The sequence below is a fragment of the Piliocolobus tephrosceles genome, chromosome 16, assembly GCF_002776525.5.
Source record: "Piliocolobus tephrosceles isolate RC106 chromosome 16, ASM277652v3, whole genome shotgun sequence".
Lineage (NCBI taxonomy): Eukaryota > Metazoa > Chordata > Mammalia > Primates > Cercopithecidae > Piliocolobus > Piliocolobus tephrosceles.
In genome coordinates, this window is record NC_045449.1 from 18,783,987 (window position 1) to 18,891,400 (window position 107,414).

Here is a 107,414-nt window from a genome sequence, read left to right on the forward strand (position 1 = left end):
GGTGCGGTGGCTCAAGCCTGTAATCCCAGCCCTTTGGGAGGCCGAGACGGGCGGATCACCAGGTCAGGAGATCGAGACCATTCTGGCTAACACGGTGAAACCCCGTCTCTACTAAAAAATACAAAAAAACTAGCTGGGCGAGGCAGCGGGCGCCTGTAGTCCCAGCTACTCCGGAGGCTGAGGCAGGAGAATGGCGTAAACCCGGGAGGCGGAGCTTGCAGTGAGTGAGATCGCGCGCCACTGCACTCCAGCCTGGGCGACAGAGCGAGACTCTGTCTCAAAAAAAAAAAAAAAAAAAAAAAAAAAATGGACTGGGGCCGGGCACAGTGGTTCACAGCTGTAATCCCAGCACTTTGGGAGGCTGAGGCGGGCAGATCACGAGGTCAGGAGATTGAGACCTTCCTGGCCAACACAGTGAAACCCTGTCTCTACTGAAAATGCAAAAAAATTAGCCAGGCGTGGTGGTGGGCACCTGCATTCCCAGTAGCTCGGGAGGCTGAGGCAGGAGAATGGCATGAACCTGTTTGGACAAACCGAGGCAAGATGGTGCACTTCCGGGTTCTTCATCCCCCCCCCCCCACCCCCAACTGTTCCTGCGCCCGCGAAAATGCAGCCGGCGCCCAGGGAGGGTGCAGACCAACTGGGCATGCGCCAGGTGACATCAATCTGAAGAGACCAAGATTTACCTGGTCGCACCTGCGGAACGCCCCTGACACGCCCATGCCCCACCTATTGCCCTCCCACTCCTAGAAAAGCCGCTCTCCGCCATTGAGCCACGCGGCCTTCTTGCAGCCCCACTCCTGTCGGGATGTCGGGACTGTGGGAAGTCTGTCTGAGAGCCCCACCGCGGGGAGACTCTGCCGGCCTCCTTTGCCGGAGGCCGACAGACTTCTCCCGCACACCTTAGGTTACCAAAATAAACGTGCAGTTTTGCGCCTGACCTTTGCCTACTTGCTGGTTCTTTTGTGCTCGCTCTGGTGGTCTTAGAAAAACAAGACAGAACCCAGGAGGGAAAGCTTGCAGTGAGCCAAGATCGCACCACTGCACTCCATCCTGGGGGACAGAACCAGACTCTGTCTCAAAAAAAAAAAAAAAAAAAAAAGGACTAGCTCTCTAGTCTTCTATAGATGACCCCTTCCTCCTCTCCCGTCTCTCCCATCATGCACCCACCTTATCTAGAAAAGTTTAAATGTTTAGCCAATCGGGTATAGTTTAGATTGTACAGTCCGACCTCAGCCAATGGGGAAAGGACATGGGGACAAGAGTCACGTTAAAAATACAAGCTTCTGGCCAGGCGCAGTGGCTCATGCCAGTAATCCCAGCACTTTGGGAGGCTGAGGCGGGCAGATCACAAGGTCAGGAGAGCGAGACCATCCTGGCTAACTGGCTAACACAGTGAAATCCCGTCTCTACTAAAAATACAAAAAATTAGCCAGGCCTGGTGGTGCGCTACCACCTGATGGTGTGCTCCTGTAGTCCCAGCTACTTGGAGGCTGAGGCAGGAGAATGGCCTGAACCTGGGAGGCAGAGCTTGCAGTGAGCCGAGATGGTGCCACTGCACTCCAGCCTGGGCAACAAAGTGAGACTCCGTCGGAAAAAAAAAAAAAAAAAAAAAAAAAAAAAAACTTCTACTCTCCTTTGTTTGGTGTACTCTCGTGACAACCAGCCTTACAAAAAACACCCTTCTGCACAGAAGTAAGCTTGCTTTTCTAAGAAATCCTTTATTTAAGTGTTCGTCTTTCTTTATGACTCCAGCTTTATTTCTTAGCAACTACCAATGGAAATGATGTGATTCTGGAACTGTCCAGGTAGCTGCATTTAAGTATCAAAGGAAGGCTAATGTACTTATTGTACTGGGAAGCAAGGTGGGACAGTCTTTTGGGGTTCCTTGACCCATAAGGGCTCCGGTGAGATGGCTAATAGGTTCACAGTATTCCTAGTGGGGAGAAAGACGGACAACAGACTAACGCAGGCCTGATTTATATAATTTTTAAAAATCAACAGCTCATGGGCCAGGTGCGGTGGCTCACGCCTGTCATCCCAGCACTTTGGGAGGCCGAGGCAGGTGGATCACGAGGTCAGGAGATTAAGACTATCCTGGCTAACACAGTGAAACCCTGTCTCTACAAAATATACAAAACATTAGCCGGGTAAGGTGGTGGGCACCTGTAGTCCCAGCTACTGGGAAGTCTGTCAGCTGCCACAATGGAAAGTCACATTTCCTCCCATGTTCCCAGATATAAGTTAGTTTATAGGCCCACAGTTCACTATTTGAAAAGGAAGCCAGGTCTTCTTCAGGAAAGACCTTAACAGTACCACCATAAGCATGTATAGTAAATAATTCCCCAATCATTCCCCCCAATAGACCTGCAGTTATTTTTCAAAAGTAACTGAGCACAAGGGAAAGGAGAATGCCCAGTGTCAGGCCTCTGAGCCCAAGCTAAACCATCATATCCCCTGTGACCTGCACGTATACATCCAGATGGCCTGAAGTAACTGAAGATCCACAAAAGAAGTGAAACTAGCCTTAACTGATGACATTCCACCATTGTTATTTGTTTCTGCCCCACCCTAACTGATCAGTGTACTTTGTAATCTCCCCCACCCTTAAGAAGGTTCTTTGTAATTCTCCCCACCCTTCAGAATGTACTGTGTGAGATCCATCCCCTGCCTGCAAAACATTGCTCCTAACTCCACCGCCTAACCCAAAACCTATAAGAACTAATGATAATCCCACCACCTTTGCTGACTCTTTTTTCGGACTCAGCCCACCTGCACCCAGGTGAAATAAACAGCCTTGTTGCTGACACAAAGCCTGTTTAGTGGTCTCTTCACACAGACACGTGTGACATTTGGTGCTGAAACCCGGGACAGGAGGACTCCTACTCCCGGGACAGGGTAGAAGTTAGGATGACATTTAAGTCACTCCAGTTAAACTGTAGGACCAGTCCCCTGTCCTCACCCTCACTCCGTGAAGAGATCCACCTATGACGTCAGGTCCTCAGACCAACCAGCCCAAGGAACATCTCACCAACTTCAAATCGGGTAAGCAGTCTTTTCACTCTCTTCTCCATCCTCTCTCGCTACCCTTGAATCTCCCTGTCATTCCAATTCCAATACTTTTTCCTTTCTAGTAGAGACAAAGGAGACACATTTTGTCCGTGGACCCAAAACTCTGGCACCGGTCACGGAGTCGGGAAGACAGCCTTCCCTTGGTATTTAATCCTTCCCTTGGTATTTAATCATTGCAGGGACGCCTGCCTGATTATTCACCTACACTCCATTGGTGTCTGATCTCCGCAGGGATGTCTGCCTTGGTCATTCACCCACATTCCCTTGGTGGCAAGTCAATTGCGGGGACACCTGCTTTGGCTGCTCACCCACATTGCAGCCCAGGGCTGCTCCCCAACCCCTTCTCCATGTCTCTACCCTTCTCTTTAAACTTGCCTCCTTCACTATGGGCAACTTCCACCCTCCATTCCTCTTTCTTCTCCCTTAGCCTGTGTTCTCAAGAACTTAAAACCTCAACTCTCACCTGACCTAAAAATCTAAGCATCTTGTTTTCTTCTGCAACACCGCTTGGCCCCAATACAAACTCGACAATGGTTCTAAATGGCCAGAAAATGGCACTTCTGATTTCTCCATCCTACGAGATCTAGGTAATTTTTGTCGAAAAATGGGCAAATGGTCTGAGGTGCTTGACGTCTGAGGCATTATTTTACACATTGGTCCCTCCCTAGTCTCTGCATCCAATGCGACATGTCCCAAATCTTTCTTCTTTCTCTCCTATCTGTTCCTTCAGTCTCCACTCCAAGCTCTGAATCCTTTGAATCCTTCTTTTCTACAGACTCATCTGACCTCTCCCGTTCTCCCCAGCCTGCTCCTTGCCAGGCAGAGCCAGGTCCCAATTCTTCCTCAGCCTCTGCTCCCCCACCCTATAATCTTTCTATCACCTCCCCTCCTCACATCCCGTCTGGTTTATAGTTTTGTTCTGCAACTAGCTCTCCCCAACCTGCCCAACAATTTCCTCTTAGAGAGGTGACTGGAGCTGAAGGCATAGTCAGGGTATATGTGCCTTTTTCTCTAGCAGACCTTTCCCAAATCAGCCAGCATTTAGGCTCTTTCTCATCAGACCCCACTAAATATATACAGGAATTCCCATATCTAACTCTGTCCTACAATTTAACCTGGAGTGACTTAAATGTCATCCTAACTTCTACCCTCTCCCCAGATGAACGGGAATGAGTTTTTTCTCTAGCCCAATCTCATGCTGATAACCGCCGGCTTCATGAACCAGACCTCCAGGAAGGCATTAGAGCAGTTACTCGAGAAGATCCCCAATGGAACTATCAGGCAGATTCCCCAAGTATAGCTAGGCGAGATTACATGGTTTCCTGACTAGTTGAAGGGCTTAAAAAGCCAGCTTACAAAGCTGTTAATTATGACAAACTTAGAGAAACTATCCAAGGTAAAGATGAAAATCCAGCCCAGTTCATGGTCCGCTTAGCAGCAACCCTTAGACGCTTTACCACCCTTAGACCCAGAGGGGTCAGAAGGCTGCCTTATTCTTAATATGCATTTTATCACCCTGTCACCTCCTGACATTAGAAAAAAGCTTCAAAATGGAATCTGACCCTCAAACCCCACAATAGGAATTAATCAACCTCACCTTCAAGGTGTACAATAATAGAGAGGAGGTAGCCAGACAGCAACACATTTCTGAGTTACAGCTACTTGCCTCCGCTGTAAGACAACCCACAACCACGTCTCCAACATACAAGGACTTTAGAACATCCAAGTCACAGCTTCCAGGGGCTCCTTCAAAACATCCTCGTGGGCCTTGCTTCAAATGCCAAAAGCCTGGCCAATGGGCCTCAGGATGCCCGCAGCCCAGGATTCCTCCTAAGCCGTGCCCTGTCTGTGTGGGCCACCACTGGAGGTTGGACTGTCCGACTCACATCGCCACCGCTCCTAAAGCCCCTGGAGCCCAAACCCAGTGTTCCTTGGTCGACTCCTTCCCAGATCTCCTTGGCTTAGTAGCTGAAGACTGACACTGCCTGATCACCTCGGAGGCCCCCTGGACCATCACTGACGCCGAGCTTCAGGTAACCCTTACAGTGGAGGGTAAGTCTGTCCCCTTCTTAATCAGTATGGAGGCTACCCACTCCATGTTACCTTCTTTTCAAGGGCCTGTTTCCCTTGCCTCCATAACCGTTGTGGGTATTGACAGCCAAGCTGCTAAACCTCTTAAAACTCCCCAACTCTGGTGCCAACTTAGACAATACTCTTTTAAGCCCTCCTTTTTAGTTATCCCCACCTGCCCAGTTCCCTTATTAGGCCAAGAGATTTTAACCAAATTATCTGCTTCCCTGACTATTCCTGGACTATAGCCACACCTCATTACTGCCCTTTTCCCCCAGTTCAAAGCCTCCTTCACATCCTCCCCTTGTATCTCCCCACCTTAATCCACAAGTATGGGACACCTCTACTCCCTCCTTGGTGACCAATCATGCACCCCTTACATCCCATTAAAACCTAATCACCCTTACCCCACTCAATGCCAATATCCCATACCACAGCATGCTTTAAAAGGATTAAAGCCTGTTATCACTCGCCTGCTACAGCACGGCCTTCTAAAGCCTATAAACTCTGCTTACAATTCCCCCTTTTTACCTGTTCAAAAACCAGACAAGTCTTACAGATTAGTTCAGGATCTGCGCCTTATCAATCAAATTATCTTGCCTATCCACCCTGTGGTGCTAAAGCCATATACTCTCCTATCCTCAATACCTCCCTTCACAACCCAGTATTCTGTTCTGGATCTCAAACATGCTTTCTTTACTATTCCTTTGCACCCTTCATCCTAGCCTCTCTTCACTTTCATTTGGACTGACCCTGACACCCATCAGGCTCAGGAAATTACCTGGGCTGTACTGCTGCAAGGCCTCACAGACAGCCCCCATCACTTCGGTCAAACCCAAATTTCTTCTCCATCCATTACCTACCTCGACATAATTCTTCATAAAAACACATGCACTCTCCCTGCTGATCATGTCTGGCTAATCTCCCAAACCCCAATCCCTTCTACAAACAACAACGCCTTTCCTTCCTAGGCATAGTTAGGTACTTCCGCCTTTGGATACCTAGTTTTACCATCCTGACTGAACCATTATATAAACTCACAAAAGCAAACCTAGCTGACCCCATAGATCCTAAGTCCTTTCACCACTCCTCTTTCCATTCCTTAAAAACAGCCCTAGAAGCTGCCCCTACACTAGCTCTCCCTAACTCATCCCAACCCTTTTCATTACATACAGCCAAAGTGCAGTGCTGTGCAGTTGGAATTCTTATGCAAGGACCAGGACGGTGCCCTGTAGCCTTTTCTTTTCTTTTTTTTAGTCTTTTCATCCAAACAACTTGACCTTACTGTTTTAGGCTGGCCATCATGTCTCCGTGCAGTGGCTGCCACTGCCCTAATACTTTTAGAGGCCCTCAAAATCACAAATTATGCTCAACTCACTCTCTACAGTTCTCATAACTTCCAAAATCTATTTTCTTCCTCACACCTGACACATATACTGTCCGCTCCCTGGCTCCTTCAGCTGTACTCACTCTTCGTTGAGTCTCCCACAGTTACCATTGTTCCTGGCCCGGACTTCAATCCGGCCTCCCACATTGTTCCTGATACCACACCTGACCCCCATGACTGTATCTCTCTGATACACCTGACATTCATGCCATTTCCCCATATTTCCTTCTTTCCTGTTCCTCACCCTGATCACACCTGGTTTATTGATGGCAGTTCCACCAGGCCTAATAGTCACACACCAGCAAAGGCAGGCTATGCTATAGTATCTTCCACATCTATCATTGAGACTACCACTCTGCCCCCCTCCACTAACTCTCAACAAGCTGAACTCATTGCCTTAACTCAGGCCCTCACTCTTGCAAAGGAATTACGCGTCAATATTCATACTGACTCTAAATATGCCTTCCATATCCTGCACCACCATGCTGTTATATGGGCTGAAAGAGGCTTCCTCACTACGCAAGGGTCCTCCATCATTAATGCCTCTTTAATAAAAACTCCTCTCAAGGTCGCTTTACTTGCAAAGGAAGCTGGAGTCATACACTGCAAGGGCCACCAAAAGGTATCAGATCCCATCGTTCAGGGCAGCACTTATGCTGATAAGGCAGCTAAACAAGCAGCTAGCGTTCCAACTTCTGTCCCTCACAGCCAGTTTTTCTCCTTTTCATTGGTCACTCCTATTTACTCTCCTACTGAAACTTCCACCTATCAATCTCTTCCCACACAAGGCAATGGTTCTTGGGCCAAGGAAAAATATCTCCTTCCAGCCTCACAGGCCTATTCTATTCTGTTGTCATTTCATAACCTCTTCCATGTGGGTTACAAGCCGTTAGCCTGCCTCTTAGAACCTCTCATTTCCTTTCCATCGTGGAAATCTGTCCTCAAGGAAATCACTTCTCAGTGTTCCATCTGCTATTCTACTACTCCTCAGGGATTGTTCAGGCCCCCCCGCTTCCCTACACATCAAGCTCGGGGATTTGCCCCTGCCCAGGACTGGCAAACTGACTTTACTCACATGCCCCAAGTCAGGAAACTAAAATACCTCTTGGTCTGGGTAGACACTTTCACTGGCTGGGTAGAGGCCTTTCCCACAGGGTCTGAGAAGGCCACTGTGATCCTTTCTTCCCTTCTGTCAGACATAATTCCTCAATTTGGCCTTCCCACTTCTATACAGTCCGATAATGGACCAGCCTTTGCTAGTCAAATCACCCAAGAAGTTTCTCAGGCTCTTGGTATTCAGTAAAATGTTCATACCCCTTACCATCCTCAATCTTCAGGAAAGGTAGAACGGACTAATTTTAAAAACACACCTCACCAAGCTCAACCTCCAACTTAAAAAGGAGGATTCTGTCAAAGATAGAGCCCAGAAACTCACCAACCAAGCAGGTAATTATGCTGAACCCCCTTGGGCACTCTCTAATTGGATGTCCTGGGTCCTCCCAATTCTTAGTCCTTTAATACCTATTTTTCTTATTCAGACCTTGTGTCTTCCATTTAGTTTCTCAATTCATCCAAAACTGTATCCAGGCCATCACCAATCATTCTACTTGACAAATACTCCTTCTAACAACCCCACAGAATCACCCCTTACCACAAAATCTTCCTTCAGCTTAATCTCTCCCACTGTAGGTTCCCATGCCACCCCTAAATCCGCTCAAAGCAGCCCTGAGAAACATCGCCCATTCTCTCTCCATACCACCCCCAAAAATTTTCACTGCCTGAACACTTTACCACTATTTCGTTTTATTTTTCTTATTAATATAAGAAGACAGGAATGTCAGGCCTCTAAGCCCAAGCTAAGCCATCATATCCCCTGTGACCTGCACATATACATCCAGATGGCCTGAAGCAACTGAAGAGCCACAAAAGAAGTGAAACTAGCCTTAACTGATGACATTCCACCATTGTGATTTGTTTCTGCCCCACCCTAACTGATCAATGTACTTTGTAATCTCCCCCACCCTCAAGAAGGTTCTTTTTTTTTTTTTTGAGACGGAGTCTCACTCTGTCGCCCAGGCTGGAGTGTAGTGGCCGGATCCTGGCTCACTGCAAACTCTGTCTCCCGGGTTTAGGCCATTCTCCTGCCTCAGCCTCCCGAGTAGCTGGGACCACAGGCGCCCGCCACGTCGCCCGGCTAGTTTTTTGTATTTTTTTAGTAGAGACGGGGTTTCACCATGTTAGCCAGGATGGTCTTGATCTCCTGACCTTGTGATCCGCCCGTCTCGGCCTCCCAAAGTGCTGGGATTACAGGCTTGAGCCACCGCACCTGGCCAAGAAGGTTCTTTGTAATTCTCCCCACCCGTCAGAATGTACTGTGTGAGATCTACCCTCTACCTGCAAAACATTGCTCCTAACTCCACCACCTATCCCCAAACCTTTAAGAACTAATGATAGGCCGGGCGCGGTGGCTCAAGCCTGTAATCCCAGCACTTTGGGAGGCCGAGATGGGCGGATCGCGAGGTCAGGAGATCAAGACCATCCTGGCTAACATTGTGAAACCCCGTCTCTACTAAAAAATACAAAAAAAAAAAAAACAACTAGCCGGGCAAGGTGGCGGGCGCCTGTAGTCTCAGCTACTCAGGAGGCTGAGGCAGGAGAATGGCATAAACCCGGGAGGCGGAGCTTGCGGTGAGCTGACATCCGGCCACTGCACTCCAGCCTGGGCGACAGAACGAGACTCCGTCTCAAAAAAAAAAGAACTAATGATAACCCCACCACCCTTTGCTGACTCTCTTTTCGGACTCAACCCACCTGCACCCAGGTGAAACAAACAGCCTTGTTCACACAAAGCTTGTTTGGTGGTCTCTTCACACAGACACGTGAGACATCTGGAGTTTCCTAGGACTGTGCAATATGGGATCTGGGATATAAAATGATTAAAACCAGAGGACCCAAAATGTCATGTGCTCTTGCGCTTAAAATGAAGTCATGTGGAGTCTGGACCCAAGTCCAGCCTGCAGTGGGCCCAATGAGTCTTCAGATCCACTCTGTGGTGATTGCTTCATCCCCAAAGTAGGAACTGGGATAATGTAACAGACAGTGTATAATCAATATGAAAATACTAATGTGGTATTCCACATTCTTTTTTCATACCAAGTCTTTGAAATCTGACCCATGGTTGTTAGTTCTCTGGCACTCCCAGCCTCCTTGGTGCACAGGCCAGGAGCACACCAGCTGCTAAAGAAAGCACAGACAGTCCATGCACCGTGGCTCACGCCTGTAATCCCAGCACTTTGGGAGGCTGAGGTGGGCAGATCACAAGGTCAAGAGATAGAGACCATCCTGGCCAACATGGTGAACTCCCATCTCTACTAAAAATACAAAATTATCCAGGTTTGGTGGTGCGCACCTGTAGTCCCAGCTACTCAGGAGGCTGACGCATGAGAATCATTTGAACCTGGGAAGTGGAGGTTGCAGTGAGCTGAGATCGCACTACTACACTCCAGCCTGGTGACAGAGTGAGACTCTGTCTAAAATAATAATAATAATAATAATTAGCTGGGCAAGGTGGCGTGAGCCTGTAATACCAACTACTCAGGAGGCTGAGGCACAAGAATCGCTTGAACCCAGGAGGTGGAGGTTGCAGTGAGCTGAGATCTCAACACTGTACTCCAGCCTGGTGACAGAGTGAGAATCTGTCTCAAAAAAAAAAAAAAAAGAAAGCACAGACAGAGTCACAGGTATTTGCAGTAGGAAGCTGTCAGGTTAGAGTGCATGGAAACAGAAAGTACATTTTGATTTGTTTTTTCTTGTTTTTTTTTTTTTGAGATGGAGTCTTGCTCTGCTGCCCAGGCTGGAGTGCAGTGGCCGGATCTCAGCTCACTGCAAGCTCCGCCTCCTGGGTTCACGCCATTCTCCTGTCTCAGCCTCCCGAGTAGCTGGGACTACAGGTGCCCGCCTCGTCGCCTGGCTAGTTTTTTGTATTTTCTATTAGAGACGGGGTTTCACCATATCAGCCAGGATGGTCTCGATCTCCTGACCTCGTGATCCGCCCATCTCGGCCTCCCAAAGTGCTGGGATTACAGGCTTGAGCCACCGCGCCCGGCCTGATTTGTTTTTTCTAAGACCAGCTGAGCGGGCACAAAAGAACCAGTGACCAGGCAAGGGTAGGAGCAAAACTGCAAGTTTATTTTTGGTCACCTAAGGTGTGGGGGAGAAGTCTGTCGGTCTCCGGCAAAGGAGGCCGGCAGAGTCCCCCGGTGGGGCTCTCGGACGGACTTCCCACAGTCCCGACATCCCAACAGGAGTGGGGCTGTGAGAAGGCCACGTGGCTCACTGGCCAAGAGTGGCTTTTCTAGGAGTGGGAGGGCAATAGGCAGGGCATGGGCGTGTCGGGGGGCGTTTCACAGGTGCGACCAGGTAAATCTTAGTCTCTTCGGATTGACGTCACCTGGTGCATGCCCAGTTGATCTGCACCTTCCCGGGTCGCCGGCTGCATTTTCGTGGGCGCGGGAAGAGTTGGTGGTGAAGAAGAACCCAGAAGTGCACCATCTTGCCTCCATTCGTCCAAACATATTTTACACTCACAGCACGTCTTCGTTTGATTAGCCACATTTAAAATACTGAATAGCAACGTGGCTATTTAGTAGTCACCAAAATTTTGGACAGTGCAAGTATAAAGAATCCTTGATCGGCCAGGCATGGTGGCTCACACCTGTAATCCCAGCATTTTGGGAGGCCAAGGCAGATGGATCACTTGAGGTCAGGAGTTCAAGACCAGCCTGGCCAACATGGTGAAACCTCTACTAATAATACAAAAAAAATTAGCTGGGCGTGGTGGCGCATGCCTGTAATTCTGGGTACTTGGGAGGCTGAGGCAGGAGAATAGCTTGAATCCAGGAGGCATTGCAGTGAGCCAAGATCACGCCATACCACTACTGTACTGTAACCTGGGCGAAAGAGCGAGACTGTCTCAAAAATAAATTGAAGGGGTGGCCTGCCCCTCCACACCTGTGGGTGCTTCTCGTTAGGTGGGACGAGAGACTTGAGAAAAGGAAATAATACACAGAGACAAGTATAGAGAAAGAAAAGCGGGACCCAGGGGACCAGTGCTGTGCTTACAGAGGACCCACACTGGCACCGGCCTCTGAGTTCCCTTAGTATTTATTGAGAATTATCTTTACCATTAAAAGGATAAGGGAGTGGCTGGACAATAGGATTATTGTAGGGAGGAAATCGGCAGTAAGACATATGAGAAAATCCTTGTAACATGAATAAGATTAAAGGAAAATGCTGTGCCTTGAGATGTATATGCGAACATCTCCATAAACCTTTTAGCAGTATTGCTCCAGCAAGCCCTACCTTATTCCTAAAGCGGTTTCTCCTTACTCAGTAAACAAGGCACACAATGGGTATTACCCGGAGATGTTCCAATCCCAGGGAGGGGCAGGATTTTTAACCATCAAGCTTCTTTCAGGTACTTGTTTAACAAAGATACATCCTGCACAGCCCAATATCCTTTTAACCTTAAATCACCTTCGCACATGTCTCTTGCAAGGACGAAGTTGGGGGTAGGGTCACAGATTAACAGTATTTCAAATACAGAACTAAATGGAGTCTCTTATGTCTACTTCCTTCTATATAGACACAGTAACAGGCTGATCTCTCTTTCTTTTCCCCACAATAAATAAATAAATGCTGAGTGTGGCGGCTCATGCCTGTAATCCCAGCACTTTGGGAGGCCAAGAGGGGGGTGGGTCACCTGGGGTCAGGAGTTCGAGACCAGCCTGGCCAACATGGTGAAACCCCATCTCTACTAAAAATACAAAAATTAGCTGGGTATGGTGTTGGGCACCTGTAATCCCAGCTACTCAGGAGACTGAGGCAGGAGAATTGCTTGAACCCAGGAGGCGGAGGTTGTAGTGAGCCAAGATCGTGCCAGTGCACTGCAGCCTGGGTGGCAGAGCAAGACTCCATCTCAAAAAAAAAAAAAAAAAAAGAATACTTGATTGTCTGGACATTCTGCAGAACATCACACTGAGACAGTATATTGATGACATCATGCCCATTGTAAGCAAGAAATGGCAAGTGTTCCAGAAACACAGGCAAGACACATACATGTCAGAAGGTGAGATGTAAACTCTACCAAGATTCAGTGGCCTGCCACACTGTTGACATTTTTAAACCTGCTAGATGTTTGTGTAGAAAAGAATTTAACCTTGCCTAAAGAGGGGTCTGGGCTTTGTCCCCAGCTACTGAGAGGTAATCTCTTTAAACTCTTGAAATAGCATTCCTGATAAAAGTATTTTTGTTTTGACTGGGGGCCTTGATAGCAACAATGTGATCTGGGTTGAGGGCTTTGGGTCAGGTGTCATCAGTGTGACCTCCTGAGTGGCCAGAGACTGGAATCAACCACATGGGCAGTCAACCCAGCTTACATGATGGAATCCCAATAAAGACTTTGGACAGGCCAGGCATGGTAGCTCACGCCTGTAATCCCAGCGCTTTGGGAGGCCAAGGTGGGCGGATCAGGAGGTCAGGAGATCGAGACCATCCTTCCTAACACGGTGAAACCCCATCTCTACTAAAAATACAAAAAATTAGCCGGGCTTGGTGGCAGGCGCCCGTAGTCCCAGCTACTTGGGAGGCTGAGGCAGGAGAATGGCGTGAACCCGGGAGGTGGAGTTTGCAGTGAGCCAAAATCATGCCACTGCACTCCAGCCTGGCGACAGAGCAAGACTCCGTCTCAAAAGAAAAAAAGGCTTTGGACACAAGGGCTTGGGTAAGCTTTCCTGGTTGGCAATGCTCTATACTGGGAAACTAACCCCATCCTGACTCCACAGGGAGAGGACAACTGGATATTCTCATTTGGTACCTCCCTGGGCTTTGCCCTGCACACTTTTTCCTTGGCTGATTATTATCATTATTATGAGATGGAATCTCACTCTGTCACCCAGGCTGGAGTGCAGTGGAACAATCTTGGCTCACTGCAACCTCCACCTCCCCAGTTCAAGCGGTTTTCCTGTCTCAGCCTCCCAAGTAGCTGGGACTACAGTCGCATACCACCACACCTGGCTAATTTTTGTATTTTTAGTAGAGATGGGGTTTCATCATGTTAGGCAGGATGGTCTCGATCTCCTGACCTCATGATCTGCCCACCTCAACCTCCCAAAGTGCTGGGAATACATGTGTGACCCACCGCACCCAGCCCCCTTGGCTGATTCTTAAAGTGTATCCTTGAGCTGTAGTAAATTATAACTGTGGATATAACAGCTTCAATGAGTTTTGTGAGCACTTCTAGTAAATTATCGAACCTAAGGATAGCCTTGGGGACCCCTGAACTTGCAACTGGTGTCATAAGTAAGGGTGCTCATGTGTGGACCATGCCCTCTAACTTTGTAGTTGATTAACTTTCACAACTTTATCATTACTGCTTACACTCAATGTTTATTCACATTTGTCCACATACCACTTACTTTCTTCTTTCTAGTGCCTTGCATCAAAGACTTTCTATCTCATGTCCTTTATTCTGCTTGAAGTAAATCCTTTAGGATCTTTTTTTTTTTTTTAACTTTGTACATACATACTTTCATTTTTTATTTATTTTTAATTTTGTTATTTTTGTGGGTATATAGTAGGTATATGTATTTATGGAGTACATGAGGTGTTTTGATACAGGCATGCAGTGTGAAATAAGCACTTCATGGAGAATGGGGTACAAACAATCCAATTACATTCTTTATTTTAAATGTACAATTAATTTTTTATTGACTAGAGTCACTCTGTTGTACTATCAAATACATATAATGTGTGTGTGTGTGTATATATATATATATATATATATATTTTTGAGACAGAGTCTCACTCTGTGGCCCAGGCTGAAGTGCAGTGGTGCAAGCTCAGCTCACTTCAACCTCTGCCTCCCTGGTTCAAGCGAATCTCCTGCCTCAGTCTCCCACGTAGCTGGGATTACAGGCACGCACCACCACGCCCAGCTAAGTTTTGTTATTTTTTTGGTAGAGACCAGTTTTCCCCATGTTGGCCAGGTTGGTCTAGAACTCCTGGCCTCAAGTGATCTGACCACCTCAGCCTCCCAAAGTGCTGGGATTACAGGCATGAGCCACCGCACCTGGCCAAAATAGAATATTCTTTTTTTTTTTGAGACGGAGTCTCGCTCTGTCTCCCAGGCTGGAGTGTAGTGGCCAGATCTCAGCTCACTGCAAGCTCCGCCTCCCGGGTTTACGCCATTCTCCTGCCTCAGCCTTCCAAGTAGCTGGGACTACAGGCGCCCGCCACCTCGCCCGGCTAGTTTTTTTGTATTTTTTAGTAGAGACAGGGTTTCACCGTGTTAGCCAGGATGGTCTCGATCTCCTGACCTCGTGATCCGCCCGTCTCAGCCTCCCAAAGTGCTGGGATTACAGGCTTGAGCCACTGTGCCCGGCCTAGAATATTCTTTAGTGAGGTCTGCTGGTGACTTTTTTTTTTTTTTTTTTTTTTTTTTTGAGACTGAGTCTCGCTGTTGTTGGCTCAGGCTGGAGGGCAATGAGCCAACAAGGTGCGATCTCGCCTCACTGCAACCTCTTACCTCCCGGATTCCAGCAATGCTCCTGCCTCAGCCTCCTGAGTAGCTAAGATTATAGGCACCCACCACCACACCCAGCTAATTTTTATATTTTTAGTAGAGATGGCGTTTCACTATGTTGGCCAGGCTGGTCTGGAACTCCTGACCTCAGGTGATCCACCCACCTTGGCCTCCCAAAGTGTTGGGATTACAGACATGGGCCACCATGCCCGGCCAATTTTTTCTGTTTTTGTCTGAAAATCTTATTTAGTGTCATCTTTGAAATGTATTTTTGATGGGTATAAAATTGTAGGTTGATAGTTATTATCATTATTGTTATTATTTTGAGACAGGGTCTCACTCTGTTGCCTATGTTGGAATGCAGTAACGTGATCTCGGTTCACTGCAGCCTTGACCTCCCAGGGCTCAGGTGATCCTCCCACCTCAGCCTCCCCAGTAGCTGGGACTACAGATGCATGCCACCATGCTCAACTAATTTTTTCTACTTTTTGTAGAGAAGGGGCTTCTCCAGGTTGCCCAGGCTGGTCTCTAACTCCTGAGCTCTAGCAATCCACCCACCCTGGTCTTCCAAAGTGCTGGGCCATGCCCAGACAGTAGTTACTTTTTATAGCATATTGAAGATTTCATATCAATCTCCTGGCATCCATTGTAACTGTTAAAAAATCAGCTATTTACTTGGCACTCCTTTTTTTAGATGGAGTCTCACTCTGTCATCTAGGCTGGTGTGCAGTGACGCAATCTCAGCTCAGTGCAACCTCTGCCTCCCAGGTTCAAGCAATTCTGCCTCAGCCTCCCAAGTAGGTGGGATTACAGGTGTGTACCATCACGTCCGGCTAATTTTTGTATTTTTAGCAGAGACAGGGTTTCACCATGTTGGACAGGCTAGTCTTGAACTCCTGACCTCAGGTGATCCGCCCACCCCGGCCTCCCAATCCATGCTGGGATTACAGGCATGAGCCACCGCACTCAGCCAAGTGGCACTCCTTTGAATGAAATCTACTTCCCCTACCCCTAGCAATTTTTAATACTTTTTCTTCATTTTTATTTCCTGAAGTTTTGTTATTAATAATCTGTGTGCAGATTTCTTTGTATTTCTTTTGTTTGCAGTTCATAGTGATTCTTGAATTAGTGTGTTGGTTTCTGTTATCACCACAGGAAAATTGTCAGGCAGTAGCTTTTCAAAACTTTCTTGCTAAATTCTCTCTTCTCCCCTTTTGGTACAATTGATTTGATTAAAACGAAAACCAGGGCCGGATGCGGTGACTCACACCTGTAATCCCAACACCTTGAGAGGCCTAGGCAGGTGGATCACCTGAGGTCAGGAGTTGAAGACCAGCCTGGCCAATATGGTGAAACCCTGTCTCTACTAAAAATACAAAAATTAGCCAGGCATGTAATTTTCTGTAGCCCCAGATACTCAGGAGGCTGAGGCAGGAGAATTGCTTGAACTCAGGAGGTGGAGGTTGCAGTGAGCCGTGATCCCACCACTGCAATGTGGCCTGGGTGACAGAGTGAGATTAGAATCTGTCTCAAAAAAAAGGTTACGAATGTTCAATAAACTATATTTGTTAGAACGTTTGTTGTAGAATACTATTCATTGATTTTTAAACAATGTTAGATTAAATCATTCACTGGATTTGTGATAATTAACTTACTGATTTTACCTCACTGGTTTGTTGTAATTAATACAACTGGTATAAAAAGACTGTGAGGAGACCAGGTGCGGTGGCTCACGCCTGTAATCCCAGCACTTTGGGAGGCTGAGGTGGCGGATCACCTGAGGTCAGGAGTTCAAGACCAGCCTGACCAACATGGTGAAACCCCATCTTTACTAAAAACACAAAATTAGCTGGGCATGGTGGCGCATACCTGTAATCCCAGCTCCTCGGGAGGCTGTGGCCGGAGATTCGCTTGAACCCGGGAGGCAGAGGTTGCGGTTAACTGAGATCACGCCATTGCACCCTAGCCTGGGCAACAAGAGTGAAACTCTGTCTAAAAAAAAAAGAAAAAGAAAAAGACCAAAAAAAAAAAAAAAAAAAAAAACTGTAACAATTCCCAAAAATTAGGAGCACAATTAAAGGAACTCCTTCTGATAAAAATTAATTTTATCTTACATGTAAACTAAAATGACTATCAAGTTTATTCAGAAATATAATGCAGGGTATTAGCTTGCCACAACTGCGTATTCAGGCTAACGTAATATTGCTGTTATTTTTAAATTCTTCTTTTAATTTTACTCATACGTGGATCATCAAATTTCAAAAGATTGAAAGACAATACTCTTAGCAGCAAGCTTCCCTAAGCATATAAACATTTTAATGGGTGATGATTCAGTAGGTACCCGAAGAAAATCTGTACTGCCAGATATCATTCATTCCCATATACCTGCCCGACAGACATCCCATTTTGGGACACTGGATAAATGGGTGGGTGGAAAGATAGGAGAAAGTGGTATAAGCAAATGGCTTTGGAGTCTGATGGACAGCGATTAAAATCCTGTCTCTACCTCTTACCAGCCTCATGATCCTGCATAAGTTACCCCAAGCCTCAGGGCCACATCTGTAAATTGGGGGTTGTGATGGCAGATATCTCACAGGGTCTCTTTTCGGGGAAGGGCAGGAATTATGGATTAAGTGAGCTAGTAATTGTAAAGCACTTAATACAAGGAAGGCGCATAAGTACTCCATAAAGAATGACGGCCATTATCATGACTGAGGTGTATGCGGCTGTCGGGGAATTTCTGGTAGGCGGGGCTCAAAGGCAGCTAATCACACTGTAAGTGGAGGTGAGGCACTGCTTCTGCATTGACTCTGCTTAGCTGGAGAGAATGAGGAAGGGTTAGAGGAGATTTAGAGGAACTTAAAGAGTCCTCTGCCTCCAACTCTGTCGGATCTGCCCCCGTGCCAAAGACATTCAGGGGATTTCTCGCACTCTCCCTTCCCCTGCGTCCCTCCCATCCCATCCAATTAACCACACAACACATACAAAATAGGCCCTGCGAAGTTCTGCACGCTGGAAGGGAACGAGAGAAGGGCGCTGCGCTTTCTTGCTGATGCCCTGTACTTGGGCCCCTGGTAGACAGTCACGTGTCCCCTCAGCCTGCAGAGAAATCCCACCTAGACCGCGCCCGGGTCCTTGGTTTCGGCCAATCTCCCTTTGGTGGGGGTAGGATGCAGGATCCAGAGTTTTATTGGCTACAGACAGCGGGGTGTGGTCCGCCCAGAACACATATTGGCTTCCGAGGGCATCTCGGATCCCTGGGTGGGGCGCCGCTCAGACTCCCGGTGCAGGCCCCGCCAAGGCCAGGAAGAAGCGGCCAGACCGCGTCCGTTCGGCGCCAGCTCACTCCGGACGTCCGGAGCCGTCGCCAGCGCTGCTTCCGTCCAGTGCGCCTTGGACGCACTCTCCTTACCTGGAGAGAGGCTTGACCTTGAAATCCAGGCTTCATCCCTAGTGTGTGACCTTGAGCAGTTGACTTTATTTTTCAGTGCCTAGTTTTCCAGATACCAGGACGGTTTAGCACAGTACTGGCGCATAGTAAATTTTCCATGTCAGTTTTGGTTACCTTTCGTGCACTTGCAAACATGCCATGCTCCGAAACGAAATAGGCGAATCTTTTTTTTTTTTTTTTTTTTTTTTTTTTTGAGGAGTCTTCCTCTCACCCAGGCTGGAGTGCAGTGGCGCGATCTCGGGTCACTGTGACCTCCACCTCCCGTGTACGAGATTCTCCTGCCTCAGCCTCCTGATTAGCTGGGACTATAGGCGCGCCCCACGCCCCACTAATTTTTGTATTTTTAGTGGAGATGGGGTTTCGCCATCTTGGCCAGGCTGGTCTAACTCCTGACCTCAGGTGATCTGACCGCCTCGGCCTCTCAAAGTGTTGGGATTACAGGCATGAGCCACCGCGCCTGGCCAGAAATGAAATAAGCAAATCTTTTAACCTGCTCTAATAATTATAGTGAAAAGACCATATTGTTATTAGAGCAGGTTATGGGATTTGCCTTTTTCGGGTTCTAGTTATAGTCTTAAACTTGGATATTCTTGTAGAAAATGAAGTTTCCTCTTCAAAGTTCCCCTTCTTGTTAAAGACTACATCATAAGTGTAATAAGTAATAGCTTCTTTTAAAGACTAACTTTCTTCACACCTCCTTGCTTTGTGCTAATAACTCTTTGTTAAGCCCTATCCTATGTAACTCTTCGACGTGGTCATAGGCACATTCCAGCTCACAGCCTATGCCCCTTCCTTATTTGGAAATGTTATTGCTTCCTTAAACCTTTTGGTAAGCAACTACCTTTCCTTCTTCGTTCTTCCTTGCACTTACCTATTTAGGAAAGTTTTAAGCTATCAGCAAATCGGGTGTCAGCTTAAGAGTGTGAGGTCCCGCTCCAGCCAATGGATGCAGGACACAGCAGCGAGGACGACCCAAATGTGTAAGGGATAAATATGTCTGCTTTTCCGTTGTTCAGGTGTGCTTTCGACATTGTCCCATCTGCAAGTCAGCACACTTTTTGCAGAAACTAAAGATTGCCTTGCTGAGAGATCTTTTGTCTCCGTGCTGACTTTTCTTCACGGCACCGATTATCTATTTCTAACAATTTTGGTATTTCTAACATTCTCAACAATCTTGGGCTAGTTGACTCTTCTGGGCCTGTTTCCCCATCAGTCACATGATAAACTTCATTGGTTAAAAAACTCCAGCGAACGTTTATTGAGTTACTATTACCTTCCTGCCCTCCCCAACCCCAACCCCAGGGAGCAGTTACAACCTCAGCCGCTGAGCGCACTCGCGGGGTGTAAGCAGCACCAAAGACAGGGAGGCCTGATTCATTTTGCTTTGGGAGTAGAGGGAGGGTCAGAAGATTAGCAGGAAAATGGCATTTGAGCAAGGAGGATTCACTGGAGCTTGCTTTTAAATACTGGTGAGGCTTTTATGTTGCAGTCCCTTACAAAGTTGAGCATTCGCAGGGATTGCACAACGAAATAAGCCCGCTTCCCCTTTTCATTCGCGAATGACCGAAGGAGCTGCTGGTTCCGCATGCAGCAGGTTGTGCCTTTTCCTTATCAGGGTTCTGCATTGCCTCGAACCCGCAGGCCGTGGTGGGCTGCTCTCCTGGGGAAGCAGGGGCTGGGGTGCAGGGTGAAGCTGCTCGTGTCGGCCAGCGCCTGTGAGCAAAACTCAAACGGAGGAGCAGGAGGGGTCCAGCCGGAACGTGGTAGGGTTGGCCCTGCCTTTTAGAAGGGCACAATTTGAAGGGTGCCCAGGGGCCGGAAGCCGGGGACCTAAGGCCCGCCCCGTCCCAGCTGCTGGGAGGGCTCCCGCTCCAGGGAGATTAGTTTTGCAGAGACTGGGTCTGCAGCGCTCCACCGAGGGCCGGCGACAGACGCCACAAAACAGCTGCAGGAACGGTGGCTTGCTCCAGGCACCCAGGGCCCGGGAAAGAGGCGCGGGTCGCACGCGCGGATCACGCGGGCGATGCGGGCGTGGGCCCCTGCACCCGCGGGAGGCGGTGGGGGAAAGGGGCGGGGCCGGCGCTTGACCTCCCGTGAAGCCTAGCGCGGGGAAGGACCGGAACTCTGGGCGGGCGGCTTGTTGATAATATGGCGGCTGGAGCTGCCTGGGCATCCCGAGGAGGCGGTGGGGCCCACTCCCAGAAGAAGGGTCCCTTTTCGCGCTAGTGCGGCGGCCCCTCTGGACCCGGAAGTCCGGGCCGGTTGCTGAATGAGGGGAGCCGGGCCCTCCCCGCGCCAGTCCCCCCGCACCCTCCGCCCCGACCCGGGCCCCGCCATGTCCTTCTTCCGGCGGAAAGGTAGCTGAGGGGGCACCGGCGGGGAGTCAGGCCGGGCCTCAGGGGCGGCGGTGGGGCAGGTGGGCCTGCGAGGGCTTTCTCCAGGGCGGCAGCAAGGCCTTCAGCGAGCTTCGCCCTCGGCACAGATACCCCCTGAGTGCTTTGCTCTGCTCCGGGACTCTTCTGGGAGGGAGAAGGTGGTCTTCTTGCGCGAGGTCAGAGGAGAATTGTCGCGCTGGTTCAGAAGCGATTGCTAAAGCCCACAGAAGTTCCTGCCTGGTTGGTTAAGAACAGTTCTTAGGTGGTGGTTAGTTTTTTTGTGTTTCTTTGAGGACCGTGGATCAAGATCAAGGAAATCTCTTTAGAACCTTATTATGGAAGTCTGAATTTTCCAAATAGTGAGGGTTTTATGTCTAAAAGCAACACCTGAAAAAATTGTTTTCTTCACCCAGTGCTGTCTTACAATTTCCTCTTGGGGGGAGGGGTAGTTACTGCTGTTACTAAAATAAAATTAATTACTGCTAAAGTTCCCCAAGAGGAAGACCACTACTTTTGATGACTTTGCAAGTTTACTAGCTACTGGAAGCCTAACTTTATAAACGAACTACTTACATTTTTGATTTTCAGTTGTATTAACCTGCCCAATGTTTACGTAGAAGCAGTTTGATTTTGAATTTGATTTTGGGTAAGGTTGTTGCACTTCATTAAAAATACATATCCGAAGTGAGCAAGTGTGGATCTGTGGACAGCAGTGATTTTTCCTGTCAATTCCTGTTGCTTCAGATAAAATGTACCAGACAGAGGCCGGGCGCGGTGGCTCACGCCTGTAATCCCAGCACTTTAGGAGGCCGAGGCGGGTGGATCACCTGAGGTCGGAGTTCCAGACCAGCCTGACCAACATGGGGAAACCCCGTCTCTACTAAAAATACAAAATCAGCCAGGGTGGTGGCGCATGCCTGTAATCCCAGCTACTCAGGAGGCTGAGGCAGGAGAATCGCTTGAACCTGGGAGGTGGAGGTTGTGTTGAGCCTAGATTGCACCATTGCACTCCAACCTGGGCAAAAGGAGCTAAACTCCGTCTCAAAAAAAAACAAAAAAACAAAACAAAAAAAACAGTACCAAAAAGAAATGGGTTTTGTTTTCTTTTTTTGTTTTGAGACGGAGTTTCGCTCTTGTCGCCCAGGCTGGAGTGCGATGGCGCGATCTCGATCTGGGCTCACTGCAACCTCCACCTACCAGGTTCAATCGATTCTTCTGCCTCAGCCTCCCAAGTAGCTGGGATTACCCATGCCCCACTATGCCTGGCTAATTTTTGTATTTTTAGTAGAAACGGGGTTTCACCATGTTGGTCAGGCTGGTCTTGAACCCCTGACTTCAAGTGAGCCTCCCACCGCGGCCAGCCAGAAATGGGTTTTGGAAAAAGCACTAAACAAAATCAGGAACTTGGATTCATATGACAGCTCTGCTACTAACTGTAACGGGGGACAGACCAGTTAACCTACTTTTCTGTCTTCTATCAGCTGAGAATTAGATGATTCCCAAAGGCCCATTGAACTCTGAATGACATTAAATACTTGTTAAGTAGGTACACAGTTTTGGTAACTGATTCTAGGTGATGAATGAATGAAAGTGCTGAATGAATGAAACAGGTAAAATAGGAGGAGGAAGCTTTATTGGTAAGGCAGGGGTATACTTAATAGCTCTCTAATTTGTTGGCGTTGCAGTGGTTACTTTTTGGTTTTTTAAGGCGGAAAAGCATTCTAAGAATAATGAGGCAAACTGCATATTGCACAAGAGACTGTTGTCTCCAGTCAACAAATATCTTTTGAGTGTCCACAGTCTGCCAGGCGCTGTGCTAGGCCCTCACGATTGGGTAGTGAACCAGACAATGTCCCTGCACCCATGGAGTTTATTGTCTCCTGGGGTAGACAGATAATAAATAAGCAAACAAATCTCTTCCTCTCTTCTCCCTCCCGCTCCATGTAAGTGTGTGTGTGTAGGTGTATACTTATAGATTGAGTAAAGTGTTATGAAAGATTAAGAGGAGAAACACATTTTGGTTAGATGTTAGAGGACTCAGCAGGTGACCTTGAAACTTAGAGCTGAAAGATCAGTAGGAGGTAACTAGAGAGGCCAGGGAATAGCATGTTCAAAGGTCAGGAGGCAAAAAAGGGCATGGTGCCCTTCAAGAGAGGAAAGAAGGCTACTGTGACTGGGGCATGGATGTAGGCAAGTGTCAGGTGATTGAGAACTCTACAGGCCGTGGTTAGGTTTTATTCCTAATGCCGAGATGCCAAACATGGTGGTTCATATCTGTAATCCCAGTACTTTAGGAGGCTGAGGCAGAAGTATAGCTTGAACTCAGGAGTTCAAGACCAGCCTGAGCAACATGAGACCTGTACAAAACATAAAAATTTGCTGGGTGTGATGGTGCACACCTGTGGTCCCAGCTGCTCAGGAGGCTGAGGCAGAAGGATCGCTTGAGCCTAGGAGGTGGAGGCTACAGTGAGCCATATTTGAGTCACTACACTCCAGCCTGAATGACAAAGTGAGACCCTGTGTCAAACAAAATACAGAGAGAATGTTAATTTAAAATTTTGAAAGAGGAGTGATCTGAACTTATATCTTAAAAAGATCATTTTAGGGCACGGTGGCTCATGCCTGTAATCAAGTGCTTTGGGAGGCTGAGACGGGAGGATCACCTCAGGCCAGTTCGAGATGAACCTGTACAACATAGAGAGACTTCATCTCTATAAAAAGAAAAAATAAATACCTGGGCATTGTGAGCTATTCAGGATGCTGAAGCAGAAACATCACTTGAGCCCAGGAGTTTAAGGCTGCAGTAAGCTGTGATCCCACCACTGCAACACAGTGAAATCCTGTCTCAAAGGAAAAAAAAAATCATTCTAGAAGCTTTTTGGAGACTGGATTTAGTAAGAGTAGAAGCTGGAGATGTTCTGTTAGGGATTCGATTCAGACTTTAAATACCACCAATGCGTTGAGTCCCAAGTTGACATCACTACCTTGGATCCTTGCCCCTGAATCCAGATTGGTATATCCAACTTTAGGTTCACTTTATATCTCTACCTGACTAGTACAGAGGTGTCCATTATTTTGGCTTCCCTAGGCCACATTGGAAGAAGAATTGTCTTGAGCCACACATAAAATACACTAAGGCTAACGATAGCTGATAAGCTAAAAAAAAAAAAAAAAAAAAAAAAATCGCAAAATTCATAATGTTTTAAGAAAGTTTACGAATTTGTGTTGGGCTCATTCAAAGCTGTCCTGGGCCACATGAGGCCCACAGGCTGCAGGTTGGGTAAGCTTAATCCAGTATATGCCTTCAACTTACAGTGTCTAAAATTTTATGCCAGATTTAGTCCTTTTAAACCCGCTCATCAGTTTTTCTCAGTAAATAGTATTTTTGGCTTTTTTTTTTTTTTCTTTTTTTTGTGATGGAGTTTTGCTCTTATTGTTCAGGCTGGAATGCAGTGGCGGATCTTGGCTCACTGCAACCTCCGCCTCCTGGGTTCAAGTGATTCTCCTGCCTCAGCCTCTCAAGTAGCTGGAATTACAGGCATGCGCCACCATGACCAGCTAATTTTTGGAGACAGGATTTCACCATGTTGGTCAGGCTGGTTTTGTACTCCTGACCTGAGGTGATCCACCCGCCTCGGCCTCCCAAAGTGCTGGGGTTATAGGCGTGAGCCACCGCTCCTGGCTGCATTTTTGGATTTTTAATTGCTCAGCCCAAAATTTTAGTACATCCTTGAACCTCATCTTTCCTCCTACTCTATATCTGATCCATCAGCAAATCTGTTAGGTCTACCTCACACATATCCAAATCCTACCACTTCTCACCATCTGTGACAATTAACACCCTGGTCTAGGCAGTCATCTCTGTTAAGATTGAGTGGTTAAGGATGTCCTCTAAGGAGATGACATTCAAATCTGAGCTTAAATGTCAAGAGGGAGCTGGTTTTATAAAGATTGAGGAGGCAGCATTATTTTGCTATAGGCTTCCATTTGGTTTCCATTCCATTCTTGATACTTACAAAACAAATGCACAGAAACAGACCCAGGTATATATGGGAATTTCGGATATAAAAAGAGTTCCTAGTTGGGAAAAGATAGACTGATCTGTAAATGATGCCAATTATCCATCATCTGGCAAAAAATAATTTCCTGCCTCCTGTCATACATATCAGATCAATAGACTTTTTCTGTTAAGGGCCAAATAGTAAGTATTTTAGGCTTTCCAGACCATATGGTTTCTGTCACACTCTCCTCTATCCTTGAAGCCACAGATAATATGTAAACAAATGGGCATGGCTGTGCTACAATAAAACTTTACTTCCGAAAACCTGTAGTGGGCCAGTTTAGGCATGGCCAGCACTTTGGGAGGCTGAGGCGGACGGATCACTTGGGGCCAGGAGTTTGAGACCAGCCTGGCCAACATGGTGAAACCCCGTCTCTACTAAAAATACAAGACTTAGCTGGGCGTGGTGTTGCGTGTCTATAATTCCAGCTACTCTGGAGGATGAGACACAAGAATCACTTGAACCCAGGAGGCAGAGGTTGCAGTGAGCCAAGATAGCACCACTGCACTCCAGCCAGGGTGATGGAGTCTTAAAGCAAAACGAAACAAAAGGTAGTGGGTTGGATTTGGCCCATGGGCTGTAGTTTGCCAATCCCTGATATAGAAACAAATTCCAGGTAGTAAGAGCCCAGAATGTTAAAAAAAAACAAAACTTAAAATCGTGTAGAAGAACAGGTAGGGGGAAAAATCCTGATCTCAGAATTGGAAGGAATATTGTTTAACATAAGACACAGGAAAATATGTTGTGTAAATTTGACAACATTAAAACTTAAAACTTTCACCGGGCATGGTGGCTCACACCTGTAATCCCAGTACTTTGGCAGGCCGAGGTGGGCGGATCATGAGGTCAAGAGATCGAGACCATCCTGGCTAACACGGTGAAATGCTGTCTGTACTAAAAATACAAAAAATTAGCCGGGTATGGTGGTGGGTGCCTGTAGTCCCAGCTACTCGGGAGGCTGAGGCAGGAGAATGGCGTGAACCCAGGAGGCGAAGCTTGCAGTGAGCCGAGATCGCGCCACTACACTCCAGCCTAAGCAACAGAGCAAGACTCCGTCTCAAAAAACAAAACAAAACAAAACAAAAAACCTAAAACTTTCACACAATAAAATATACCTAAGATACTTACAGAAGAGAAGATTTGCATCCAGGACATGTATGGAATTTCTACAATTTCTACAAGTAATAAGTAAAAGACAAAGGACATGAAGAGGCAGTTAGTTATAAAAGAGGAAACCAAAATGACCAATAAACATGAAAGGATGTTTTAACCTCAGAGGCAACAAGGAAATGAATTTAAAACATCAAATGCCATTTCAAAACTAATAGGTTGGCAAAATTAAAAATACCAAGGATGAGACTATGAAGCGTGTCTATCTGAGTGCATGGAACTGGTACAGTCACTTTCATTTAAAATGCACATAATTTATTTTTTATTTATTTTTCTGAGACCGAGTCTCTGTCGCCCAGGCTGGAATGCAGTGGCATGATCTCGGCTCACTGCAACCTCTGCCTCCTGGGTTCAAGCAATTCTCCTGCCTCAGCCTCCTGAGTAGCTGGGATTACAGGCGTGTGCCACCACCCCCCATCTAATTTTTTTATTTTTAGTAGAGACAGGGATTTCTCATGTTGGCCAGTCTGGTCTCAAACTCCTGACCTCAGGTGAGCTGCTTCCCAAAGTGCTGGGATTACAGGCGTGATCCAACACTCTTGGCCAAAAAAAAAAATGCACATAATTTGTTACCTAGCAATTCCATTTCTAGAGGGTTATTCTAGAGAAATTCTTGCTTATATGCATAGGAACACGTGTACTAGAATGTTCATCAGTTGAATATTTAAGTGAAAATTAGGAAATAAAGTAAATGTTCACTAACAGGAAAATGAGTAAATAAAGGTATATTTATAAAGGAATTAAGTAGCTAAAATGAATAAACTAGAGCTGCATGAATGAACTAGAACTGCATCAATAGTCATGTCAGATTATTGAATGAATACAGGTCAGATATGTATGGAGTGCCATTTGTGTAATTAATTTTTTTTTTTTTTTGAAACAGAGTCTTACTCTGTTGCCCAGGGTGGAGTGCAGTGGCGTGATGTCGCTTACTGCAACCTCTACTTCCTGGGTTAAAGTGATTCTTCTGCCTCAGCCTCCCGAGTAGTTGGGGTTACGGGCATGCACTATCATGCCCAGCTCATTTTTATATTTTTAGTGGACATGGGGTTTCACCGTGTTGGCCAGGCTGATCTTGAACTCCTGACCTCAAGTGATCCACCCAACTCAGCCTCCCAAAGTGCTAGGATTATAGGCGTGAGCCACTGTGCTTAGCCATTCACGTAATTTTTAAAGATGTGCAGAATAATGCTATTAAAATGTATGTACATATTTGGCTGGGTGTGATGGCTCACACCTATAATCCCAGCACTTTGGGAGGCTGAGGCAGGAGGATCACTTGAGCCCAGGAGTACAAGACTAGTCTGGGCAAGATAGCAAAACCCCATCTCAACAACAGAAAGGATAATTAGGCATGGTGGCATGAGAGGATCACTTGAGCCTAGGAGTTCGAGTATTATCAGGCCACTGCACTCTAGCCTGGACAACAGAGCAAGACCCTGTCTCAAAAAAATAAAAATTAAAAGGAAAGTATTTGGATGTGGTCATAGTCCAAAAACAGACATGGAAGGAAAACATCTAATTTATTTATTTATTTTTTGTTTTTTTAAGACAGAGTTACTCTGTCGCCCAGGCTGGGGTACAGTGGTGTAATCTTAGCTCACCGCAATCTCCACCTCCTGGGTTCAAGCGATTCTCCTGCCTCAGCCTTCTAAGTAACTGGGACTACAGGTACCCGCCACCACACCCTGCTAATTTTTGTGTTTTCAGTAGAGATGGGGTTTCACCCTGTTGGCCAGGCTGGTCTCGAACTCCTGACCTCAAGTAAGCCACCCGCCTTGGCCTCCCAAAGTCCTGGGATTACAGGCATGAGCCACCCACCTTGGCCTCCCAAAGTCCTGGGATTACAGGCATGAGCCACCGCTCCCAGCCAGAAAATACCTAATTTAGTATAATATTTATATCTGGGAAAGGAAGGGTCAGGTGGTGATTCATGGGAACTCTAAACTCTGTATAATACTTAGGGGGACAGAAGGAAATGAAGCAAAATGATATTTGATTGTTGAGTTGCGTGTATGTTAGAAGTATAACATAGGAGATCTGATTGTTAGTAGGAGAATGTTTTTAGGGTGGTAAAAGTGGAACTGTGGCGGTTTATTTTAGCAGTAGAATCAGTTGGTCATAGTTTGTATGTGGAAGGTAATGAACAGACCATGTTAAGGATGACTTCCAGAATTTTGGCCTGAGTAGTGGGTAGATGACAGTGTCATTCATAAGGGAAGATGAAGACTGAAGTAGGAACAGTTTTGGGAGAAGATGACATGTTCCTTTTTAGACAAGTGGAATTATGGAAGATGGCAGGTAGGTGGTTAGCTATATGAATTTGAGATAAAAGATTTAGGATGGAGATATAAATTTAGGAGTAACAGCATATCTATGGTATTGTAAGCCTTAAGAATGGGTAAGAACAGCCAGGGAATACAGATGTATATGCAGAAGAGAGGAGTCAAGGAAGCCAAGACAAGTTAATGTTTCAAGTGAGTGATGTAGTCCATGGGCAGATGCTGCTGAGAGGGCTGCAAACACCAGTCACCCTACATTTTTAAATGTTGTCTTCCTGATAGCAGCGATGAGTACCTGCAACGATCTTATTTATTTTTTTCATGTTAGTCTCCACATGCTTGAATGTAGACTTTTTGAAGGCAAAATCACTGCCTTTTCTGAGCTGGGAGCGTGTATGGCACATACTGAGCACTCAACAGTTGATGTATTGACTTCAAGCAGATACTCTGGGGGCGAGTTATTTCCTGCTACTAGCCTTTCACCTTTCAATGTTTAAGAGCACAAATAGAGAGATGGGCACGTTTTGGCATTTCTTATTTTGATAACCTTTTCCTAGTAAGATTTTTTAAAGTTTAATGTTAAAAAAAAAAAGAAAAGAGGGTTAAAAATAGTCTTATGTCAGATATTGTAATAGAATTCACACTTGGCTTAAGCTGCTGGGCACCTTCCTATCTTGGATGTCATATTAGCTTATCTACAGCAGAATTTTTACTGTTTTATGTAATAAAGAAGCAATTAGATGATTATTTTACAGACAGATTTTTTTTTATCTTTTATTTTTTTTAGACGGAGTCTCCCTTTGTCACCCAGGCTGGAGTACAGTGGCGTGATCTTGGCACACTGCAACCTCCGCCTCCCGGGTTCAAGCAGTTCTCTGCCTCAGCCTCCCGAGTAGCTGGGCTTACAGGTGCCCGCCACCATGCCCAGCTCATTTTTTTGTATTTGTAGTAGAGATGGTGTTTCACCATGTTAGCCAGGCTGATCTTGAACTACTGACCTCAGGTGATCCACCCACCTTGGCCTCCCAAAGTGCTGGGATTACAGGCGTGAGCCACCATGCCTGGCCCAGACAAATTATTATACTTTGAATGTTAGAGGTTTAGGATGTTTTTACTTGATGCTATGGGAAGAATAAGAAGTAATATGTGATACACAACCAAAGAACTTTCTTCACTATGCTTCTAGTAGCTAGTACTATGGATGACACATGGTAATAATATTGGTTAACATTTGTCCTAACTTTACTGTGCTAGTCACCCTTCTAAGCCCCTTACAGGTATTTTTTTTTCATCAATAACCCTCTAAGGTAGTTTTTATTATTGACCTAATTTTATAAATCAAGAAAATTAAGACCCAGAGAAGTAAAGTAACTTGTCCAAGATCACGTGGCTTATAAGTGGTAGAGCCCATGACAACATTGTTTCTCCATAAGCAGGTTCATTGTTTCTCCATAAGCAGGTTCTTTTGACTGGATGCTGTTCCAAGGTCACTTCCTTAGAGAAGCCTTTGCTGACAACTGCCCTCCTGTGCTGTCCTCCAAGGCTGTCCATTGTTCTAGAACTTTGAATACTCATCTTAGAATAAAGCTGGTCTAATTTTTACAATATTATCGAATGGATCTCTGACTGCAAAATTGGTCATAATTATCTTTTTATATTCTAGTGAAAGGCAAAGAACAAGAGAAGACCTCAGATGTCAAGTCCATTAAAGGTAAGTTCTGTCCTTGGCAATCCACTGCATTAGAAAGTGATGTGCTTTGCATTTGTGGGCTCTTTAATCCTGTTATCTTCTCTCTTTTGGCATTAATCATTTTTGTCTTATTTTATAATTACTTATGATTTTGATTTATTTCCCTCTTTAACCTGTATAACGCTTTAACACCTAGCATATAATAAGTAGGTTTTTTTACTTTAATTATTTTTTTGAGATTGAGTTTTGCTCTTATCGCCCAGGCTGGAGTGCAGTGGTGCCATCTTGGCTCACTGCAACATCCACCTCCTGGGTTCAAGCGATTCTCCTGCCTCAGCCTCCTGAGTAGCTGGGATTACAGGTGCCCGCCACCATGCCTGGCTAATTTTTGTATTTTTAGTGGAGACGGGGGTTTCACCATGTTGACCAGGCCAGTCTCGAACTCCTGACCTCAAGTGATCCATTCACCTCGGCCTCCCAAACTCCTGGGATACAGGCGTGAGCCACCACACTCAGCCATAAGTAGGCTTTTACTGAGCCTTCTGTGTATTGGCTATCCTAGTGATTACAGTGAACCAGTGCCCTTCTTATTAATCACACATTTAGTTGTTCCCTAAAAGTGATTAGTTGACTTTATTTATTTAGTAAGATGAAAAATGAAGAATACTCTTAACTGAGCAGTCTGTTAACTGCAGGAAAGCACTGGTACTTATAAGGCTTAGTTTTCTGTCATTGATCCAGAAGTATGGTGGATTACAGTTTTTGCTTTTTTATTTGAATGAACAAACTTAATTTAAAATATATTAGTTTTATTTTTTGTTGCGATCGATACATAGTCCTTGTTTATAGATTAGAGCATACTTTTTAAAGATGCTGTATTATTCACTGATTTTATTTGTCCAGTGTACAGAGATTGAAATGGGAAAATTATAATGGAAATTGTTTCCATAGTCATTACATATTGATTTCATCAGTTTATTTCCATAAAATCTGTAGATTGCTGCTTATTTAGATTTTTCTTTCAAATGTGTTTATGTTGCATTGCTCGCATTGAGTATTCTACATGCTCAATTTGCTGGAGAAGACTAATTATAACCTAGGAAAGTTGTAAAATTAGGGGAAAAAAAATAAGGTACTTTACAGCCTACTTTACTTATTTAAAGCCAGTTGGATTCTACATTAGTTCAAACTGCCTTCTTTGAGCAAAATTTGATTGGCAGTGATAAAGGCTTAAAGCCCTTCTCAAGCAGAGACCTGTAAAGACTAGATCTGATTGTAGTAGAAGGAAGGAACTTAGACGTCTCAGGCAGTGAGAACACCAGTCTTTCACTCTAAACTTTGCCACTAACAGTATGACCTTGGGAAGTTGTAACTTTCTTCAGATTCTTCATTTGTTGAATGAGGGAATTGGCCTAGTTAATTTCTAAATCGCTTTTTTTTTTTTTTTTTTGAGACGGAGTCTCGCTCTGTTGCCCAGGCTGGAGTGCGATGGCGGGATCTCAGCTCACTGCAAGCTCCGCCTCCAGGGTTCACGCCATTCTCCTGCCTCAGCCGCCCAAGTAGCTGGGACTACAGGCGCCCACTACCTCACCCGGCTAGTTTTTTTTGTATTTTTTAGTAGAGACGGGGTTTCACTGTGTTAGCCAGGATGGTCTCGATCTCCTGACCTCGTGATCCGCCCGTCTTGGCCTCCCAAAGTGCTGGGATTACAGGCTTGAGCCACCGCGCCCGGCTAATTTCTAAATCTCTACCGGGCTAAAAAATTTTATGCTCATACTCTGATTATGATAGTACGTAACTTGTGCTTAACATTGACTGACTTAACCTTAGGATAATACAGAAGCAGTACAAGAAACAGCCCCTCAAGACGTTTGCAGTCTCATTGGAAAGACAAACTTATATACAGAACAGTAGCAAATAAACCAAAATAATAATAGCTGCCATTTATAGAACACTTCTTCTATTCTGGGCATTAGACAAAAACTGACTGTAACAGTGAACAAAAAAGACTTGGGTCCTGCCATCATTGAACTTCCAGATTAGTAGGGGAGAGGAACATTAATCAAGTAATTCCACAGATGGCTTGGCCTAGATTGGTAGTGATGGAAGTAGAGATCTGAACGGACTTGAAAAAACATTAGGAGGCAAAATGGATAGAAGTTTATTATTGATTAAATATGAAGTGTGAGAGAGAGGAATATTTAAGATTGATACCTACCTTCTGACTTGCCTAACAGAACCAAGCCAGGAAATTATATGTTCAGTTTTGTTATGTTGGGTGGGAGGTGCTTTTGAGTCATTCATTTACATATGTTACATATGTTATTTTATATGCACAGTAATTTTAAGGTCTGAATTTTAAACCACAGGTTAGAGAGTGATTTTTTAGAGTCTGGCAAACCTAGGTTGAAATCCTGCCTGTTGAAATGGCTGTTTACTAGCTCATTAACCTAGGGCAAAGTATTCAACTTCTTTTCATTTTTGTCTTCACCTCTAAAATGAGGAAAATATGGTCTTACAGGATTGTCGTGAGAGATAGATGAAATAATATCCAAAAAAAAAAGATACATAGAGAAACTAGTATAGTGCCTGGTATATAGTAGGTCCTCCATTGGTAGCTATCATTATCTAGTTTTAACATAGCCTTCAATTTGTTGAATTCGTCAAACTAAATGAAGCATCGCAAGGAGTTCAGAGGAATTTGAGGTCAGCAAATGATTTCTGAAGTTTAGGGAAGACTTCATGGAAATGACACTTACCTTGTATAAAAGTTAAAGATTAAGAAAGATTTGAATGAGAGATTCTTTCTCTTTTCTCCCTACCAGCCCAGCTTCTTATTTGAGGATATATTGGGCAGAGGGGCCTTCAGACAAGTAAAGGGAGATTTTTACAGAAAGATTGAGATGAAGGTATAGAAGGCTGTAAAGACCAGAAAAGAGAATTGAGACAGGAAGCAGGAAGCCACTGTAGGTTTTTGAGCAAGATATTGATGCTGTAAGTATGGTGTTTATGAAAGGTTAGTCTGGAAGAGATTTGCAGGATGGAGACCCCGGAAGTTTTTTTGTTATAATACAGACAGACTTGCACTGAGGGTGTGGTGTTAAAAATAAATAGGTAAGTAAATGTTTAAACATCTTGAAGGAAAAGTCAACAAATCTTGGCAAGTAAACAGATACAGTGAAAAAGAATGGGACCAAGATTTTGAGTTTTGGAGACTGGTGGATTGAACAGACAAGGAAATTGAGAGGAGAATCAGACGATGATGTTTTAAGTTGATATTTAGATAGATTGTGCTGAAGATGGTAAAGTCAGTGTGGGTGGGAATGCCTAGTGGCGGGTAATCAGTGATTCAAGACCAAAGTCCAGGTCAAAGACAATTCACAGATAGAGATCAGGGATTTCTCATCTGCTCTGCAGAAGTATACCCCAGGAGCTGTTGCAAAGAGTCCATGTGGAGGGTGTGAGTAAGATGTTCCCCTTTAATTTGCCAGAATTGCTTTTTTTTTCTTTTTTCTGAGACAGATTCTCGCTCTCTTGCCCAGGCTGGAGGGCAGTGGCAAGATCTCGGCTCACTGCAAACTCCGCCTCCCAGGTTCAAGCGATTTTCCTGCCTCAGCCTCCCAAGTAGGTGGGATTACAGGCACACGCCACCATGCCCAGCTAATTTTTTTTTGTATTTTTAGTAGAGATGGGGTTTCACCATGTTGGCCAGGCTGGTCTCAAACTCCTGACCTCGTGATCGCCCGCCTCGGCCTCCAAAGGTTCTGAGATTACAGGCATGAACCACTGCGCCCGACCCCTTGTTAAGTTTATTTTGGGGGTAAGCAAAGGAGGTTGCAGCTTTAAAAAAGTTTGAAAAGTATTGCTCTAGTAATAATTAAAGATTTGAGAGTAAATATGCTTTCTAGCAAAAAGAATAAAAGAAGAACAGATAGCCTCCAGAAGAGGAGCCAAAGAAGCAGGCCATATCTGACACACTGGGCAATGATAAATGGATATTAAAAGAATGAGAGGAATGAGCAGATAGAAAATTAGGAGAGTATAATACCATGGAGACCAAGAAAGATAGATTATGAGGAAGGAGTGGTAAAAATAAGTTGCTAGTTCTAACAGAGATGTTTAGAGGGACCAGGGAAAGCCTTGTACAAATGAGTTAATAGCATTTTATATTATATACATCTAATTAAGAAACAATGCAAGAGTCTCACCATTCCTATAGACTCATACTTGTCTGAACACGAAAACTGGCTTTTGTTTATAAATAAGCTAAAAATTATTTTGCTCCTTCCAATTTCTCATGAAAATAAAAGTAAACCTTCCTTTAAAATTGAAAAAATAGTTTGAAGATAGTCACTCTTCATTTTGTAGTTCCCACAACTATTATTGAATGACTGAAATTATCTTTATTCTGAAGCCAAAAGGGTGATATTGATATTTCTTCAGACTACTAAAAATATATTTTATGAATTTTGAGTGTGCTTTATCTTATTTATTTATTTTTTTTGATATGGAATTTCACTCTTGTTGCTCAGGCTAGAGTGCGGTGGTGCGATCTCAGCTCACTGCAACCTCCGCCTTCCAGGTTCAAGCAATTCTTCTGCCTCGGCCTCCCAAGTAGCTGGGATTACAGGCGCCGGCCCCCACACCCGGCTAATATTTTGTATTTTTAGTAGAGACAGGGTGTCACCATGTTGGTCAGGCTGGTCTCAAACTCCTGACCTCAGGTGACCCACCTTCCTTGGCCTCCCAAAGTACTGCCATTACAGGCAGAGCCACCACGCCCGGCCTAAGGAATGTTTTTCTAGGTTTCCTCCCACCCTAAGCATTTATTCTGCAATTTTAATTTTGTTCCTAAAGCAAGCAAGGTTTAAGGATTTTAAAATAATCCATGTTTTAGAATGCTTTCTGGCTGTGTTACTCTTTATACACAATAGAAGTTCTCAGAGAAAGATCTCGCTCTTTTAACTTTTTGGCACAGTATTTTGAGAATTATAAATAATATTAGAATGTTTTCTGGCTGGGTGTGGTGGCTCATGCCTGTAATCCCAGCCACTTGGGTGGCTGAGGCAGGAGAATCACTTGAACCTGGGAGGTGGAGGTTGCAGTGAGCCGAGATCGTGCCACTGCACTTCAGCCTGGATGACAGAGCAAGACTGTCTGAAAAAAAAAAAAAATAGAGTGTTTTCTTCCCAATTTTCTGCCACTTGATTAAGTTACTTTTCCTGTAAAGTATTTTTTGCTGAGTATGCTGACTTAAGAGTAATGTTACAAAATTTAATTTTTTAAAGTTCTCTGAAAGCCCCCTTACAAGAATTTTAGGCTATCAAATTGTGTTTAATTCTTAACAATTTTTTGAAAAATTATAGCTTCAATATCCGTACATTCCCCACAAAAAAGCACTAAAAATCATGCCTTGCTGGAGGCTGCAGGACCAAGTCATGTTGCAATCAATGCCATTTCTGCCAACATGGACTCCTTTTCAAGTAGCAGGACAGCCACACTTAAGAAGCAGCCAAGCCACATGGAGGCCGCTCATTTTGGTGACCTGGGTAAGTAACTATCATTTTTTGTTAACTTGCAACAGAAGGATTTGAGTACAATATGTGAAACTTCTGTCATAGGATACAGAACTATATAACAGGAAGATGCTTTGGAAAAAATATATTTAAAATAACAACTACAAGTATGATGGTTAGCACTGTGTTGTGTTCCCGTAAGTATAGAATATAAAGCATGCCCAGTAGAAAAACAAGCATTTCCAGAAAAAATATGTCGGACCACTAAATATAAATATATGAAAAAGATGCTTCACTTTATTACTGAGGGAAGTGCAAATTAAAATAATCAGTTAATGTTCCCTAACATATTAGCATATATATATATGCTCTGTCGCCTAGGTTGGAATGCAGTGGCAGGATCTTGGCTCACTGCAAGCTCCGCCTCCCAGGTTCACTCCATTCTCCTGCCTCAGCCTTCTGAATAGCTGGGACTACAGGCACTCTCCGCAATACAAACAGTATAATTGTTTGTATTTTTAGTGGAGACGGGCCGAGTTAGCCAGGATGGTCTCAATCTGACCTCACGATCTGTCCGCCTGGGCCTCCCAGAGTGCTGGGATTACAGGCATGAGCCACGTGCCTGACCCACATTAGCATATATTTAAAGTTTGACAATTTGAATGTTAGTGAAGATGCAGGGAAAAATACCCCTCCTATTTAGTGATAATGTAATTCGTTGAAGACTCTTTGGAAAGCAATTTGGAAATCAGTATAAAATATGCATGTCATTTAGGCCACTCTTTCTAAGACCTAGCCCTCAGATATGCTCATTCATATGCACATGTATATATGTATGTTTAAGGCTATTCATTGTTGTATTGTTTGTGATAGCAAAAAATTATGGACAACATAGATATATCTGTTAGAGGAAAATAACCAAATTGTGGTATATCCATTGCTCTGGTGTATAGTGTAGCCATTTGTTTCTATTTATTTATTTTTTTGGGACAGAATCTTACTCTGTTGCCCAGGCTGGAGTGCAGTGGTACGATCATGATTCACTGCAGCCTTCACCTCCTGGGCACAAGCTATTCTCTCGCCTCAGCCTCCAGAGTTACTAGGACTACAGGCATGTGTCACCACACCCAGATAATATTTTAATTTTTTCGTAGAGTCGGGGTCTCACTTTGTTGCCCAGGCTGGTCTCAAACTTCTGGCCTCAAGCAATTCTCCCACGTAGGCCTCCCAAAGTGCTGGGATTACAGACATGAGCCACCACACCTGGCTCAGTGTAGCCATTTAGAAGTCTAAAAAAGACATGGGAAAATGTCTAAGGCATGTTTGAAAGTGAGAAGTAAATCACAGTATGTATGGTAAAATCCTTTATATTAAAATAAGTTCTTCCAAAACAAAAACATATGCAGGATACCTTTATTTTCTCAGTATTTGTTAACCAAATTTTTGCACTTAGAAAATTGCATGTCATGTTGTCATAAGTTGAAAAATAGATCCATGAACGAATAGACTTCTAATAAAATCAGTTCTTCTTTTGACATCTCTCTGTACTTTTGTGTGTATTCAAACCAGTGTCAATGTGTTTGTGGGTCACACTTAGCAATAATACATAGCAAACAAAATGCACGTAGCTCACAGAGTAAAATTGTAAGTTTTGCTGGATCACTCATAAGTTGCTGATGAGAATTTGAAATGGTACAGACACACTGGAAAACGGCAGTTTCTTTCTTTTTCTTTTTTTTTTTTTGAGACAGGGTCTCACTCTGTTGCCCAGGCTGGAGTACAGTGGCGTGATTATAACTCACTGCAGCCTTAGCCTCCTCAGGTTCAGGTGATCCTCCCACCTCAGTCTCCTGAGTAGCTGGGACTACAGGCATATACCACCACGCCTGGCTAATTTTTGTGTTTTTGTAGAAACAGGGTTTCGCCATGTTTCGCAAGCTGGTCCTGAACTCCTGGACTCAAACGATCCACTCGTGTGGGCCTCCCAAAGTGCTGGGATTACAGGCGTGAGCTGCTATGCCTGACCTAAGCAGTTTTTGTTTGTTTGTTTGTTTGTTTGTTTTTTAAATTTATTTGTAGACGAATCTCTCAGGCTGGAGTGCAATGGCCCAATTTTGTCTCACTGCATCCTCCGCCTCCCAGGTTCAAGTGATTCTCCTGCCTCAGCCTCCTGAGTAGCTGGGATGACAGGTGCCTGCCATCATGCCAGGCTGATTTTTTATTTTTAGTAGAGATGGAATTTCACCATGTTGGTCAGGCTGGTTTTGAACTCCTGACCTCAGGTGATCAGCCCGCCTCGGCCTCCCAAAGTGCTGGGATTCCAGGCGTGAACTATCATGCTTGGCTGATAGTTTCTTATGAGGTGAAACATGCAATTACCATATGACCTAGCAGTTGCACTCTGCATTTTTCCTAGAGAAATGAAAACTTACCTTCCTCCAAAAACCTGTGCACAAATGTTCATAGCACCTTAATATCAAAAAACTGGATGTTCTTCAGCAGGTGAATGAACTGGTTCATTCATACCATGGAATACCACTCAGCAATAAAAAGGAACAAACTGTTGATACATGCAACTACTTGGATGAATATCAAGGGAATTTTGCTGTCAGACAAAAGCCAATCCCTAAAGGCTACATATAGTATGATTCCATTTGGATACTATTCTTGAAATAGAGAAATTAGAGAAATGAAAAGATGAGTGTTTGCCAGATGTTAGAGACAGAGAGGTGAGAGGGGTAAGTGGGTGTAGTTATAAAAGTGCAACACGAGGGATCCTTGTAATGTTGAAATTCTATCTTGGCAGTGGATGCAGAAATCTCAATGTGATAAAATTACAAAGAACTAAAAACAGGAATGAGTACAGGTAAAACTGGGGAAATCTGAATAAGTTAGAGTGTTGTATCACTGTCAGTATCTTAGAGTGATATTGTACAATAGCTTTGCAAGATGTTACCATGGGAGAAACTAAAGTGTACAAGGGATCTGCAGGTATTATTATTTTTTTAGAGATAGGGTTTCACCATGTTGCCCAGGCTGGTCTTGAACTCCTGGGCTCAAGTGATCCACCCGCCCCAGCCTCCCAAAGTACTGGGATTACAGGCATGAGCGACCACGCCTGGCCCTTTCAGTATTTTATCTTACAACTTCATGTGAATCTAGCATTATCTCATAGAATTTAATTAAAAGAAATTGTAAATCTTGCAGAAGATCAGAATTTCCTCAAGTTTGTGATGTTGACAAAGATGAACTAGTTGACATTGACAGTAAAACTGATGATGACACAACGTACTTCAAAAAAATGATTTGAGTGTCAATGGATTAAGAAAAGCTCTTTTGACAAATTGATGAAACCCTCAGTCAGTTTTGTAAGAATGACCATCTTTATGATCTTGCTATGAAAGCCAATTTAAAAAAAAATTTTTTGTTTTTCCTAACAATTAGCTTGTGGTTATAATTATAACTTAAATTTAGTTAAATATAAGGTAAATGATTTTTTATTAAGTTTAGTTTCGTTTTTCAAGGTACGATCTCAAAGCTACTCTTTAACCTACTATGAATGAATAATGCTGACTTCATAACATCTTTGTAGATATAGCCACAATTTTCCCTCAGGATAAGTGCCTACAAGTGTAATTACTGAATTGAAAATCATGCAGTTTGCTAAGACTTTGCTATCTATTCCTGAATGCTCCTCCAAAATGGTTTTGCCAGTTACATCCCCATGACCAGTGAATGAGAGTGTTGCCTGTTTTCCTGTGCCCTTGTTACTGCTTAATAATTTTTGAAAAAAATCTAATTTGACAGCAAAAATGCATTTTATGTTAATTTGCTTTTCTGGAATTTGTAATGAGGTTGAGTATAGTTTTTAATATTTTTATTGGCCCCTTTTCTTTGGAACTAGTATCATAAGTTTTTTTCTTAAGAATTTACGTGGTCTGGGCTGGGTGCGGTGGCTCACGCCTGCAATCCTGGCAGTTAGGGAGGCTGAGGCGGATGGATTGCCGAAGGTCAGGAGTTTGAGACCAGCCTGACCAACATGGTGAAACCCCGTCTCTACTAAAAGTACAAAAACTAGCTGGGCGTGGTGATGGGTGCCTGTAATCCCAGCTACTCAGGAGGCTGAGTCAAGAGAATCGCTTGAACCTGGGAGGTGGAGGTTGCATTGAGCCGACATCGTGCCATTGCACTCCAGCCTAGGCAACAAAAGTGAAGAGTCTCAAAAAAAAAAAAAAAAAGAATTTGTATGATCTGAATTGCCATTAAAAGAGATATGAGAATTATTGAGTTACAAAGAACTTTTTAATAATTTAGGCAAGTTTTGGAGAATTGTACTTTGTTTAGAAACCAAAAGCATAGTATTTGTAGTTTTTTAAATTTATTTTAGTTGGTAGGACGTAAACTTTATTTAAGGTCTCTGGTACCAGTTATTGCTAAAAGTGATTGACTAATCTGTCAATCTGAAATTATTTGTTGCTGAACTGCTAATTCTTTTGCTTCTATCTTTTAGGCAGATCTTGTCTGGACTACCAGACTCAAGAGACCAAATCAAGCCTTTCTAAGACCCTTGAACAAGTCTTGCACGACACTGTTGTCCTCCCTTACTTCATTCAATTCATGGAACTTCGGCGAATGGAGCATTTGGTGAAATTTTGGTTAGAAGCTGAAAGTTTTCACTCAACAACTTGGTCGCGAATAAGAGCACACAGTCTAAACACAGTGAAGCAGAGCTCACTGGCTGAGCCTGTCTCTCCATCTAAAAAGCACGAAACTACAGCAGCTTTTTTAACTGATTCTCTTGACAAGAGATTGGAGGATTCCAGCTCAGCACAGTTGTTTATGACTCATTCAGAAGGAATTGACCTGAATAATAGAACTAACAGCACTCAGAATCACTTGCTGCTTTCCCAGGAATATGACAGTGCCCATTCTCTCCATCTTGAAAGGGCCAGAGCAGGAACTCATCAAGTTTCCATGGAAACCCAAGAATCTTCCTCTACACTTACAGTAGCCAGTAGAAATAGTCCTGCTTCTCCGCTAAAAGAATTGTCAGGAAAACTAATGAAAAGTGAGTATGTGATTTTCTTGTGTGTACGTGTGTGTCTCACTTTCTTTTTTTAATTTACAAAGCAGAACTTCAGATGAGGAATAAAATGATTGGAATCTTGTTTTTCCTCCTCTAACTACTTGTAAATTTGGGAGAATTTGGAGAGTGTAGCAGAGTCAGATCGGTGTATGGAAAAGGAGCAGGAGGGATATCTGGAGTGACTGGACCTTCTAAGAAGTGTGTTATCAGAATTAGTAAATGAAGAAGGGTCAAATGTCCTACTTTTCTCCTCCACTGATTTTGAAATCAAACTATTATCCACATAGCCTTATTTCCTCCCTCAGTCTTAATTTTATTAATATTTTACTGCACTTTGCAGATAAAATTTTTTAAAATTATTTTTAAAATGGCCAATAAGTGACATTTATTAAGTTATGTGCTTAGGGCTGGGCGTGGTGGCTCAAGCCTGTAATCCCAGCACTTTGGGACGCTGAGGCGGGCAGATCACAAGGTCAGGAGATCGAGACCATCCTGGCTAACATGGTGAAACCCCATCTCTACTAAAAATACAAAAAAATTAGCCGGACGTGGTGGCGGGCGCCTGTAGTCCCAGCTGCTTGGGAGGCTGAGGCAGGAGAATGACATGAACCCGGGAGGCGGAGCTTGCAGTGAGCCAAGATCGTGCCACTGCACTCCAGCCTGGGCGACAGCAAGACTGCGTCTCAAAAGAAAAAAAAAAGTTCTGTGCTTAGTGTATATTTGGATTTTATTTATTAGTCACAAGACCTCTATGCAGGTAGTAGGCATGATTATCTTATTTACACATGAGAAAACCAGGGCTTAGAAAGGTTAGGTAACTTCCCCTAGGTTGTACAGTAAATGTGGACCTAGAAGCATTTTGACAAGAGCACCTGTTTTTTTTCTTCTCTATTAGTTTAGAAATTCTATACTCTTAATTATTACCTGGGATTTTGATTAGACAGCCTTCATGTTCTTCTTTTTCATCTTAAGTGTTGTTTGTGTCTCAAAGGGCTAAGTGATTTCAGATTTTTAGTTCGCTCATTCTCAGTGAACTAAAATGAGGTCTAATCTGCTACTGAATCAAGTTTTCAGTGTGTTATTTCCTCCCTCCTTCCTTCCCTCAACCAGGCTCCTGAGAAGCTGGGATTACAGACGCTCACCACCACACCTGGCTAATTTTTATATTTTAGTAGAGATGGGGTTTCACCATGTTGGTCAGGCTGGTCTTGAACTCCTGACCTCAAGTGATCCACCTGCCTCGGCCTCCCAAAGTGCTGGTATTACAGGTATGAGTCACCACACCTGGCCGCATGTTATTTTCATCACAAAGTTATTGTAAACTGGGTGAAGTGGCACACACTTGTACTCCTAGCTACTCAGGAAGCTTAAGGTGAGAAGATTGCTTGAGCCCACGAGTTTTGAGACTAGTCTGGGCAACAAGCAAGACCCCAGCTCAAACAAAGAAAAAAGTTAGGCCGGGCTTGGTGGCTCAAGCCTGTAATCCCAGCACTTTGGGAGGCCGAGACGGGCGGATCACGAGGTCAGGAGATTGAGACCATCCTGGCTAACATGGTGAAACCCCGTCTCTACTAAAAAAAATACAAAAAACTAGCCGGGCGAGGTGGCGGGTGCCTGTAGTCCCAGCTACTCGGGAGGCTGAGGCAGGAGAATGGCGTAAACCTGGGAGGCAGAGCTTGCAGTGAGCTAAGATCCGGCCACTGCACTTCAGCCTGGGCAACAGAGCGAGACTCTGTCTCAAAAAAAAAAAAAAGTTACTGAATTTTTTATTTCTATGGATCATTTTTTGTAGTTTCTTACTCCTTTCACACTTCATCCCACTTTTGATCCCATCTTTTATTTCTTTAGTTTTATTAAATGTGTGTTTATTGTCTGATAATTCTACTGTCTACAGTTTTTGTGGACCTGATTCAGCATTTCTTTGTTTCCTCAGATTCAGACTCTTGGTGGCTTGTGATTTTAGTGATTTTTGGCTGTGAACATGTTTCTTGGTCTTTTATCTGTGGGAATTCTCTATGTACTCTGTATAAATTAGGTTATTTCAGGTGTTTTGCATTCTGTTTTGCCATGCAGCTGGGGCCTGTGTCACTACCCTTCTGGTACCACTTAAAACTGAATTTTTGTCTTGGGTGATCGTACTAATCCTATATGAGTGCAGGTTTGCACTTATTGCAGAAATATGATGGTTTTTGATTATGGGGTATTGTCCCAGATGGTGCTGGAGTGTTAATTAATATGCTGTCTGTTAAACTTAATGTGTTGTCCCTGTAAAACCTTCCAAAATTCTGAATTCCAGAATACTACTGGCCCCAAATGTTTCAGATAAGGGAACTGCCAGTATTTGTTTCTGGCTCCCAGTGTTTTCCTTACTTTAACACAAACTCATCTTTTTAAAAAACATTTTGAGGGAATTCAGTATTGGAAAAATGTTTCTAACCTGTTTCTGGAAATGGAAGTCCAAAGTCTGTTTCTGTAATTGTTATCTTTTTGAGATGGAGTCTCACTTTGTTACCCAGGCTGGAGTGCAGTGGTGTACTCTCGGCTCAGTGCAACCTCCACCTCTGGGTTCAAGCGATTCTCTTGCCTCAGCCCCCTGAGTAGCTGGGAGTACAGGTGCCCACCTCCATGCCTGGCTGATTTTTTTATTTTTAGAAGAAATGGGGTTTCACCATGTTGGCCAGGCCAGTCTTGAACCCCTGACCTCATGATCTGCCCACCTTGACCTCCCAAAGTGCTGGGATTATGTTTCGGTAATTGTAATACATTTATTGTTTTTGGAAACTGTCTTTGCTTTGGTGGTAATTTTCAATAAAAATAGAAATAGCAGTGGAGTTATTAAAAGACCATTAGTTACATTTGGCCCTTTTTCATTATCTTCAAATGTTATATATAGTAAGTTTGACCTATTTAAAACATATACTTCTATCAGTTTTAACACATAGATTCCTGTAACTGTCACCACTATAAGGGTAAAGAACAATTAGTTCCTTCACCTTTCAAGTCATACCCCACCTCTGTCCCAACACTTGGCAACCACTGATCTGTTCTCCATCTCAATAGCTTGCCTTTTTTCTTTTTTTTTCTTTTTATTTATTTATTTATTTTTTTGAGACAGCGTCTTGCTCTGTCGCCCAGGCTGGAGTGCAGTGAGGCAATCTCGGCACACTGCAACCTCCGCCTCCTGGGTTCAAGCAAGTCTCCTGCCTTAGCCTCCCTCGTAGCTGGGATTATAGGCATGCACCATCATGCCCGGCTAATTTTTTTGTACTTTTAGTAGAAACGGGGTTTCACCCTGTTGGCCAAGCTGATCTCGAACTCTTGACCTCAAGTGATCCACCGGCCTCGGCCTCCCAAAGTGCTGGGATTACGTAAAGGCGTGAGCCACTGCGCCCCGTCAGGACTATTTTTTTTTTTTTTTTAAATTTACATTCAACTTGTCATTTTTTTCCTTGTATGGATTGTGCCTTCGGAGTCATACCTAATCAAGGGTCATGGAGATTTTCTCATATGTTTCCTTATAAAAAAGTATTGTGGTTGGCCAGGCGCGGTGGTTCATGCCTGTAATCCCAGCACTTTGAGAGGCCCAGGCTGGCAGATTACCAGGTCAGGAGACCAAGACCATCCTGGCTAATGTGGTGAAACCCCGTCTCTACTAAAAATACAAAAATAAATAAATAAATTAGCTGGGCTAGGTGGCGGGCGCCTGTAGTTCCAGCTACTCGGGAGGCTGAGGCAGGAGAATGGCGTGAACCCGGGAGGCGGAGCTTGCAGTGAGCTGAGATCGCGCCACTGCACTCCAGCCTGGGCGACAAAGCTACACTCCATTTCGAAAAAAAAAAGTATTATGGTTTCACACTTTACATTTAGATATATATCTTCTTTGAGTTAATGTTGTACAAGTGTGAGGGCTAGGCCAAGTTTTTTGTTTATTTTTACATATGGATGTCTAGTTGTTCTAATACCATTTGTTGAAAAGACAACCTTTACTCCTTTGAATTGCCTTTGTACTTTAGCCATATTTGTCTAGGCCTGTTTTTGGACTCCTTTTTCTGTTTCAAGATCCTTTGTTAATACCACATGATCTTAATTACTGTATAGTAAGTCTTAAAACTGGGTAATGGTGGCCTTATAAAATGAATTGGTAAGTTTTTATTTTTACTCTATTTCCATTTTCTAGAAGAGATTGTGTAGAATTGGTGTCATTTCTTCTTTAGATATTTGGTTGAATTGGGAAGTGATTCCATCTGGGCCTAAGGTTTTGTTTTTTGTGTGTGAGACAGAGTCTCACTCTGTCACCCAGGCTGGAGTGCAGTGGTGAGATCTTGGCTTACTGCAACCTCTGCCTCCTAGGTTCAAGTTATCCTCCCGCCTGAGCCTCCCAAGTACCTGGGATTACAAGCATGTGCCACTATGCTCGACTAATTTTTGTATTTTTAGTGCAGACAGGGTTTCACCATGTTGACCAAGCTGGTCTTGAACTTGTGACTTCAAGTGATTCGCCTACCTTGGCCTCCCAAAGTGTTAGGATTATAGATGTGAGCCACGGTACCTGGCACAGGCCTAAGGTTTTCTTTCTCAGAGTATTTTAAACTATGAATTCAGATTATTTAATAGATACAGGAATATTTAAGTTATCTACTTCTTCTTGAGTGAATTTTTACTGTACTTTATGGCCTTTGAGCAATTAATTGTATTGAATTGTCGAATTTATGGGCATGTAATTATTTATAGCATTTTGGGTTTGTAGTGGTATCCCTCTTTTATTCCTGGTGTTGGCAATTGTGTCTTGTTTTTCTTTGTCAGATTGTATAGGGATTTATTAGTCTTTTCAAAGAACTAGCTTTTGTTTTCATTTTTCTGTTGTTTTTGTTTTCAATTTCATTGATTTTCTGCTCTTTATTATTTCTTTTCTCCTGCTTGCTTTGGGTTTATTTAACTCTTTTTTTTTTTCCTCCCAAGTTACTTAAAGTAGAAACTTAGATTTCTGGTTTGAGACCTTTCTTTTCTAAGGTAAGCATTTAATACTGTAAATTTCCTTCTAACCACTGCTTTAACTATACCCCCACAAATTCTGGTATTTTGAACTGAGCACAAATGAAATGTTCTAATTTCCCTTGCGTCTTCTTCTTTTACCCATGAATTATTTAGAAATATGTTATTTAGTTTGCAAGCAATTGGAGACTTTTTTCCTGTTATTTTTCTACCATTTATTTCTCATTTCACTATATTACGGTCAGAGAATATATTTTGAATGATTTCATTTATTAATTTTTAAAAATAACATTAAAAAAATTTTAATGTGAATATACCACATACAGTGTGAAGAATGTACATTCTGTTTTTGGACAGTTTTCTATAAATGTCAAGTTGATTTAGTTGGTTAATGATGGTATTCAGTTTGTCTTTATACTTGCTGACATTTTGTATGCAATTATATTACTTTATTACTCAGAAGAGTGCTGAACTTTCCAACTACAATTGTTTTTCCAATTTTACTTTCAGCTCTATCTGGTTTTGCTTCACGTATTTTGAGGCTCTGTTGTTAGGTGTGTACACATTTAGAATCGTATCTTCTGGGTGAATTGCGTGTTTTATCATTATGTAATTCCCTCTTTATGGTAATTTTCCTTGTTCTGAGATCAGAAATATCTGTTGTCCAATTTATATAGACACCGCAGCTTTCATTTGATTAGTGCTTGCATGGCATATCTTTTTTCCATTTTTTTCCTTTTGACCTACCTTTATAATTCTATTTAAAGGGGGCTTCTTATAGCCAGCATATAATTGGGTTGTGTTGTTTATTTATTTATTTTTTGAGATGGAGTTTTGCTCTTGTTGCCCAAGCTGGAGTACAGTGGTGCAATCCTGGCTCACTGCAACCTCCACCTCCTGGGTTGAAGCGATTTTCCTGCCTCAGCCTCCCGAGTAGCTGGGATTACAGGCACGTGCACCACCCCTGGCTAATTTTTTGTATTTTTAGTAGAAACGGGTTTTCACCATGTTAGCCAGGCTGGTCTTGAACTCTTGACCTCAGGTGATCCACCTGCTTTGACCTCCCAAAGTGCTGGGATTACAGGCGTGAGCCACTGCACCCGGCCAAGTCATGTTATTTTTAATCTTTTCTCACAATATGGGGGTTTTGTGAGTAAATTTAATTATTTTAATATACATTTTGTATAATTATTTACATTAAATGTAACTGTTGCACTGGGAGTATTTATAATGTGTGAATATAATTATTGGTATTAATATAATTTAATTATATTACCCATAATAATATTAATGTCTTTGGATTTAGATTACCAGTTTAGTATATGTTTTATGTTTATTTTCTCTGTTTCCCCCTCCTTGATTTCCCCTTTTTTGCTTTCTTTTGGATTATTTGAATTTTTCCTTAAATTTATTTATTTTACTTACTTATTTATTTTTCTGAGTGATTCTCCTGCCACAGCTCCCAAGTAACTGGGACTACAGGCATGTGCCACTACACCCAGCTAATTTTTTTGTGTTTTTAGTAGAGACAGGGTTTCACCATACTGGCCAGGCTGGTCTTGAACTCTTGATCTCAGGTGATCCACCTGCCTCGGCCTCCCAAAGTGCTGGGATTACAGGCATGAGCCACCATGCCCTGCCTTTTTCCAGAATGTATATGTTGAGTTATTGATTGTATCTTTATGTAGGCTTTTTAGTGGCTTCTCTAGGAATTACAATATACATATTGTTCACGGTGTACTCACATTTACTATTTTATAACTTCAAGTGGAATGTAGAAAACTTCGCCACCATAAAAATAGAGCTAGGGGGCCGGGCGCAGTGGCTCAAGCCTGTAATCCTAGCACTTTGGGAGGTCGAGACGGGCGGATCACGAGGTCAGGAGATCGAGACCATCCTGGCTAACACGGTGAAACCCCGTCTCTACTAAAAATACAAAAAACTAGCCGGGCGAGGTGGCGGGCGCCTCCGGAGGCTGAGGCAGGAGAATGGCGTAAACCTGGGAGGCGGAGCTTGCAGTGAGCTGAGATCTGGCCACTGCACTCCAGCCCGGGCAACAGAGCAAGACTCCGTCTCAAAAAAAAAAAAAAATTGAGCTAGGGATGAGGTTAAAAAAGAGAGAGAAAAGAAATATAATAAAAATATTTAATAATACCTTTTTTTTTTTTTTTTTGAGACGGAGTCTCTCGTTCTGCCACCAGGCTGGAGTGCAGTGGCGTGATCTTGGCTCACTGCAACCTCCACCCCCTGAGTTCAAGCAGTTCTGCCTCAACTTCCTGACTTGCTGGGATTACAGGTGTGCACCACCATGCCCAGCTAATTTTTGTATTTTTAGTAGAGATGGAGTTTCACTATGTTGGCCAGTCTGGTCTCAATCTCTTGACCTCGTGATCCGCCCTCCTCGGCCTCCCAAAGTGCTGGGATTACAGGTGTGATCCACCGCGCCCTGCTAAGTCTTTAAATTTTTTTTTTTAACATTGCACTTTTTCTCTTTTCCTTCTAGGATTTTAGTAACCCAAATGTTAGTTTTGTTATTGTTTGGCAGGTTCCTTTGGCCTTATTTACTTTAAATTCTTTTTTCCTGTTGTTCAACTTTGAAAATTTCTATTCATCTGTCTTCAAAGTCACTGGTTCTTTCCCCTGTCATTTCCATTCTGTTATTGAGTCTTTGTAGTGAATTTTAAATTTTGTTTATTATGTTTTTTAGTTCTAAAATTTCTTTTTTTGTGTATGTCTTTTACATTCCTCCTGAAACTCTTATCATTTGTTTCAAGAGTGACTTTATTTCTTAGAGCATGGTTTTAGTAGCTACTTAAAATTTGTTTTATAATCCCACCATATGTGTCCTCTTGATTGTCTTTTCTCTTGTGAGAAAATGGGATTTTCTGGTTCTTTGTATGACAATTAATTTTGGATTGTATCTTGGACAGTTTGACTTATGTTACATGATTCTGAATCTTGTTTAAATCCTGTGGAAAATACTGAAGTTTTTGCTTTAACAAGCAGTTGACTTATTTAGGTTCAGGCCACAAATTCCAACCAGCATTCTTTAGGCTCTGGTTCCATCATCAGTTCAGTTTTGTATCTTATCTGTTTATATGCCTTTTTGTGTCCAGTCTGGGACCTGACCAATGGGCAGGTCCTAAAGCCTTTGTATACTCTTAGAAGCAGGGCCATGCACACCCAGCTCACAAGTGGCCCCAGGAGTGCACATACAACTATACGTCTTCATGGGCTCCTTCTTTTCTGTAATATCCCTGACACTTTCTGCCTCCTGACAACCTCGCTTTATCCCTTTCCTGTTGTCTGGCTAGAAAGTCAGGGCTTTAGATTCCCTATACTTCAGCATACTTCCTGTAGTTATGTCACCCTCTGTGGCCAAGACTTCTCTTCTTCCTCTTGGGACTGCAGTTTCTCTTGTCAGAAAGTAGGATTCTTGGAGCTGCTGTCATTGCTGCTATGGCTGCTCTGATACTGCCTGGGAGTCAAAGGAGAAAGGAACAAAACACAACAACCCAGGGGATTTCCTCCACTCTCTTTAATCCGTGAGAACCTTCTTTCCTGTTCCTCAGACCGGAAACAGAGGGCCTCTCTCAGAACTTCTTCTTTGTGCATCTAGTTTGCAGTTACAGCTTTTGAGTCCAGGCCAGGAGGTGCTGGACAAACTTGTCAGGAGTATGGATGTACTGCGAGTTCTGGTTGCTTTTCTCAGTCTACCTGATTCCAAGTCCTTGGATACATTTGTCCATTGTTGTTAGTTGCATTCCATGGGAGAGACAGTAGAGTGTGCTTATTTCGTCTTGACCTACTTATTAGGATTTCAAATCAAATCAAAGGATGATATTCTCTATATTAATTTGCTGTTTTCCCTTTAGCAAGCACCTTAGGAAGATAACACTTTAACACCGCCTGTGGTGGTTTCTGTCATAATTATTAATACTTACTTTTTTTTTTTTGAGACGGAGTCTCACTCTGTTGCCCAGGCTGGAGTACAGTGACGGCATCTCGGCTAACTGCAAGCTCTGCCTCCCTGGTTCATGCCATTCTCCTACCTCAGCCTCCCAAGTAGCTGGGACTGCAGGCTCCTGCCACCACGCCCGGCTAATTTTTTTTAGTAGAGATGGGGTTTCACCATGTTAGCCAGGATGGTCTCGATCTCCTGACCTCGTGATCCACCCGTCTTTGCCTCCCAAAGTGCTGGGATTACAGGTGTGAGCCACTGCGCCCAGCCAATTATTAATACTTTCATTGTATTAAAACCTCTTGAACTCCAGAAGATAGCTTTATAGTAACATCTCTTATATTTGTATATAAAATTTGTCTGGAGCCTAGAAATTCTTACTGTCTCTTCTCCTGGTAGTTCTAGCTCCCGTTTTTCATAAAGAATGGATAATCTCTTTCTTGAATAAACCTTTTCATATTTGCATATATCACTACTCTTGGGTGATCTAGAATTTCTTGAATATGTCCTTGTTACTCCTTTTACCAATGAACAGATTTGTAATGGCCTACTACTTTTGTAACTGAAAATCAATACAAAGAACTCAAAAGCAGTGTATAAATTTCTTTTGACTAAATTCTTTAGGATACAGTGATGCTTTGTACTTGGTATTTGAATAGATACTAAGCTTAATTTTAGGGTCTTTATGCAGAGAGGTGGAAGTTAACAAAATAATTTCTTCTGTACTGAGTTTGATAAATTTACTAATTTTGCATTTTGCCTAGAACACATGCTCTTCATAGCCCCTTACCTGACTGCCTGATGGTCTTTTAGGAATAGGCCTGCCCATTGTGTCTTGAGGTGGAGCCCCACTCCCATTGCTTATCTTCTCTGCTTTAAGCTGTCTTTATCTTCAGACATCTTCCCTCTGCCTAAGGAGAATTCCTGACCTCAAAATTTTTCATAAAGATATTGCTAACAATTTAAGATAATAGGAAAACATGTGGTAATATATGTAGTAAATTCATTCTTTCAAGTCTTTCTGGTAAGTTCATTCTTCTAGCAAATGTTTATTAAGCACTTTTTTTATATGCCAAAACACCAGCGGTACAGTAATAAATGGAATAATCACAAGCTGAGCATTCAGCAAAATTTTTGTCCATTGCATGAAGTTATAGTCTAAAGAATTTCTTTACCTTCAATACTTTAATTGTTCTAACAGATTTATACTTCAAACTGTTACTTCATGTGCCCTGAAACTGTCATACCACGGCTTGACAAATCGGTGATCTAAAATATATCCATTTTGGGCCGGGCACAGTGGCTCATTCCTGTAATCCCCAGCACTTTGGGAGGCCGAGGCAAGCAGATCACTTGAGGTCAAGAGTTCCAGAGCAGCCTGGCCAAAATGGCGAAACCTGTTCTCTACTAAAAATACAAAAAAATTAGCCAGTCATTGTGGTGCATGCCTGTAATTCCAGGTACTTTGGAGGCTAAGGCAGGAGAATTGCTTGAACCTGGGAGACCAGGTTGCAGTGAGTCGGGATCGCGCCACTGTACTTCAGCCTGGGTGACAGAGCGAGATTCCGTCTCAAAAAATAACATAGATCCATTCAAATAGATCATTCTAGTTTATCTGACCTCACAGTTTCCTAAAAGGCACTTTTTTTTTTTTTTTTTTTTAAAACAGGATGTTTTAAGCAGTTCTCTAAAGAGTATTGTAGGAATTGGGCCGGGCACAGTGGCTCATGCCTGTAATCCTAGCACTTTGGGAGGCCGAGGCGGGCGGATCACGAGGTCAGGAGATCGAGACCATCTTGGCTAACATGGTGAAACCCCGTCTCTACTAAAAATACAAAAAAATTAGCCTGGTGTGGTGGCGGGCACCTGTAATCCCAGCTACTCGGGAGGCTGAGGCAGGAGAATGGCGTGAACCTAGGAGGCAGAGCTGGCAGTGAGTTGAGATTGTGCCACCGCACTCCAGCCTGGGCAACAGAGTAAGACTCCATCTCAAAAAAAAAAAAAGAGTATTGTAGGAAGTAGACCCAAAGCATTTATTTTAGTCTAGTATTCATTGAGTTAATTTTTAAAACGTATTTTATTATTTATTAAAATGTTTTAATGTTCTTTTGTTCTTTGTTTTTTTTTTTTGTTTTTGAGACGGAGTCTCGCTCTGTTGCCCAGGCTGGAGTGCAGTGGCCGGATCTCAGCCCTCTGCAAGCTCCGCCTCCCGGGTTTATGCCATTCTCCTGCCTCAGCCTCCCGAGTAGCTGGGACTACAGGCGCCCGCCACCTCGCCCGGCTAGTTTTTTGTATTTTTTAGTAGAGACGGGGTTTCACCGTATTAGCCAGGGTGGTCTCGATCTCCTGACCTCGTGATCCGCCCGTCTCGACCTCCCAAAGTGCTGGGATTACAGGCTTGAGCCACCGCGCCCGGCCCTTTTGTTCTTAAACAAATGAAAACTTTCTATATCCAAAAGAAGGGTGTGGCCTAGTTTTGTTTCTGAAATATAGTTAATGTGTTATTTAAGAGTATTAAAGGCCGGGCGCGGTGGCTCAAGCCTGTAATCCCAGCACTTCGGGAGGCCGAGACGGGCGGATCACGAGGTCAGGAGATTGAGACCATCCTGGCTAACGCCGTGAAACCCCGTCTCTACTAAAAAATACAAAAAACTAGCCGGGCGAGGTGGCGGGCCCCTGTAGTCCCAGCTACTCGGGAGGCTGAGGCAGGAGAATGGCTTAAACCCGGGAGGCGGAGCTTGCAGTGAGCTGAGATCCGGCCACTGCACTCCAGCTCCGGTGACAGAGGGAGACTCCGTCTCAAAAAAAAAAAAAAAAAAAATTAAAAAAGAGTATTAATACTTCTTCAAATGGTTTTAATCCCCAGAAAATAAATATGCATTAATATCTAGACAAATTCTTGCTGCATTTATCTGGGATTGGCAGGTGTTTTTGATTAATGGGAAAGCAAGCATTTACAAACAACCAGGTTCTGATTTTAAAGCTTTTGGGCAGACATTTTTTGCTTAGTAATTTGTTCATAATAGCCATACAATAAATATTTGTGGCCGGGCGTGGGGGCTCACTCCTGAAATCCCTTCCCTTTGGGAGGCTGAGGTGGGCAGATCACTTGTGGCTAGGAGTTTGAAGCCAGCCTGGCCAATGTGATGAAACCTCGTCTCTACTAAAAATACAAAAATTAGCAAGTGTGTGTTGTCCCAGCTACTCAGGAGACAGAGGCAGGAATATTGAGATATCTATGGTGTTGTCTATTTCTGCTGATAATTGTTGATCCTCTTCAAATAGGACACAAACAAGATCAATTTTTTTTACTCGTAAATTGATGTGGATAGTCTACTGCTGCCGACTTCATGTACCTTATCCCTCTTAAATCGCTGATTCCTTTGAGGCCTTGTCCCCATAAACTTTTGGTAAAGCATCAATAATTTTATCATTCATCCACCCAAGCTTCACTGTAAATTTGATGTTTATTCTTCCATTTTAGCAGAATTCATGTTGCTCCAATAGGGGCTGTCTTCAAACTGGTGTTTTCTCCTTCTTAGTGCCTCAAAGTAGATCCTGTTCAGATATAACAGGTTAATATGAGTTTATTTTGGTGTAAAAGTACTTTGAAATTCATGCATAGTTTTTTCATCATATGCATTTTCCATAGCTTTGAACATCCCCATATAACTCTCCTCTTCCACAAACCAAACAATGAAAAAGCACCTCTGTGATGGAAGTTCATTTTGCAATAGGAACTCACAATGATCTAAGCCCTGCTATTCATGAACATAATTCATTACTGGAGGCCAGGCGCGGTGGCTCACGCCTGTAATCCCAGCACTTTGGGAGACTGAGGCGGGTGAATCACGAGGTCAGGAGATCGAGACCATCCTGGCTAATACGGTGAAACCCCATCTCTACTAAAAGGTACAAAAAATTAGCTGGGCCTAGTGGCGGGCGCCTGTAGTCCCAGCTACTCAGGAGGCTGAGGCGGGAGAATGGCGTGAACCCAGGAGGCGGCGCTTATAGTGAGTCGAGATCGCACCACTACACTCCAGCCTGGGTGACAGAGCGAGACTCCATCTCAAAAAAAAAAAAAATTCATTACTGGGGTCTAAGTGGCTTTTTGATTTTTGAAGTTCTCTTCTCCCCTTGCAGGTATAGAACAAGATGCAGTGAATACTTTTACCAAATATATATCTCCAGATGCTGCTAAACCAATACCAATTACAGAAGCAATGAGAAATGACATCATAGGTAAGCAGTGCTTGAAACTGTGGCAAGAAAAAAAAAAAAATGCACAGAACTGACAATTTTGGTTACTGACTAATTTTTTCTTAACATGGAATTTAGCAGTTCCCTTCCTAATTTGTTTTCTGAGTATTTTTTATGTCAGATTATAGCTCACTTTAAAAGTTTCTCGGCTACAGTTGGCGACAGGGTTTTTGCCTGGGCCGGGAGGGCTGCAGTGTAGCGGGTGCTCTGGCCTGGCCGCTGCTGAGCAGCCGGGCCGGCGGGCGGCTATGCACACTGGCACAGACCACCAGACGGACTGACTGGCAGCCCCGCACCCGTGCACAAAGCGGGCGGGACAGAAACTTCCGGAGTTGGAAGTCCAGTGAGGCTAAAGGCCAGTGCCAAAGTCTCCAGGCATCAGGGCTGCAGCCCAAGAGTCTCAAGACCAGTGGACAACTGGATGGCCAGACAGTTGTCTCAGTGATGGTCTCTCTGTCTCAGGGCTTCATCCCACTCCTCAGTGGGCCTGACCTCCCGTCTACCTGCATTAGCCAGAGCCATCACATGGCCCGTGACTCGCCATTTTTTGCCAGTTGATTGTGCCACACACAATGTCATTTCTGTGTCATTTGGCACAGCGGGAGGTGCAAGGAGGAGGGCAGCCTCATGTCCAGTCCCAGTTTCAAGTAACTTTATTCTTCTGAATAAAGACAATTTGCTAACTTTAAAAAAAAAAAAAAGTTTTTCTTATATGTTGGACCCAAATTCTTAGACTTTGACCTAAATAACAATGACAGCAAGAACAATAAATAGTACACATTTATTGAACACTCACTGTGTCCCAGACAATATTCCAAGCACTTTCTGTGGATAAACTCTTCAACTTCTAAAGAACTTTGTGGGATAAATACAGTTATTTTATAGATGAAGAAACTGAAGCACAGAGAAGTTAAGTACTTTGTCCAAGGTAACAGCTCAGACATGGCGGAGTCAGGATTTGAAACTAGACCCTCACATACCTTAACTGCTGTGCTGTGGCAGTGTTTTTCATACTGTAGGTTGGGGCCGACCTTCTCCTATGCCCTCACCCCCTGCCAATATATATATATATATATATATATATATAATATATATATATAATATATGTGTGTGTGTGTTAGTGTATATAGATATTGTTAGTGTATATATATACATTAGTGTATATATATGTTAGTGTGTATATATATGTATATGCACACTAGAATAAAAAAAGTGTCTCAGAGTAGTAAGGACAAACATCATTTCAGAAAAATATTTTCATTATATATACATGTATGTATGCATATGCTGATTCAACAAATATATTTCTGTATAGATTATAGCAAAATAGTTTGAAAGATTTTACTGTGTTTTATCAGGAAGACCTTTGGTGAACATATATTCACAGATAAAAGAGGTTTATTTATTCGTTCAATAAACATTACATTCTCATAAGTCCTAATATTATGTATTTTTATTTTTCAAAAAAGTTAGTATTTGTGATTTATGTAATAAAACTTGTTCTTGCACTTCTAGCAGATTTGTCCCAATGTGGGGCTTCTTTAATCTTACTGTGGGTACTTCACACTCACTCACTACTGGAGACAGCAAGACCTCTGTTAGTCTCAGCTGTGTTTCTTAAATTGGCCCACTATACCTTCCAGTTAGCTATTCTGGGGTCCATCTCATGTTGCCTCCATTTTCCTTTTCTTTCTCCCAGACAGATACCTATAAACAGCTATAACATAGGCCTGGTGGCTGTTGGTGGCTTATCCCTATCTGCTTGTATTTAAGGGGTACTGTTTCACTGAGTTTTGCTGACAGATGTTGTCATGAGATTTGAGGTTTTCTGTGTTGTTGCTCTGTTTTTATGTGAGAATTTGCTGCTACCATTGTCGCTAGACCAGCTTTTCCTAGTAATACAACAGGGATGTTCTGACTGATTAGAGTTTGCCTGTTTGAAGAATTGGTTGGCTAGTGATTTTTTTGAGGGGAGTCTCTACCAGTTAATAGCCTCACTGGTGTGAGGATGAAAAGGAAGGAGTTTCAAGTCAAATAAAACACTTAAAAATGAAACCACACTGCAACTCTCTTAAGCTTAATCAAATTAATGATGATGTAATCCCATGAAGGAAAAGTCTTCTTAAGGATCAAGTTGATAACATTTTGTGGTCAAGGGATTTGAGAAAACCTCTATCCCAGTGTCTTATCATTATATATTTTAGGATGTTAATTACCTGTATGGCTTTAGGCAAGTCATTTTTCCTCCTTGAGCCTCATTCTTAATCCTATCCAAATTATTTGTCTCCTCTTGCGGTTGTACTATTTGAATATAGCTGTCCTTCAAGTGAGTTTTGTTCAAAGGAGCCTTCACTTCAGCACTTACTGTGTATCCAACTTGCATAGTCTTGTTTTAAATGTTATCCTTGGGTTTTTGGCATTGCTCTCTAATTACTGTTTTTATGTGAGGATTTAGAGTGATCCAGGAGCTATACTTCCACTACCTCCTTCATCTTCCACAGATCTTTAAAGTGGTAGAATTTTTAAAAACTTTGAAGGTACAGCTGACAGAATTTGCTGATGGTTTAGAAGTGAGTAGTATGAGAGGGAAAAAAAGGAATAAAGCATGACTGCATTTTTTTTGTTTGTTTAAGCGATTTCCCTGCCTCAGCCTCCCAAGTAGCTGGGACTACAGGCGCTTGCCACCACGCCCAGCTAATTTTTTTTTTTTTTTTTGTATTTTAGTAGAAACGGAGTTTCACTGTGTTGGCCAGGATGGTCTCCATCTCCTGACCTCGTAATCCACCCACCTTGGCCTCCCAAAGTGCTGAGGTTACAGGCATGAGCCACCCCACCCGACTGTATGACTCCATTTTTTAAAAAACTGAATACCTGGAATTGCAGGGTTGTCATTTATAAGATGAAAAGACTGTGGGAGTAATGGCTTATGAGGAAAATCAGGAGTTTGGTTTTAGACATCCAAATGGTGAATGTCAAGTAGGTAATTGGACACCTACATTAGGATTTTATGGCAGAGGTCCGGGTTGGAGACACGTGTTTGGAAGTCATTAGCATATAGATGGATTTAGAGCTGCAAGACTAGATAACATTACCATAGGAGTAAGTGTAATGAGGGAAGATGAGGTCTAAGGACTGAGCCCTGACATTCTGGCAGATGGGGAAGAACTAGCAAAAGACACCTAGGCCCTCTTATGACAATGGTGTATCAAGAAGTAGTTTTCTTTAGGAAGTCAAGTAAGAAAAATGTTTCTGGGAGGAAATGAAGCTGAGGTAAGTAAGACGAATACTGGAATTGAATGGATTTGACAACCCATCGTACACTAGTTATCTTAATTACAGTGGGCCATTTTAGATGAAACTTAATTGGAGGAGTCTTAAGAGAGAATAGAGGAGTGGAACCAGCGAGTATTGACAACTCTTATGTGGCATGTTGCTCTAAAGATGAGCTCAAGGTAGCCTGGGGGCAGTGGTGCACACCTGTAATTTCAGCACTTTGGCAGGCCAGGGAGGTGGATCACTTGAGCCCAGGAGTTTGAGACTAGCTTGGGCAACATAGTGAAACCCCATCTCTACCAAAAAATAATAATACTACAAAAATTTTTCAGGCATGGTGGTGCATACTTTAGTCTCAGCTATTAGGAAGGCTGAGGTGGCAGGATCACTTGAGCCCCAGTAGGTCACGGCTGCAGTGAGGCAAGATCATGCCACTGCACTTCAGCCTGGGTGACAGAGCCAGACCCTGTCTCAAAAAAAACGGGGGGGGGGGGGGGGGGGCAATGGTTTTTAATTTTGTTTTTAAGGTGAGATGTATTATAAGCATATAAGGTGTGTTACAGCATGCGAACAGGTATACATGTATAACATGCAGTCCACATAGCTGATAGGAATGAGGCAGTAGTGAAGGAGAAGCTGATGTAGGAGAGGGGACAGTTGTTACAGGGAAGAAGTCTGGAGGCAAAAGGGATGAATTCTAGTGCTCACATAAAATATTGCTTAGATGGGAGCAAGGACAGTTTATCTCGAGTCACAGGAAAGAATGCAGTACATGGGTAGAGATGCAGGTGAGTTGAAAGATGTGAGGGACGATGGAAATAATTTTCTGATTGCTTCTATATTCTCACTGAAGCAGGAAGCAGAGTTCTCAGCAAAGAGAACAGGAGAAGAGGTATTGAATATTTGAGAAAGGAGATGTACTGTAGAAAATAAAAAACAAAAAAAACTCAGTTTCTCCTGAACTCTCGCAAAACAGAACCTTTCCATGACCCTGTTGTGTGGGGGTTTTCCCTGTCAACTACCGATTCTGCAGATGATTCTCCAGTGACCCCTCCAACTGGGTGTTCTCTAAGTCAGTTCAGTTCTCACACAGTCTTCCCGGAGATAGCATCAGATCCCACAGATTGAGGACTCTGTCCCACAAGAGTGCCCCCACTTCAGATGCCATTCTGAAGCCCAAGTTGTGGCCTGTGTTTCTGACCGGCCTTTTATAAATTGGAGTTCCCACAGTCCCCTCCTTGGGTTCAATAAATTTGCTAGAGCAGCTCTCAGAACTCAGGGAAATGCTTTACTTACATTTACCCATTTATTATAAAGGATATTACAAAGGATACAGATTGAACAGGCAGAAGAAAGAGATGCATGGGCAAGGTATGGGAGAGGGGGCACAGCTTCCATGCCCTCTCCAGGTCATACCACCCTCCAAGAACCTCTACAGATTTAGCTATTCAGAAGCCCCCCTCCCCATTCTGCCCTTTTGGGTTTTTTTGTGGAAACTTCATTATATAGGCATGATTGATCATTGGCTATTGGTGATCAGCTCAACCTTCAGTCCCCTCTTTCTGGGAGGTTGGTGGGTAGGGCTAAAAGTCCCAACCCTGTAATTCTGCCTTGGTCTTTCTGGTGATTAGCCCTCATCCTAAAGCTCTTTAGAGGCCATCTGCCATTAGTCATCTCATTAGCATTCAAAAGAATCCAGAGATTTCATGAATTTTAGGAGCTGTATGCTAAGAAACTGGCTAAAAAGGCCAGTTGCAATGGCTCAGGCCTGTAATCCCAGCACTTTGGGAGGCTGAGGCAGGGGGATCGTTTGAGGCCATGAGATCAAAACCAGCCTGGTCAACATAGTGAGACCCCCTTACAAAATACTTAAAAATTGGCCAGGCGTGGTAGCTCTTGTCTGTAGTCCCAGCTACTCAGAAGGCTGAGGATCACTGAGCCCGGGAGTTCAAGGCAGCAGTGAGCCATGATCATACCACTGACTCCAGCTTGTCTCAGAAGAAAAGGGGGGGAAAAAAAAACTGGGCAAAGAGTAAATAACATATTTCACAATATCACAGATTTGTATTGTCTGGGAAAGTGAATGTAAACAGACCACGACACTAGTATGATCCCTGGGTTTCATGAAGGTCCCACTAAAGTCATGAACACAAAGTGAGACTAGGCATCATGTTATATGGTTTTTCCAGCCATGTTTAACAGTTAGCTAAACAGCTTATTGTTTTGCTGCAGTTTATTTAGGCAGTTCCTTATTTTAGCACATTTCATGTTTTAAAATTTCTACCAATAACATTTTGATAAACTTTTTTACAGATGATTTCACAAATACATAATTTTTTAAGCTACAATCCTAAAAATAGAATTGCTCATTGAAAGGGCATGTTCGTTTTTAAAGCTATGCTAGAAACTGCCAAATTGCCTTCAGAAAAAGGTGTTTATATCCCCACTAACACTAGTGTCAGTTTTCCTGTGCCCTTGCTCAAGCATGCATATTATTAAAAACAATGTTGTACCAGTTTACTAGGCAAAAGGTGCGGTGCCTCCTTATTCTGATCTGATTACTAGTGAGTATGTGTATCTTTTCACGTTGGTCATTTTATGTTTGTTTCTTTGTGGGTTGTCATGTCCTTTGCTCATTTTTCTTTTGGGACATTTCTTAGTTTATAAGAGCTCTTGGTATTTTAATGATAGTAATCTTTTAACTGTCATGCATGCTGCAAATCTTTTTTCGGTTTGTTTGCCTTTGTATTTTGTTTTTGGAGTGTTTCAATGTCTAGGAAATAATTTTATGTTGTTAAATCTTTTGATTTCTGCTTTTGCATATGTACTTCAAAAGACTTTCTACTTCAAGGTCAAGTGTTACCTGTATTATCTTTTAGTTCTATTTAAAACCTCTTAATTTACATGCCTATGCTGTTAACTCCCAAGTTGATTCACAAGTGTGTATAGTTTCAATTTAGTGGCAATTTAATTATTTATGACTTCTTTTACAGCAAAGATTTGTGGAGAAGATGGACAGGTGGATCCCAACTGTTTCATTTTGGCACAGTCCGTAGTCTTTAGTGCAATGGAGCAAGAGTAAGTTAGTTCATATTTTCACATTGTACATCCTAGGGAATTTGGGTTCATTGTTAGGAATGGGCTTCACTTAGCTAAAAACAAAGTATTTTTGAGGATTTAAATATTTTGGATATTTACAGGAACATATAAGGCATACTCTATCTTGATTAATAGTTTCTTTTAAATATAAATTATGTGAACTCTTAAAATTTTAATTTTCGTTTTCAATGTTAGTATTTCCTAAGTTAAAATAATTTGTTTTTAGTTCTGAAATCATTTGGGGAGTGATTGAGGCTGTAGTGATTATGACTATTAGAATTGGTTTATTTATTGAAATAATGCATGTCTTCAGATGGCTCTCCTAATTTGTTAGACTTTAAGCTAAATCGATGCTATATAACTAAATCCACATAGATTTGTTGAAATGGCTCCAGAGGTTTTTTAGATTTATTGCTGCTGTGTGCCCTTAAAAAAAAATCTATTCATTCTTTCACTTAACATTTATCAAAAGAGTGCTCTGTATAAGACATGGTTAGGCATAGTACCAGTCTTAAAGGAAGTTACAACCTAATAAAAGACATAGGGCATGTTCTTTGGTTACTGTAATATGAAGTGGCATGTGTTAAATGTCAGGGGAGAACTACAAAGTCATAAAAAGGTGGGAGAGATTACATACAGGTAAAGGAATCAGGAATGACACCGTGGGGAGTGAGATAGTGTTGACCTAGGCCTTTAAGATACAATAGGGACAGTATGGAAAGAGTATATTTTTCCCACTTAAACTCTTTCCTTGGTCGTTCCCTCAAATTTTCCCTTTTGTCCATGTGCAGGCACTTTAGTGAGTTTCTGCGAAGTCACCATTTCTGTAAATACCAGATTGAAGTGCTGACCAGTGGAACTGTTTACCTGGCTGACATTCTCTTCTGTGAGTCAGCCCTCTTTTATTTCTCTGAGGTAAAGTCTGCATTTCCTTTCACACTCTGTTCGAGCATTCCAGCCTCTAACTGTCAATGCTGGGGCCCTGTCTATAGGAAATAACCCAGAAGAGCCAAGTCATTTCCAAAAAGATTTATCGTTGTTTCAAGTTGTTTCTGATAGCAAGAGTAATTTAATAATATATTAGAGAGAACATGAAAACTCAATGTGTTAAATAACTCTAATTTTGAAAAACCTGATTAAGCTACTGCATGCCACAGAGTGCATGTTTTTAATTGTTTGGAGCTATTTTAAAACCACAGAATTTGAAACTTCCAGGGCATAAATTGCAGACCAGACTTCAGAAGAGAAAAAGAAAAGTAGTAAATTTTTTCTTATGCTCATCGTGTTTACGTTAGCCACTTGATAGGACTGCCCAGTGAAGAAGCATTTGCAACAGACAATGAGTATATTAATCTTTTTGAGGCATACAGTGTAGTATAATGCTCTTTGTTAGGCTTCAATAAGTGAAATTATTTTGTCAGAAAGCAGAAAGGATTCCCGGTCTCACAAAGCAGTAATTTAGACACTTGATTCCGCCTTTTTGCAAGAATACAGGTACTCAGTTGATCTGTTTTTTCACTCCCTTTCTTTGCTATAAGTTTAAATCAACAATTTGTGTAGGTTAATATGTCCTCATGGAATGGTGGAAATGGTCAGATATAAAATACTTGGTTAGTTTACTGTTTATATGTTTGCTGGTAAGGAACCACAAATCCAATTTAGTATAATTTTTACTCTAGTTCACTAAAAGTTTACATCCAGTTGTGTAGTGTTTGTTTCTTGTTAATTGTTTTTTTTTCCTCTAAATACTTTAAAACTTTTCAATCTCAAATGACTGTAACTTGCTGACAGGTGTTAACTGAAGAAGTAGATCTTTTTGTTTTTTGCTTATGACCTGTATTTTAATATTTGAGCTTATAGATTAGAGATGGTGAGAGAAATCTGTTTATAGTCTTATTTTCCCTTGTGTATTATTTCTTCCTAGTACATGGAAAAAGAGGATGCAGTGAATATCTTACAATTCTGGTTGGCAGCAGATAACTTCCAGTCTCAGCTTGCTGCCAAAAAGGGCCAATACGATGGACAGGAGGCACAGAATGATGCCATGATTTTATATGACAAGTGAGTTATATTGATAGATGCATTCAGCAGATATGTATTGAGCATTTGATATGTTTTGTGGAAATAAAGATGCAAAAACTCAGTCTCTGTTGTCAAGGAGTTCACAGGAGGCAGCATAAAAGCTACTTTTTATATGATGTTTGTAAAGCTTTGGGGGTTCTTAGAACAAAAGTTTCTGCTGGGAAAGGGGAGGTGTATGTGGGGTAAACAGGATGGCAGTGGTAGTGTTCAAGCAGTGTTTCCCAGAAAAGAGATTTTGTTAGGATCCTAAAGAATGAATTGAATTTTGCTACCCAGAGAAGGCAGGAAACAACATTCTAGGCAAAGGCATTGGCACAAAAGCCATGGAGACTTGGTGGAAGGTGGCACTTTCAAGAAACTTGAGTTGAGATAATCAAAGGGTTGGGGAATAAATGTGAGGATGCTGGTACTAATTGGAATAGATTGTAAGGGACCTTGGATGCCTATTTATGGGTATAGTATACTTTCTGTATAAATCTGCCTTGCCACGTTATTAAATGAATTAGTTTTTTTATTAGTTTTCACTGAAAATGAGAGGATAGAAAAATCATACAGTGAACAAAATTGAAAATATCTGGTCAGGCAAGTGATGAGCTTGTGGCCAGCTCTGTAACGTATGGTATTCTTTTCATTTAACTTTTCTTACTCTGTAAAAAAAGTAATTTGTGGTTGGGCACGGTGGCTCATACCTGTAATCCCAACACTTTGAGAGGCAGAAGCGGGTGAATTGCTTAAGCCCAGGAATTTGAGACCAGCCTGGGCAACATGGCAAAACTCCGCCTTTACTAAAAATACAAAAATTAGCCGAGCGTGGTGGTATGCGCCTATTGTCCTAGCTACTTAGGGGCCTGAGGCAGGAGGATCACTTGAGCCTTGGGAGTTCGACGCTGCAGTGAGCTGTGATCCACTGTACTCCACCCTGTGCAGGGCAGCAGAGTGAGAGACCCTTTCTCCAAAAGAAAAAAAAAGTAATTTGTTATTTGTATCCTTAAGCAAATGGTAAAGGGGTAACTTGGGGATAGAGAAAAGTCCATAAATGTTAGGGTTTGAAGACAGCCAATAGCATCTAGGCCAATGGTTCCTGAACATTGGTCTGCAGGCTCTTGCTGGGCTGTCTGCATAGGAATCACCTGAGAGCTCGTTAAAAATAGGTTTTCAGGCCGGGTGTGATGACTCATGCCTGTAATCCCAGCACTTTGGGAGGCCAAGGTGGGCAGATTACCTGAGGTCAGGCATTCAAGACCAGCCTGGCCAACATGGTAAAAGCCCGTCTCTACTGAAAATACAAGAATTAGCCAGGCATGGTGGCACACACCTGTAATCCCAGGTACTCGGGAGGCTGAGGCAGGAGAATTGCTTGAGCCCGGGAGGCGGAGGTTGCAGTGAGCCAAGATCATGCCGCTGCACTTCAGCCTGGCTGACAGAGCGAGACTCTGTCTCAGAAAAAAAAAAAAAAATTTAAGTTTTCAATCTGGGCATGGTGGCTCACACCTGTAATCGCAGCATTTTGGAAGGCCAAGGCAGGCAGATCACTTGGGGTCAGGAGTTCGAGACCACCTAGCCAACATGGTGAAACGTGTCTCTACTAAAAACTACAAAAATTTGCTGGGCATTTTGACAGGTGCCTGTAATCCCAGCTACTAGGGAGGCTGAGGCAGGAGAATTGCTTGAACCCAGGAGGCAGAGGTTGCAGTGAGCTGACGTTGTGCCACTGCACTGGAGCCTGGGTGACAGAGGGAGACTCCATCTCAAAAAAAAAAAGTTTCCAGTCTCCCACCCACCCAGTCTCAGAAATTCTGATTCCACAGGTTTGAGGTGTGACCAGGAATCTTTATTTTTAGAAGACATACCAGATAATTCTGATAAATAGCCAGATTAGGGATGTAGTCTGATTTTCCTATTTTGCAAGTAAGGAAAATAAGCCCCAGAGAGGTAATGATTTTCTCAAAGTCACAGAACAAGTTAGTGGCAGAACTTGGACTGGAATGCAGTTCTTAATGTTCTGTCCAGTGTTTATTTTGGTACAATATGTTTGTAGACGATACTATATAAGAAACATTGTTATATAGATGTTGAGATAAGAAGAGTTTACATTTAGAAATTTGGTGTAAAGTGCCTGAACATTCAAGTCGTGGAGGAGTATTGACCAACTTATTGAATACAACATAGGAGATTCACATTTTGTTACAAAAATGCTGATTTAAAAGGATAGAGTTTTATTTTTTTTTCTTTTTTCTTTTTTGAGATGGAGTCTTGCTCTGTCACCCAGGCTGGAATGCAGTGACACGATCTCAACTCACTGCAACCTCCGCCTCCTGGGTTCAAGCAATTCTTCCACCTCAGCCTCCCAAAGTGCTGGGATTACAGGTGTGGGCCACCACGCCCAGCTGATTTTTGTATTTTTAGTAGAGACAGGGTTTCACCATGTTGGCCAGGCCGGTCTTGAACACGTGACCTCAAATGATCCACCAACCTTGGCCTCACAAAGTGCTGGGATTACAGGTGTGAGCCACTGTGCCCGGCATATTTGTTTTTGTATCATATATATGCATCATCATAGTCATGCATTAGCAGCCTTTGTGTTTCTGTCAGGAGATAGGAGATAGAAGCCATTAGAGTACTTGGAAGGGAACTTTTTTTTTTTTCCTCGCATTTAATGCTTTTTTTGGTATTCATTTCATAATCAGCTTACCAAAACATTAGCTGCATTATACCCTATCAAGGTAGAAATCTTTGTGTTCCCAATATTAGTTACTTCCTTTCCTTTCCACACTGAGTCATCAGTAAGTCCTGTTCTATCCAAATAGATCATATCCATCCAGCTCACCCTCAGTGCCATTTTGTTTTGAATTTGTACATGTTTACTGCTGATGCCTTATAGTTATGATGATGTGTTCTTATTTTATTCTGTGCATACAAGTTCTCAGCTTGCTTTTTAGGGGAAATGACCATGTCTTCCTTTCCTATAAATTCATTTCTGTCAAGTCCTGAACAGAGAATAGGTACCCATAAATATGTGATTGTTAGTTTCTTTGCCTCAGTTGTAGTCTGATCCTTACAGCTTTTAAACGACAGTAGAGTTCACCGTGAAGAACTAAGGATGGTTGGCAGACAGATAGAAAGGTAGCAAGTTGACCCAGCTATCTGTGGGGAAGTGGGAATAAAGAAAGATTGCATCAGTACTGTCATCACATAGCTCTATGGTTCTAGGCCTGCAGACTGAATCAAGTAGCCTTGTATAAGATTCTCTGGAGGAGGGAGGTGCCAAAAGTTGCTTATACTTCCTATGGAATTTGATTTTACTTTGGATATCTTTTTACTATAGATACTTCTCCCTCCAAGCCACACATCCTCTTGGATTTGATGATGTCGTACGATTAGAAATTGAATCCAATATCTGCAGGGAAGGTGGGCCACTCCCCAACTGTTTCACAACTCCATTACGTCAGGCCTGGACAACCATGGAGAAGGTAACCAAGAACTTCAAACGTATTAAACTACAAGAAGTTTTATTGGTAGAACTCATAAAATATAAGGTGAGAAAACCAAGCAGAATAGCACAGTGGAAATTGAAGCAGTCCAACACAGTGATTTAAGAGCAGAGGCCTTGAGTCTGGCCTGGTATGTACAGTCACATGCCACATAACATTTTAGTCAACAGTGGGCTTGCATGTACAGTGGTCTTATATGATTATAATGGATCAGAGCTGGCAGTGCAATAATAACAAAAGTTAGAAAAAATAAATTTTAATAAGTAAAAAAGAAAAAAGAAAAACTAAAAAGATAAAGAAAAACAAGAACAAAACCAAAAAAATTAATGGAACTGAAAAATCTCTGTTGCCTCATATTTACTGTACTATAATTTTAATCATTATTTTAAAGTGCTCCTTCTACTTATTAAAAAAAAAAAATTAACTGTAAAACAGCTTCAGACAGGTCCTTCACAAGGTTTCCAGAAGGAGGCATTATCAAAGGAGATGATGGCTCCATGCGTGTTACTGCCCCTGAAGACCTTCCAGTGGGACAAGATGTGGAGGTGAAGGAAAGTGATAATGATGATCCTGACCCTGTGTAGGCTTAGGCTAATATGGGTGTTTGTCTTAGTTTTTAACAAACAAATTTAAAAAGGAAAAAAAAAATTAAAAATAGAAAAAAAGCTTGTAAAATAAGGATATAATGAAAATATTTTTGTATAGTTGTATATGTTTGTGTTTTAAGCTGTTATGACAACAGAGTCAAAAAGTTAAAAAAAGGTGAAACTTATAGAGTTAAAAAGTTACAGTAAGCTAAATTATTATTAAAGAAAAAAATTTTAAATAAATTGAGTGTAGCCTAAGTGTATAGTGTAAGTCTACAGTAGTGTATAGTAATGTGCTAGGCCTTCACATTCACTCACCACTCACTCAGACTCCCCCAGAGCAACTTCCAGTCCTGCAAGCTCCATTCATGGTAAGTGCCTTATACAGATGTACCTTTTTTTATCTTTTAAACTGTATTTTTACTGTGCCTTTTCTGTGTTTGTGTTTAAATACACAAATTCTTACCACTGTAATCGTAACCTGCAGTATTTGTTATAGTAACATGTGATAAAGGTTTGTAGCCCAAAAGCAATAGGTTGTACTATATAGCCAAGGGGTATAGTAGGCCATACCATCTAGATTTGTATAAGTACACTCTGTGATGTTAGCACAATGGCAAATAGAAATTCGATTGATTGATTGATTGAGACAGAATCTCACTCTGTTGTCCAGGCTGGAGTGCAGTGGCACAATCTTGGCACACTGCAACTTCTGCCTTCCAGGTTCGAGCAATTCTCCTGTCTCATCCTCCCACGTAGCTGGGATTACAGGCAGGCACCACTACGCCTGGCTAATTTTTGTATTTTAGTAGGGACGGGGTTTCACCATGTTGGCCAGGCTGTTCTCGAACTCCTGACCTTAAGTGATCTGCCTGCTTTGGCCTCTGAAAGTGCTGGGATTACAGGCATGAGCCACCATGTCTGGGCAGTAACTGAAATTCTCTAATGCCATTTTCCTTATCTGTAAAATGACGATAATATGCATGTTTACCTCAAAGTTACTTTGAGGATTAAAATAAGGTAATGTATATAAAAATACATATTAACATAGTACCTGACACATGGTAAGCATCAAAAAATGTTAACTGCTGTTATTACTATTATTATTACATATTTTTAAATAATTAGAAAGCATTATCAAAAATTAGCTGGGCGTAGTGGCACACACCTGTAGTTCCAGCTACTCAGGAGGCTGAAGCTGAAGGATTGCTTGAGCCTGGGAGTTCAAGGCTGCAGTGAGCCGTGTTCATGCCTCTGTACTCCAGCCTTGGTGACAGAGCAAGACCCTGTCTCCAAAAATTGAAGAAGGCATTATGGGGCAGAGTTAGCTTGGTAATGATCCAAATATTTCACCAGTATCTGTCACAGGATTGGAATACTAGTTTTCGGTATTATGATCACTAGGTATTACTAATAGCTTATTAATAATAAAGCATTGACCAGGCGCAGTGACTCATGCCTGTAATCCCAGCACTTTGGGAGGCTGAGGCGGGTGGATCACCTGAGGTCAGGAATTCAAGACCAGCCTGACCAACATGGAGAAACCCCATTTTTACTAAAAACACAAAATTAGTTGGGCGTGGTGGTGCATGCCTGTAATCCCAGCTACTTAGGAGGCTGAGGTGGGAGAATTGCTTGAACCCAGGAGGCGGAGGTTGCAGTGAGCTGAGATTGTGACATTGCACTCCAGCCTGGGCAACAAGAGCAAAACTCCATCTCAATAAAATAATGATAATAAATAAATAAAAGTAAAGTTTTGATGTTTGTGAATGGTTTATTCTTCTAATGAACTAGAGGAGATTTTTCCAGGAATTGTAGAGCCCATGAGGTTATGTTGTTTATATGTGTCATGTGTATCCAGGTGAAAAAACTTAATTAAGTGCTATTGTATAATACCATACACAAAAACTGAATTTTAGGAATACTGAAGAATTACATATAGAAGTCAAATCATTAAATAGCTAGTAGTAAACAGAATAGAGTGTCAGCTGTTAATCAATGATAATAATATTTTCACGATTAAAATTAAACCTTTTCTGATTTTAAAGGAAAAGTTCAGATCTGTGTGATATAAAGAATGTAAGTTTTCAGGGTAATAAAATGCAGAGAGAAAATGCAAAAGTAGTTCTTACCAGATGTGTGTATGTAAGGAACTTAGACTAATTTTAAGAACACTATCAAGACCCTGGTAGTTAAGTAGGAAAAAAGACATGAATGATTCATTCACCAAAAAGTGTTATGGTGGTAAACAAAAGAAATGTGTTTCTACCATCCTGGAGTCTACAAAAAAAGGCACATATTGGCTGGGCACAGTGGCTCACGCCTCTATTCCCAGCACTTTGGGAGATTGAGGCGGGTGGATCACCTGAGGTCAGGAGTTCAAGACCAGCTAGGCCAACATGGCAAAACCCCATCTCTGCTAAAAATACAAAAATTAACTGGATGTGGTGGTGGGCACCTGTAATCCCAGCTACTCGGGAGGCTGAGGCAGGAGAATCACTTGATCCTGGGAGGCAGAGGTTCCAGTGAGTCAAGATCACACCACTGCATTCCAGCCTTGGCTACAAGAGCGAAACTCCATCTCAAAAAACCAAAAACAAACAAAAAAGGTGCATCTTAAATATGAACATAAATATTTACAAATTATACTGAATAAGTTCTCTGTTATTTGCATGTCCAGTTACAAACTTTTCCTTTATAGAATTAGAAATACAAGTAATAAACATGAGAACTCATTCAGTATAATTAATAATTTTTTTTTTTTTTTTTTTTTGAGACGGAGTCTCGCTCTGTCGCCCGGGCTGGAGTGCAGTGGCCAGATCTCAGCTCACTGCAACCTCTGCCTCCCGGGTTCACGCCATTCTCCTGCCTCAGCCTCCCGAGTAGCTGGGACCACAGGCGCCCACCACCTCGCCCGGCTAATTTTTTTGGGTATTTTTAGTAGAGACGGGGTTTCACCGTGTTAGCCAGGGTGGTCTCGATCTCCTGACCTCGTGATCCGCCCGTCTCGGCCTCCCAAAGTGCTGGGATTACAGGCTTGAGCCACCGCGCCCGGCCTAATTAATAATTATTAAATGTAAATAAAAACATCTATATAAAATTAGGTATTTAACAATTGGGGAAAAAAAAACATACAACCCAGTGTTAGAAAACCTATGTGGAAACAGATATTTTGATATATTGCTAGGGATTCAAATTGATAATGTTCCTTTGAAGGGTAAGCTGACCATATATATCAAAGTTAAAATTTAACTCAGCAATCACACACCTAGTGAGTTATCTTAAGGAAATCAGTTTGAAAGTAAAATCAATATATGCACAAAGACTTTAATATTTATCATAAACCTGAAAACTCGAGTTTATGTAAATACCAAGTTTATGTAATACTTTCATGACAAATGTTTTAGGGGAGAAAACCCAACAAAATTACATGCATTGTAATTTTTTTTTTTTTTTTTTTTTGAGACATAGTCTCGCGCTGGCATCCAGGCTGGGGTGCAAGTGGAGCAGTCTTGGCTCACTGCAATCTCTGCCACCCAGGTTCAAGCAATTCTCCTGTCTCAGCCTCCCGAGTAGCTGTGATTATAGGTGCTCACCACCATGCCCGGCTAATTTTTATAGTTTTTAGTAGAGATGGGGTTTCATCATGTTGGCCAGGCTGTTCTTAAATTCCTGGCCTCAAGTGATCCGTCTGCCTTGGCCTCCCAGAGTGCTGAGATTACAGGTGTGAGCCACTGCACCCAGCCTCATGCATTATAATTTTAATTTGTAAACTGTACAAAGGAATAATACTTGTAGTAAAACAAGAAGGAAAAACATTTGTTATAGGTAGTTAACGTTTATAACCAGTAAAATTATACGTAAAGTTTATTTATTTAAAATAGTTTTAGTTGGATTTGATTTCAACTTTAAAATAATGCTTTTCCTCTCTATCAGGTCTTTTTGCCTGGCTTTTTGTCCAGCAATCTTTATTATAAATATTTGAATGATCTCATCCATTCGGTTCGAGGAGATGAATTTCTGGGCGGGAACATTTCGATAACTGCTCCTGGCTCTGTTGGCCCTCCTGATGAGTCTCACCCAGGGAGTTCTGACAGCTCTGCGTCTCAGGTATTGACTGACTGCATCTGCCATTAGGGAGAAAAGCATACACATCCTTTCCTTCACATCCCAGTAACAGATCCTGTTTGTAAATTTTAAGTTATAGAAACAAAAGATAAATAAAAGCCTGGCGCGGTGGTTTGTGCCTGTAATCCCAGCACTATGGGAGGTTGCAGTGGGCAGATCACATGAGGTCAGGAATTCGAGACCATCCTGGCCGACATGGTGAAACCCATCTCTACTAAAAATACAAAAATTAGCCGGGCATGGTGGCAGGCACCTGTAATCCCAGCTACTTGGGAGGCTGAGGCAGGAGAATCGCTTGAACCCAGGAGGCAGAGGTTGCAATGAGGCGAAACCGCGCCACTGCACTCCAGTCTGGGTGACAGAGTGAGACTCTGTCTCAAAAAAAAAAAAAATGAGAGAGAGAAAATTAGCTTACTTACTATCTTCTAATTAAAGCATTTGTGGTGACTTACAATATACTGTATTGTAAAGTATCATGCTGTTTCATTTAGGCCATTATTCTGTTTGAATCTGTGGCTATTTCTCTTAATAAATCAAGTAATATGGAATATATTCATAGCCTCTGAAGAGCTCTGTATGTAAGTATTTATTTAGGATACTTTTTATAAAATAATTGAGTGAATTCTTAGGTCTCCTTTTTTTTCTTTTTCTTTTTCTTTTTTTTTTTTTGAGACAGGGTCTCCTCACTGCAGCCTGGAAATTCTGGGCTCAAATAATCCACCCACCACAACCTCCTGAGTAGCTGGGACTAGAGGCATGCACCACCACTCCTGGCTAATTTGAAAATTTTTTTTGGCCAGGCACGGTGGCTCACACCTGTAATCCCAGCACTTTGGGAGACCGAGGTGGGCAGATCAGGAGGTCAGGAGATCAAGACCATCCTGGTCAACATGGGGAAACCCCGTCTCTACTAAAAATACAAAAATTAGCTGGATGTAGTGGCCGCACTCCTGTAATATCAGCTACTTGGGAGGCTGAGGCAGGAGAATGGCTTGAACCAGGGGGTCAGAGTTTGCAGTGAGCCGAGATCATGCCACTGCACTCCAGCCTGGCAACAGAAGAGACTCATCTCAAAAAAAAAAAATGTATACATGACCATATAAAAACCACTGAATTGTATGATATGAATGTGAATTAGCACAATAAAGCTGTACAAAAAAAGAATACACGGTATGGTTTTATTTATAAAATGATAAGAACAAGTAATGCTAATCTACGCCATTTATAAAATGACAAGAACAGGTAATGCTAATCTACGCTAACATTTCAGGCATTTGCCAGCACGCCTGGCAGATTTTTCTATTTTTACTAGAGACGGGGTTTCAATGTGTTAGCCAGGCTGGTCACGAACTCCTGACCTCAGGTAATCTGCCCGCCTAGGCCTCCTAGAGTCCTAGGATTACAGGCGTGAGCCATTGGGCCTGGCCTAAATTTTCTTTTTTCTTTTTTTTTGGGGGGGGGGGTTGGGTGGGGGACGGAGTCTTCCTCTTGTTGCCCAGGCTGGAGTGCAATGGCTCAATCTCGGCCCACTGCAATCTCTGCCTCCTGGGTTCAAGCGATTCTCCTACCTTAGCCTCCCCAGTAGCTGGGATTATAGGCACCCACCACCACACCCAGCTAACTTTTGTATTTTTTTTAGAGACAGGGTTTCACCATGTTGGCCAGGCTGGTCTCGAACTCCTGACCTCAGGTGATCCAGCTGCGTTGGCTTCCCAAAGTGCTGGGATTACAGGCGTGAGCTACCGTGCCCAGCCAATTTTCTCATCATATTGCTCAGGCTGGTCTCAAACTCCTGGGTTCAAGTGATCCTCCTGCCTTGGCCTCCCAAAGTGTGGGGATTACAGGCATGAGCCACCTTCCTCAGCCCCTTTGCCCATTTTGAAATTAGATTGCCTTTTTATATTGAGTTTCAGGAGTCCTTTATATATTCTAGATAAATGTTCCATATCAAATTATATTATTTCCAGGTATTTTCTTCATTCTGTGAGTTGTCTTTCCTCTACCTTTTAAAAAAAGGGGTTTTTTTGTTTTGTTTTGTTTTTGTTGTTTGTTTTTTGAGATAAGGTCTCATTCTGTTGCCCAGGCTGGAGTACAGTGGCACAATCACAGCTTACTGCCACTTCGACCTCCTGGGCCGAAGTGATCCTCTCACTTCAGCCTCCTGAATAGCTAGGGCCGTAGATACGCACTCTCCCAGCCAGCTATTTTTTTTCTGTTTGTAGAGATAGATCTTACTGTGTTGCCCAGTCTGGTCTCAAACTCTAGGCTCAAAGTGATTCTCCCACCTCTGCCCCCCAGATTGCTGGGATTACAGATGTCAGCCACATGCAACCTGTCTTTTTACTATTAATAGTGTCTTCCTACCTCAGCCTCCCGAGTAGCTGGGATTCCAGGCACCCACCATCATGCCTGGCTAATTTTTTTGTATTTTTGGTAAAGACAGCATTTCACCATGTTCACCCAGCTGGTCTTGAACTCCTGAATTCAGGTTATCCACCTGCCATGGCCTCCCAAAGTGCTGGGATTACAGGCGTGAGCCACTGCACCCAGCTGAAATATTGCCATTTTAGCAATATTGTCTTCTGATTTGTGAACATAGATGTATCTTCATGTATTTATGTGTTCTCTAAGTTCAGCAGAATTTTGTAGTTTTCAGAGTAGAAGCCTTTCACCCCCTTGGGTCATTTATTCCTATGTTTAAATTCTTTTCGATTCCATTATAAATAGAATTGTTTTCTTAATTTCATTTTCAGATTGATGGGAGAGCATAGAAATACAAGTGATTTTGGCCGGGCGCGGTGGCTCACACCTGTAATCCCAGCACTTTGGGAGGCTGAGATGGGTGGATCATGAGGTCAAGAGATCCAGACCATCCTGGCTAACACAGTGAAACCCCGTCTCTACTAAAAATAAAAAAAATTAGCCAGGCGTGGTGGCGGGCACCTGTAGTCCCAGCTACTCAGGAGGCTGAGGCAGGAGAATGGTGTGAGTCCCGGAGGTGGAGCTTGCAATGGGTCAAGATCGTGCCCCTGCACTCCAGCCTCGGTGACAGAGTGAGACTCCGTCTCAAAAAAAAAAAAAAGGAATACAAGTGATTTTTACATGTTGATCTTGCAACTTCACCTTTACTAAATCTGATTGTTAGCTCTAATAGTTTTCTTGTGGATTCTTTAGGAATTTCATTATATAAGATCATGTCATTTATGGATACAGATAGTTTTTTTCTGGCTAGAACTTACAGAACAATGATGAGTAAAAGTGGCAAAAGCAAAAATCTTTGTCTTGTTTCCTATCTGACAGGGAATGCTTTCAGTTTCATCATTTAATATGATATTAGGTCTGGGTTTTCAATAAATGCCTTTTTTCAGGTTGAGGAATTTCCCTATCATTCCTAATTTTTTAATGCTTTTTTTTTTTTTAATCATGAAACGGTGTTGAATATTGTCATGTTCTTTCTGTATCAGTATAAATGATCATATGGGTTTTGGGTTTTATTCTATTGATGTGAAATATTAATTGATTTTCAGTGTTAAACCAACCATGCATGCCTGAGATCAATCTCACTTGGTCATGGTGTGTAATCTTTTCAATATGCTGCTGGATTCTATTTACTGGTATTTTGTTGAAGATTTTGTATCTGAATGCTTAAGATAACATTTATACTCCATCAGAAATCAATTGACCATAAATGTGAGGGTGTATTTGTGGGTTCTTAATTCTCTTCCATTCCAAAGATAAGACATCCATCCATCTGTATGTCTGTCTTTATGCCAGTACCATACTCTCTTGATTACTATTGCTGTGTAATAAGTTTTGAAATCAGAAAGTAAGAGTGAGATTTTGGTATCTGAGTAACAGTCCTCATAGAATTAGTTGGGAAGTATTCCCTCTTCTTTATTCTGGTCCCTCTTTCTTTTTTATTTAACTGTGTATCTTGAAGATTGTTCCTTCTCAACACATAATGAGAGCCCCTTTCCCTACCCTCCCACCCCCGCTATAGAGAGTTCTATAAGTGTCTGTTCAATTATTTTATTTACTTAACCTATTACTTAGTCGGGACATTACGCTTGTTTATGTCTTTTATTTTAAAGAATGCTGCAATGAATAATCTTGTATATAAGTCATTTTCCATCAACATGAGTCTGTCTGTAACTGAATTTTTAGAAGTGGAATTTCTAGGTCAACCTATGGCTCTGTATTTCACAAAAATACCAATTCTGACTTTTCTTGTGGAGGTGGGGAGTAGGAGGTAGAATGCTGGAGGGTAACTTGCTGTACTCAGCTAGCTAGTCATTTTAGAAAGATTTCCTTAGCTTCTTTTTGTCAGATGGCCTCACCAAGAATCAAACACCTATTTACCCTGTAAACATGGGGTTTTACTACCCAGGATACATATTTCTGTATGGATGAGAGCTTTTCACACTGAGGAAATAATGCTGTGAGTACAGCACATTTGTTGGAACTTAGGTCATTAAGAATGTTTTATAAATTCATATATTACACATTTTGTTTTGTTTTATTTTTTAGTTTTTAAGACAAAGTCTTCTTCTGTTGCCCAGGCCGGAGAGCAGTGGTGCAATCTCGGCTCACTATGACCTCCACCTCCTGGGCTCAAGTGATTCTCATGTCTCAGCCTCCAGAGTAGCTAGGATTACAGGCATGTACCACCATGCCCGACTAATTTTTGTATTTTTAGTAGAAACGAGGTTTCACCGTGTTAACCTTGCTGGCCTCTAACTCTTGGCCTGAAGTGATTTGCCCACCTCAGCCTCCAAAAGTGCTGGGATCCTTTTATTGGGTAAAAGATGAATATTGAGGGCTGCATGGTAGCTGATACCTGTAATCACAGAACTTTGTGACACTGAGACGGGAGGAGTGCTGGAGCCCAGGAGATTGAGGCTGCAGTGAGTTATGATCACGCCATCACACTTCAACCTAGGGATTACAGGCTTCAGTCACTGTGCCCGACCTGTACATTTTAATATTGTGCTTTCCTCTTTTAGCTATAGTATGAGGTTACATTTCAGAGTCATTGTTGTTAAGTATCTTAATAGTGATGAGGTTGAGTGAAAGTTACTTCTATTTCAAACACTGAAGAAAATTTTGTACAAATCTGTCACATTCCAAGCCCAGGACTGATTGTTTCATATACTTCTAATTTTACAATTTCTATTGTAGTCCAGTGTGAAAAAAGCCAGTATTAAAATACTGAAAAATTTTGATGAAGCGATAATTGTGGATGCGGCAAGTCTGGATCCGGAATCTTTGTATCAACGAACATATGCCGGGTAAGCTTAGCTCATGTGTAGAATTTTTACAAGTGTAAAAAACTGCATCTTTTAAAATTTTTTAATTAAATTTTACATTTTTTCTAATCTATTATTATATGCCCAGAACTTTCACTTAGACTGTGCAGTATAATGTGGTGGTTAAGTGTAAAGGCTCTGGAGTGACTTCCCGGGTTTTAATCTTGGCTCTGCTGCCATTTATTGGCAAGCTGCTAACCTCTTGGTATCTTGGTTTTTTCATCTGTAAAATGAGAATAATAAAGTGAAAAGATGCCAACATTATTTACTCTGGGCTGCATAACTCATACTTGCAAAAATTATTTCTTTGAATTTAAGAATTAACTTGGTTATTCATTTTAGCTTGTGATAAAAAGATAGTGATTTATAGGATATGCCACTTACTGAAATTTACCACAGATCCAATCATAAAATCACTTTCTCTTCCCTAAAGGTGGCTTGATTAACATGTAAAGGTGTGTAAAGGCTTGATTACCCTACCCTGACCCGTTCCCCAGTTCCCAGCAGTACCATGAAAAAGGGATTTCAACATACTTAATTGCTTTCAGTAGAAAGTAACAGTGGTAGGCCAGGCGCAGTGGGTCATGCCTATAATCCCAGCACTTTGGGAGGCTGAGGCAGGCAGATCACGAGGTCAGGAGATCGAGACCATCCTGGCTAACATGGTGAAACCCCATCTCTACTAAAAAGACAAAAAGCCGGGCGTGGTGGCAGGCGCCTGTAGTCCCAGCTATTTGGGAGGCTGAGGCAGGAGAATGGCATGAATCCGGGAGGCGGAGCTTGCAATGAGCAGAGATTGCGCCACTGCACTGCAGCCTGGGCGACAGAGCGAGACTCCGTCTCAAAAAATAAAAAGAAAGCAACAATGGTATTGGGAGACTGAGGAGCCCGGAAAGTACTTGAAGGAAGTAAAAGGTTTGTTTGACCACACTGTATTTGGAAAGCCAGCTTCTTCAGCTGTGTCGCTTTGTATAGTGATCTTTAGTTCTTCTTTTAGAAAATAATGGACAAGGCCAGGCGCAGTGGCTCACGCCTGTAATCCCAGCACTTCGGGAGGCCGAGGCGGGTGGATTACCTAAGCTCTGGAGTTAGAGACCAGCCTGGGCAACATGGTGAAACCCCATCTCTACTAAAATACAAAAAGCTGGGCGTGGCGGCGTGTGCCTGTAGTCCCAGCTACTCAGGAGGCTGAGGCAGGAGAATTGCTAGAACCCTGGAGGCGGAGGTTGCAGTGAGCTGAGATCATGCCACTGCACTCCAGCCTGGGCGACAGAGCAAGACTCTGTCTCAAAAATAATAATAAAATAAAAAATAATGGACAGTAAACCTAAATGAATTCATTCCCAAAGATGATGTTATTCTTAAGGAATGGTTCGTTTATTTAAGACCTTACATAAAGTCTACCCATTGTGTGATGTTTCACTTCTGTAATTGTGTGTGTGTGTAATGTAAATACACATGTTTTTGTTTTGTTTTTTTGAGACAGAGTCTCGCTCTGTCACCCAGGCTGGAATGCACTGGTGCAGTCTCACTCTCTGCAACCTCTGTCACCCCAGATTCAAGCGTTTCTCCTGCCTCCGCCTCCCAAGTAGCTGGGACTACACGCGTGTGCCACCACGCCCGGCTAATTTTTTGTATTTTTAGTAGAGACAGGGTTTCACCATTTTAGCCAGGATGGTCTCGATCTCCTGACCTCGTGATCCACCTGCCTTGGCCTCCCAAAGTGCTGCTATTACAGGCGTGAGCCATCATGCTCAGCATGTATTTTTTAAATATATAAAATGAAGCAGAAAAGAGAAATGATCATTTTTCTTTATCTTTAAAGATTACCTTCGCCAGGCACAGTGGCTCACACTTGTAATCCCAGCACTTTGGGAGGCTGAGGCAGGCAGATCACTTGAGGTCAGGAGTTTGAAACCAGCCTGGCCAACATGGTGAAACCCTGTCTTTATTAAAAATAAATAAAGATGGTTTTTAATATTTGTTTTAGTTTTGTGATTTTAGCATCTTCCTGAAATTTTTCTCAAGGCAAGTAAATTGTATCAGTTGGTATATCAGCACCCATATATGAAATAACTTATTAGGAGGGTATCTCTAAAATAAGATCGACTTTGCCTGAAATAAACTGACATATTGATGTTCACAGAATTTTTCTTTTAACCAACTTGACAAATGCATTATTCTTGACCTCAAGTTCCACCTTCCTCAGCCTCCCAAAGTGCTGGGATTACAGGCATGAGCCACCACACCTGGCATTATTCTTATAAAAAATTAAATTTATAGTTAAGTTTAATGTCCCCTTTGTTCATGTACCATTGCTTATTTTCTTCCGTTCCTACTCACAGTAATCATTCTTATGGTGTGCATTTTTGTTTGCTTGTTTTTATGTAATTGATAATTACACTCCATTCTGTACGTTGTACTTTCATTCACAGTGAGTTTTGGACATTCCTATGTTCATCTATACAGACTTACCTCATTTTATACTGTAGTATTCCGTATATAATATTTATTATAACTCATAACTGTAGCAGAGTATCTCATAGTGTATGTGTTACTGTTTTGCCATTTTGGTATCAATGAGTGTTTAAGTCATTTGCAGTTTTTTTTTTTTTTTTTGAGACGGAGTCTTGCACTGTCGCCCAGGCTGGGGTGCAGTGGCCGGATCTCAGCTCACTGCAAGCTCCGCCTCCCGGGTTCACGCCATTCTCCGGCCTCAGCCTCCCAAGTAGCTGGGACTACAGGCGCCCGCCACCTCGCCCAGCTAGTTTTTTGTATTTTTAGTAGAGACGGGGTTTCACCGTGTTAGCCAGGATAGTCTTGATCTCCTGACCTCGTGATCCGCCCGTCTCGGCCTCCCAAAGTGCTGGGATTACAGGCTTGAGCCACCGCGCCCGGCAGTTTTTCCCTCTTATACCCAGTATTACGAAGGATCTCCTTTTATATGCTTCTTTGTACCAAGAAGCAGATTTTAAAATTTTTTTTTGAAAAGATTTTTGAAAAAAAATGAAATGAAGTCTCACTATGTTGCCCTGGCTGGTCTCAAACTCCTAGGCTCAAGCAGTCCTTCCATCTTGGCCTTCCAAAGCACTGGGGTTACAGGCATGAGCCACCACGCCTGGCCCAGATTTTAAATTTTGATAGCTCTTACAATTTACTTTTTAAAGTATCTACATGGGTTGCCGCAGTGGCTCAGGCCGGTTGCCCTGGCACTTGGGGAGGCGAGGCTACATGTTCGAGGCCAACCTGGTCAACACTGATTAAAAAATTTAAAAAAACTCTTATAAAAAAATAAAAAATAAAGTATCTACATCATTTTATGTTCTCACCAGTCATTAATAAGAATACTTCAGACTTTTGGCTGGACACAGTGGCTAACGCCTGTAATCCCAGCACTTTGAGAGGCCGAGGCGGGCGGATCAAGAGATCAAGACCACCCAGGCCAACATGGTGAAACCCTGTCTCTACTAAAAATACAAAAATTAGCTGGGCGTGGTGGCACACGCCCGTAGTCTAGCTACTCGGGAGGCTGAGGCAGGAGAATCACTTGAACCCGGGAGGCAGAGGTTGCAGTGAACTGAGATCGCACCACAGCACTCCAGCCTAGCAACAGAGTGAGATTCCATCTCAAGAAAAAAAAAAAAAAAAATTCAGACTTAATTTTTTTTCCAGTCTTAGGTTCAGATTGGGTTTCTTTTGGTATATCTCTTGATTGTTCAGGTTTTTTCTTTTATGAATTGACTATTCATCTCCTTTTCACATTATTTCTGTTGCATGATTTTATTAGTGACTTGTTAAAATTGTGTATATTTTTCGGCATGACACTTCATTATTAAAAAAAAAAAATCTGTACATGTTTCTCAATACTAATCATTGGTTGGTAATATCTTAAAAATAAGAACCTTACTGTATGTTTTGCTTTTTTTTTTTTTTTTGGAGACAGAGTCTTACTCTGTTGCCCAGGCTGGAGTGCAATGGCATGATCTCGGCTCTCAGCTCACTGCAACTGCAACCTCCACCTCCCTGGTTCAAGCAATTCTCCTGCCTTAGCCTCCTGAGTAGCTGGGATTACAGGCACCCACCACCACACCCAGCTAATTTTTGTATTTTTAGTAGAGACAGCATTTCACCATGTTGGCTAGGCTGGTCTCAAACTGCTGGCCTCAAGTGATCCGCCTGCCTTGGCCTCCCAAAGTACTGGGATTTTAGGCATGAGCCACCATGCCTGGCTGCTTTTTGCTTTTTAACTTTGTTTTGTACTATAGTTTTAGTATAAACAAACATATATACACACAACTATGGCTTTATAATATATTTCAGTCATTGTTAGAGCAAGACCTACCTTTTGGCTGCTTCTTTGACAAAATTGTCTTGGCTATTCTTGTGCCTTTTTTCTCTTTGTGAGTTTTAGAATTGTGAATTACCTGTTGACTCACCATGTTTTGTAAACTGTTTGAGGATTTCTAATGGAATTGCACTCAAAGGTTATCTTGCTTTCTGTGCAGCAACGTTTTACTTCAAATAAGCCCTACTTTAAGTTACATAGGATAGCTGTAAATTGTGTTTCTGGCTTTCTAGATTTAGATAAAACACTTAAAATTGATTTTTTTCTCCTAAATTTAAAACTGATTGTTAGCGGTTATAGTCTTCTGTTCATCCTTATTTAGGAAGATGACATTTGGAAGAGTCAGTGACTTGGGGCAATTCATCCGAGAATCTGAGCCTGAACCTGATGTAAAGAAATCAAAAGGTTTGTGGTGTTTTTATACTTCATATTAAGCCTTTACTCACATTGACTGTAAGTCAGTTGACTGTAAGTCAAAGACCACTGAAGGTTTAAACTGTTTGTTTTGTAAAATAACTACTGTATCTTTCACCTTGTGTTTATGGTCACAAGTAAGTACAAGGGCTTCATGTAGTCACATCTTTATGCAATTTCCTCTGAATCAAAAGTTAGTGAACTTGCTTTGCCACTCCAGAAGGCACATGAATATGAAAAAGCATTGTCTGTTTTTTTATTTAATGGCAAAATACCCAACCTAAGTTGGACTTAATGTTTGAGACCCTTTATTTTATTAAATTGTTATATTTTTTCTTTTCTTTTTTTCCTTTTTTTTTTTTTTTTTTTTTTTTTAATTTTTTGAGACAGTTCTTGCTCTGTCACCCAGACTGGAGTGCAGTGGTCTGATCTCACCTCACTGCAACCTCTGCTTCCTAGGTTCTAGCGATTTTCCTGCTCAGCCTCCTGAGTAGCTGAGACTACAGGTGCACATCACCACACCTGGCTGATTTTTGTATTTTTAGCAGAGAAGGGGTTTCACTACGTTGGCTAGGTTGGTCTCGTACTCCTGACCTCAAGCAATCCACCTGCCTTGGCATCCCAAAGTGCTGGAATTACAGGTGTGAGCCACTGTGCCTGGCCTTATTAAATTATTTTTATTAAATTTCCTCAAGATTGATGAAAGTAATGAAATATATATAGAAAATAGACTGGATTAAGAAAATGTGGCACATATACACCATGGAATACTATGCAGCCATAAAGAAGGATGAGTTCATGTCCTTTGTAAGGACATGGATGAAGCTGGAAACCATCATTCTGAGCGAACTATCGCAAGGACAGAAAACCAAACACCATATATTCTCACTCATAGGTGGGAATTGAACAATGAGAACACTTGGACACAGGGTGGGGAACATCACACACCGGACACTGTCATGGGGTTGGGGGAGAGGGGAGGAATAGCATTAGGAGATATAACTAATGTAAATGATGAGTTAATGGGTGCAGCACACCAACCAACATGGCACATGTATACATATGTAACAAAGCTGCACGTTGTGCACGTGTACCCTGGAACTTAAAGTATAATAAATAAATAAATAAGAAATATATGTGGAAAATATTGATAGGTCAAAATTCAAATTGTTCGTTTCATCAGAAGAGTAGCTTAGTCAAATCCAAGGGTTAGACACAGAAATCTTTTTTGTCAAGTGCATTCTTTGTGACTGATTTCGGTTTCTTCCTGGTTTACACAGGAAGATTTCAGAAACAAATGTGGATCCGTGACAGATGGTATCTAGAAGTTTTCAGTTTGGTTGTATTGACAGTATTGTCTTTAATTTTTGTAAGAAGAAAATACTCAATTTTCATAAGTACATTTAAGATTAAGAGCTATTGGCCAGACGCTGTGGCTCACGCCTGTAATCCCAGCACTTTGAGAAGCCGAGGCAGGTGGATCACAAGGTCAAGAGATTGAGACCATCCTGGCCAACATGGTGAAACCCCATCTCTACTAAAAACACAGAAATTAGCCAGACTTGGTGGCACGTGCCTGTGCACCTGCCTCCGGGTTTAAGCAATTCTGTTTCAGGCTCCTGAGTAGCTGGGATTACAGGCACCATGGCTAATTTTTGCATTTTTAGTAGAGACAGGGTTTCGCTACGTTGACCAGGCTGGTCTGGTCTCAAACTCCTGACTTCAGGTGATCCGCCTGCCTGGACCTCCCAAAGTGCTGGGATCACAGGCGTGATCCACCATGTCTGGCCATTTATCTTATTTTCTTTTTTTTTCCTGAGATGGAGTCTTGCTCTGTTGCCCAGCGCTGGAGTGCAGTGGCATGATCTCGCTGCAACCTCTGCCTCCTGGGTTCAAGCAATTCTTCTGCCTCGGCCTTCCAAGTAGCTGGGATTACAGGCGCGTGCCACCACACCTGGCTAATTTTTGTATTTTTAGTGGAGACGGGGATTCATCATGTTGGCCAGGCTGGTCTTGAACTCCTAACCTCGTAATCTGTGCCCACCTCAGCCTCCCAAAGTGCTGAGATTACAGGTGTGAGCCATTGCACCCAGCCATCTTATTTTCTTTCTTTTTTTGGCGTGGGGGACAGAGTCTAGCTCTGTTGCCAGACTGGAATGTAGAGGCATGATCTCGGCTCAGTGCAACCTCTGCCTCCTGGGTTCAAGTGATTCTCCTGTAATCTCAGCCTCCCGAGTAGCTGGGATTACAGGTATGCACCACCAGGCCCAGCTAATTTTTTTGTATTTTTAGCAGAGATGGGGTTTCATCATGTTGACCAGGATGATCTCCATCTCCTGACCTCGTGATCCACCCACCTTGGCCTCCCAGAGTGCTGGGATTATAGGTGTGAGTCACCACACCTGGCCCATTTTATTTTCTTAATGCAACTATTATTTAGGTAATTAATTGCATCTCTTCATTTTGATGAATGATCTACTTTTTGGTCAGATATACATTTGACAGAGTAAGCAAAAAATGCAACAATTATTGAAGTAATTTAAACCAAAAAAGGGCCTATTACCTAGTTGACTTTATTTATCCAAATAATTACTTTTATTTCCTGTTTTGTCAGAGAAGTCTTAGGTACACTGTTGGGAAGAATCTTAAGACTGAAGGAAAATCTACACAGTTCATTCAGTAAATAATGTTTTGCTTTTCCTGAGTTAAGGAAAGGGGAAAAAATTGTGTGTATGTTTTAAGTAAATGATTTTGAGTGCCTCTTTGTGTACTTGTATTCACACAGCAGGTTAGAAGATTCAGATCTTGCTTTCAAAAATTTGACAGTCTAGTAGTTATGTGCCTTTCTTTTTCTTGTTTTCTTTTTCTTTTTTTTTTTTTTTTTTTGGAGACAGAGTCTTGCTCTGTTGCCCAGGCTGGAGTGCAATGGTGCGATCACGACTCACTGCAACCTCTGCCCCCCGGGTTCTAACAATTATTCTGCCTCAGCCTCCCAAGTAGCTGGGATTATAGGCACCTGCCACCACGCCTGGCTAATTTTTTGTATTTTTAGTAGAGATGGGGTTTTGCCATGTTGACCATGCTGGCCTCAGACTCCTGGCTTCAAGTGATCTGCCCAGCTTGGCCTCCCAAAGTGCTGGGCTTACAGGCATGAGCTTGTATTGGATAAAAGAAGAATATTGGCGGCTGCATGATGGTTCATACCTGTAATCCCAGCACTTTGTGAGACTAAGACAGGAGAAGTGTTGGAGCCCAGGAAGGTGAGGTTGCAGTGAATTGTGATCACGCCATCACACTTCCACCTAGGTAATGGAGCAAGACCCTGTGTCTAAAAAACAAAACAAAATTTTTTTAAGGAATACTGGGAAGAGGTCAGCGGTGGTTTCAGAACAGAGGAAGTGCCAGATGACCATTGTGAGGCATTGGCCAGGAAGAACTCTACAGTGTCTTTAGGCAGCTTCTGTCTATAAGGATAATGGGGTCTCCTCCTCCCCAGTATTAATAGAAAATCTCTGAGCTTTTTTTTTCCCCCTCTGAGATGGAGTCTTGCTCTGTCGCCCAGGCTGGAGTGCAGTGGCGCAATCTTGGCTCACTGCAAGCTCCGCCTCCTGGGTTCATGCCATGCCCCTGCCTCAGCCTCCCAAATAGCTGGCACTACAGGCGTCGGTCACCAAGCCCGGCTAATTTTTTGTTACTTTTAGTAGAGACAGGGTTTCACCATGTCAGCCAGGATGGTCTCAATCTCCTGATCTCGTGATCTGCCCACCTCGGCCTCCCAAAGTGCTGGAATTACAGGCGTGAGCCACTGTGCCCGGCCTGGTTTTTTTTTTTTTTAAAATCTGGTCTCATACCTCTGATAGCTCATGAAGAAGTGTTCCTGCTTCATACGTATATGTGTTAGGTATAGCATAGGTGTTTGGTGTTCTGTTTGTTTCTGTTTGTTTTATATGAATTAAGGTGTATTATGAGCAGTTGAAGATATACAGGAAATTTTTTCCCAAACCACTATATCTGCTCGTTCTATTCATTCAGTCTCTTTATGTTATTCCTTCATTCATTCATTCTATAGAACAATGGAGTGCCTACTATATGCATCTACTGTTCTGGGTCCTGGGGAAGAAAGCAAAGTTCCTGCTTTCGTGGAACTTACATTATATTGGTAGAGACAGTAACAGATAACAAATGCAGCCTGTGTACGTGTGTTACATGAAAAGCAGGGTAGGGGCCTGGGAGAGAGTAGTAGGGAGTGCTGTTTTCAAGGTAGTTGTCGGGAAAGGCCTCACTGAGGAGGTGGCATTTTTAGTAGACCTGAGCGCACTGGGGGCATAAGCCCAGGCAGCAAGTGGAGGAAGAGTGTTCTTGATGGAAGGAACAAGGATAGAGGCCCAAAGCTAGAGAGCTCAGCATGATCAAGGAACAGCAAGCCCGGAGTGGAATGGAGTGAGCAAAGGAATGAGCAGTAGAAGGTGAATGAGTTGGGAGGTCACCAGAGACCATGGCAAGGACTCAAAAGTCTCAGGGACACATTGGAAGTTGGAGCAGGGAAATGATGGGATTTATGTTTTTAAGGGATTGCTGTATCAGCTATTTGGAAAATTAAGTGTAGGGCTTCAAGAATAGAAGCAGAGAAACAACATTCTTGCCGTAATCGTAATCTAAGTAGGGGATGATGGTGGTGTGGATTAGGCTGGTAGTGGAAGACCAGTCCAGTTCGGGTTGTATTTGAAGGTAGAGGCAAAAAGATTATATTTCTACCAGCAAGCCCATCTGTGAAGTTATTTGTATTATTAATCTGATTGAGATATGCCCACATAAACTAATGAATAGGAATTTCTGCAGTTGGGTTAAACACCGCCATATATCCTGGTACTTCTTTTAATCGTCCAGACGTCTCTTTAAGTCAAAGTATTTTTTGGTGGTGTGTAGGAGCCTAGAGATTGAATTTATTCACTCAGAAGGCATTTGAGTGATTACTGTGTGCCAGGCACTATGCTGAATGCCAAGGATGTAAATAAGAGGGCATAGTCTCAGTCTGTTTTACTCCAGCTTGTTCCTTTTTAATGACCCTGACTTGTTAAGCATATCAGTTAACCTACAGAATGTTTAATCTTCTGAAATTTCCTGGTTGTTATTTAGCTTATTTCTGTCTCCTTGACATTTCTTGTAAACTGGAAGTTACACATATAGTCTTGATGATTCGTGTTACACATTTTAGATTAGAATACATGGGTGTGTTGTATATGGTGTTTTTGAAAGGCCTTCTATATATTGGTCTGTACATTAAAATATTGCCTGAATGGATACACGTAAAATTTAACAGTGATTACATTAGAGATGAGAAGAAAGAGGTGCCTTTTACTTTTCAATATACCCTTTTCCTCTGCTTTTTGAATTTTCTTGCCTTATGCATACTTTATTGCTTAATCATCCACCTCATCTCTTCCCCTGTGGCTTCCTGTTGCATTTGGAATGAAATCTAGACTCTTTGCTGTGACCTGTGAATGTCCCTTGCTGGCCTCTATCACCTTACTTTGAACCACTCCTTTCATGGACTGAGCTCTCATTGGACTATCTTTTATTCTTTTGCTGAAGTTTCTTCCCTTTGAGGGCCTCTGCAGTTGCTGTTTCATGACTGTGGCAAGCCCTGCCATGGCTTTCATGCAAGGATGGTTCCTCCTTCTCATCTCAATATTATCTCTTCAGAGAGGGACCTTTCCAACTCACATGATCTAAAATCCGTTGCATGTACCACTCACTACCACTTCTTTCTTTTCTTTTTCTTTTCCTTTTTTCTTTCTTTCTTTTTTTTTTTTTTTCTGAGACAGGGTCTTGCCCAGGCTGGAATCACGACTCACCGCAGCCCCAACTTCTTGGGCTCAGATGATCCTTTCACCTCAGCCTCTTGAGTAGCTGGAACTGCAGGCACACACCACCACGCTTGGCTTATTATTTTACTTTTTGTAGAGACAGGGTTTTGCCAAAGCTGGTCTCAAACTCCTGCCTCAAGCAGTGCACATCTCTCGGCCTCCCAAAGTGCTGGGATTACAGCAGTGAGCCACCACGCCCGGCCTATTTTCTTATTCACTGTCTGAAATTATCTTGTTCATTTATTTATATACTTGTTTATTTCTCAGCTGGACATGGTGCCTCACACCTGTAATCCCAATACTTTGGGAGTCTAGTTTGGAGAATTGGTTGAGCCCAGGACTTCAAGACCAGCCTGGGCAACAAAGTGAGACCCTGTCTATACAAAATTGTTTAAAAATTAGCTGGGCGTGGTGACACATGCCTGTGGTCCCAGCCACTTGGGATGCTGAGGTGGGAGAATCGCTTGGGCCCAGGAGGTCGAGGCAACAGTGAGCCTTGATCGTGCCACTGCACTCTAGCCTAGTGACAAAGTGAGACCCTGTGTCTAAAAAGTAAATAAAAGTAGTTTCTTTTTCATGACTAGAATATTACCTCTATGAGAGCAGTGAGTTTGTCTGTATTATTTGGCACTATATTTCCTGATTCCGAAATTATGCCTAGCACATGGTAAGTACTCCTTAAATATTTATTGATTGAATTAGTTAATACTTAAGAATTTCATTTGGGATTTTCTGAGTGATAAGATTACAGATTATATTTATGTAAGAAAAAAATCATTTTTTAAACTTGGTTGCCCTTTGCCACACTGACATAGACACTAAGTTTTCTTAGCCAGATTACTTCTGAGGATACTCACAGAGGCCATTCTCTTCTCAGTTCCCAAATAATTGATATTTCCTAGCATTTTCAAGCTCATGCAATTCTTAGATGATGTATCTGTGTATATCATCTCCTCATTCTACAAATGTAGAAATTGAAGGCTGGGCACAGTGGCTCACGCCTGTAATCTCAGCAGTTTGCGAGACCAAGGCAAGAGGATCACTGAGGTCAGGAGTTCAAGACCAGCATGGCCAACATGGTGAAGCCTCGCCTCTATTAAAAATACAAAAATTAGGGCCAGGTGCGGTGGCTCACGCCTGTAATCCCCCAGCACTTTGGGAGGCCAAGGTGGGCAGATCATGAGGTCAGGAGTTCGAGACCATCCTTGCTAACCCCGTCTCTACTAAAAATACAAAAAATTAGCCAGGCATGGTGGCAGGTGCCTGTAGTCCCAGCTACTCGGGAGGCTGAGGCAGGAGAATCCCTTGAACCCGGGAGGCAGAGGTTGCAGTGAGCTGAGATCGCATCACTGAACTCCAGCCTAGGCGACAGAGTGAGACTCTGTCTCAAAAAAAAGGCCGGGCGTGGTGGCTCAAGCCTGTAATCCCAGCACTTTGGGAGGCCGAGACGGGTAGATCACGAGGTCAGGAGATCGAGACCATCCTGGCTAACACGGTGAAACCCCGTCTCTACTAAAAACTACAAAAACTAGCTGGGCGAGGTGGCAGGCGCCTGTAGTCCCAGCTACTCAGGAGGCTGAGGTAGGAGAATGGCGTGAACCCGGGAGGCGGAGTTTGCAGTGAGCTGAGATCCGGCCACTGCACTGCAGCCTGGGTAACAGAGTGAGACTCCATCTCAAAAAAAAAAAAAAAAAAAAGCCAGGTGTGGTGGCGGGTACCTGTAATCCCAGCTACTAGGGAGGGTGAGGGAGGAGAATCGCTTGAACCCAGGAGGTAGAGTTTGCAGTGAGCTGATAATGCACCACTACATTCCATCCTCCAGCCTGGGCAACAGAGTGAGACTCCGTCTTAAAAAAAAAGAAAGAAATTGAGGAATGGGGAGATTGTGATTTGTTAGGAGTCACACAGCAGGTTAGTAGCAACTACAGGGCTTTGGTTCAGAATACCACCTTGACAACAGTTTGTTTACAGTTTGACTCCCCTTCTTCTGCCTTTCTCTTCTTCCTTATTGGGGGCAGCTGGAAAGAATTTTCATCATTTACTAGCCTATAGTTTTAATTTGAGTTTTAAAACCTTGATAATAGAGCACAGAGGAAAAGACTGAGTTTTCTTTTTTTGAGAGTCTCGCTCCATGGCCCAGGCTGGAGTGCAGTGACACCACCTCAGCTCGTTGCAACCTCTGCCTTCCAGGTTCAAGCAATTCTGCCTCAGCCTCTCAAGTAGCTGAGTGTACAGGCACGTGCCACCACACCCAGCTAATTTTCTGTGTTTTTGTTTCATTTTGTTTTTTTCTGAGATGGAGTCTTGCTCTGTCACCCAGGCTGGAGTGCAGTGGCACGATCTTGGCTCACTCCAAGCTCTGTCTCCTGGGTGCAAGCAATTCTTCTGCCTCAGCCTCCCTAGTAGTTGGGACTACAGGTGTGTGCCACCATCCCCAGTTTATTTTTGTATGTTTAGTAGAGACGGGGTTTCACTATGTTGAACAGGCTGATCTCGAACTCCTGATCTCAGGTTATCTGCCTGTCTCGGCCTCCCAAAGTGCTGGGATTATAGGCATGCGCCACCACACCTGACCATTTTTGTATTTTTAGTAGAGACGGGGTTCCACCATGTTGGTTAGACTGGTCTCAAACTCCTGACCTTAAGTGATTTGTCCACCCCAGCCTCCCAAAGTGCTGGGATTATAGGTGTGAGCCACTGTGCCAGCCAAGATTGAGTTTTGAAAAGAGACTTCTGAGATTATGAGAAGAGCAAGCAAGGTAACTTAAGTTACATTAACATCATCTAGGAGACAGTGTAACAAGAAGGAATTGTAAAAGGATGCTATGAGCGTGTGCCCATGTATGGCAATCCCTTGTGCTTGGATACAGTGGTGGGAGACAAAACTGTACTTAAATTGATAAATCCCCTACATGTCATTTTAAGGATCTTAGACTTGCATCATGTAGACATCAGAGATTTGTAAACAAAGTACTAACCAGATGTTTTTGCCTGTCAGTAGAATGACAATGAATTGGAGTTGGGAGAGACTGGCATCAGGGACACCAGTCAGCCAGTGGAATTAGCTAGTAATGTAGATAGGAGAAGAAAAAGATTCAAAGTTAGGTAGTGGTAGCAAGAATTAGAGGGAAGGTCAGATTTATGATATGTCCAAGGTTGAATTCTAAGGTGAAATTTGGTAACCAGATTTCATGTTTAAATTGGGAAGGTAGATTGAGATTTTTTAACATGGGTTCTCTAGATGAAAATGTGTGACGTTAACTGAGACACACAACACAGAAAAAGAGTAGGTGGGAGATAGATTAGTTCAGTTTGAAATAGATTCAGTTTGAGATGCCTTTGGACAATTTGGAACTACAGGTTTGACACTCAAGGGGTTTCTAAGTTATCTGCAGATCAAAGGAAGTTAAATCCACACAAGGGAATGAGATGCCCAAAGAGAATGTGTTGAAGATGAAAGGAAAGCTGGCAGTTGGATCCTGGAGAAGCTCCGTATTAAAGGAGGATGGAATGCACAGAGGAAGAGTCTAAGATGTGGGTTTAGAGGAAAAAGTATCAGTCAACAACAGGGAGACTGTCAACAGAGTGACTCTGCAGGGTGGCCTGAAAAAAGAACAGTGCATGGGATGATTCAACAGCCAGTTGAGCCTTCAGGCACAGCATTTAACATTGTGGCTCTGTAGACTCTGGTTGGCAGTAAAATTTGAATAAACCAATATTTAAACCCTTAGGTAATAATAAAAATTGAGGGAAAAGGATCCAGGTTTTTTTTTTTTTATGAATTCAGTTATGGAATGAATCAGGACCTTGCCTCAAGAAATAGTCTACCAACAGTTAACTTGGTTTAAAGCAAAGTTAGCAAGTGAGAGTGTTCAAATTATTAAATAACAAAGTAAGCTGTGTATTTCATTTGTAGAAATAGAGGCTGGCCTACTTCAGATGATTCTCAGCATGTGATTACAGATGTGGGCTTACACATCCTAGGAAGTTAAGGTGTACTCTAGCTTGGATGGAGTATGGCTCTTTGAAACTCTTCTCTTACCCGGCTAGTTTATGTAGACCAGTGAACTAGAATGTAGTGGCATACTCTGTCCTAGAAGCCATTTTATATAGGATCTGGTCTGGAAGGTTTGAAAACATAACAAATGTGTTGATGTCTCCCAATGTATTGCTAGATTCTTACCCAAGAGCAATATCCTGGTTAGGGTTTTGTTTTGTTTTTTAATGTTTGCCGCAAACTAACACTAGATGTTAGTTTCTTTCATCAAGTGAGGAGAGTAGAAGAAAAGTCCAGAACTCTGAAACACCTTTTCAAAAGTTTGTCAAGCCATGATGTTTGCAAGTTAAATACTCTGTTATGGAAGCAATATAATCAGTTTTTATTAATGCAGCATTCCTTAGTGTTTTGGATGCTATCACACAAGAATATCCATGTCTGGAAGCAACAGCTTTTAAAAGAGCATTTTGTTGTTGGTGGTGGTGATGGTGGGTTTTTGTTTTTGAAATGGAGTCTCACTCTGTCGCCCAGGGTGGAGTACAATGGTGTAATCTGGGCTCACTGCAACCTCCGCCTCCTGGGTTCCAGTGATTCTCCTGCCTCAGCCTCCCAAGTAGCTGGGATTATAGGTGCCTGCTACCTGGCTAAATTTTTTTTTATTATTTACATTTTTAGTAGTTACATGGTTTCATCATGTTGGCTAGGCTGGTCTCAAACTCCTGACCTCAGGTGATCCACCCACCGTGGCCTCCCCAAAAGTGCTAGGATTATAGGAGTGAACCACCGTGCCCAGCTTTTTTTGCAACCTCCACTCCTGGGTTCAAGCAATTCTCCTGCCTAGCCTCCTGAGTAGCTGGGATTATAGGTGCCTGCCACCATGCCCGGCTGATTTTTGTTATTTTAGTAGAGACAGGGGTTTCACCATGTTGGCCAGGCTGGTCTCGAACGCCTAACCTCAGGTGAACCACCCACCTCAGCCTCCCAAAGTACTATGGTGACAGGTGTGAACCACGGCCAGCCAAATAAGAGCTTTTTTTTTTTTAGTCACTTTTTTTCTTTTTTTTTTTGTGAGTTGAAGTCTCGCTCTTGTCCCCTAGGCTGCAGTGCAATGGTGCGATCTCGGCTCACCACAACCTCCACTTCCCAGGTTCAAGCAATCCTTCTGCCTCAGCCTCCCGAGTAGCTGGGATTACAGGCGCACACCACCATGCCTGGTAAATTTTTGTATTTTTAATAGAGACAGAGTTTCACCATGTTGGCCAGGCTGGTCTCGAACTCCTGACCTCAGGTGATCCACCTGCCTCGGCCTCCCAAAGTGCTAGGATTACAGGCGTGAGCCACTGTGCCCGGTGCATTTTTAATGTAAGATTATGCATGAAATGTACATTCAATTTTGTTTTTGTTTACTAGGATCCATGTTCTCACAAGCTATGAAGAAATGGGTGCAAGGAAATACTGATGAGGTAAATTCTACTTTTAGGATAAAGAGATTTCTGTTTATAAGTGCCATCCTCGTGTGAGTAAGGTTTAAAATTTTCTTTTTCTTTAGTTCCCATGTTTAAGCAGCATGGCACATTTATGCTCTCTTATCCACAATGTATCAAGAAAGAGTGGTCCCTTCTTAACATATAACAATTGCCTGATAGTAGCAGTGAAAGTATCTTCAGTCCAGAGGCTAGGACCACTGAAGGATATACATGCATTCAAGTTTCCATCAGCCAGCAGGCACCAGTAATCAGTGTATAGATCAAAAGCTCAAATGTTTCCCTCCCTGCCATCAGTTTTACTTTAAGTAGTGGAGGCTTGCTTTTTTTAATAGTTAAGTACATTGAGAGATGGGAGGTGAAAAAAGGAAAGTGTTTTATTTTGACCGTCTACCCTGAAAGTAGTTCCAGTGCTAGGTATCCAGTAGTTGACACTGGAAGACAGAGAATGACATGTTAATATTCATAGCCAGAGGGTGGCCCAGGTTTTTTCGTACGTGGGAATGAAATTCTTATCCAAATAAGTAGAAATGATGTGCATAAGCCATTTGTTAAGAGCACTGAGTATGTGCATCTTGATCCATCTAATGAATAACCATTATCACCAGTTTAAATTATTTTCTTTAGGCCCAGGAAGAGCTAGCTTGGAAGATTGCTAAAATGATAGTCAGTGACGTTATGCAGCAGGCACAGTATGATCAACCATTAGAGAAATCTACAAAGGTAAGGATGACTTTGTTTTGTGTAAACTAAAAAGTATTATTTTCCAGGTATAAAAATAAAAAAGGACATAAGGGGTTTCTTTGCATTTGAAAGATTAACTGCTATGGGGATTGCCTTCTTATCATAAGCAACTAGACAACAGACAAACTAAATGAAACAACTGTTTCCATATATTGGACAATGGGCAATACAGGGAAACCATTGAAACCAAACAGAGCGCAGTAGTCTTGCTGAACGAAAGAGTTAAAAATCAAAGTTCAGGCCAGGTGCAGTGGCTCACCCCTGTAATCCCAGCACTTTGGGAAGCCAAGGTGGGTGAATCACTTGAGATCAGGAGTTCAAGACCAGCCTGGCCAACATGGTGAAACCCCGTCTCTACAAAAATACATAAATTAGCTGGGTGTGGTGGCAGGCGCCAGTAATCCCAACTATTTGGGAGGCTGAGACAGGAGAATCGCTTGAACCAGGGAGATGGAGGTTGCAGTAAGCTGAGATCACGCCACTGCACTCCAGCCTGGGCAACAAGAGCAAAACTCCATCTCAAAAAAAAAATCAAAGTTCAGAGAGACCAATTTGAGTAGAAGTCGTAGGATAAGATACCAGAAAAGAGGAAGCTGCCCAGAAAGAAAGCTGTAGAGATATTTAGAGAGGTTCCCTTGGATCCTTGGCCTAGGTTATCTGTATATGTGTGGGGTGAAAATGCATATGTCCAGGTAAAGAACCCCCCAGAAATTAGTGGGGTGAACATAGGGCTAAGAAAAGTTCGTGGCCAGAAGGATCTGGCCAGAGTAGAGAGACTTTGTAATACACAAGGCATTGGGTAGTGTCTTCACAAAGATTATGCCTTACTACTGAAGATAAATTAGGCCTGGAGTACAACCACCTGAACCAAGTTTCAAAGCAAATTTTTAAAGGATCAAATTACTCTAACAACTGCATGCCAAAACAAAGGGCTAACCCTCTTTACAGTAACACAACAAAATTCAGCACTTCACAATGTAAAGTTAGAATGTCTAATGTCCAGGCTGGGCGCAGTGGCTCATGCCTGTAATCCCAGCACTTTGGAAAGCTGAGGCAGGTGATGACCTGAGGTCAGGAGTTCAAGACCAGCCTGGCTAACATGGTGCAATCCCGTCTCTATTAAAAATAGAAAAAATTAGCCAGGCATGGTGGCAGGCGCCTGTGATCCCAGCTGCTCAAGAGTCTGAGGCAAGAGAATTGCCTGAACCCAGGAGGTGGAGGTTGCAGTGAGCCGAGATCACACCACTGCACTCCAGCCTAGGCAAAAAGAGCAAAACTCAGACTCTAAAATAAAATAAAAGAATGTCTGACATCAATCACAAATTACCAAGTATGACATGAAGTTAATCTATAACCAGGAGAAAACTCAATCTATAGAAACAGACCCCGATGTGAGAAAGATGGTGAATTTAGCAAAGACCATCAAGTGGCTATTTTAAATATTAAAAATATGTTCAAGTGACTGGGCGTGGTGGCTCATGTCTGTAATCCCAGGATTTTGGGAGGGCGACATGGGTAGATCACGTGAGGTCAGGAGTTCAAGACCAGCTTGGCCAATATGGTGAAACCCCTTCTCTACTAAAAATACAAAAAAAAATAGCTAGGCATGGTGTTAGGCGCTTATAGTCCCAGCTACGTGGGAGGCTGAGGCACAAGAATCACTTGAACCCGGGAGGCGGAGGTTGCAGTAACCCGAGATTGCACCACTTGTACTTCAGCCTGGACAATAGAGTGAGACTCCGTCTCAAAAAAAAAAAAAAAAAGTTCAAGAATATCAAGGAAAACAAGAGCATAATGAGAAAAATGCAAAATAGTTTTAAAAGAACCAAATTGAATTTCTTGAAATAAAAAATTCCAGAAATGGGGCCCGGGCACGGTGGCTCACGTCTATAATCCCAGCACTTTGCGGGAGCCGAGGCAGGCAGATCACCTGAGATCGGGAGTTCGAGACAGCCTGACCAACATGGAGAAACCTCGTCTCTACTAAAAATACAAAATTGGCTGGGCGTGGTGGCACACGCCTGTAATCCCAGCTACTTGGGAGGCTGAGGCAGGAGAATCGCTTGAACCCCAGAGGCAGAGGTTGCAGTGAGCTGAGATCACACCAGTGCACTCCAGCCTGGGCCACAAGAATGAAACTCCATCTCAAAAAAAAAAAAAAAAAAGAAAAAAAAAAAAGCAGTGGACTCAAAGAACTAGCTGAGTTTTTCTTTACTTTAGGCAGTAAGTGTGACCTTTTGCAGGTGACTACTTTAGTTCCTCATGTCCTCATTAGTAGATCAGAGAAATTCGACACCAAAACTCCAAAAGAAAAACCCCTTCTAAACCTCATTCCATGATTTTATGAATGCATGAAGTCCTAGGCCTGTGAAGGAATACTCAGTCTCTTTATCCTGTGTTGATACCTCTCTGCTTCAACCTCCAACTCGACATTTGCCTATAGGACGTACTTGGACATTCAGCATAAACTACCTCACACCATTACTGAATTGCTTCATGTGCACATGTCCCATGCCACAATACCGGGGACCCAGTGATATTTGTCCCCAGTGCTGTGAGTACAGGAGGGAGTCAGTGAATGTCTGCATGCGTGTCTTTACCATCCCTCTTGAATATGCTGTAGGGTTAATTCCTAGAAGTAGAAATACTCTGTTGAAAATTGGCAGTATTTTTCATTCTGATATCTATTGCCAACATGGGAAAGCAAGTCTGGATGCCAGTCCTTGTTAAATGACCCTTGGGTAAGTTACCTAACCTCTTTAAGCTTCTGTTCGCTTATATGTTAAAACACAGAAAATTACAATATCTTACCTCACAAAATTGTAGTTAGCTTCTGGCTGTCATAAACTCTGGTATATAGTAAACACTGAGTGTTGGTGTCCATCCTTAATTTGTAATAATAGGTCACTTGCTAGAGAAATGCACCTTACCATTTTCTTTTCTTTTCTTTTTTCAGTTATGACTCAAAACTTGAGATAAAGGAAATCTGCTTGTGAAAAATAAGAGAACTTTTTTCCCTTGGTTGAATTCTTCAACACAGCCAATGAAAACAGCACTATATTTCTGATCTGTCACTGTTGTTTCCAGGAGAGAATGGGAGACAATCCTAGACTTCCACCATAATGCAGTTACCTGTAGGCATAATTGATGCACATGACGTTCACACAGTGAGAGTCTTAAAGATACAAAATGGTATTGTTTACATTACTAGAAAATGATTAGTTTTCCAATGGCAATAACCCATTTATGAGAGTCTTTTAGCCTACTGGAATAGACAGGGACCACATCCTCTGGGAAGCAGATAAGCATAGAACCGATACTTGATGCACACTCGTAGCAGTAACTCATCCCTAACAGCATCATAAAGCAGGTGCCAGAGGTGCTTTGCTTTGTCCTTCCAAAGCAGGTGAGTCAGCCCCACCGAGAGCCAGGCAGCTCTGAGTGGCAGCGTGGTGCTAGCAGCTTCAGTGGAACAGGGTGAGAGTAAATTAGCAGTCTTCCTTGACAGCAGCATTAATTTAGAAGGAAGCTGACAAGTCATGGGTCAAGTTTCAGTGACTTCTTCCTTCCTTTGATGGCAGTATACAGTTTTCACATTTTAATTCCTCCTCCTGAGATGCAGTATACTTAAAACCGTTCTCTCCCCTGCTAACAGAAGGGTGTGAATCTGGTTTACTTTGAGCATTAGGATTTGCCCCTTTGGAATTCTGCACTCCAGTACTTAACTTTCCCTTCAGAATATGTGTGGAAAGAAAGAAAGCATAGCGATGACTCCAATTTTGCCCCTGTGGCACCTTGAACAAAACAGTTATTCCCAAATTATACTTTTTTTTTTTTTTTTTTTAAATAAGGTGAGCAGGATGATTGGGGAGAGAAAAACATTCGACTTTGTTTGACGGCCTCCCCCATTCTTTGCTGTGAGCTGGGAAGTGTGCAGTTGGTGGTCTTTCTTCTCCTTTCTTTAGGACAGTAAGAGACTTACTCACTGCACTTCTGCTCAGTTGGCTTCTGCATCGGGACCGCACAGCCATCAGCAGGGCTGCCCAGTTGGTGAGCACACTCCATTGACCACGTGGCGCCAGTGCTTCCTCAATGCACATGATTGTTTGAGAAGAAAGAAAGTTCTCTTAGATGTTACTGCTTTTGCTCAGACTTTGCAAAAAAATATATATATATGTATAAATATATAATTATTAATCACTTTTGTCCTTGAGAAAGTCTTGAATGAACAGAGAATTTATTCCATTGCAATATTTGATTGTATAGAGGCACACTGTTTCATCGACAGAAGAAGCAAAAAGGCTTTGTGTAAGTTTTTGGTACTATGTACCACCTCTGTTATTCTTTTAAAGCTGAAGTATCCATGTACTTAAACCATATTATATTTAATTGTGTTTGATTTTAAAATATATATATGAGAATTCTATTTAAAATTGTGTCAACTTTCTGCTTTCAGGGTATTTATGGCTCTTCTGTTGAAATATATTGATCTTTCCAAATATTTCCATTTGTTTTCTAAAAACTCAGAACATGAGCCACTACTGGACTTTGCCTTGTTTTTGGAGTGTATGACATAAACCCAAGGTTTTTATTAGGCATCTATGCTATGATTAATTCATTTTGTTATTTTAACAAAATATTTCCATCCATTTCACATTGCTTCAATCTTTAACAGAAAAGCAATGTAAAGGTCATAGAATAAAATGTGGTTTGGGGCGACTCGCTGCCTCTGCATGTTTTGGAATAACAATTTCTACAAGACTCTAGGCTGTTCAAACTAGTGCTTTCAGTTAAGATAATTTCTGATCATTTCTTTGTATATACAATTTGTGCTTCTGAGCTAGAGATGCCAAGTAGTTGTAAACGGCTTATAAAGAGAGCAGCAAATTTGACACTTGGCTACTTTTTTATGCCCCACCTGCTTTGAGACACAGAAGCGGAGTGTGACCCGAAATTATTAGCCAGATGTAATATTTGATCTAAAGTAGATCCTTGTACTCATTTTAAAGTTGGAATTCAATTCCTCCAACATTGAGCACCCACCATGTTCCAGGCTCTGTGCGTTGTGCTCATAAAATAAGATTCCCTGGTGGAGTTTTCGTAGGTTCAAATAATCAGTTGAACACCCTTCATCTTTATCATGTTGTTGACATTGACACAAATTGTTTTAAAAAAAAGATATTAGAGAGAAAGTGATATGTTTTGTAACTTGATGTGTCTTCATCACTCTGTAAGATTTGGTGAAAGTAAAAAGCAAATGTCAGCCAAATCCAGTGAACCGCAATAAAACAGGGAGCGACTTTTTATAACTTTTCTACTTGGGTTTCAACATTCAGTAGAGCTTTGTGAAATGTAAGTAGTTTACGATACTGGAGTTTTGACTAGTTCAGTAGGAATTTGGAGGGGAAGGTCATTCTGAATTGTAGAAAAATACAAACTTTTTTGCTTATTTAAGTGTTGAGAGCTAAGCACCTGATGAAGTGAATGACCTCTCTCCAGTGACACTATTTGGGTACCTGCCTGACTTCAGGGGTGGGGTTTGTTTCTACACAGTGAACTTTTCTCTCACCCTCTCCTCCCTCTTCCCCACATAGCAGTCGATTGGACCTGGGTTGAACTCCTGATCCAGACAGGCCCAAGACAGTTCTTTATGTTAAGAATTTTGGGGCCAGGCACAGTGGCTCACACCTGTAATCCCAGCACTTTTGGAGGCCGAGACAGGCGGATCACTTCAGGTCAGGAGTTTGAGACCAGCCTGGCCAACATGGTGAAACCCTGTCTCTACTAAAAGTACAAAAATTAGCTGGGCATTGTGGCACACGCCTGTAATCCCAGCTATGTGGGTGGCTGAGGCAGGAGAATTGCTTGAACCTGGAGGTGGAGGTTGTGCAATGAGCCGAGACCGCGTCACTGCATTCCAGCCTGGGTGACAGAGGGAGACTCTGTCTCCAAAAAAAAAAAAAAAAAAGGGAAAAGAATTTTGGGCACGGTGACTCACACCTGTAATTACAGCATTTTGGAAGGCCCAAGATGGGCAGATCACTTGAGGACAGGAGTTCGAGACCAGCCTGGCCAACACAGTGAAACTCCGTCTCTACTAAAAAGACAAAAATTAGCCAGATGTGGTGGCGGGCACCTATAATCCTAGCTGCTCGGGAGGCTGGGGCAGGAGAATCACTTGAACCCAGGAAGCAGAGGTTTCAGTGAGCCAAGATCGCACCACTGCACTCCAGCCTGGGCAAGAGAGCAAGACTCTGTCTGAAAAAAAAAAAAACTTCCCCGGGCGCGGTGGCTCATGCCTGTAATTCCAGCACTTTGGGAGGCCAAGGCGGGCAGATCACAAGGTCAGGAGATCGAGACCATCCTGGCTAACATGGTGAAACTCCATCGCTACTAAAAATACAAAAAAATTAGCCGGGCATGTTGGCAGGCACATGTAGTCCAGCTACTTGGGAGGCTGAGGCAGAGGAAGGGCGTGAACCTGGGAGGTGGAGCTTGCAGTGAGCTGAAATCGCGCCACTGCCCTCCAGCCTGGGCCACAGAGTAAGACTCTGTCTCAAAGAAAAAGAATTTTGGCCGGATGCGTGGCACATGCCTGTAATCCCAGCACTTTGGGAGACCAAGGTGGACGGATTACCTGAGGTCAGGAGTTCAAGACCAGTCTGGCAAATATGGTGAAACCCTGTCTCTTACTAAAAAAAAAATACAAAAATTAGCTGGGCATGGTGGCGGGCGCCTGGGGAGGCTGAGGCAGGGAGAATTGCTTGAATCTGGGAGGCAGAGGTTGCAGTGAGCCAAGATCGCACCACTGCACTCCAGCCTGGGTGACAGAGCGAGACTCTGTCTCAAAAAAAAAGAATTTTACATGGGGAAAGAGAGATACCGGTCACCATGTGGGATGGTGTTTGGATGTGGCACTTACAAAATCAGGAGCCAGCACTGCATGGACAAACAGAAGCATGTGGGCCTGAGATAGCAGCTATCGTGATGACACTGAAGACATCCCTGGTTTCTGCATCTAGTCCTGCATCCTTGCATTGGACTTCATTAATCTGTCAGTTATCTTTATAATGATTTTTGATTTTTTTGATTAATTATTTATTTTTTAAAATTTTTTTTGTGAGATGGAGTTTCGCTCTTGTTGCCCAGGCTGGAGTGCAATGACACAATCTCGGCTCACAGCAACTTCCACCTCCCAGGTTCAAGTGATTCTCCTGCCTCAGCCTCCTGAGTAGCTGGGATTACAGGCATGTGCCACCACGCCTGGCTAATTTTGTATTTTTAGTAAAGAGGGGGTTTCTCCCATGTTGGTCAGGGTGGTCTCGAACTCCCAACCTCAGGTGATCTGCCCGCCTCGGCCTCCCAAAGTGCTGGGATTATAGGCGTGAACCATGGCACCCAGTGTGTTTTTTGATTTTTTGAAACCAGTCTGAAGTGAGTTTTTTTAATTACGTGCAACCAAAAGGAGTTTGGCTAAAATACTGCCAGACTGCTCTAATTCCTAATGATTACGTATGCTCAGCATATCTGCAAAGTACTGCTGATTTCTGGAGAATAATTTTTCTTTAGTAAACTTTACTTAGTCATCATGTGTATTCTCTCAAAGTGGTGTCCTAACCTAATGGACCTACACGACACCTCCTGTTTTTATAACAAGCAGTTACAGAGGCCCAGGAAAGGGAGAAGCCCCTGGCTTGCGAGATGATCACCATTAGGACTCAGGCCTAGGCCAGTGCCTTTTCATGCTTCTCAGATCCTTCCAAAGACTAATGAGGATTATAACTACTTTTAGCAATTGTAATAAACCCAGAAATAGAAAGTTTTTTGGTTAGAGTACTGGTAGAAGTTTGGCAGGAGAGATCATTTTTACAAAATTTGTGAATACCTGCCAATTTAGGCAAGGTCTCTGGCCTTTGCTGGAACCATAAAGTGGGAAGAAACCCCAGTAAAACCCCTCAAGCTTACAACTTGGGTGGCCCACACTAATAGTTACCCACTGAGGCCCTCTCCGGGTTAACATTGAGCACTAAAGGAAGCCCTTCTGCTTGGGCAGGACTGGGAATGGGGCAGAGTAGCACCGGTGATACCATGGATTCTGGGCAGGTGGAGATGGCCAGCGATGTCCAATAAAGGACATTGGAGGGAGCAATTTGAGTAAAGGCCCGAGGGCAATTACATTCAGGGAGGGTTGCTGCCCACTGGCTTGCTTGGGACACGGGAGGGTGGGTATTCCTGCCTTCGTAACTTTATATAAACAAGTATTTCCTCAGTCTGTTCCTCTCAAACTGCCTGCTCTGGCACATCCAGGATGTCACAACTCACCTGGATGTGTTCGGCCCCTTGCCTAAAGGTGATAGTGCATCTCTTTCCCCACCCCACCCCTGTACCACTGAAGCACCTGTTGGACTGGCCCAGTCTGTGGGCAAGGAGCCTAGAGAGAGGGCTTAGTTTCAGCTTGAAAGGAGCTGGGATTTACCAAGAAGCAAATGAGAGACGATGATTGCAACAACTGTGCCATTTCCCCAGCTTCAGCTGAGTCCTGTATATTGACTGTGCCTTCAGACTCATCCCTAAGTGACCCCAAGGTGGCCTCTCCCACATCACAGTAAGAATTCCACACACCATACAACTTGGAAAGAGGCTCCAGCTGAAGGAAGCACCACACTTCTTTCCAAGTTTTTCTTAGTTTTCTCTTGGCAAAGAGTACCTTTTGTTTCTTCTAATTGTGTAACTGTTGGTTGAGTAAATTCACCCATTCAGTCACCCTGTAAGTGCTAGGCACTGTTGACAGGGACACAGGAAGGAATAAAACTTGCAGACACCTTGGAGCTTGCATTCTACTGAAGGGGTGATGGAAGTTGGGATAGCAGCTAAACTGTGCTGGCATTTTTGATTCAAGATGGTCTTTTGAGCCCTTGATTTAGCTCTCTTACCCACCAAGGTCTACTAGAAATCATCAGGCTCTCCTGCTATAGACCCATAGGGAGAGCTGCAGCCGAGAGGGGGAGCCTGAAGAGAGGTCCCCCTTCTTTGTCCTGTCAGCCTCATCTTTCCACAAGGACCAGTTGCTGTGCCACTCCGTTCACTTCCTGCAAGACTGGAGGTTTTTTTCCTCAGGTGTTGAGCCCCTGGTTGACAATATGTCAGCATCTTGATGACTAAGACCATCAAGGCAAGTCTCTGAACAGGGCTTACCTTAGAGTAAGGCTTAGAAGAGGCCTAAAGTCAGTCTCAGCTCCATGGCTCTGCAGAGCTTTGGGACATGTGAATTCTTAAAAACAAGACTACTGTACAGTTACTATATGCATGCAATGTAAAATCACAACCTTGGAAAATCCTAGCTAGCTGTTGAGCTAATTCAATTAAGTAATCAGCTCCCGAGTTCTGCAGTGGTAATAATAATCAGGATAATGAGTAAACACTGTGTGCCAGGCAGTGTCTCATTTGATCCTTATGATAATCTTGTAAGTACTGATTTTCTCCCGTCTTTTTTTTTTTTTTTTTGAGACAGAGTCTCACTCTGTTGCCCAGACTGGAGTGCAGTGGCGTGGTCTTGGCTCACTGCAAGCTCCGGCCTCCCGGGTTCACACCATTCTCCTGCCTCAGCCTCCCAAGTAGCTGGGACTACAGGCACCCGCCACCACGCCTGGCTAATTTTTTGTATTTTTAGTAGAGATGGAGTTTCACCATGTGAGCCAGGATGGTCTCGGTCTCCTGACCTCATGATCCACCCACCTCGGCCTCCCAAAGTGCTGGGATGACAGGCGTGAGCCACCGCGCCCGGCCGATTTTCTTCCTTCTTTAAACAATTTTTTTTTTCTTTTAGAGAGAGGGTCTCACTATGTTGCCCAGGCTAGTCTTGAATTCCTGGCCTCAAGCACTCTTCCCATCTCAGCCTCCCGAAGTGCTGGGATTATAGGTGTGAGCCACCATGCCTGGCCATGTTTTCCCTTCTTACAAAGGAGAAGACAGGCTTAAGAGGTAAAGGAATTTCTCCAGAGTCTCGGCCAGGGGAGACTGCCCTCTTACTCACAACTGTGCTGTCCTGCAAATGTTCTCTTCCTTCTCTCTTTTTGCGCTTATTGGTACTCACCACAGACAAGTATAGAAGATACCAAAAACTGCAGAAAAAATTAGAGGGATTCACTCTAAAATGGAAAACATCCCATCTATCTACCTTAAAGCAGTGGTTCTTAAATTTTCACATTCATCAGGATCCCCTGGTGGACTTGTGAAAATTTGCATTGTTGGGCGTAACCCCCAAAGTTTCTAATTTAGTAGGTCTGGAATGGTGCAATAATTTGCCTTTTTTTTTTTTTTTTTTTGAGACAGAGTCTCACTCTGTCACCCAGTCTGGAGTGCATTGGCGCGATCTCGGCTCACTGCAACCTCCACCTCCCGGGTTCAAGCAGTTCTCTATCTCAGCCTCCTGAGTAGCTGGGATTACAGGCGCCCACCACCATGCCCAGCTAATTTTTTTATTTTTAATAGAGACGAGGTTTCACCATTTTGGCCAAGCTGGTCGTGAACTCCTGATCTCGTGATCCACCCACCTCAGCCTCCCAAAGTACTGGGATTGCAGGCAAGAATTTGCATTTTTAACAAATTCCCAGAGGCCGCTGCTCTGGAGACCACACTTTCAAGAACCACTGCCTTAAAATCTTTCCTGTGAGTTGGGAAATGAATATTTTCATTCCCTTTTATTGGGAATGACCATGCTACACAGAAATGTAGTTTGAGATCTATTATTTATGAGTCACCCAAACAAGCACATAAATCCTTTACTATTATTCAGATGTTTATCAAAGCTGAGAATACCCTAACAGTTTTTCAGTCTCTGGGAGCCTGGGCAGATCTAAGGCTATCAAAGCAAGTCTCTTGCTGGGATGAGGCTTAGAAGAGGCCACAGACCAGTTTCAGCCCCATAGTCATCAGCTCCCCAGCCTCTTTGCTGGGAACAGCGCCCTTGACAGTCCGGGCTGAGACTCGCGACTGTTGGAATCATACCCAAGATCCCAGTGGAACTTTTCACACAAATCCTGTCTGGTTCATTTTCTTTCCGTTTGTACCTCAGGTCCTCAGTTCCCTCTGAGGTCCTGACCATGCCTTTCCTGGCCTGTCTCTCCTTCATTGACCTTCTTTTCAAGTCCCTCCCAGAGTATGCTCATACCTTAGTCTTTTCTTTCCCTCTTCCTTCCTCCCTCTATTTCTTCATCAGGTATGTGTTTCCTGAGGGCCTGCTATATGCCTGTTGTAGTTGCTGGGGATACAGCAGTATCCAGGACAAACACTGCCTGCCCTCCTTGCAGTCCAGAAAGCAAGCAATGACCACTCGATGGGATGACTGCTACTAGACAGTAAGGGACCTGCTGGGGGCAGTTTAGGTGCCCTCCCTCAACCCTGCAGTTTACAGGCTTTGGGACTGTCTCACTCTTTCTCTAGGACCTGCCCATTCTGCAAGTCTCAAGGCATCATTTCTTCCCAGTCCTGACTCCCTGCCCCACACCTCATCATCATTGTCCATAGCACCCACTCCCGGCCAGTGCTGCTTCCGCAGCCTTGCTCCCCGTCCTCCACAGCCTTGCCACCTGAAACTGCCCTTTCACTTCTGCCATCTGCTGGGCTCCAGGCCGCTCCTTCCTGTTTCTCCAAGTCTTCCATCTACCACTCCCAGGTTTCTTCACTTCATTCCCACCCCAGGAACATCACTGTCCATGATGGCAGAGTCTGCCCAGCAATCTGGCCTGTTCCCAAGACTGGCGTTTCACTCCTCCGTTGCACCCGTATCCAAACTCGGTGATCCCGAGCAACTGCTCTACCTCCGGTTTCTCCTCACACGCTACCCACAACAACCTCAAACAATGGTATTTTGTACCATTATAGAGTCCTCCTGTTGGAGTGGATTAGAGGGGAAGGAAGAATAAGTGATTTTATCGTAAGGATTACAAATACACCTACGTGATAAATTGGGGTTGGGGAGGGCGGTCCTAATGTGGTGACTTGGGTCGAACTTTCCAGTGAGTCAGACATGTATTTGAGAAGCGCTGCACCTCAGACATGTTAGATTCATGTGAAGAAGATACACTTCAAGCAATGGACTCTAGGTGTCAGGAAGATGTTGATGTCCAAGATGCATGTAGAGAGTGGATAAAATTGTTACTTGAAATGTGAGAATGGGAAAAAAGCAATATTTTGTATTAATGTATTATATATATAATGTTATTTTAAATATGCATGTGTAACTAAAGTAATAAATCAGATATTATAACTAGACATGTGCCTATTTCATCAGCATTCCTAGAAGTTTAAGTACTCTGGGTACTTTAAATGATTTTGTTATTAGGGATATAGGGATTTGTATTAAATGTAGAAATCACCTGTATGTTTCATGAAGTTCCTATTGTCCACTGAATAAAGTCCAGAGTCTCACTCTGTTGCCTAGGCTGAAGTGCAGTGGTGCAATCTCAGCTCACTGCAACCTCCACCTCCTGAGTTCAAGCGATTCTCCTGCCTCAGCCTCCCGAGTAGCTGGGATTACAGGAGCACTCAGCTAATTTTTGTAGCTGGGATTACACCACACCAAGCTAATTTTTGTATTTTTAGTAGAGATGGGGTCTCACCATGTTGGCCAGGCTGGTTTCGAACTTCTGACCTCACATGATCCACCTGCCTCAGCCTACCAAAGTGCTGGGATTACAGGCATGAGCCACTGCACCCAGCCGGAACACCACTACTTGAACTACACATCTCCTGTCTCCTCGGTGGGTTTCCCATTTCAGAACTGGTACCTATCCTCAAGCAATGCTCACAATTTAAAATATCTTCCCCCACATTCTGCCCAAAGAAGTCCTTCTCGTCTCTCAAGACTGACTACTTTCTCCTCAACATCCTCCCAAAGCCTTTCCTGATGCCAAGCCTGTCCTCACATAGCATCCAGTTTGGCATCACTGACGGTTCGGTTCTGGGCCTCTATGCCATCAAATGTGAGTGAGCTCTTCCCAGGAAAGACGGGTTTGTCCCCAGGAAACATGGCCCAGGAGATGCAGGGGGAAATAAGTTTGCTGTAAATGGACCAGGCCCAGCTAATGGCCCTATTGGGCCCATCTGCCTGAAAAACACCCTGTCTGCCCCTACAAAGAGGCTGACATCAAGATGTCTGTCTCTAGTGCTAGTCCAGCAGTTCACAAGACATCATCCCACAGGTGCCCAAGGGTCCCTGAGACCCTTTCTGGAGGTCTGCGAGGTCAAAACTTCATAATCAGACTAAGATGGGGTGTCACCATGTGAATATTTGCATGGATGATGCAAAAGCAAGGATAGATGAAACGCATCTCAGTGGAAATCTGGACAGTGATGCTGACCAGTGCCACTCCTCATTGAAATCTTCACCACCGTGCACTCACCATAAAAAAAGAAAAAGACTGCCAGGCGCGGTGGCTGATGCCTGTAATCCCAACATTTTGGGAGGCCGAGGTGGGTGGGTCCATCTGAGGTCAGGAGTTCAAGACCAGCCTGGCCAACATGCCAAAACCTTGTCTCTACTAAAAATACAAAAATTAGCTGGGCATGGTGGTGGTCGCCTGTAATCCCAGTACCCAGGAGGCTGAGGCAGGGATAAGTGCTTGAACTCGGGAGGTGGAGGTTGCAGTGAGCCGAGATCATGCCGCTGCACTCCAGCCTGGGCAACAGAGCAAGACTCCATCTCAAAAAAAAAAAAAAAAAAACCATTTCCCATGGAAATGTTACTGGTGAAGGATAGCAATTGGTAATTTCATTAAATATCAACCCTCGAGTGCATGTATTTTAATGTGCGTAACAAATGGGAAGTCTGCATAAAGCACTTCTGCACAGTGCAGTATGATGACTGTCCCCAGGAAAAGCACTTATGCAGTTGTCTGGATGGTCAGCCGACTTAGCCACCGTTTTCATGGAATTCCATCTTTGCTTTAAAGAACAACTGACCAATTGACTATTGGGTTTTTAAAAGACATTTTCTTTTCTTCATTTTTAAGATAGGGTCTTACTCTGTCACCCAGGCTGGAGTGCAGTGGTCTGATCATGGCTCACTGCAGCCTCAAACTCCCATGCTCAAGTGATCCTCCCACCTCAGCCTCCCTCGTAGCTGGGACCACCAGTGTGTGCCACCGTGATTTTTTTGTGGAGAAGAGGTCTTGCTATGTTGCCCAGGCTGGTCTCCAACTCCTGGGCTCAAGTGATCTACCTTGGCCTCCCAAAGTGCTGGGATTACAGCTGTGAGTCACCATACCGGCAAACAAATGTGATTTGTAAAATGCTGTATAATAAAATGTGCCAATATTTGGAAGATCTGCATTATCCAGTCCAATTTTTTTTGTTTGTTTTTTGAAACCCAGTCTTGCTCTGTCACCGAGGGTGGAGTGCAGTGGCGCAATCTTGGCTCACTGCAACTTCTACCTCCCAGGTTCAAGCAATTCTCCTGCCTCAGCCTTCCAACTAGCTGAGATTATAGGTGTGCACCACCACACCTGACTAATTTTTTTAGTAGAGACGGGCTTTCACCATATTGTTAATTCCTGACCTCAGGTGATGCACCCACCTCGGCCTTCCAAAGTGCTGAGATTACAGGCATGAGCCACCACGCCTAGCCCAGTCCAATTGTTTTTT

General features: G+C 42.9%; 1 protein-coding gene and 1 long non-coding RNA gene across 5 annotated transcripts; both read left to right on the forward strand.

Annotated features, from left to right (window-relative positions):
- The first annotated feature begins 20,415 nt into the window (after nt 1-20,415).
- Nucleotides 20,416-97,270, forward strand: AKAP10 (A-kinase anchoring protein 10). Of its 4 annotated transcripts, XM_023196452.3 has the most exons (15): nt 20,426-20,918; nt 30,113-30,160; nt 35,506-35,688; nt 40,166-40,723; nt 53,838-53,936; nt 60,221-60,305; nt 61,118-61,241; nt 62,251-62,387; nt 65,734-65,878; nt 70,423-70,596; nt 75,793-75,902; nt 80,588-80,670; nt 91,954-92,006; nt 92,655-92,750; nt 95,728-97,270. In XM_023196452.3, exons 1-15 carry the CDS (start codon nt 20,831-20,833, stop codon nt 95,731-95,733), a joined length of 1,989 nt encoding a protein of 662 aa, XP_023052220.2. In that variant the 5' UTR covers nt 20,426-20,830; the 3' UTR covers nt 95,734-97,270. The 4 variants fall into 4 exon arrangements, with proteins under 4 accessions (XP_031790110.1, XP_023052221.2, XP_023052222.2 ...); XM_023196453.3 differs by lacking the exon at nt 95,728-97,270 and having other exon boundaries at nt 20,420-20,918; nt 92,655-93,128; XM_023196454.3 differs by lacking the exon at nt 95,728-97,270 and having other exon boundaries at nt 20,421-20,918; nt 35,537-35,688; nt 92,655-93,128.
- On the forward strand, nt 20,931-23,786 carry LOC111529558. The gene is made up of 2 exons (XR_002727464.2): nt 20,931-21,768; nt 22,251-23,786. It is a non-coding gene; the product is annotated as an uncharacterized LOC111529558 (long non-coding RNA).
- Nucleotides 97,271-107,414: the final 10,144 nt, after the last annotated feature.

Bases quoted from the DNA above. Each gene is read 5' to 3' on its own strand.
- AKAP10 (XM_023196453.3), top strand. From the start codon at position 20,831: ATGAGGGGAGCCGGGCCCTCCCCGCGCCAGTCCCCCCGCACCCTCCGC. The intron at 40,724-53,837 runs GTGAGTATGTGA...CTCCCCTTGCAG, and splicing joins GTCAGGAAAACTAATGAAAA to GTATAGAACAAGATGCAGTG. The intron at 53,937-60,220 runs GTAAGCAGTGCT...CTTCTTTTACAG, and splicing joins AATGAGAAATGACATCATAG to CAAAGATTTGTGGAGAAGAT.